Below are 144,179 nucleotides of genomic sequence, written 5' to 3' on the forward strand. Positions count from 1 at the left end.
TGGAAAAATGGAAATGAAAATTTAAACCACTGCCTACTTATCACTATGCAGAGGAAGCTGCAGACACCCCAGGCACCATAACAACAGCTATGAAACACTGTACCTGTTCAAACAGCTTGCTTACTTACATGCAGAGCTGGCTCTGTCCTGGGAGCAGCGCCTCTTTCAGCTGCCAGGCTTGCTCCCAGCTGACCAATGCATTTAACTATTTAAGGAGCATAGGAGAGGAGTGGCCTCTGCTTTTCGCCTCTAGCAAGTTATCACAGGCACATTAGGCATGAGGGAGTGTCGGCAACGCAATGTGGTAACAGGATACTATGGGCCTGTGAGGCTCCTGCTACATGGGGGCTCCAGGCAAGTGGAGCAATATGTTCCCTTATGGTGCAGGGGATGAGAATAACATGGATGAGGACTCAGTTGCCTCAATACTGGGCAAATTAAAGCATAAAGGCTGCTCTGGGCAGGTGGGTGCTCGCTGCTGGACCGAGACCATGTAAGAGCAGATTGTGGGCCTGGATGATTTTTGGTTATTCATCATATATCTGTCATTTTTTTAAGTCAGCGACTCTCAGAAGTGGGAAAGAAAACAGGAGTGTCCTAGTGCCCCCCGGATGCATTTGGCTGGTGCCACCTCATCACACCAGAGGAAAGAGGCTACGCAGTTGTGCCTGCTCTTTCAGTGCACGCCTACATCCCCGCTCGTCCTGTTTTCTGGTGAAAGGATAGGGAAAGAAAGTAGCCGGGAATAGGAAAGAGGGGGCTGGATGAAGCAACCTGGCTATCTTTCATCTTGCATCCTCCTGCCCCAACCTCTTATATCCTGTTCTGCCAGCCGGGCATGGGTGTTTTATTCCCTTTATTTATACACCCTCTCCATGGCAAAACAGCACAAGTTACACCCCTTCACAGCCAAGTCCCCTTTCAGGTTCAACACATAACACCAGCCACAGCTTGCAACATCTGTAATTTAACTCAGACTTTGCCATGGGAGCCACAGATGACTGCTGGTGTGGGGTTACTTTGTGCGGCCAGAACAACTGAAGGCAGCTGAGGGAGGAGGATAGCTCATGCTAAAGCCGGCTGGTTTTCCTTCCCGTGGAAAGCAGGAGGGAGGAGGACTGTGAAAGGTGAGGGAAGCAGGGCCCCATGACAGCAGAGTATGTCTGCCTTCAGGAAGCAGCAGCAGCTATTGCTATTAAATTGCGGCCAGACGGGTACATAAATCTTGCTATGGGAGTCAGTTGAAACTACTCATTTTTTCACATGTCTAATCTTTGCTGGATAGCACACAGTGCTTTGAAAGTATCAGCAGCTTGTTAGGCGAGCTGCACCTTCGGCTAACAAACACAGAAATAGGAAGAAAATCAGAAGCAGGGAGCTACTGTTGGAGGAAAGGAGACCTGAGGGCTCCCAGGCAGCAAAGCCAATGGGGAAAAAGAGGCTGGCATGAACTCCCTCACGTGCCTTCCCCAATTTGTGTGTAACCCTCCTCTGCTGCCAGACTGCCGGAGCTGTTTTATAGCTGAACCCCAACTCTCGGAGAAAGACTTGGTGCTAGGAGTATTACTGGTCTAAAGCCACCATCCCTCTGAGAGCCAGACCCCAGTGGAGAGCATGAAACGCCAGCAGGACTGTCTGTCTTGTCTTGCACCGTGCAGAGCCGCAGACCTGGGCTGGCTGTGAATGAGCCGGCAGGACACGGCACAGTGCTGGGTGGAGGTGCCGGCGCGGGTCAGGGAGCAGTGTAGCTGGGTCAGTGTGGCCCCACAGTACAGCTAGTCAACCTGCTTCACTGCAGAGCTTGTCAGATTAGACCCAGCACTATACTGAAATTGCTGTCTTGTTTCCAGTTTTGGAGAAAGCATGGTCAGGGCTAGGGAAAGGTGAACCTCACAGCTTGTCTTTTTGCCCCATCAAGTATAGCTCCTTTGCAGTTCCTGTCCCCACCCCTCTACCTAGCTAGAGTGTGGAGATGGAAAATCCACCTGTTTTCATACCTCTTCCCTGGATTTGATGGTCTTTTTTCTTGGAATAAAAGTCAAATGGAAATGTAAAAGTGTAAACACTGACAACAAACCCATTGGTGATGCTGGCCACCTGATCCCCTGTGTACAATGTGGGAGTTTGAGTGACATGGGCTCAAGTATGCACCAAAGGTGGGATTTGTTTCACTGCCTGGGACTCTATGGGGAGCTTCCCTACTCGATGGGGAGAGACAGATAGCCCCAAAGGATGATGAGTCCGTCTCTCAGCACAACGTGCCCTCAAGAGGAGCTTGCTTTCTAATGACTGTGATTAGTATCAGCCTCTAACTTGGCAACAGTAAAAGTGCTGTGAGACAGACTCCCCTCTCAGTCATACCAAGGCAAAGGATGTAGGATTCCTACATGTCCTTCCCAAGGCAGGACAGCAAGGATCCCACATCACCCAGAGGAAGCATCCAGATACCATTCCTGACAAAAAGAATGAAGATGCTGGGGTAGCATAAGATGTCCAGGTGAGGAGGAGGGCAGAAATTATGGGAGTGTGTCACAGGACTGGATACCATCGCAGTGTGGATGGAGAGAGGCACGAGGCCACAACCATGTCCCTTGACCAGGAAAAAGCACTCAACACCTGCCTAATGGTGACAGCCTCCTTCCTCCACCCACAGCCCTAGAAGTCTGTGCCAGTGCCAGGTGGCACCTTGTGCTGGTTTTGGCTGGGGTAGAGTTAATTTTCTTCAGAGTAGCTAGTATGGGGCTATGTTTTGGATTTGTGCTGGAAACAGTGTTGATAACACAGGGATGCTTTTGTTACTGCTGAGCAGTGCTGTCACAGAGTCAAGGCCTTTTCTGCCTCTCACCCCACCCCACCAGTGAGTGGGCTGGGGGTGCATGAGAAGCTGGGAGGGGACACGGCTGGGACAGCTGACCCCAACTGACCAAAGGGCTGTTCCACACCATATGACGTCATGCTCAGCATATAAAGCTGGGGGAAGAAGAAGGAAGGGGGGATGTTCAGAGTGATGGCGTTTGTCTTCCCAAGTAACCGTTACGCGTGATGGAGCCCTGCTCTCCTGGAGATGGCTGAACACCTGCCTGCCCATGGGAAGTAGTGAATGAATTCCTTGGTTTGCTTTGCTTGCGTGCGCTGCTTTTGCTTTACTTATTAAACTGTCTTTATCTTAACCCACGAGTTTTCTCACTTTTGCCCTTCTGATTCTCTCCCCCATCCCAGTGCGGGGGAGTGAGCAAGCAGCTGCGTGGTGCTTCGTTGCCAGCTGGGGTTAAACCATGACACACCTTTCTTTTTTAAAAGGAATGAAGGATGAGGGAATGGGTTTGGAGCACAAACATAACAGCAGGGCAAGAAGAAGTAATTCTGACAGTCTTTCAATGAAGGCATATGGACCCCAGAATAAGCTGGGAAGTTTTATAGGAGATAGGTCAGGGCACATCAGCTGAGGACCTGATTCTTTTATTACTGAAGTTTCATTTTTTAAAAAAGATAACATAAGGAAACACTACACATCAGCAAGGCTATTTTAGTCGTATTTTTTCACAAATGTTGGAATTTAGAGTGTTGCCAGCTCTATAGTGAGAATCAAAGCCCTGGAGCGGGGTTTAGGGGCTGGTGGAAATTGAACTAGTCTCCATGCTCCCCCTGTTCCAGGGCCAAGGACACCTGGAAGCACGTGCAGGACATGACCAAGACAGGCAGACATGTCTTTAAAATCCTATGGGTGGAAATGAGCCAGGAACGGAAGCTTCATCATGCTGTTGAAGCACCCAGACAAGCCCAGATGATCTTCAGCCTTGAAGCATTTCCCATACACACTTTCCTCTGCAGTGTGCTAGCTTGTTTTCCATGCTCTCATCCCTGTGGGATATAAGGTGGATCATGTCTTCAAGCGATCTTTCCTGTTGAGCCAGGGCAACCTGCCTGCCTTGGAGGAAGTGGGATGAAGGAATGTCTGGATCTAAGACGAGCGATGGAGCATTCCTCACGTGGCCGAGTCCTGCAAACAGACCACACAGGTCATCGGGGACAGTGGGGTACTGAGGACCTCAAGCCCATGTGGTTCTTTGCACGCTAGTCCTGTGACCTCCTCAAAAAAAAATCTAGGTCGTGCCCTGACAGGCATTTACTCCAGGAATGAACCATCCCCAAGAGAGGGATGCTGAGGGATGCCCCTTCCCCAGCAATCCTCCTGGGGGTTCTGTTGGCTGGAAGACCCCGAGGTGTCTCAGAGGCAAGCCTGGCTTGCCCACGAGGCAGGGGCACAATGCCCAGGAGGCTGGCATGCTGCTGCAGCACCGACAGGAGACCTCCTCTGCAGGGAACTGGAGGAGCCAGCAACGGAGGAGAAATATGTTGAGTTTGCAGAGAGTTAGGCAAGAGCTGGGGAGGATTTGTTAGAGTACTGAGGTATTTTGTGTAGAAAACCCCTTCCTAGTACCCTCGTTGGGCAGGGCGATAAGCTGCCGTGTCGTGTCCCTCTCCCAGCTTCCTCTTGGTGGTGGCTGAGTCACCCTGGGTTCCTAGAAGAGGCTGAGAAGGGGCACTCACTGGCGGTGGCTGAGGGTGAGGGCTGCAGGCAATGACCCCAGTGCAAGGCAGTGCACATTGCCTCTTGTGCAGGTCAGACCATGTCATGAATCGCATTGCTCAAGTTTCTGTGGCTGAGAATGAGAGAGAGCTTTCATTTTGCTGTTGCAATAATAGGCCTTGGGCTAGTCCTGGTTGTCTGGTGACCTGTTTCTCTACCTCCATGCTCAAGTGTAGGTGTGAGAAAAAGCTTGTCTGAATCCTTGACTATTTATGCAAAGCACTATTGCAGCCCTGATCATACGCTGGGGCTAAGTGGAAACAGCATGATGCTGGCACATCTCAAGGGTCTCAGCTCCATGCCCATGCACTGCAGTCACGTGGCTCGCTCCTTCTTAACTGTTTTTTCCTACAGGACCTTTAGATATTCCCAATACTCCTCCTCAGCAACAGGGGTGAACCCTGAATAGCTACTTGCACACTGAATAAATCAGATGAAAGAGAAGAGCTTCTGGCTTCTGTGAGATATGCAGTGTGAGTCAGATGGCAAAAATGATGTTATTAGACGTTGCATTATGAGTGATTCTGATGATAAAAGTCTCAGGCAGTTAAGTTTAGGCTCTTCATTTCTTTCTTCCTTTTTTCCTAGCTTTTCCAACATTTGTTGTCTAATCCTTCTAAATGCATTTAGCATTCTCAGTACTCCAGTGTAACAGACCTCCACAGCTTTTGCTGCTCTCCCCCCATTCTCAGACTCTCCCTTTGCCAGGAAATTTCATTTTGTAATGCTGTCTGAGTGCTGCTGCAACTCCACATCACTGGGAGGCAGCTGTGGCAGCCAGCGCCGCCGGGACCCGTCCTCTCGCAATGGAGTGTGCTTCAGACAAAGGCATTGCCAAGCGCTGCGGACTCATCCATGCTTCATCCCTTGATTCATTTCACGTGCGGGCTCTGTGCAGATGTAACTGCTTCAGAAGATGACTGCTTCAGAGCCACATCCAGGTTTTGCGCTTCAGAGCCACATCCAGGTTTTGCCATTTGTGACTCACCTACTGACAGTAAAATTCTGGATATTGCCCTTTAATTGTACCTGGGAAGCAAAAAAGATCCACAGTTATTGTGGTCCGATGTTCACGTTTTTGGCTCCTGTCCAAAACACATGGTAAGACGATTTGAATAGTATCACCTTCAGGACAGCAATAAAAGCAATTGCCACTCCCATCCTGTGCTTCACATCCTGTTTCCACCACAGGCTACACATTAAGGAGCTCTTGCCAAGGACAACATCTCCCTGGGACAGCCTGAGCCAGCCCGCCGGCAGTGGCGGCTGGCTGCTGGTGACACCAGAGGGCAAGCGGTGCCCTCTCCGCAGGAGGAGGCAAGCTGGCGCAGGAAAACCAAGCACAGTGGGACATTGAAGTCCGGCACCATCTGTGATTGATAGATGCTGATAATATCCATGAAACTTCTCAAAGACCTTTTTTTCTCCCCTGTTGCACTCCTGATTGCAGTCAGCCATCAGGGCAGGTAGAAGAGAAGGGCATAGAGAGGGCTTACAGCTTTGGAAGAGAAGTCATGTTTGCTGCCATGCCACTGGCAGAGATGCCGCTGTGGCGGGGTGGTTACCCTTCAGGGTGCTATTTCTGGACCATCGCTGTGATGAACTTCTCAGACATTGACTTTGAGTTGGACATTTCTAAAACCACAGGCTAGGCAGCTGGGAACAGCCATCTGGGATCTGCCCATAATGTCCCAAAAATGGAAGAAGGAGTTATGAGCAGAGGAGGACTATTTGTGTAGGGCCATGATCTAGGGAGGCACCTGTGTACGGCCACACGTGATGGCAACAGGCCAGGCAGTTTGACAGGTTGCCCCATGTTGTCTTCTTCACTGTAATTGCCTGTTTCCTCTTCCCCCTCCCCTGAAGATTTCCAGATAAAATGTGTTAGCCTGAACCACCTGCACTGGGGTTTAACGTGTTTCCTCAAGGCAGGCCAGGAGTGTGCACCCATGCAGCTGGCCACCAACTGGTACACACTTGTCTTGTCCCTGCAGTAGGTGTGGGCTTGCCCTCCTCATTGAATGGAAACTGTAACATGGAATAAAACCACATACACATCTGCTGAACACATCAGGTTGCAACATCCCTTTTCTCCTTTTCTAAAATTTCACAGGCTACTTAATTCTCTGCAAATCCCCCAAAGTGCTACCTGCTTCCGTGGATAAATAAAGACGAGAACCCGGACATAGGGTAATGCACTACCTGTGTCGTTTCCCACCAAAGGAAGTCTGGGAGGGAAGAGGAAAGCTGAATGGAGCTGGAGGAAGGAAGGAAGGAGGAGCTGGTACCACCAGTGCAGCTGTGGTGCCCCCAGTTCCCCATGTCCTGGGTATCTTAGTGGGAGAGCTGGGAAGCAGGTCTGGGGTTTTGGCATGGCTGCTGGCCCCTGTGAGCAGCTACTGGATGGATTCATTGCCATTTAACTTGCCTGACAATTGCCTCTGCTGTTATTGCAGTTATGCCTTGGTATCCACATGCTGTGCTACAAAATGCTGAACACACACCATGGCAAGGTAGTTTTGCACATTTTTTTACACTACCAGGTCACAAGGTATCAGTTTACATCATATAATACCGTTCTTCAGACCAGACCGGACCATTTTCCTTGCAGGACACATGCTGGGATGTGGTGATGCCCTATACTATAGGGTGATGCCCTTTTCTTTGGCCCTTGTGAGTCCCAGTCAGAGGGTGAGATCCTATTCCCACTGCGGTCAATGACAGCACTGCCGTCAGCAGAGACGTTATCATTACCTGTACTCCTGCCCAAGCCTAGCCAGGGGGGTCTCCAGGGAGAAGAGGTGCCCCACATAGCCAGGGTGGACATAGTCATGTTCCCCTGGAAGGACATGGGAAATGAAACGAAAATAGGACAGAAATCTGAGCCAGGGTAGTCTGCCCTTTAGATGAAACATCCTACCTACTGGTAGCTTCAACAGGCCTGGCAATTTCTGCATTTCAGTGACTTCTACAAATAGAAATAAGGAGCAACATAAAGAAATCCAGAAGAGACTGTTTAATGTGCACGTGTTGGATTAAATAATTTGTTGTAAACAAAGAAGGCCCTGTCTCTGCTGCCTGTATTCTACAATGAGCTAGCCAACACCACTGGAAATTTGGATTAGCAGGAACCAGTATGTTTCTCATTTGCTTATTTTTATTCAAATTGCATTTTATTCTGATACAATCCCTTTCTCAAGGTCTGGGTTTGGATGGAAAGACTATTGGGCTGTTGCTGTTAAAGAGAGAGGTCTCACTTTTTTTTGAGGGGAGGAAATAGAAGGACAGCAGAAGGTTAATTTTAGGTGTCAGTCCTGCCATGGGCTGCCTGACGATAAATCTCTGTGGCTCCTTGGTTGGCAGAGGGTGCCTGACTGATGAGCATGCTGGCTTGTCTATTCCTGCACCATAACTCTTGCATATTAAGGTGAAAAATAAATAAATGTATGGGGAGGATTTGATGTTTTATTCCTCTGCTCTCTGCATGCAGCTCAGGGTCAGATCCACCCCTGAGTCCCCGGGAACTGGACTGCTGGGGTGAAGCTACAGAGGCACCTGCAGGGCAAGCTTGGCTGGAGCAGCCTGGAGAAGGCATCTTGCCTGCAGGTGCAGAGTTGGTATGAGATTATTGTTTGCACTCTTTTCTCAGATTCATTTGCATTGTTAGGTGGGAAGCTGCTAATAAAGGCTTGAGAAAATATTGCCAGGGCAAAAAGTCCCATCAGATTGGAGGTCCCTAAGCCTCTTGTTGCCATGGGTCTGAATAAAGACCTCAGGATTGAGGCTTATGTGCACAACAGTGAACCAGAACAGCTGCTGAATCAACTGTTCCCCTGACAAATTACCCTGCTGCTCAAAGCTGGAGGTCACAAGGAAAAAGGAAATTGGAGCTCAGACTTTGGGAACAATGGCTTAGATCCTCCGCTGATATGGCCCCTTCAGCTGAGGCAGAGGGGTTATGCTCCTTTCTGCCCAGCAAGGACCTGCGAACCCGTGGGGGAGGCTGAGGAGGGAGGTCCAAAGGCCAGAGGTTGTGGTTTGGAGGGAATCCTGGAGAAGGGTGAATATTGCGGTGGGGGGAGGCAGAAGAGACCCTGCTGACAGTGCTGCGCCAAATGAGCATTACCTCCCCAGCAGGTAAGTGTGCTGTGCTGAACAGCAGCCACCGATCAATCCCTGATCCTTGGGATTAAATCAAAATGAACACTCACAGCTGGGCTAACGAGCTATGCTGTTCTTGTATAAAAGGATGAAAGCTACCACATCTAGAAACAAAATCAGAACTATCATATACTGGGAATCCATTTACTGGACGTCAGTCAAAATCAGTGTGTTTCTGTGAAGGTCAGCAGTGTTTCAGGTTGTGTGGTGTACCCGTCATAAAACTGCTATCACACTCACCAGACCAATACTGAATTAAGCATTTTTTAGAGCAAGTGCTCTCACATTAAGGTGTCACATTTTATTTTGCTTGGCTCTTGGTCTTGGAAGGTCGGTGGCCCCTGGTCCAGTGTATGGATTTTGTGGTCTGAGCAGAGGTATTATTTTGGCGAGCCTGAGTGTGCCTCTGAGAATAATGCACTGTAGCCCAACCAGAAGCCCTGGGCCTGCCTGGAGAAAGTATTTCATTAGAGTCTTTGGCCTTTCTTCTGCTAAATCAGATCAGATGGTCACAATGTTCACTTCTGGATTTAGCACCCATGCATTTTCCATCGATATTTATGCACATCTTCCCTTTTCTTTGATCTGAAGGACACTCGTGGGTGCAGTTGAAAGCTGGCTTTAGAAACAACTATCCTTGCAAGCCCTGCCCTAGAACTACCAACAATTAAGTACTTTCCTTGCCTATTTCGGCATGGTATGGGCCTTTACTTCTTGTCATTTGAAGGTGGTTGACTGGGACCGTTTCTCTGCTTGAATGCGTCCACGAAGCCAGCTGCGTGGACAGCTCTGGACTCAGGGACCAGCCTCCTGCCCAGCTCACTGGTGAAACGCAGTGTGACCTTTCACAGCCTCCTCTGCCAAACAATTGCATTTGTGTTGGTCCCTTGAGCAATTTCTTGAGAAAGGCTTCATGGAGGTTTCACATGGGTAGCTGATGGCTCCAGCTGGATAAGGAGATTAGGGAGTGAGTTTGGCATAGTGATAACAACGTGTAAAAATGAAACAGGATGCCATAGAAGTATTAGATAAGATAATTCCAGTTATCGGCTGTAAAGAATGTTCTGCTTGCTTCTGATTGCTCATATCTTCTATTTATATCAGTTTCCTTCTGCTTGTCTTTGTGCACGTTTCCCCGTGTAGCAGGTCTGACCCAACCAACCGCAAAGAAAGATAACACTGATAACTATAAAGTGAGGAGGGGGGGGAACTCACTTCAGACTTGCCCACTCGGGCTGCCTTTGACTGCAAAGTATTTTCCAGATGGACTACTTAGTACTAGGGGTTTGATCTCTCATACCTGCAGCCTGAAGGATTTCTGCTGGGTATAATGAAAAGCCAGCTGCTGCAGATGCAAGTTCTCCATCAGATGGGAAATAACGAGGGCCTGAAGCTCTACAGGCTGGCGAGAGTGGAGGGACGATTTTGCAGTGAAGGCAAAGGATGAGCTCTCAGTTTGGGCTTCCTACGGGAAGGTTGTGCATGTCAGGCTACAGATCAGCAGAGACTTGCTTCCCTGGGCTCTGTGCTGCCTGGATGTAAACCACTTCTAGCCACTGCTTAGGGCATATTGGTCTCAACCTCAGCACTGCACCCATGCTTTCTTACAGCTAGAGCTGGCATCTGGCTATCTTAAAGCTGAGCTTGGCCACCTATACACTCTCTGTGTGAGCCCACACAGATGTATCCTCAGGTGAACATACTCGCACTCTGGCAAATGACTGTGTGCTGCCGGAGAAGGATAGCTGTGCCCTGCTGCATGCTGCACCCTGCTCCACGCATGGCTGGGGAAGTCTTCTGGGGTAGAGGCATTACAGATGATGCTCCTGCATCCTCGTGCTTTGCAGGCACGGCCAGAGAAGGCATGCTTTAGGTTTGGGGGGCTGCAGCAGTCACAGAGTTGCCCAGAGTCTGGGCAACCCAGACAGGTTTCCAGGGCAGGCAGGAAAGGGGAGAAGAGGGAGACCTCATCTGTCTGTGAGTCAGTGGCCACATAACCTAGTGAAAAAAAAAACCAACCTGGATCTTCTTTCCCCAAGGCGTGAGGACTGACTTTCCCCTCCGAGAGGTACGACGCAGAATTTTGTCAGCATGTGTGATGTACTGCAGTTACTTATAAATATTTTATTTGTGTGGCTTTGTAGCACAGAACTTCCAGGTTAGTCTGCAACTGTACAAAGCAGAACCTCTCAAAATACATACAGGAGAGAACCTGCTATATTGGGCTTTGATTTTGCCTGAGACCTTTGTGCATTACCACCACATTGCTGTTAACAATGTAGGGCTTTAATTCAAAATGACATTTCTGTATAATGCCGGCATTTCTATATAATGTGATTTCTTTTATAAAAAAACAAAAGTAGCCAGAGAGCAATATCTGTGCCTGCAGGTATGCTCATTAGGCCAATCAGCAGCAAGGCTACTGACTAGAATAAGCCACAGCTGAAGAAGCCAGGGACTTTAGCTATTGGGGACTGGATAAAAATAAACCTCTGACGGTCTCCCTGGCTATTTTATGTCTCCTGAGCAAAAGACTTTCAAAGTTTGGGCCAAAGAAAGTGCAACACTTGCCTAATGAGTTTAAGATTCTTCAATCTCCCCAACAAGCAGGAAATCGGAAAACGTGAGCTCTGCGTGATGGTAATTATATGACAGGTTTGTTGCTGGTCTTTGGTCTATGGCAAAGATGACGAGCAAGTGAACTAATCACACACTTCTAGGCACTCCTTGGCCAGTGAATGCTCTTTCTGCTATTACCTGAAGTCAGAGATGGGTCCTGTGTCAGCCATCCTGCATGAGTCAGTGGTAATGACAGAGGAAGTGGGAGTTGCGTTTACGAGCCCTGGAGGATGCTTGGCAATGCAGGCTGCAGCTTGGCTCACAGTTTACATCTCAAAAACTGTTATTACATAATCCGGAGCTATACAGAAAGGGATTTCAGAGCCTTTTTCAAGGAGAGGACGCAAAGAGACCTGGCTGACCTGAACTCTTAAGATCTCATGATATGTACTCCTACCTCTCTTGTGATCAGAATGATCCTTTCTAGCCTTAAAAAATCTCATCAACAGAGCATCCCATGAGGGCTAGCTACCCAACCGACGCCTTGTGCAGGGCCACTGGGCTCCATGTGGGCACAAGACCTTCCTCCCTTGCTGGGGGGACTACTACCCCAAAGCTATTTCTCTCCTTGTGCCAGGCCCACTGTTGTTTCTGGGGGGATGCAACAAAACCCAAGCCCCCATGGGGCAGGTGCTGCTGGGGCTGCAGTGGAAAGCTGTGTGCAACGCATTCCCGAAGGCTGCAGCCGGGATCACTGCACTGAACACCAGAGCCAAGCTTGCCTGAGGTGCTGCAAACCCTGGGAGTTTACTTGAGGTGAGGAATTTGTTCCTGACATTTTGATATTTCTCCAGATCTAGGCGTACTGAGAGATATCCCAGCACCCAGACCTGGCCCTGATTAATAGGGTGTAGAAAGGGGACGGGTGAGTGGGTGCCCGTCAGGTAGTATCAGCACTCTTTCTGTAAGCTTGTGAAACAGTTTAGGACAGAAAAAATCTGAGGCCACAAGCGCAGTTTGTAATTTGTATTTTATTGCTTTGTACAAGTGAAAAAATAGGGGAAAAAGGAGAACTACAAGACTGAAAAGTAACGTGAAAGGCCACAGTGGGAGTCCACAACTGCCACTGAAGGGTGATTTGTAGCCTGGGGGCACAGGAAAGCATTAAGGCACAGTGGTTCCCCTCTTGTTTAAATAAATAAGAGCTCAAAATAAAAGTGGAAGCCAACTAATGCTGACAATCACCCTTGTCACAAATAACTACATTGAGGCTATTAAAATAAGGTGACCAGCAAGTGCCTAGACCCAAAATACCTGAAAACATTTGGGGTGGAGGGGGAGCTGCAGGAGGGAGCCCTTTTGACAAGCTTAATGTTCAAAGGTTTTAATGTAATTAAAGGCCATTTTTGATGCAAGTTTAAACATTGTCAGCAATGCTGCACGGGCCTGTCTCTGGAGAACCAGCAAGCAAGAGCATTTGCCCTCTCACAGCAGGAGGGAAATGAAAGTAATAAACAGACTGCACGGTGACATCCCAAAAGAGCAGTGCCAAAGCTGAGAAGTCAACATTTTTCCAAAGCCTGGCTTTGGTTTACATTCCTCTAGAGGAGAAAGTGACTCGGATAATTAAGCTGATGGAGATTTTCCAAGCTGTTCAAGACACTGAAAACATGTATCTTGTCCTCAGCTTAATGGTGGGCACCATATAAATATCTTAAAAAAAACCAAAAAAACAAAAAAACCCTGCATTTTTAATTTTCCTAAGTATTCTGGGAACACAAACATGGCTATGTTAATGAAAGTGCAGTCCTAAAGAAGTACCTATGCATGGAAAGGGGATGTGCTGTGACTTGTATCGCTTGCCCGTCCAAATATGTGGGTAGCTATCTGCCCCCACTCTGCCCTCGCCTTGCCTTTGAAGTGGCTGCTCTGCATGACTTTCTTTCAAGCCTTTCCCACTTCTCTTTCCTCTCCAGTAGCTAAAAATGGGATGCATATCTGCAGAGCAGAAATAAAAACCCCCTTCTGCCCAGACCATTGCTTCTTTGATCCCAAACCAGAAAACAGACTTCAGGTTGACGAGGTTGCTATTCTGAGTAATGCAGTGTCCAGAGGAGCCGTATTTCCCCCTTTTAACACAGATGGCTGATAGCTGCTGCCACAGAAGCCAAGTTTGGCTACCACCTTCTCCCCACGGCTCAGCAGATATGGCCCACCGAAGGAGGGAGCAAGGAGGCCAAGGGCAGGAAAACCTTGCTGGCACGGACCTTGTGTTGGGTACTGCAATAGATAAACAGCTGTACTGAGGGAGGCTGCTCCTGGGAGCTGGAGGAATTGCTCACAGGGTTTAAGTTAAGCACAGACATAAGCTGTGTCGGTGATTAAATATCAGACACTTTGTGGAACTGCTCTTCACAGAGTGGAAATTCACTTTCCAACCAAGGGCTAGCACTTAGGAATTGTGCAATAATTAAATGTGATTGAAACTCTTGAAACGTTACACGCTTGCACGGCACACAGCATGTGGGCTGCTGAATCTTTGTACAAGAGTGGATATTGCTGCCAGGATCAAGCCCCATCCATGAGAAGGAAAACCAAAAGTAGCCGGCAAGACCCATCTGGGGTACCTGCTAGGAATTAGGGACAGTCACTAAAAAATTTCCCTGCAAAGTCTGCATTTTTCCACAGAAATGGTTTTCAGCAAAAATGGGAATCTTTTTCTAAAATTTTGTCTCAAAGAGGTGCATGATTCTGAAAGAAATAGGTCATCCACAACATTGTACAATTTATAAAATTATTATTCTATGCTGGTCAAAAATGCAAATGAAATATTTCAGCTACTTTTTCTTGGAAGAAACTGGTCTTACTTGAAAATGATTGCCTAAACCATACTTGGCTGTTAATGTCTCTAGCTTGTGTTTGATCCAATTTGGTTTTAATTACATGCACTACTGCAAGTGTTCACACTTGGAAACACCAACATTTGCTTTTTTTGCTAGGTGAAGCTGATGAGTCCATGATACTCCTGCTGTGTGTCCCCCTCCTTGACCTTACAGTGATTGCAGCAAGGTACTGTTGGCCGGGCACTTTTGCAGCACCAGGGCCATCACAGACCCATCAGCTTCACCATCAGTTCATGGTTATTCAGCCTGACCGAGGCCATCGCCTGCGGCTCTGCAGATGGGCAAGCCGCTAGCCTGGTTCATACCAGCTATTGTTTGGCTTCTCCCTGTGCAAAGTGCAATCCTTTCTCCCGTTTTGCTAGGAAGACTTTGCCTCGGGAATCTGCGTGCTTGGCTGCTCCACGGCCAGCTGGTTTTCAAAGACACAGCACAGCTTGTAATTTTCTATGAGCTTGGCTTGAAAATACTCCCTGTCCTTCTTATGCCAAATGTCTGTGGCAATGTAGGTGTTGTAGGGGTTGTGGGAGTCCTCCAGCCTTCTGGCACGGATGTTGGTCAGCATGACTCCCGCTGTGAAGAAGCCAAAGAGGCCAAGCATCAGCAGCACATAGATGATTTCCAGGTTGCTGCTGGAACTTCTGACCTGGGAAGGTGCAGAGCTATTTGTCTGCTCCAGGTAGTCTTGAAGCAGCTTGGAGAGGAGTGAATTCAGGACTGTGTCATTAGACAGCACCAACATCTTGTTCTTCTGTCGCTCACACTTCTTTCTTCCTTATTTGTGGTTTTTCTAGAAAAGCATAAAAATCAGGGACATGCCAGATAAATCGTCAGATAAAGATGTGAGTCTCTCTGTCTCCCTTTACTCCTTCCCCTCCTCAGCGAGGAAGCTGCCTCAGGGTTGGAGCAGAGGCAGGGCAGCTGGACCGGCCTAGAGGGACCTCTTCACCCCCTGTTTCCAAGCCAGGCCAGCTCGGCTGAGTCCATCCCCCATAAACACTTGCCTTGCAAACCCTCCTTAGTCCTCACAGACGGTCTGTCGCGTTGCGCACCTGCCCCGGCTGTTGCCCACTCACACGGATACCTCACCCAGGCCTCTCGTGCTGCTATTTAAAACCCATGACTTCTCTCCTGAGCCCCCATAAGGAGTGTCTCACTCTCACTTTGTGACAACTGCTTCTGGCTTTGAAGATTGTTATCATGGTTTCTCTTGGTCCTCTGTCCTCTACTTTCAGCTTAAGGATCGAATTTGGAAATAAAACTTCTGTACCTGAAATCACTCAGTACCTGCAGCAAGCTCCTTCTGTCCAGCCCTGTTGAGGAGTCTTGCCTTTCTTCTGCAGCTCTCATGATGATATACACCATGGAAAACTAAGCAACCAAACATCTGACAGAAATGTGTCCCACACTAATTTAATACAACTTCCCAATGGGCATTTGCCCAGGGAGTAGATACAGAGGGAGACTATAGCAACTGCCTACCCAGCAGTGGAAAGGAAAAGCATCTCCTTTCATCCCCACTCCTGCAGGCTGGCAGTTCTCCCCAGGTAGTTCACTGCTTTCTCCTCCAAACTAAATTGCTATGCAACTGGTGTTTTATTGTCTGGTTAGGAGGACTTCCACTGGCACTGCAGGTCAGGAACAGGGCAGGAGATGGTAACACCAAGAAGCACCTGAATGTCCAAAGCCTCTCAGCCATAGCACTCTGCATTGACAGTCTTACACAAGAAGCTGAAGGGTCCTTTTCCCTTTTCCAATGTCAGCTGTAAATTACTTAATAAGAGCAATCCTATCAGCACTGCAGTCCCAAAACCTCAGCAGCCAGGTAACATGACTGACAATATCTCACTACAATGCCTAATTTAAATGTCTCTAGAAAATTAAGACAACAGTCTCCCTCTGTTTTTGCCCTTAGCACATCTGAATGAGGTACTGTTATTCAAGGTGACTTCTGTGACAGCAATCTTGTAGGCACATAAGATGGCTGTCAGTGCTTTCTACAGTTTTAAATCTGTGAGAACAGGCCAGCATGTTAGCAAAAGCTTCTCCAGCATACTTACCTTTTGTTGTTTTGTTTCGTTTTAAGAGGTACTATATTATAATAATTTACAATACATCAAGAATGAACCCTTGGGCAGAAAGCCACCAAAAGGCGTAGGCAGCAATTACACCCCTCCACGAGGGCGACATTAATGATGCATAGATGTTGTTCAGGACCTCTGCATGGGAGGGAGTTTAGCTGTGCACACAGCCTCCAGCTGCCAGTAATGACACTGCAGTAGATGAGACATATCTGGAGGCTTCTTTGAATTTTCTGCACCTCATTATGGCATAAATGCTGTAAAAGGAGACACTGAGACAGAGGAGGCGAGAAGAGGACACTGATCTTATGACCTGCTGTCTCTTGTATGAAGAGCAGTTATTTACCCGGTGTGTTCTGTGCTAGCAGGTGCCATTGCGGCCGAATAAAGTACACAATTAATGCAGACCTGAATATGATCAAACATACTCACATAAATTAATTGCTACTGCAACTGCATGTGCTGATTTTTTAGTCCAAACCCTTTTGCTAGACCTCCCAGCTGTGCTGTCATGGATCTGGGGCTGCATCCCACTGAAAGTCAGACACTCAGCCCAGCATGATGAATTCTATGGAGAAAACCCTGTTCTCCTCACCATGCAATCCTGGGGGACACGAGCGGCACCAGCCCACACCAGATGACATCAGACTCCTTCCCCTGGCAAGTAGGTGACCACTGGGAGCCCAGGTCAAGCTCCTGTGGGCTCAGGCTCACCCTGCTCCAAGCAAGCAGTTCCTGCCAGGAGGTGCCTCAGCAGCAGGAAAAATGAGCACCCATGAGAGTATGCCTTCGTATTTTGCTTTAAATAGAGCCAAGCCTGGGGGTGGCAGAGGGAGACAAAAATCCCTGGTACAAAACAATATTCTGATCCAATTTATTTCTTCAGTTGCATGAGTCAAAGCCACAGGAAATAACATCTTGGCAGTTTGGGCTTAATAGTTAAAATCTATTCACATTTCACAGCTGTGTTCAGATCCTTTAAGAAGGAAAGGAAGAGAAAAAGATGTTAAAACCTTTATCTGAGATTACTCCTCCTAAACATGTAGAACGTGTCAACGCTGTAAAATGTAAAACCATTTGCAAATCATTGCAATAACTTTCAGACAAAACAAAGAAGAATTTCACTGCATCTCAACTTTTTCTGGAAAGATAGGCAATCCTTTCTCATAATAATGACCAGTAGCACTGACAACACTTCTGGTGCTGATGAATTGACATTTTGAGGCTGAATATCCTCAGCTACCTCCCCATATTCTTTCGGGAGGTTTCTGAGGGTTGCAAGGTATTGCCCACTTCTGGGTTGCTTGCATGCCGGCTGGGCTGGAAGCTGGCAGGGAGCTGAGTGGCCCCATCTCCGTAACCACATCAGATGGCAATAACAGGAGAGGTTAAGGGAGGGAGAGGGCACACTCCTGTTCCCCAGGAAATCTCCTCCTGAAATCTCAGCAAGCCTGAAGGCCTCGTCTGCCACTGCACGAGCCATTTGCAACTCCACTAAAATCCATACTGGGACCGGTTTAGAGCTGAAGTACACAGGACTGGGAAGAGCCACCTGTGTCACTGGCCTACTCCACGACTGATGGTCACACCTCACTGTCCCAAAAACTCTGTTTTGACCACAACCAGAGTGGTTTTCTCGTCCCTGCCGCTCTCCCCAGATGACTGCTGATGGGCTGCAAATCACGACCACTGCCCCAGTCCCCTTGTGGAGCTCCCCTGAGGAGCTCTGGGTGAAATCGTGCCCAGCCCAAAATCAGTATCCCAGTTTACCTGGGTTGCATCCTGGTAAGCCAGGACCTTGTCTGAGGGGGGGGATGGGGGGGGTGGGCCCCATCCCACGCCATCCCACAGGAGGTTTCAGTGCATGCTGGGGGGTCACCCCTCCTACCTCTTTTGAGGGGACAAGCACTGAGCAGTGAACTGCCTGTGTTAAAAGTGACCTGGGGCAAAACTTAACAGTTCAGCAACTTTTTCGCTGGCCAGGGATTCAGAGGGCATTCCCTCAGGTTGGCAGCAGCCTGGGCCATATCCTGCTCTCAGGTGCATTGCTGCTTCTCCATCCATTACACTAAATGCAGGTGACATGGATCTCCAAAGAAAAAGTGATGGGCTCAGTGCAGGTTGCCTCCCAATGCATGCAGCTGTACTGCTGGCATTGCCCAAGATCATCTTCCATTAGGTGTCCTGAACTGCTGTCCCATCGGCCATGGTCTGTGGTGCCAAGCAGCACCACTGGAGCCCTTGCTCACTGAGCCCTTGCTCACTGAGCCTTATCCCTTTCCTCTCTGCCACCTGCCGCTTGCCCTCTCTTTCTCATGCCATGGATTTCTTGTGAGCAATGGAGAGGGACCTCCTCTGAGCGATGTCTTCATGGAGAGGGTGGGTTTAGGATGACAGACAAGATGCCACAGGCAGGTTTCCAGAGTTGGGGAATGGTCAAAAGCAGGACTCTAGGAGACAGACCTACACCATAAATGTCTCTATGTGGCCAGATGGGTACGACCCACAGTTTCTACAGTCAGTGGAGGGAGGAAAAGCATCTGAAGGCAGCTTAACCACCCCTTCCAAAGCACTTTAAAACATTGCTTATAAATGAACAAGTTCTCAGCAGGTGTAAAAACATGCATTCAATCTAACTTCAGTGAAGTGGTTGAGTCTCCATCCGTGGAGGTATTTAAAGAACGGATAGATACGGTGCTTGACGACATGGTATAGATGAACTTGGCAGTGATAGGTTGACGGTTGGACTCGATGATCTTAAGGGTCTTTTCCAACCTTGACGATTCTATGATTCTATGAAGATCTGAGGATCATAGACAGTGTTTGCTTTCTCAGTCTGCTGGCCCGTATTGCTTGGGATGCTTTCAACCTGGACATTGCTCTATGCAAAAGTTTCCCCAGGGATGTACTTACACAGGTGAGCTGTTCCTTGCAGTGGTAACACTCCACTGGTGGGAAAAAAAACAACCCAAACCCACCAGCCCCTTCCCTCATACACCCCAAAGGCCCCTGTGTAGAGAAGATTGAGTCCTACTCTGCTTATTCCTAAGCACACCAGAGTCTGTTCACACTGTTCAACCCCTCAACACCTCCCACCATCCCTATAGGAGTACCTGCTGCTCCCCTAAATCTCCATGGCTTGGGCAAGAGCCATGGGGCACAGCTGAGGGAAGGAAAGGGAGACCGATTAGAGATGGAAAGCTGCTCTCTTGAAGGAAAAGTGAAAAATAAACAAACCTCTGGCAGCCACTTTGTTCATAGTGGCTTCATAGTACCTTCCCTCATGGGTGGAAGGAAAACTGGCCCAGCACCGACCCTGAGAGCCAAAGGAGAGGGCCGAGGGGCCTCTGGCAGAGGGCATCTGTCAAGATTGCATTTTAACAGCTAACAGGAGGAATTAGGGAAGAAAGCTTTCAGCCACCAAGGCCCCTTGGTTTAAAAATGTTGCGTGGGATGGAGGGCTGTGACGGCCAAGCTCAGGGAAGACCCAGTTACTTCTGGAGCTATGAAGCAGGACACACTGTGGGACTGGAGGATGGAGACGCACGGGCAAGTGTGGATGGGCTCCACGTGCATTGTGTCTATCTGCCGTCTCAAAAACTGTCCCTGAACATGGCTGAGGCCATGTCTCTCCAGTATGACCATGCAATGACAGACCTACTCTTAATCTCTTGAACATCCAAATGCTTACAGCTATGGAGTGCTAGAGCTGCAAAATGCAAGTCCATGAGACTGCCTGCATGATGCGGAGTCTGACCCCTGTTTGAGTCTGAAGAGAGGCCAAGCTGAGCCACTGGAGAGCTTGCTGTGCCTGCCTGGGTGCTGAGGCAGTCACACCTCCTGCTGCTGGGGAGGTAGGACTGTGACAGGATATCACTACAGAGCTTTAAATTGACATTTGAGTTCAAATAGAGCAATTTGCAGCTGCAGAGATCTGGCATTTAGTATAACTTCTGTCTACATTATAAATGTCAGAACTTACAGCTGGCTGGTTCCCAACAAAGGCAGAGCAGAATGGGTCCGTCTGCTCAAAGGCAGGCTGCCGGCTGCTCCGTGAGCCTGGGTGCCGCTGCCAGTGGGGTGCACCCAACCCAGCTGGGGCTGCCAGCTCCAGCACAGTCCTTTCTGCCCCTGTCTGAGCTGGGCTCATTGCCAACAGCTGAGCTTCAGTGAAGCACACGCTGCGAGATGTTGTTGGGTCCCAGTCGACTGCTGGGGTTTAAAAAGAAAACAGGCAATTTTCTGTCATGTAAGGCACCTAGAGGATGTGATACTTGGCTTTGGAGCTCAATGGAAATTTTGTCCTCGAGCATTAGGTAGGCAAACTGATTTGCTTTGGCTAGCTGTACTTGTCTTCCCTGCTGAGGTTAAAATGTGATATTTATCATGTAGACAGAGGTGGATGTTAAATGACAGATGCCTGTCTCCTATTACAATTTTCTCAGCTCTCACAAATCAAAGGACCTATATTCTAATTTATACCAAGCAAACATCTCCAACAATTTCCCTCTCATATTGCTGCCAAAAGCACCAGTAACCAAGCATCAGAAACCAAGGTGGTCGAGTGAATACATACCTTTAGAAAATACATAGCTCTAGCAACTTCTAATGAACTGATGGCACACAAAAAAAGCCTGTGCTACGCTAGTAGCAAAAGTTAGCACAGCACATTGCCCACATTTTCTGCCAATGACATGCTTCTCCACCACCACAAAGCAATGCATCTACTGACCTCCCTGGCTCATTTCCCTGGCTGTTCGTTACAGGGATGAGTAGGTCAGACAACTTTCTGGAGGCCAGAGCATTGCACAAGATGATAGACCCATTTCCTCCCTCCAGCTCCTGGAAATTTTGCAACAGTGCAGCATCCAGGACACTGCGATCCTATCAGAGCTGGGACAACGACACAACCCAGAAGCAGGGTTGTTCAGACAGATTTGCAGTTATACACCAGATGCACGCACTTTCCGCAGTCCCCACCTTTCTCTAGCAAATCTGTAGCCTCTTCCAACCAGTCCTAGGGCCATCCAACCCTACCCACCTGAGAAATACTTCAGGTCCTTGTCCCACTTTAAAAAGCAACACTTATGCAGTGGGGTACACTCATTTCTTCCCAAAAGCACCAGTTTTGTCTGATTACAAGACAGAAATTTAGTTGTCTTACACATACGGTATACGTAACATACTATTTTGAAGTGGAAAACCCATCAACCCCCCCCCCAAAAATATGCAACCAAGTTTATCCTCCCAGATGCAGCTGCCTTGGGCTCGCACCCAGCTCAAAAGAGCAGGCAAACACTGGCACGGCTGTAACAGCAAACAAAACCTGGCAGGCAGAACCCAGCTCCCTCTTCTCCTCCATCAGTTCAGCTCTGCAGCTCGGCAGCTCCGTGGCTCTTGCGGCCTCCCAGTTCTCTGCCACCCCCGGCTCTCATCCCCAGCCCCTCTGCGCCGTGTCGGTACAGACCTGGCAGCAAAGCACAGCTGGGTGCAGGGCTCCAGCCCCTCCTGGGGAAAGAGAATTAGGAAGATGTGAGCCCTGGAAAGCCCCCGGGTTAATACCCCTGGAGCGTGAGCAGGCAGAGGCTGGCTCCTGGTTCCTGCAGGGACAGCAGCCTGGCCGTCACTGTTCCCCGTCCTCGGGATCAGTGCAAAAGGTAAGAGGCAAACAGGGAAACACCCAGAGTCACCAGGCTGGGGGAGGGCAGGAGCCCGTGGCGTGGGTGCCGTCAGCCGGCCTCCCGCTGCAGGCTGCAGGTGCCGGCTCCAGTCCTGGGCGCAGAGGTGGGAGGTGCCGAGGGGGCACCTGTGGGTGCCACAGGCCCCGGCGTGGCGGGGTGCAGGCAGGGCAGCACAAGGGGAGCTGGAGGAGGATGCTGGGGTGCCGGGGCATCACCTGGCTTCCCCTGCTTGCCCCACATGGGCTGCCCTCACACCCTGACACTCGCCTCCTCACTGCCCTGCACGCTCACACGCACAGACACACCGTGCCCCGTGTGTCCTTGGGTCTAGACAAGGGACCAGAGCTGTGCAGGTAGGCACATATAGAGGCAGTTTTAGAAACATCAACAGTGTCAGCAAAATCCCCTGGGATTAGAAGCTGTTATGATGTAAGGTGAGGTCCATCTTCCAGCCTTTGTGGTGTGAGGAGGAATAGGGGAGCCATTTCCAGGGCTGCCCCTCAAACCCAACACATACAGCTCACTACCAGGGACACTGGCTAACTCCTATTCATCACCTAACAAGAAAAAAGAAAAAAGAAAAAAAACCACCAAACCTAAAAACCTATTTTCCATTTGAGAAAGAAGTGTCTGTAGTCACCAGTTAGCCAAAGAGAGGGGGTTCATTAATGCCCACCTGGAACCTATAAAATGAATTTATATTAGCTTTGCAAGGCAGCTGCATTCAAACTCATTCAGAGGATACCTGTGATGTGGGATAATGTGCCCTTGGCATCCCCAGGGCCATGGCAGATCCACACCAGTGTGTAGTGTGGCCCCTGGCAGTTCCCTGCTGCAGGACTCTCAACAGCCTGGAGCAAGCAGGGGCTGGGATGGCCCCTCCTTGGCTTTACCGGGGGCTGTTGCTAGGATGGCTGCCAGAGAGGAGAATTTAGACAGTGATTGAGGTATTGAAATGAATGGATGAAAACAGTATCTTTATATTTTCTTGCATGCCTTCTTTCAGGAGCTATATTCTGGGTTTTGGTGGGGTGGGGGATGAAGCCCATGTTTTCATTGCCCATGACATTGCTGCATCCAAAGGAGGGAGCAGGCTGTTAAGAAGACAGGATAATTTCCCAGGCTGGCTCTAGGTGGGGAGACACCTACAACAGCCGACTTCAATAGGGGAGAGGGTGGGCAGTGCCGACGACTGTCCCGAGCTGTGCCCAAAGCCCTGGCTTACTTCTGGTCCAGCTCCTGCATGCTGCTGGCGGCTCAGTTTCTCTCCTCCAGGGCAACAAAACTAAGTTTCACTTTGCTTCTGGGAAGCCTTGAGGCAGATCTGATCTTGCTTTCATGCACCCCCTAGCACCCACATAGCATTCCCCTTTGAGATCTTTTAGTTGCATTTTAATGCCTGCCATGAGGCACTGTGTTTGTAGGGCCAAGCAAGATGGAGAAGTTGAAGGGACAGCCCAAGTTCAGAGGAGGAGTTGGTGAGAGCATGGGACTGCTCCCCCAGCGCTGGGGAAAGTGTTTCCCTTCCCCAGGAGACCAGCGACACCAGCCTGAGGCCAAGCATGGCTACAAAAATACCAGAATAAAAAGAAATCATGTGTCCGGGTGTGTGATCTCATCCAAATCACAGAAAATTGTCCCAAGAGTTTAACTGAACACTAGAGCATTACCAGGAAAAGATGCTGCTGTAAGGATGGGCTGTGGCTAATTAGGAAAACAGTGCACTGCTTGATAAACAAATTGATTAAATCTTCCGGCAATGCAGAAGGATCAAAAATAGGGTTAGGGCAGTGAAGGCTTGTACCCCAGTCTGCTTTGGGGCAGCTTGAGCATGCTGAAAGGTGCTGCCTCAATCCTGGAGAGGGTCCAGAAGGGGATGAGGGAGGAGGAGGAAGAGGAAGAGGAAGAGGACAGAAGGGGAGCGTGCACGGTCAGTGACAGCAGAGAGTGAGCAATCAGGCCCTGCTTCCTCCTCGTGGGAGAAATCTGGGACAAAATTAGATCATATCACTTCCTGGACCAGCCTTCCTCTTCCCATGGCTGAATACCTGGAAAGTGTTGGGAAAGAGGAGCATTGCTTCGGTGTGGACCTGGCAGGCATGCCCCTCCTTTGGGAGAGAGGTAGGCATGTGGAGGGAGCCACCAGGACACAAGGCAGGCTGGGCAACAGTGCCCAAGGAAGGCAGTTTGAGACAAGGCTTAGCGGCAGCAGACCCATTTCTTGTCACCTGCCCCCAAGGCAGGGATCTTTGCTGGCACAAAGGACGATGGGCCATGGAGAGCGCCTGAGCCATGCTGGGCATCACCAAACCCGTACTGAAACAGGCAAGCAGACTTTCCCTGGCAGCAGCCGGTGGGTTACAGGTCCCCTGCCACCACCTGGGCAGGTGAAGAGTGGGGTCTCAACCTACCATCCCAAGTGCAGCAGGGAGGTTACCAACCCAATACGGGATGTGATGGCCACCTGGCAGGGAATGAACCCCTTCTGCAGGGGGACGAGGAACAAGCCTCCCTGTGACCCTCTAGAAACCCCGTTGCGCCTCTAGGGTTTGCTTTATTCTTGTTATATCACAGAAAACTGGTATTCACAGTCACGTTCCTAAAATCAGCTTGAGATCTGTGAGCAGGATCCCACTAGCTCACATCCTGTGATGGGGAAGAAAAGTGAGAATACAGTGACTAACCCCTGCTTTCCCTCATCCCATGGCCTCCTCGCACCGCTGAGCGCTGGGGTAACCTCCAGCAAAACTGCTCCAGTTGATGTAGCTCCAGAGGGGGCTAAGCTGTGGGGCTGGGCAAACCAAATCAAGGATTATTTTTAAGAGATCTCAGGGTCTGTGTGGGACCTCACTTCACCCACCATCACACCAGCATGGCTCTGTTGCAGCCGAGAGGAGGATTATACCTTCATTAGGCAAGAGCAGATTCTTTTTCGGTTCAGAAGCCTCTGTGTAGCTTCTATTTGACTTTGGTGGGACCCGAAAGGACATCTGACAGGGAGATTATTTTTTTATATCACAATGGCAATATACAAAGACTAGGCTCAAAGCTACAAAACCACTCGGGGAAAGAAGTTTCTTTGCCCTCCCGGATCTGTCAGTAGCCGAAGGTTTCATTTTTCTTCAGTACAATGATGACATGTAGAGGGATGAGATCCTTCAGAAGGCAAATGCAGGTTTCCTCTGGCAGGTGAGAGTTTGCAGGTCTCTTGAAACCATATTCCTAGTAGAGGTGTGGAGGTCTATTTGTTTTTAAATTGATCTTAGTGTTGTTTTGAGGAAAGAACTACTGAAGTAGGTAAGGGGAGTAGAAAATATAGTTTACTCTTTCCATCAATCGTCGCTCTTTGTTACAAAAGTTACTGCTGTGGCTCTTGCACATAAATAGATGAAGTCTAACATATATCTGTCCAGGAGATGATTGTTATCTTTGGCACTTTCCCATACATATCATATTAATCCCTCAAAATCAGGGGAAATCAACAGTAAATTATGCAAACACTTACTTGCAGAGTTTTGCTGGGCTCCTGAGCCAGAAATGAAAGGGCTGCTCAGGGCAGCCCAGGGGGAGGGAGAAATAACTCAGAAGGTGCCTTTGGTCTCCTCTGGTCCCACAGTGACCTGAGCTGGACTCAGCTCATGGCAGGCACCAGGCTGCAGCTGCCTGCTTGCCTCTGCTTCCTTATGGCCGAGCCGAGGGGAAAGGGGAACAAGCGGGGCTTTGAGCCCTTCTCCAGCTCCGTCCGCCGTCCCAAGAATGACTTCCCACCGAATGGCTCTGTTGCTAAAGGTCTCGGCCGGCCCCTTTGGGGTGTGAACTCCAATTCAGACCAAATGCGGTAGAATGGACTTTGGATTTGGGGGTTATCCAAATCATCTTACAAAGGACGGACTCTTAGGAAAACCACAGCACTGGCTTTCTGCAAATGAAGTTTAAGTCAGATATAGTCAAAAATAAAAGTACTCAGAATCACACGTAACATTTAGCGAAGCTGGCCGAGAGGGTGACACTAATTCACTTCCTAGTATCCCAGCACTAATGCAAGCACATCCAATTCCTAAAAGCAAGGACGTGGACCACCTGCTCCCCTGTGTTTGCACAACCTCTGCTATTACACAACCACAAAATAAAGGTTTGCTTGGCTGCAGCAACAGAAGCAATGCCACAGGTCAGAGCTGCAGCTGGCACAAATCGGCAGAGCTGCCGCAAAGCGAGCAAAGTGTGTGAATTGACACCAGCTGGGGAAATTGGCTTGCCATTTGCAGCCTGCCAGTGAAATACAATTTAGACTGTAAAAAACCACAATGTTAAATTAAAAATGTGCTGACACCTGCAGTGTTTGGAAAAGACACTGGATGGAGACGCTTCCGACCTCCATAACAAGGTTAAATGCAATTCCCTTACTGAAGAGTAATTCATAGATGCCGGCAGAGGCACAGAGGCTGGAGTGTTATATTTTTATGACGATGATTCAGATGAGTCACCCCCAATCAGCAAGCACTCATTGCTTTAATGACCAGACAGGGGAAATTCAGTTTAGTGGTCACTGATGCTGCAGTTTATTCTTCTGACTGTTCACCAGGCGTCGTGGGGAGGCTATACCATTAGCTACAAATTCATATCCACTCTGGACTATGTCTCCTGAGGGCAAGCTGCAGTTATCAGCTCCCGCAGTACCTGTGCTGTGGCTCCTGCCCCTTTCCAGTAGCAGCGTTTCGGGTGATCTGCAGCGCGGTGCCTGCAGGGAAAGGACCAGCTCCTTTTCTCACCACCATTCAGAGCAGCTCTACTGTCCTCAGTGCTCAGTCCCCTTGGCACTGCTGCAAACACACGTGGAAAGCAGCACGGTTACCTAACAATAAGCAGAACCTCTTTAAAAAAAAAACACGGTCACGCTCCACGGGTACATGGAGACGGCCATAAAATTCCCGGACATGTTCCTACTGGCTAGCAATGTTGTTTCACAATTGCCCCGGTCTTGCCGGGAAATGAGCGTTTCCTGGGACAGGAGCGCAGTAATCACATTAAATGGTCTCGGCTTGGTGCTGGGTACGCAGGTGGCCACAGCTCAATAGCTACCAGCAGCACTGGCCCTTGGCACCCAGCAGCAGGGCACATTGCTCACAAAATATTCAATTCCCTTTTTTAACAAATGGTGGCTATTATTTTTCCTCAAATGGGTACAGTCTGGTAAGTAAAAAACAGAAGATTTTTTTTTCTTTACACACCACATTCCCCTACAAACAGTCGGTCCCGTGAAAAGATTTTTTAAAGATGCTGTTTACTTGGGTAACAATCTCCCAGTCCTCCCTTCACCCTGGAGCCAGCCCAAGGAAAGGAGGTCAAGTTTTGCCCCGGGCAGTGGAACAGGAGCCCAGGTCACAACAGAGCCATCCATTTCTTCCTTCCTGGTCCCAGGAGGACAGAACCCGCCTGTGTGCACTGCTGCCCCCGTCTCCATGGATTAAAAATGATTAAAAACATGAATGAAGGGGAAGAATAACTACCATGTGTTCCCTTGAGAAGGAGCCACGATACAGGCAGCTTTTTTGCTCTAAGGTATGCGTGGACTGTTTTTTCCGCTTTTCTCCAGCTTTGTTCCGTGCAGGTATAAATCAGGGGTAGAGTCTGCTCTGGAGCATCTGCCTCCTCATCCGAAGCTGGCTCAGGCACGTGTGCTGCCCTGGGCTGCACTAACAGAGGTACCCACACGGCTAACAGCATCCCTGTCCCGGCACGCATCCCGCACCCGCACAGGTCCTTCACGCACTGGTCATGAGGCACCTTACAGGGGCAGGCAGCCGCTGCCCAGGGGCTGGTTTCCCACTCCATTTAGGGCATGGATGCTGCCTAAAAGGTCTGCAAAGGCTTCTGACACAGAAGCACTTGTTCCTCAGGAGAAGCGCGTCTGCGTGTGCCAAGGTGAGGGAAGACATGGCACAGAGGGGGAGGCAGGCGTTTCCCAGCTGTGCCTTGCAAAGACCGGCTCCATAGCTGAGTCAGAGATCAGGCCAGCCTGCCCCGCTCTCTGCCTTTGCTCGTACCGTCAGCTCCTCACCTCTCAGGAGTGTTACGGCAACACGCCAGAAACAGCCGAGGGGAGGTAGTGTTGCCTGCGTCTGACCCCTCTCCCCTCTGCACGTATCCATTGGAGGAGGTGTCTGGGCCTCCCCTCTGCAGAATGCCCATTTTTGGCTCGCTCTCAGCACACATCTTTGACCTTGCAAGCACCAATGGTGGGAGACCCCTTCCTACCACCAAGATGACACCACTGACACATGCACCGCATATGTGGAGGCAGGGATTTATTTGTTTCACTCTTGCACCCATTTGGGAGACAAAAAAAAAAAAAAAATCCTTTGCAGAGATCGTTCAGTTCTACCTGCTTCAGAATATTCTGCGTTGGGACTGAGAGCCCCTTAACCCTTCAAAGGTTTCCTAGGTGATCTTGGGATGTTACCCAAACCCATCCAAAATTGCAATTAAAAAAAAAAAAAAGGTTAAATGCTGCCTAACCACTGAGGTGCCCAGCCTAACCTGCTCATTTGTGCCGGGTTTGTTTGTGCCATAGCAGGGACATGTGCGCACACCCAGAGTGACCTGCAGCAGTTGGGTGCCTTGCTCCTGGCAGCCCCCAGCCACCCCAGCCTGTGTTCCCAGTGAGGGTCACTTGGCTGGCAGTGCCCCTTGAAGCCACGCGTGAGCTCCCAGCTCTTGTCTTCCACATGCCCACTAGCCCATCACGCTCGAGGGTGCCTGGGAGAGCTGGCCACACCGCTGACCTGACCTCCATCACTCAAAGCCTAGAGACGCGGGAGGCCCTGAGGCAAGTGTTTCTTTGGCCTAAAGCATTTCAAGCCTTTGCCACCCACCTCCTAAGACATGGCCCCACAGAGCAGGCTGCTGCTCTTGCCATGTGCGTGGGGCGTGCTCCTCCTGAGGCTCAGTCATGTCACCCCCTTGACCCCACAGGGGAGTGAAGATGGTCCCCTACTCTGCAAACTGTGGATGAGGACCCTGTCCCAGGAAGGGAGAGACTTGAATTCTGGCATTTGCCTCAATTTTTGCATTCAGCGGAGTGACACAAGTCTGAGGTGCCACGGAGCTGCTGAGGCACACACGGACCAGCCTGCAAGGAAAGCAGGTGATATGGCTGGCAACTTTTTGAAGATGCAACCAAATCCTTGTCTTTCATTCCCTATATAATTGCTGTAACCTGTCGATGCCAAGACCAGCAAGTTAAATGCAAGCAGCCAAAAATACGTTTTACAAGAAGTTCACTGCTACCCAGCCTGTGTTAGGTGTATCCTGCAAATGCCCGCTGGGCTGCACACATACCTGCAGAATTTAGGCAGAGGGAGAATGGATGAGACTCTGGATCCCAAGCTTAGACATATTCTCTCCAGGAACAGGTCTCCTGGCCCACTCCAGCGCGCCCTGCAGCAGAATCTCCTTGGAAAGCCTCAGAGCGTGGCTGGGCACTGCCAGGGCTCGGCAGGAGCCGAGCAGCACTCACTTGGATCACCATTTTGGTTGAGCGCCCTACAAGGCCCTGGTCTCTAGCGCTATGGTGGAAGGCAAGGACAAGCGTCGTGGAGGTCTTCACCGCCTGTGCACAGCCAGAAGGAACCATCTGCTCGCAAGTCTCTTCACACTTTTCCCCCAGGTTGTCTAAGGGGGATTAGGTACTTGTTTGCTGTCATGGTTTACAAAAAGGTGAGGCTACATGCATCTTTGAAAAAGAAAGATTATCTTGAGCAAAGTACATGTAAAATAACACTTCAGACATATTTTGAGTGAGGACTTAAAGATGCTGTCTGAAGATCTTACTTAAACTGGTGGAATTACAAAAGCTATATACTCATAAAAATAAAACATTATGAGAAAAAAGCCTACGAAAACAGCGCAGTGGAAAAGCACCACAGACCCCTCCATACTTTGACGCTGGTGTCATGCTAACACTAATTAGTGAGTGAAAAATACTGTAAACATTCTCCTCCTTTGCAGTACACAGAAGTTGAAATCCATGTCAGATTCCATTAAGAAATCAAAATGGCATTTTTCCAAAGAGAGCACACATTTTAGGGATGCAGGTTTCAGGATGTGCCAAGTACCAAATGAGAACATATGACTAAGCAGCATCCATTGTCACTTGTTCCACCCAACCACGTAAGGTCAAGATAGTACAACCCCTCCCCCCCCCAAAAAAAAAAAAACAACCCCCCCAAACAAACCCAGAACAAAACCCTGCTCCCTGCTTATATCTAAGGTCATATCTGCAACTCACCGTGCAGCCTCTGCTGCTGCTGCAGCAATAAGCCAGAGGCTGTCAGATATCGTGCAATACCCATCATAACCTGAGCTTAGCACCCAAAAGGACGCAGCATATTCATGCTACAGGAGAGTGGTCAGTGGTTTGTGCCCCCTCTCCGTACAGCATGGCAGCACCCCTGGTTGAGAAAGGGGTACCTACATGATGCTCCCCTTCACCACTCCGTCCCTCCATGGTGCCCAGCTCCCCTCACCTTGGGGAGGAAAACGTGGGCCTGACAAACCACAATCCCAACTCAATCAGGTGGCAAAACTCAAAGGTGAGATTCACAAAGCACACCTAATCAAACTAGATCCCTCAGTACTGAAAAAAAAGTCGACAGCCATTAAATGATAGGATCTCCAAAAAAAACCCCACACCAATCCCCCAAAACCTGTGTGGGCAGCGGAGGGTTTGTACTCGTAATGGCCCGCGAAGAGCCGTGGTGTCAGGCAGGAAGGGCTTTTGGAAGCCACCACAGCATCACCACGTTGTTGGAGGTTTATTCAACCTCCCGATGTTTAAAGTATTGAAAACTTGACAGGTTTGCATTGTTCTCTTTTGGGAGTATGTTGCTTAAGCAAAAGTAATATTGAACCTTTGGGTTTTCCTCCACTGAATCCAGCCACCTCAGAAAGTGTTTTATACCCACATTTTTACCAGCAGATCTCCCAATACACCAAGAAGCAGAGATGTTTTATGCTCAGAAACCAATTTTGCTGGCAGTATTGCCAGAAGAAAGATCAAAGATCATCTAATGGTCAGAAGGAGCAAGCTGTCCAAATGCCCTCTCTAATCTCCCGGGAATTTGCACTAAATTGCTAGGTAAGGTTGGGACAGGAGGGCCCTCCATGCGCTAGGAAGGACATTCTCAAAAATGCACCCATTCAGGAGAAGAGCCAGATCATGATGGAAGGGAAACCTTGTATCCTGAGAAGCAAAAGTGAAAAATACCTTTCCATTAATTTAGCTAAAATAATGAAAGCTATACTCTCAGTCTCTCACCTATGCAACGCACAGCTCCCTGTGCTTGCACATCACGTATGGTCCAACTTTGCCTGCATTATCAAGGAAGTCTTTCACAGGCAGCGCTAGTCCTGATTTTTTTTTCTTTTCTTCTTCTAAAGAAGCTGCATGTTTTACAGTGAGGCACAGATAAGCTTTTCTCCAGAAGCAGCCGCACGTATCATCCTGCTGTGCTGTTTTTCCCCTTGAGCAAACACCAGAGGCGAGCAGCACGAGCAAATTGCCACCCTTCAGAAACCTCTGAGATCCTTTGTGTTTCTGGTCCACTGACCCACGGCAGAGCAAGAAGGCCAGGGCTGCCCCTGGGACGCGCTTTCTCCGGACGCGCAGCTACGCCTCTACAGCCTTTGCCGAAGCACCGGCACGGATTTGCACTGTCCTGAGCATCTCACCTCTCCTTACCCCAATTCTGCATGGATTTAACCACGTTAGCATGAGTAAATGTGCTCCCAGTTCAGTATAAGGAAAGTCAGACTTCACGTATTGCCTCGAGGGCAGAGCTTTTGCAGTTGCTCCTGAAATACCTTCCCCAGCAGCAGCAGAGGAACCAGATCAGCCTGACAAGGACAAGGCAGTAAAGCAGGTCTCTTCATTACTGCACCCTGACAGCTCGACCAGCACAAAACCTGGCTGCCGTCATCCCAGCAAGGCTCTGCACAACAGAAACACATAGTGCCTGCTCTCTGGCGTCTGTCCTGCCCTCCTCTGCCTTGGGTGAGTGCTGGGCACAGCCTGACCCTCTGGCCATCCTGGCACTCTGTGGCCCATGGGCACCTCTCATGCTGCGGCTCCAGCATCCTCATCCCTGTGATTTGGAAGCGGTGAGCAAGAAAACTGCCTGCTGCTCAATCCTTCTGCGCATCAAGGAGGAAAGCCTTTCCGTATTTGTAAACTAAACCAGACATCAAAGGCAAGCGTGAGCCACATCACCCACATTTTCTTCAACAGAAGTGATGCCACAGGGCCCTGTATATTAAATAGCTGCTCAGGCTATGTAATAACTTGCTTATAGCTTTATAAACTGAAGGGCAAGATCGTTCCTTGGTTAGTACATGAGGTTAGTACGCGAGGTTAGTACGCATAGGATATATTTCTTCTCTGATCACAACCAAGCAGAAGGAAATGAAATCCTGAGGCTTATGAACAGAAAGTACAGAAAAGTCAGCCTAAGGGTGGCTTTACTCCACCTGGAGCCAGCATTTTCTGCCAGGTCCCTCTATGCTTTGACACACGTATTTCATGGGAGAAAAAGCAAAAGGGCGTGAGGTGACTCAGAGGCCATGAATATCAGACAGGGCACTCAGCATCTGAAACGCCTTGAAGCAAAGGTACAAGCTGTGATTCTTTATTTCTAGAAAACGTTGACCTGCAAACAGCCATAACTGGTCAATTCCATTTAACCCAATATTTTGAGTGGCCAGAGCACATGTTTAGGGAACACCAGTAAGAAACTAGTGTCAAGCTAAGCAGTGTTTGGCACAGCCTCTCAGCTACCAGCAGCCACGGCTGCAGTAGGCTCTCCTTGCACAGCACCACATATTTTTAGATGATTCCCTATGTCTTGCTGAAATTAGAGACAGTAGTGATCTATGTGAATTAAGACCATATTAAAATGATCGGGGCATTTCCCTAGCCAAAAATATGCGTAGAAAAACACACACAGGGCTAGCATTGGATAAGCATAACTCTGGTTGGGAGTTTCTGCTTTGCCGTGGTGCCGAGCCCACTCATTCAGTACCACACAGTACCTCTGGGCCGTAAATGCATTGAAAATGAGAAGACTGTGACCACAGATTTTTGTATGGCAGCACCACTATGGGAGCTGGTGCTGAGTTCAGATCCATCCCATACAGCATCTCACACTGTGCCTGTCCCTGCTGCACCTGAGCACCGTCTGCTGTGCTAACACAGCTGCTACCCAGTTTGTTCTCCGGTCTGGAGGAGAAACGTGCTGCAGAAGCTTGAGCAGCAAGTCTCTGCTCAACTGGTGGACAAGAAATCCTATTTTTACCAAAAATCAATAATTAATTCTCCTCCCTTTCAAATAAAATCAGCTCTTGTTTAATACCTACCTGCAGTTAGTGTCCCAAGCTGCCTGCAGACTGCATGAGGGCATGCCAGTGTTGCATGGAGGCTAGGAGCTAGCTGTGCTGGCCTGGGGCAAAGCAGCCTGCCTGCAAGCATGAGGCTTAACTAGACTTGCCTTGAGCTGAGGTTATGCAAATTCAATTAATCAGCACCTAAATCCTTACCTCAAAGCAGGGCCTGTAACACCGAGGTGAGGAGGAGAGCAGCGAAACAAAGCTTAACGCACAGGGTCTACTGCTGGGCTGCTCCGTTCTTCAAGGCAAGCCTTCCTCTTCCTTATCTATATCAGCATCCTGTGTCAACTGTAATTTCCTCGTGGCAGAGACCTCATCTCTCCCTTACCGAGAAAACCTCTCACAGAGTTTAGGCATGATGTAATTAGAGGCAATGATGATAATAATTAATTTTGAAGGTATCATCCGTCTTCAGTGCATTTAATGAATGACAGAGACAGAGCATCCCAGAAGTGCCAGAGGCTAAAACTGAACCTCAAACACATGCTGGAAGAGATTAATTGTGGTAGATAGGCTGTCAGTGCTCCAGTCAAACTTTTATTGTCAGTCATCTGGAGATACAAGCCCAAGGCTACTGAAAAAGGTAGTGCTGGGGAATATATCAGCTAATGGCTCACACAGGTAGTAGTCAAAGGCAGTGATGGGGAGAGCAATATTGAAGCATCGCCCAAGAGTTTCATACCAGTCCACTGAAATAAATGCCTTGATGATTCACAGTATCTATGCTGCCAGCCTTAAAACCCAGCCCCTTGGCATATTGCCTTTTTTTTTTTTTTTTTGTGCAGACATAAAAGAACGAAAGGGAGACAGAGATTTATCAGTCGTGCAAGTTCAGCAGAAAGCTCAGGAGAAACAACCAGCTCTCTGAAGTTCAGAAGACCGGCTGACAGTTGTGATCGTGAAAGGCACACCCACATAATCTGATGGCTTTCTGGGAGCCGCGAAACATCTTTACTCTACACCATCAGCTCCCAGACTGGCAAGAAAGCAAGAATCTTCTTGTGCTACCATCTCTGAAGAGGGGAACTCTTGGACGATAAAAGCTCTGTCCTGCTTTCACCATCTATAAAAATTTCCACCTGTAAGAAATTCTGGTAAACCCAAGTCAAAAACCACGCGTGCGGGGAACAGAAACGTCTCACCTCCGCAGCAGCCACCAGCTGTGCATGGATGCTGTGGGTCAGCAGGCAAGGCGCTGCCCCTGGCGTGCTTCCCTCCGGGCTCTCCAGGCTCGCTCAGCTCCCTCACTCTGCGCTCCTCCTCTTCGCCTGGGTTTTTTATATATATATTTATACACACGTGCTTTAAGTATGCACACATGGACATTTTCTCCACATACCACTTATTTTCATTACTTTAGGCATTTCTTTTCTTCTTAGGCAAATAAGCCCTCCCAGTTTTTGGAATTCCCTCCCACTCAAAACAATAGGCTAGACATGGAGCGAAACTGTCCCTCCTTAAATCGGGCTGCTACACATTCCTCTTGCCTTAAGTAAGGGGCTATTGCAAAACTCATAATTTCCATTCTTTCTTGGTCAACAAGCAAGGATGAAGCCCATGCTGGTTCTCAGTCAGGCTGAAAAAGCAACCTCTGTTGCCCGTACTTTGCTCGTTGCCTGTGGTAAGCCATACTCAGTCGCAGTCCAGGGACAACACCACCACAAGCAAATGGCGAGGTGACCTTAATCACAACGTTTGTAGAAGGGTTGGACTATCATTACTGAGGTGTTTTAACAAACTACTCTATTTTCCTGCTTTTAAAAATTCCTGGATGAACCTATGCCTTCTCATTGCTGAAAAGCAAATGTCCTCAGAAAATGTATTGCAAATAAATTAAAAGCTGATAGCTAAAAATAAAGTTTCAGATCCAGACAAAAATGCTTTGGAAGACCCAAACTTGTTATGGGAGAGCAGTTCTTTCTTTGAAATCCCAAATTGCTACAAAACCCATGGGTTTTGAAAAAGCTGTCACACACAGCAGAAGCACCAGCGCCGTCAATACATTTGAGCTCTGTTAGCTTCCCAGCAAGCCATCCCAGGCCGCAGCGTGCCGCCCCGGGCTCAGCCTGCAATGCCTTTTGCAGATATAGCCCAACCCAGCAAAGTCCAGGGACTCCTTGTTGCTGACTCCTGTCAGTCATCCAAGCCCAAACCCTCTGTCACACACAAATGAAGATGCTCAAGTGCAAGATGCCAAACGTTCCATCTCGCTGACATCCACATGCCAAGCAGCAGGTCCGTTTTATTTAGAAAATTGTGTATAGTTATAACAAACATTTTCCCCAAGCAGTGGCATTACTCGACCATGCCATTCATAATGCAATGACTAACAGATTTACTAATTTTAAGCCTACTTTGTTTGTTCCACACTAGGAAATGGAAAATGTGAATTCCTGCTGTTCAACTCTTGCACCAGATATAGTACATTATTCCTTTTGTTTGGAAAGTTTCATTCCCAAACACGATCCATTACTCAAACTGTATTAATGCAGCAGATTTACCATCCAAACAGTTTCCAGTGGATCTCACCAAGAGGATGTTTTTTCTGATGTTATGACCAGCGATACTCATATCAAAAAGCTCCACTTGGCATCACCTTTTAACCCAAATACTTTTAAAAGAAATAAGTGGGATTCTTGTCTGTTCAGGAGTTTTAACCACCAGCGATTCACTACCTGCAAGCATCACAGGAATGCTCCAGACAGTGAGGACCACGGGAAACTACTCAAATGTTTTAGCACCTTAGTCTAGGGTATTTTATCTGAACCAAAAGCATTTGGTTTGAGTATTGCAGAGCATTGCAGGCTGAGTCCCCAGCTGCCTGTCCCCATCCTACACCACCCCAGCAGCAGCTCGACTTCTCTGGGAGGTTTTCCTCTATGGTACATAGATGGGAAAAAACAAAGTGATTTGAGATCCCCCTAGTGAGTGTTTGGGAAGCACCATGCACACCCTGATGTATGGGGCAGACCAGGCTGCCCCTGAGGCTGTGCATCATGGGGTGGCTGTGGCCACCCTGCTTCCAGTTCTGGCTGCAGGTGGCTCTCACCAGCTCAGCCACCATGGTCCCTCTCAAAGGCTTAGTACCAGCACCATCGTGCAACCAGAGGCAGGTGGCTGTGTGATTGCCCTTACCCCTCCTGGCCCAGCACCAGAAGCAGCAGGTCTCACCCAGCAATGCTGAGGAGAAATCAGGTATTTGCTGTGCATTGCCCCTCACCTTTCTGTCCTTAACCGTATACCCATGCTGCAGCATCAGGAATAACGAGGGGCTTGCCATGACAATGGCTGGGAGGTGGATGAATACTTGAATTCTTTGCATAGATGCTGCTGTTTGTTTGTAACTCTCTTCCACTCAGCTTTGCTAGAGCAGAGCTGATCTTTAATATCTTTAGCTTCTCTCATCCTTCACAAAATGTAATAATGCTTCTGATGGCAAATTAATTAAACACGTTGACAGCCATGATTTAATTGTTAGAGATGAGAGAACCTCCTGAAAAAAGTCGAGAGAAAAGTGTACCTTAAAGTAAAGCTTTCTAGGACAAAGCAGTAACATGGAAACAATATTTTTGCTTACACTATCACACCTGATTTCATCTCATCACTACATCTCAAGTTCAAAATTAACCACTTACATTTCCACAGAAGAGAAAAACGTTCCCATGGTTTGTTTTCTTTTGAATCTTATCCAAAAAGTCATGCACACAATTATATCAATAAGTGTTTGTGATCTGAACGCAGCTGCATCACACTAGTGAGTAAACCAGGACATCAAAATTGCTTATAAGTAACAAGAAACAAAACTCAAATTGACCCAGTTCCTCTGATAAAAATGACAGAGCAAGTACCTATCTGGGATATGGAAAAATAACCAAGATATCAACCCTTTCTTTTTTAATTAAAACTGCAACATCTAAACTCTCAAGTGGGGCTGGGGTCCCCTTCAGCCAGGTGCCCTGTGAATGCAGCCCCACAGCTCCTTCCCCAACACCCAGACAACAAAGTCAGCGATGCTCCCCATCCGTTGCACCCCATCACTTGATGCCGCACGAAACACCCTGCTCATGCACATGAGTCCCTCCCCTCCCCAAAATACACCCCTGGGGAACAAGGGCTGCCCAGAGCTCCCCCTTTCCTGCAGCAGCAGCAGCACAGGTGGGGCGCAGCAGAGGTGGCTTCGTCTCTGTGAGACAGGGTACCCTGAGAGTTGTTGAAGGGCAATTCACGACCTGGAAAACTCATCCTGCCTCCATGTCCTCTCCAGCATATGCAGGGCTTCAGATGGGAAGGGGCAGAGAGGCACTGCCAGGTCTTTCAGTCCCTGATGCTCAGGGGAGCCCCACACCTGCCTACTTCTGCTGGTTCTGGTTCCAGAGATCCCTGTGCCACCGCTTCTGCCATCGTGCTCCCAGGCAGCTCCAGACAGCACCGCAGTAACTCACGGCAGCATCCTCACTAATGAGAGGAGCATCCATACTCAGAGGGGAAAAACTGATGACTATGACTTTTCATACATTTGGTCAAAGGCAGTTTTTGTTATTTTTGCACTTTACTTCCATAAAGTTGTTTTTTGTGTTGGTTTTGGTTTTTTGGTGTTTGTTTTTTTTTTCCTAAACTAAGATCAGTGTCAAATCACCTTGCAAACATTTACATATGTAGGAAAAAACATTACCCAAAAAACACTACCCAAAAAAACAGTTGAAAAAACCCTCACAACTAAACAAAGAGAAGAAACTACATGCCAGGTTAGGGAGCAACACAAGTCATTATTTAGACATTGCAGTAGTACAAAATTCATATTTTAGCCTGCTTCTAAGGTCACCTTTCTATATGCTTTGGTTTTAAAACTGAACCACTGGATACCTGGAGGGAATATATAGGTCTTAGGTCATCTGCTTAGGGTAATGATATTAATGCCAAGACCAAATACACACACTGATAAGGCTGCAGATGTTCTCTTTGCAATAAGAACTCTACATCTGAGATGGCTGGTGATGGTGAGAGAACCTCATCCTTTAACATCTCCCACCGCAGGCTGGGTCAAGCTGGTGTATGTTCATCCCAGTGCTGAGGCAATACAGTCCTAAGAGCTGTTGCAGTTCTGCCTGGGCGCTTTCACGTGACTTAGTCCTCCTGTTTAGAGGTTTCCTTTCTGCTGTGTGAACCATCATCAGATTTTACAGATTATAAAAATACATTTAAAGAGCAGGTGTTTACATGGATTTCATTTATGAGTTGCTGCATTCAGCACAAGCTCAGTGAGAGCTACCTTGGTGCCAGTAGGCACGACTCCCACTGAAATAAAGGTCACGGCAAGGCAAAAGCAACCGTCAAGCAAGGAAACATGGCATGACCAAACTTTATGGAGACTTTATGAGACGATCCTTTTGTTCTCTTTGTACAAGAGGAACCTCAGGCAGGACACCAGGCACTTAAGTATCTCCACACGACAGCAAGGGCCCTTTACACCACAGTTGCACAAACGGATCCAGTAGTCTGCAAAATACAAAAATTGATGTTTTTTTTCCAAAACCCTGAGCTGGGTGACTGTGCCACCTGCCACAAGAGATGCATCCCTCGGCAAGCACCCACTGGCCAGCCTCTGGGCACCAGGCAGCTTGCAGGCTGACACCCCGACACCGTTCTTTGTAGAGCACCTACAAAGCCAGATGCGTCAAACCAAAGCTTTTTTTTCTTTCAAGGTGGGTCAGAATTTACCTACCTGCCCAAACAGCCATCAGCCAACAAAGCAAGCTGCATTCAGAGCAAGGCAAGAGCAAATAATTGGGGTTTTTTTCAGCTAAAAAGGGGAAAGAGTGCTTCCCTCTCCACCCTTCCCAGCTCCACCCAGAGCTAACCAAACACAGAAGCCTTCTGTTCAGTCTTCGAAGTAAAAAAATCCCCTGGCATTTCAGTTTGTTTGATAGTATGCTGTTAACTGAGGTTAGAATGAGGGAAATATGTTGATTTGGAACACAAGGACTCCAAGCATGCGTCTATCACCATTTCTGTGGTCGCACACACACAGAGACCTCTCTTCTGTTCCATTTTCTGTACCAACAAATAAATATACAGAAGAGAAAAAAGAAAAGATATGGGGTAATTCCCATTAAGATGCTCCCAGTACACTCCTTCACCTGGCAGTCAGACATTGCAGCCAAAGACGAAAAGGAGGGGATAAGTTCTGTGGCTCCAGCCCTGACCCTTTGAAGTGCTAAGAAACAAAGGAAATGGATTTTCCCTGGTTGGAAAAGTCTTTGGGTGAAATTACTCAAATATCTTTTTAATTCCATTTTTAATAGTCATAGAATTGGATTGTGCTGGTGGGAGGGGCAGGCAGTAGCACTGTGCAGCTCCGAAGCTGCAAGTTACAATTAAAAAGCTTTCAAGCAGGGAAGTTTGGCTTTCACTACCAGAAAAACTTTTGTCAGCAGCTGTAAGCATGGCTTCTAGTTGTAAGAGCTTGATGCCTGCTGTGTTAAAAGTGCTAGCTGGGGAATCTGAACCTGCCAGGGGCCTGGCAAAGTTAGACTCTCCCCCTCCCTTCACCACCTCCCCAAGGGGAAAGTTATGTACTTGCTTAGGAGATAATGGGAAAAGAAAATTGGTGAGCAGCTGTTTGTTCTTGAGGATCCATCTGCTGCACCACGTAGAGCTTTGGCGCCCGTTTTAAGACGCACAACACGGGTGTCTAATTTGCTGATAAAGGAAATGATCACAAGAGGCTGGATGCTCACCCGCTTGCAGGTTTGGACTTCACTCAAATGAAAAGGCTGGCCTAAGCTGGAGCCAGCTCATTGTGGCACCAAGACAGCCAGTGTGGACATGATTCAACAGCAGATGAGCTCAGGTGTTTAATGCAGTCAGTTTTCTGATGTATTTATGTGCCTCTGGTAATACCCTGAAACACTGCCAGGTTGGACAGACTGGGACACAGAGCTTAAAAAGAATTTGGACCTCTGTGAACAGACTTTGTACATGCATCAAAAAGTCATCCTACATTTTCTGCCAAATGCTTTAAAAGCACTTTAAAAGCTTCATCATTGCAAAATATCTTTTTTACCAATAACAGATATTTTTAAACCAATTGTTCCATAAGCAGCAGGATGAAGGAAACTTGCTTTCTTATGGATTACCCACTCTACAGTTGGATTTTTTTGGTGCTCCAAAAAAACCCATAAAACAGCAAAAGTGTTCGAGGAAGGCAGGACACTTCTTGTGTGCATTTCCCTCCCTCGTTTTGCTTCCCAACTCCACATTGATTTTCTGGTCTCTGATAAAGAAAAGGCCTCTTTTTATTCCTTTGCCCTCATTAGAGACACTAGCAGGCATCTCTCCTGCATTTGGCTATTTATCATCTTCTCATGGAAGTCCCATGTACCTGGCCAGATGGCAAGATTACCTGCAGTATAAGCTCTCCACGTGGTTTCTGTCTGAAGCCCTCTTTGTGGAGTTTGTTTGTGGCGTTGGTGCGGAATTTGCTGTGCCATCTGGCAGCATGTAATCAAGTGGAACACAAGGAAATTGAGATGTTTGGAAGCAAAATAGCTAGCATCTGCACATAGCAAGCAGCCTCATAGTCAGCCAAGCTGTGGTGTCATCAGCAGTAGTCTGCCGTTTCCAGATCTAGGCTCGGCGATTTTGCAATGGCAGCTGAGGAAGCACTTGTTTTTATGATGACTGGGGACCGTGCTGCTGTTCCAATTGACTAACAGTAGCAAAATGGCAACCTTCTCACTTCCCACTCACCCTAAGCAATAGCTGACAGCTCTGCTAGCGTGTCCTCGGGCTATAATGTTACCCTGTGGGTAACAGACCAAATGCATCTCTCCAGTGCGTCATCTTCTCTGCCAGCAGTCAGCATCTATTTAGATGCACAAGCAATTCTGTGTGATTCGCTGGCCAAGTGAAGCCATCTACTGCCAAGGAAATGAACAGTGCTGGCATCCGCTGCCTACGCTGTCCCTCTTACTACTCACCACTGCCTTGTGCCATCCAGCCCGCAGAGGTGGCACAACTTCTCAGAATTTGGATCAGTTCTCATCTGCCCTAGGGTATAAGAAATTGATTTCCAGTAGAACTTCATTTTTTAAGTGTTCTCTTAAATAGCTCCAAGAGCTTCGTCCACGCCGGGGAGCTTAGAGCCAAGCCATAGGCTGGGGCTGTTTCTATTGACACCTCACTCATACTCAATGACTTCTTCTTTCTGGCCTTCTCAGTGTCTTCTCTCACATGCCTGGGTGTCTGGTCCTCTCTCCTCACACTGTAGCTCAAAGTTGCTTGAGACAGAGACCTTCTGGAGCCTGGTGTTTGCAAAGCACACGCGTCATCATGAACTTTGGTGAACAACAACTAATCATAGCTTTTAACCTGAGCAGTTGTTCTTTCCTCCTCCTCACAGCCCACACATCTGCCACGGGCCTCAGCAACCCTGGTATCTGATGAGCAACGTACCCCTAAAACAGCACAGCAACACCTTGCTTCCGTATTGACATTCTCTGACACGGAAACTGGGCTATGCGTAAAATGAGTCCCAAAATGGCTCTGGCAATGCATCAGATGTATACTGGAGGTAAGGGCAGAAAGATTAAGTACTGAGCAGTAACCCTTGGAAACCTTTGGGAATAGAAGGAAGTTACAGGACATGTGGATGAGTTAATTCATTGCCATGTTCCATGGAGAGGAAAAATTGGGTATTTACTACTAAACCAGTGCAACACTCATCCTGCTAGTTCCTTCCCCGGGTGGTTCCACAGGCTGACAAAGCATGGAAAGTTCTTGCTAAGTGTCTCTCCCACACAACACAATTTGGCAGAGAGATTAACAGCATAATGTACTGCACCTTCTTTTTATTCTCATGTAAAAATTTTGACTGCTAAACCACTCTCCTTAATCAGCGGTGAGCCGTTAGAACTGCTCCTCAACGAGTACATGCTGGAACACCGGACCGTGATCCGGAAGCTTTTTGACCTATCTATGAGAGCTATATTATAGCAGCACTAGCCTATAATTAAGATTGTGTCAAAGTTTCCATTTTATAATGCTGCCCTGGAAGGAGAGAGTATCCAGAGCTGAAAGTACCTAGAAAACTCATGGTTACTCATCAAATTGCTTGGGGCTTTTATTTAGTATTTTTTAAAAATATTTTTTAAAAATAATACGAATTGTTTAGTATGTCTGAGAGTTCAAACTGAATACTCACCCAAATGAATTCAAGACCTTACTGTCAGATACAACAGCCCCATGTCCCTTCTTGAAGATTTCCCACAGCATAAACTGCATTATTTTCACGAGTCTGAAGTTTTCCATCTTGCCTTTCCTCAAGAGATCTAAGGCAGCAGAAGTCTTCACTCACGCTACTAGTCCTCCAGCATAATTAGGTTAGCTTTTCCCTGCTTATTGTGAGCACGCTGCATCTAAGCAGACTTCCTTATGGTGCAGTCACACCAGTCCTTCAGATGATGAGCTCAGCTATGTAGTACAGAACATGAGTGTACATGTACCTGCTATCAGATCAAATTGTGTATTCTCCTTAAAGCATAAAAAAACCCTCCCAGAAAATACCTACGTCCTTAGCTTTAAAAATAATCTAAGAAATTCTATTCGCTCCTGCTTTTAAAAATAATGCCATAGTTGTGCTTGGCTGAACCTTGAAACAGAGATCCTGATCAGCAACACCACGACTGGTAAGGCCATTAGACCTGTTCACTTGGTTCAAGTGGTGAAGGAAGGTCCGTGAAATACAGATGTGCAACTGGAGCCTAAGAAGGTAGAGGCTTACTCTCTGTGAACCTCAAAATTTAGGAGGAGGGTAGGGAGTTGAGAGGTACCTGGTGCTGCGTGAGGAACCTGGTGATGCAGAGCATGTGTTTTGGGAGAGGAAGGTGAAGTGCCAGGGGCACAGGCCCAGCTGCTGGATCAGAGCTACCATTACAGAGAGGATCAGTGTGATGGTCCCTACAGCAGTAGTATTGCCAGTGAGTATGAAGAACCTGGAAGACTGCTGCGTCCACTGTAAGAAGGCATACGAGCAGGCACTGAGGAGCGGTGGGAGAGGAAATCTGAGCTGAGCTTGCTCCAATGTCCATGTCAAACTCTCCCTTTTTTGTTCCTTTGTATACGCAGACTCCTCATCTCAGCCTCAGGAATCTCTTTTGCCTCTCCTTTTCCTAATGATGTCATGCAGGCCTGGCACAAGCCAAGGAGCTAGGGCAGGCATCCAGCTGCCTCACGCTCCAAGCTGCAAGGTGACCCTCTCATGACCAAGAACAGCAACTGCAGTTGCTAGCCTAGACAGGGGAAACAATGGTGGCAGAGTCCCAGGTGTGGTCTGGTGAGGCCAGAGACTAGACAGAGGGACAGCGCGCCAGCTGTGCTCACCCCTTTCCCCACACACCTGCCTTGCACCTCTTGAAGTGGCTTGGATCAGGTCACAGATCATACAACCATCTTAAGTACAGCAAAACAATAAACAGCAAAAAGACACTAATGACTGCTGGTTGTTCACACTTCCTCCCAGTTTCCTAATTCCAAATCACTTCACCTGCTCCTAGGATTTCCTTCTGTCTTCCCTCTGCCTCTTACCACCTTTTCCATCACAGCATGCTCCCTTTCTTCCCCCTGTCTCAGTCTGACTGCCGCTTGCTCTTCCTTAAAATCTCAACACAGGAAATTTCATGAAAAAAACCCAAAAATGTCTGGAGCAATGGACTTCAGCATGCAAAAAAAACCTCTTGAAAGCCTCTTCCATCTCTGAATGAAATCCTGTGCACGGCTGAGGAAATAAAAGCCTAACCCTTTCAGTCTTTAGAATAACTCCAGTATATCTAAGGAGTGCATCTTAAGACAGCTTGGGCAACTACCTTGTTTCCCTTGTTTCACACAGAGGCACCTTACACAGACTGGAAAAGCAATTATAGGCAAGACTTTACCCTGCAGGTTTTTGGTTCCCCCCCCACCCCCCTCCCAAGAAGTAAAACTCCTTCCAGGCGTCCTTCATCACAGACAAGCTCATTTGCCTTCAGCCAGAATACTGCATGTTATGACATGCAATAGTTTTGACCTTCAGTATCAGAACAAGCAAGATACTGTAATTCCCTCTCACAAGAGCTATATCAGCACGTGTATTCTCTGTGCATACTCTCCCTCCTTTGAACAAGGTACAGAGTACACACAAAGCATCTAAAAGACACGTTTGAGTAATCATTACTTGGCTAAACAAGAATTTCCTTGCAGCTTGCAGAGTTCACTGGCTGTCTGCTTCTGCAATTCTCAAGGGACCAGGAACAGCATTTTTAGAAACATTTGAACGGGTCATAAGACACCAGATGGACACTGAAAAGACACTAACAGACATTGAAAAAATCTGTCACTTTCTAGAGAAGTAAATGCACACAAAATCTCCACGTATTTGCTCTGGTAAAGTGCCAGCTGCCTGCTGATTTGTTTGTCCTTACTGAGCAGCGGATCAACCAAGACAGGGGTGAGTCCCCCAGCCTACTACACAGAAGTGCTGCAGCACCCGAACCATCTCAGTCACTGCTGAGTGTGCTCGGCACCTTGCTGCTTCAAGCCACACCAGGCCAGTGTGATTAAATTCCCCTTCACAGGATGGGCAAAATCTTAAGAGCGGAAGACAAGAGGTACGAAGGGCTGTGCAACTGCTTTTTATGCCAAGTCATGTATTTCCCCAGCTCAAACAACATCAATAAATTGATCATTACTTTACTTACTGTAACAAAGGCTCAATCCGACACGGTTCAGCTCCAATCCTTGAAAAGGCCAAAAAAATTCCCTGCTGCTGTTAAAGGCACTTTACGTAGCTGTTCCTCTTTGTATTAGCCTGACAGTAACTCATATTAAGAAATGCTTTTGGATGAACTTACCTGTTTAAGTCAAATACACCCTGTAAATTAGCATCACTTTATACAGTGGCCACAAAGAGCTGGGCATCTGAACTTCACCTTTCACATTTGTAACCAGGCAGTTTTCACTGTGTGTCTTATGTGCCCCTTTAAAGCAAATGGTCTTAAGAAGCAAAGTTGACAAAAATAGTTTGAAATTTTTCTCATAATAATTTAAACATGTCTAATGGCTATGTAACACTAGCAATTTTTACTCTCATGTATGTGGCACAAAGCTAGGCCAGGGCAGCTGGTAGAGCGAACGATAACGTCATACAAACAGAACTACATCCCAGACAGTTTCTATCCTCTGGCATAAAACCATACCCCACTTTTAACAGGTAGCTTCACTGCTGGTTACACTTCCTTTGAGCTGGTGCACTTAAATATTAAAGTTAGATTAACACCAGTTTGAAACATATGATATAAATACCTCTGCAAAATTACAAGCATTAACCATCACCGCAAACCTGCAATGCGTGCCAGCCTTTTATAACTTGCTTCTCCTGTTACGTGAGCATTGCAGTGATGACTTCTTTTCAGTAACAAAAAACTTCTCTACACCCCAGCATAAACAGCCCACATACAAAATGTTTTATCATTCGGATTAACCCCATGTTACAGCATGCATGCTTACATGCATACAGGGATACCCAGACAGAGATGCGCAAAGTTACTCAAGTATTGGAGCAACCTTGCTGTGAAATATTGGATACACATTCGATGTGCTTTTTAGAGGTTATAAAGCACAAACAGAAACAAAAGTCTTCAAAACCTGTACTGCATCCTTGTGGCCTTCTAGCAAGTTGAGATGTGAAACTAACTGCTAGCTATCTTCCAGTACTCGGCCTGCTCTCAAAGTGAAGATTTCTTAGCAGGTTGATTCAAACACTTTGCATATATGAACTTGTTCTCATGAGTGATATCAATAAAATTAAGTCTGCCTCATTGCAACTTACTGCTAAAACGGCTTATCATTACCTTTAAAAAGTATTTCACTACAAGATTTCCTATACACCAGAGATATGTTTCAAGTCAACTATATTCAAAGGGATCAGAGACAAGCAATACTGTACTTTCATAATCTATTAGTGAAATAATTTATTTTCCACATCTGCTATTGCAATGGGAGCCTTAGCCTTAGCCGGAGGTCGAGTTTTGAGTTTTAGTTTTATCCAGTAGCATGCAATGACATTGCTTGATATTTAGCTCCACCTATGGGCACCTCCACGTACCTCTTCAAATTCACTGAAATTAAACAACAACTTAGTTACACTTTAAGGCTCTAATCACGCAAGTCTCCCCTACACCCCCAAAGAAAAAAAGTAGATGCACAATTCTGTTGAGAACTGTATTGAAGTTAGGATGGAAGTTATTATACAAATCATACAGCACACAAATTGGTTAATGGAAAGGAGAGGAATGAGGGAAAAGGGGAAAAAAAGCAACCCAGACAACTGCATCTTAGAAATGACACAAACAAAAAAGATTCAGGATCTCTTTGTAGAGAATATACAAGATTACATCCTCATTTTCCAAGGTATTCCTATTGACTCTTTTAAAGTCATGAGAAAGTCAGACTACTTTATTTAATTTTCCTGACAAGAGAGAGGCACTGTAAGGAAACAACACTAAGATGACCTCACCAAAATCTATTTAAAAGCCTGCCAGGTTTTGAAAGATGCATTTTAAAGCTTTAGAAGAACTATTACAGAAAAAGTTGAAAAGATGTTAAGAATCAGGGGACATAAGTTTATGACGTAAGGGAGAGGGGAAAGCGACGATAGGATTTTGGCAAAGACCTGGCAGCGTAAACTTCCAACCACTGAAATGCACAGAGGCAGAGAGCTCAAAGGGAAGCTCCAGAACATGCCTAAATCTAGCAGCATCCCTAGGCACCCTAAAAAGCACACCACATTCCCACAAAGGAAATTCAAATCAAATAACGGTAGTATCTACCTGAATGACACTTAAAGGACCTCTTTAGCTTTTCCTTTTTAGTGCTCCTATAGGCTTGGAGTAACTCCAAATATTCAGTCAGTCAAGAGACACAATGCTCAGTGGCACAAAAAGACTCCAAGACAGATATATTTTCTACCTCTTCCTCCAGATTTCTGCAGTACCTCAGTAAGCCCTATTTTGTAAAACCTTGAACTTGAATAGTGAGGCTCCAGATATGAAACTGAACAAACCAGATTTGGAAACAACGGAGCTGTATCAAAGCACTGGCTACCCACTGAAATCCTCAGTATCAAACGCACGTACTCTGAGATATAAGGAGTTGATCCTGACTAACAAGCATAAGACATTGAAAAGTAATTAGTAAGTGATACACGTTAAAAAAAGAGATACAAGTCAAACTCCTGCCAATACTCCAGGGGTCTTCGTACATTTGTTTATCCTTGAACGAGCTTCTCCTCACTGGACTTGGGAAGTAGTAGAGTAGGACAGACACCACCAAAATTTCCAGAGATTTGGACAATGGTAAATAGCAGCCAGCATTGCACTCATGAGCCTGACTTGTTCCCTGGCCTACAAAAGTATCGAAGGTATCACAACACACCCTGTGAGACAGGGAATTGATTATGGTTTGGCCAGAGTTACAGATGCATGGCATCGGAACACAGTAGAACAATCCACATCAGCAAAATAAAGGATAAGCATGTATAAATGACGGTAGGAGACATGCAACACAGAGCAAACAAAATCAGATATAATTTCATTAGGATTAATAAAGGACATGACACCTTGGGCATTAGGTGAACATAGGAAAAAGTTCTTTGTGGCACTTAGAGGTTTTGTTCAAGCAGGACGCAGCAGTAATGAAACTGCAAATAAAATTAATTCCTCACACAACTTCAATGGCAAGAAAACATGCACACACTCAACGTGTAGGCAGGTCCACACAAAGTTAAAAGTTAAGGAGACAGATAAAGGACCTGCTTGGTAGATGGTACACAATGAACTCCAATATGTAGGAAGGAGGCCAAAGAAAAAAAATAAAGTGGAAGAAAGATTTCAAGATGGGACAAAGATACAAACCCCCCAAAACTCCACCCCAACAAATTCACACTCTATGAAAATGATTGAGACTACGAAGTGCAAGCTATGAACACATAATCACTCCAAATATGAAAGCCATTATTGACAGACTCCAAATCTAGCAGCGAGAGCAGCACCAGACTGAAGACTACTGAAAAACTTCCCGTCCGTGCTCCCCCTGTGCTGTGCTACCAGCATATGAGACCTTCGCAAAACCTTTTTAAAGCCTGTAACAAAGTCCCGAAGCCACAGACACTGAGCTGTGCCTATCCTTGGATAAGAGAAGAAGTGATTTCAGAGAGAAGACCTAAGAAATGCTTGTAAACCTCAGAGACTCTCAGTCTTTTGAAAATATGGAATAACATCTTGTGGAAGAAGGGCAGGGGTGAGAGCAGGAAGCAATGCTAGGAAGAGCAGGAGCTTCTTGAGCTGGTCTTTGAGAGGCAGAAAGTCCAAAACAGCATGGGTGACACGATTGCCAGAAGCGACAAAACGCCACTCGGAGCCTCGCTCTCTTCCTCCACCTGTTCAACCTTTCATGTTGAAACTCCCATCATTTTCTTTCTTTTCACACCTCAGATAAGAGTGTACCCCAGTAAAAAAAAAAAAAAAAAAAAGGCAAGATGACAGATATGCTATAATTTTAGATATGTAAATACAGTAAACACAGACCAGGTGACCAGGTAAGTGACAAAAAGTTTCCAGTGTGATAGTTACTACTTTATCAATAGAAATTTTGTCAGAGAAGATAAATCCAGTCCTGCCAGATCCATCCTGTCACCTACTCATCAATTGTAATGTACAGTATATCTTGGGGGATGTCTTATCTTTGTTATTATTGGTTGTTTTGTTTTCTTCTTTTTAGACATGCAAATGTGAATTTTTAAAGGCATTAAGCAGGTATAATTTTCTGCAAAATGTTTCTAAAGTGTGTTGGGCAAGCCAGGATTAAAGCAAAGATGACAGAAGAAGTGCAACAACTGAACCCAAGACCTAGCAAGTGAATTTCTGAGCTTAGTCTATGCCTAGAGTAAAGGCCTACCCTGTGCTATCATTTCATATGTTTGGAACTGGGAGAGGGTTTAGGACATACCAGAACAAGTAAAGAAGCTTTATAGATACAAATCACAATTTCAAGTTAAAGAACTTATTTTCCCCAAGACATTCTTTCTAGTGTGACAAAGCAAAACTTGACTGGACAGGTGATTATGCCTAGGGCAAAATCCGTGCTGTAACTGTTAAAATGGTATGAGAGAGAGTTGCTGGAGTTCATTCCTTCCCCACCCTTGACAAGTCTGGACTACACAAGAACAACTACTAATACACTTGTCCAATATTTCAAATATCAAAGCTACTACACTTGTTGCTGCTCTGAAAAACAAAACCCTGATTAGAAACAAGTTTTAGCCTTACATGTTGTTGAATTCACCTTGGTACCAAGTAAGGTCTTTAATGTAGTAACGCATGCACAAATGCATAGTCCAACGATAGGAATGTGTATCACTAAACTGGCAACAAGTCTTGCAAAATGACAAATGCTAGTGATCATTTACAGATTTGTGGAGATTGTGCATGCTATCCTTATGCGGAGGGCAAATAATAAAGCATGAGCTATACTTCCAAAAAGAAAAAGAAATGAGGTCTTCTATGTAAAGCAGGACGGCTCTGTTGGAATTGCTATTTCACCTTCTACCTTTTGTTAGATCACTTAAGGACCAAGTTATTTCTGTTACTCTATGCAGGAACTCCCCTGGATGGGCCTGCTATTGATGAGCAGCAGCACTTTGCTATTTCAAACCACTTCTGTGCATAGAACAATTTCTTACAAACATCAATGCTTCTCAGTCGTAAGTAGAGAAGAATTATGAGCATTAATACCAATAACTCCTTCCTGCTGTGAAAGGATTCCTATCCATATCGAATGAAACCTTCAATGCATTTTTGCATAACATGTTTTGCAACACCAAGACTTACAGTTACTAGGTAAAGCCATTTAAATGCTGATCTATTTTCATATTCTAAGAGCTTTAAAAATAGAATTATTCATGTTGTAGAAGAAAACTGGTAAGGATATTATGAACGCACAGGGATTATTATAGGATAGTAAGATGTTGATACATTTATCAGGAAGCACATCAACTTCAGGCACAGAAGAATCCATTTAACTGGAATATTCTGGATTGCATTTCATTCATTAGTAGATTCTCATACTTTGATAGAGATCATGCAAGTCTCAAGCAAAAGGCTGGAAAGCTTTTCTCTGAATAAATTCATTTGGTTGGTAAGGGTGTGACCTGGGACAATATTCTTACCCTTTTCAAATCAGAAGCATTTGGAAGCTTAAAGTTCAGATTTTGGCGCAAAATCTTCAACTAGTTTCATGCATAAATACCACAACATTTACAAGAAGACAACAAAATATTTTAATTTAAATATGCCCCATACTATACAACTGTATAAAATACCAACTAAGCATTCATTTGAACATTAAAAAAAACAAAAAACAAACAGAAAAAAGCAAGCAGCACACTGTAGTAATGATAACAGAAGGTGGCACAAGCCAGGATATACAACCAGAAACACAGGCAAGTTACTGTCTCACACTCTTTGTTTACAATTACCATCAGAATGGGAAACGCACTGTAACCATCCCAAGACTTCCATGGTTTCTAGTGCCCACCTTATTAGGCAGATGTCAGTGCACTAAAATGATGAAAACCATATTGGTATTTAACATTCTGTTCTTTTTAACTGAAAGGTAGTATTGTTTTCTTAGGATTACTAGGAAACAGAACAGCAACTACCTGGGTTTCTAATGGAAAACTAATGCTTTGATTGGTAATCATGGAAAGATGGAAAAAGGACAGAATAGGAATTATTCCAACAATTTTAAATTGAATGAAGCGAAACACTAAGTCCAGCAGTAATCTGAGAAACATGGAAAAAATCTTGGAAAGACTTAAAGGCAGTTGTGGCAAACCTACAAAGTTTCTCTCCATTTTATTTATTTATTTTGTGTGTTAGTAAGTGGTACATGTATCCAGCTGATTGTTACACCTTAGTAACACAAAACAACCTTATGCACCCCCATGTACATAAAACATGGCTCCAACAACGCACAGCATTTGCTCTTCTTAACACTGTTAACATGGAGAGAGTGCCCCTTGAGTTAGGTCCAAGACGGACGCCAAGTACCAGTGTTTGTTTCAGTTTACAGGGCATACCAATCAAAACAAGATCATAACTGCAAGTATTACTAAAGTTCAATATATTCCTGCTCTCTGTAGTCACAGGATACCAACTTCTGTTTTGCTTAGTATAATGACAGGCCTTCAATAACACCGTGTTTACACTGCACCACAGTTTGAAATGGCTTCATTATACATCTTACTTTTAAAATATATATTATTTATTTAAAAAACAAGGTGTGAACCTGGGCATTTAAGTAAATGTTTGCTTCAAATGGCACAGAATGGATTCCTTTATATTAACTCCAGCTACAAAACTCATTCTCAGACCAACTGTGGCAAAAGCAAACCAACAGAGAACCATGCTTTGATTTCTAAAAAGATGTTGAGAAGCTTCAAACACCCCCTTTCTAAAACTGTAAGTGATATTCTCCCACACATATCAGTTACTATCTCTTAAAAAAATACTGAAACCTATTTCAAAGTGAGGATCTCCATTTTAAAAAACAATAAAATACACTTCTTCCATCTTTCTTCCTCTAAACTTGTATGTCATGAGCTACTGTCTTTAAACACTAACATGTAAAAAACCCTAAAGTTTCTCCCACATATACCCATTACTTAAGTATGCATCATTACTTGGCATTAAGCATTTCTAAATACCAGCTTATTTTGGAAGCAAAGCTAAGAAAGTTTCTATTTATGGACATACAAAGCCAGTAGAAAAAGATACAAGCGTGCAGCTTGTAGAACAGTTCACATCAGGAATGAACGAGGAAAAGGCACTCCATCTCTCTTTGCTGTTCTACACTGTGTGCAATTTTTCAATCACTGTTAAACCTTTGCTCACAACGATGCAGATTCACATACTGAGAAGAATTCACGTGTCTCCATTAGCATTTTTTTCCACTGAAAAATTACATGGCTGTGAATATGCAACATGAGCTTTATTTATACATTTAAGAGTACTTTTTTTTCCAAATGAGAAAGTCAAAGCTACCGAACAAATGTTATTGAAGATATAAATTATTTAAACTTAAATAATTTAAAGTCAACTTATTTAAACAACTTTCCTATTGCACGTTTTTCCATTACTTTGCCAGATAAAACCCTATAGAGGCATTTAAAAGGTTAAAATTTTAAAAGCACAAGTTACATAGCACCAAAATAAGGTGCCGAAGAAATTGTATGCCTGCTGGAAAATGAGTGCCAATAAAAACAAATATAAATATATACGTATATACACATCTAGTAGTAAGTCTGGGATGCTGAGATAATAAATACTTTAAACAATTTCCCAGATTTCCAGAAACGTGAGAAACTATAGAAAATAATGCAAAGTTATTTTAGAAGACCAAGAATACACATGCACAAAATCTATTATAAGAAAAAGGTTCAAAATTCCCATACTTTAATCTTTAAAACCACTTCTGTTATCGCTATGTACTCCACACAATGACTAGCCTATTAGTTTGAGGATTTATGTGAGTCAGAACAAAGAAAGCTTCCCCCAGTTGCTTTATAATGGAACAGCCTACAGTACCCCCAAAAAAATAAACCTAGTTTGTCCTGTTACGTCTCAAAATGTCGTCTTCTGCTTATCTTTCGTTCCCAGTTATCTGGGAATACACTCTATGACATCCATCAACCCGCAGCATCGAAAATAAGGATGAAACTTCCTATATTTTTTCCGAGCAAACTTATATTGGAATTTCTCCTACTATAACTGCTGCTGTTGCCACCAAACCTGTGACCTGCTGTTTCGACAGTAAATGTTTCCCTTGCATACGTCTACTTGTAACCCTTGGAAAAAACAACAGCAGTTCAACTTAAATGGGTAGGAGTATAATCTGGCCTTCTCGTCTGAATAATTTTTGGTTTGGGTTTCTTTGTTTCTTCTTCCATGTCGTTTTCCTGGTCACTCTCACATACGTGGACGACAACACTAGGAGTAGTGTCAGTTGCAGCGTGTAGCTCATACTTTTCTCCTGAAAGTTAAAATATTAGCAAAACTGGTTAAAAAGGATCCATTCTGTAGAAAAGCATGAAAGAAATTACTAAAAAGAAAGGAATACATAAAATTGTGTAAGTAATACACTAATGCCAAAAGCCCAATGCCACAACACATTAGATGGTGCAGGCAGGTGCATTGCCAACAGTCACATTTACCATCCGGAAGCATTCAGGCTCTGTTTTCAAAGCAACATAGCTCAGCTGCTCTCTTAAAAGCAAGTTTTATGTAAATTACCCTAGGCATTCAAGAAAGCATTCTACGTGAGCAGTCATAAGTCTTCCTGGTGGGTTTTTGTCATTTTAAAGTGTACAAGATTATCTATCCACTGTGCCACATTCAGGAAGACTCTGTTTTCCTGAATGACAGCAAAACCACAAGATCTTCCTTCCCCCCAAAAGCTTTTGGTGTTAAGAAAGCTGGATGCAGCTCTTCCCACCTCACACAGAGGTGCTCTAACACTGTTCTGGCATTCTGTGGAGCAGCAGAGCTAGACAGCAGGCTTCACGCATATATAATGTGAAACACTTATATAATACAGACGGTGTGTAGAAGTGCTATGATATAAATTTTATTGAGCACTCATGAGCAGTTCCATAGAGGAAAAGGCTCTTGCCTCCAGTTCTTCAGAAACACACAAGCCATTGTGCTAGAGTAACCTCTGCTTGCTCCTTAGTACGAAGTCATTAATTCCATGTACCAATGAACACCACAGTCAAGAGGCAGAGCTTTACAGGGCTCAACATTCATAATATATATGAAAAAAATCTCATGGGAAAAGGGATCACAGATCTGCCAATGAGCTTACTGCAGGGCATCTCAGTAACAGATCTTTCAGGGGAAAAAGGACCAACTTTTACTGCTTAGTAAGCCCTTAAGTATTTATTTCAAGACCTACAGGTTTCTTTTTGGTATTGCTAAAACTTAAAAGGAAAGCTTGTAGTATAGAAAGCAGCACACATGGAGCAAGCTCTGAACTTTCATAAAATCAGTAAGCTGTAACATTATGTATTTCTTCATTCCACATGTTTCATCAAAAACAACTTTTATTCTGACAAGCATGGTCTTATGGGATTTCTGTTTCAAAAACTGATTTCAAGAAAACACAATCTTTGATAAAAACATTTAGTATGCCAGCAGTATTCTTGATAGATGGTATTAAAGACCTACATGCAGGCTCATCTGCTTAGTTTACATATTTCTGGATAAATAAGTGATTTATGGCAGCATTTTATACCTCCACTTCTAACTGTAATATCTTTCCTATAAATTGTTCTTGCCATTACAATTTACACACCATTTAAAAGATGGTATTTATTAAAAACTGGCAATAATCTACCCCAATTTTTATGCCAGCATAAGCACAGATTTTTGTCCCTCCACAAACGGCAAAGGGCTGAATTTTCACAGGTAAAAAGAATTCCCTGGTGGTTTGTGAGATTCAAGTTATTTTCACTAGAATCTTTAGATATCACCAGCACACAGCCAACTATAAACTACTACATAGAAAGCTGATGCATGAGGAGCTAGAAGTTCTGCCCCACCCTCTTCTCCACCCCATACCACTGACATAATAAGACGTGTTCCCTAAGCTGGTAGGTAAACAGGTATATAAAAATACTACGGTAAAATGATTCAGAATACAGTTTTTATTCTCTTTGATACTGCTACTAAATGTGGCCATTTTTTCTCTCCCCTAAACTTAATAGTACAGTTGCAAACAAGTTAAATCAGAGTTGTAGATTTTGGGAAATATAATTTGCACCATTCTCATTAAGAAGGTTGTCTTAAGTGAGGTATAAAATGACACCAAGGATGTGATCATTAATCACTGAAAAGCAGAACCACGTTTAAAATAACAGTTCAGTTTAGTGGAACTTTACATCTATTGCTGAAAGTAGTATTTGGTTTAAAACAGAAATAGCAGGTAGAACTGTTTCTCCTATTTGCGGTGCTATCTATTTTTAATAAATAGACCTATAAACAGTCTACACAGCATGGTTAGCTGAAATCACAAGTGACTTATGGGATAGCACTAGGAATAAGGGGTGAGTGTACATTCTTAATATCTCCTTTAGTTTGGACAGTGGGGAAAAAAAAAGAGGAACCTGATATAAATTTTCTTCCTTTCCAGGGTGAAGCTATCTCAAAGTTTCAAAAAATGAATAAATTGCAGCAGATGAAAATTAGGAGCAGCAAGGTGTGGCAGAAACTTCTCCCTCTTAACTCCAAAAGAAAATGAGGTTGATACTGATAGTTTCCCTCCTACACAAACTACTATCTCAGATGCAGAGGTAACTCTGGCACAGAGCTACACAGCTGTTGACGAGTTCATTGCCTTAGTCTGAAACAAGACTTTCCCATCCCTTCAAAAGGTATGTTAACTACACAATTGCCTCTTCATTTTTAGGAAGCTGCTTCCTGAAAATTCTGATGAACAAGCTAATATATTATTGAAGCAACATTCATGCTCTCTACAAATCACAAAACAGGTCACATTGTGGAGGTCTGGGCCCTCCAAGTGATCCTGTAAAATTACTATGCGTGTAAGAAACTACTGTTTACTAATACTTTTTCTGATACTACAATTTAATCGGTAGATAGTAATTAATTTGAAAAGTTCTAGAAATTCAGAAAGTTTAAAAGGTGTTTTATTCAACCAAAATTCTAGTGTTTCTACTCCTTCTTACCTGGTCCTAACTTAGAGATAGCGTATAAAAGGTCATAGTTAATGACTGGAGTAGCATCTTCTACTTGCTTCCAATCAACAGGTGGAGAGGCAGGAGGTGAAATCAAAAACTGTTTGTCTGGATTTGGTGGCGCCAAATGTGAGCTTCCAATGTGCAAAGTCTGAAAAAAGCATAAAAGCCAAAGCTGTTTCACTATTATCAATGAATCCATCATTCATGAGGAATTTTAAGGTTTGGATAGATGTTATGCTGTAACAGGCACTCAAGGTGGCACCATGTAACTATATTATCGAAGGGAGCTATATGAAAGACCCAGTATACAAAATACAGACAAGCCACCACATTCATTAACTCTGATGAAACATGCAATGAAGTATGCACATCCGCATCTTCTCATTATGGAGTTTTACAAAAATTTCACCAGAAAATATCTGTCCTTAAAATACTGAAGTAGGAGGAAGCTGGATATGGGCTTTAAGGCCTAATGACAAATGGTGTTGAAACTCATTACCACAAGTGAGAGTGGTGAGAATTCTAGAAGGTATATAAATAAACTGGCTCCTTCAGGACTGTCCCTAGGGACATCTGAAACAGACACACATAGATTAATTTTCCCATTAAATTTATGGAGGAAAATACACAGCAGCTACCAAAAAGCACCCAGATTACCAGAACCTGAGAGTTTCACATCTTTAGCAGCAGATGCTAGCCAGCTATACAGCTGTGCTGATGGCGATCTCCAAGTACAAACGTGTGCTAAACAAACGATTTGCAGGAGCGAGAGCAGGAACAACAGGTAGAGTCCTGAACATGCAGCTCTACTCTTTGGATTCCCTCAGATACTACTTGAGCACGCATGTGTGTGCGTGTGTACTGTCGGCAGAGCACGCTTGGCTTCCCCCACCCCATTAAACTCTATCTTTGACAGTGCTGATTACTATCATCTACTCCCTTTCCTCAAGGTTATCAAAAGGGAGACATAAATGCAAAATATGCAACAGCCTCCAAATACTTGTAGCTTTGGAACAACCTGTGATTCTCTAATCAAACTGAAAAAATTAACAGTGTTCATTAGCATGACTGAAGACCTGTGGAAGCTTATCACAGGTAAGTTATGCTTCAGTACCTTGTAAGGATAATCACAAAGAGACTTACCTGAGCAAAATACAGTTTTATTTCCTTTCCAAGGAACTCTGTCTTGTGCAACTGGATTCTAGCATCTGCTGCAGATAAAGGGTTACTGAAATTTATTCGTACTCTTTTGAAGCTCTTAAAATACTGAAAGGTGATATCTCTGTCATATGTTCTAAACAGCGATTCAAATTTGGCCTGAAAAGAAAGGACCAGAGAAGAAAGTGAATATGCACTCTACATTTTTCTCTAAAGAAATACAGAAATAAATTGCAGTTACCAGTAGGGGCGTACTACCACTCTTGAATATTGATGTATTTATAACAGCTTAGATTTAGTTTTATTCTTTTCTCTTTTTAGAATGAATTTTTCTAACCCATCACTTGTTTTCTCTATAGCAGCTTTTTTCTTCCTTATTAAAAAATAGATTATTATCATTAATAAGTGTTGGACATGATACTCTGATTTAGTGACATAATAAAAAACAGTAGTCTTGGTAAGATATTGAAAAGAAATGCTTGTCTTCTAAACTTAACATCCAAAGGCCTTGAAAAAAGTCTGCCAAGCATGCCTTCGTCTAAGTGTGCAATTTTCAAGGAAACCAACACAACAGTTTTAATAGAGAAAAATGAAAAAAGCATATTTGCCAGCTAAATGTAATTTTCTTCAGTGACTCAGCATGCATAATAAAGTTCATGAACATCTCCTGTTTTAATAGCTGCTACTTTCATTTAGGAAAATGAACATATTACTGAACTCTAGTTTAATAACCTCCTCTATTTCTGGAACAGAATTCTAAAAAGGCTCCCACTATCTTTCCTAAAAAAATCTTCAGTACTGACCATACAGCCTTTGACACACTTTCTGTTTTGACTGTGTGGTAAAAGTAGGAACTGGACCAAAACCTCATACCTTCATAGATCTGCAATTGAGTTACTTTGCTGTCCTATCTGCGTGAAAAGACTGAAGCACCTTTACCAACAGCTGGGTATCCATTTTGCACTTTGGGTTTGTGCTCCTAGGGCATCTATGCAAACCAGACTTGGCTATTTTTCATATCATTTATATGAAGAGTGCTTCCACTCTTACTTCAGGATGCCAGAGGAGGAGAAAGAAGCAGGAGGTTCTGAAGCTGCCATGCTCTTGGCAAAGTGTTTCAGGCTCACATTGAGAACAAAGTAACCAGTCACAAGCCTTATTTCAGTCATGGCAATAGATCAAGTATTCAGATTTCAGAGATTTTCAGATATTTTCTCTTCATAAAAGCTTACTAGAAGTTCAATACAAAGCCAAAATAAACAAGTATGTAAAATCACATTGCCTCATTTTTTTTTACTGTTACATTTTGAATTAGTAGGAAAAAAAGGCAAGAAAGATTACATAAGGAGGCAGCGATTACTTCAAAATTTTCTTTTCCTTCCTGAAAAGCTCTACTTCACAAACTCGCCACAGCTGTGTACAGAACCACTGTATTTCAAAGATATTTTAAAATCAGAGCTGTCCTACTTCTTGCTGAGCCACACTTAAGCTTCTTCAAAACGAGCTCTGAAACAAGACCATGACACTCCGCACACAAAGCCTGTATTTGTTAGCCTCCTGTACTCCAGAGAGAGCTGGATGCAACCATGAAAAGTAAGCCAAACCCATGCTAAATTGCAGTTCAAAGTTCATATTCAACATTTAAACTCAGAGAATACCTTCCAGATTTGCGCAACGTATATGCTTATTTATAATATATATATTTTTATATATATATAATATAAATATATTTAAAATGTGTGTGATTATAGAGGTCATAAATGTCATGCTAGCAATATGACACTAAGTAAAATGTCATTTTTGTCCTTAAGGTATCTTAGCAGTCAACAATTCAGTGTATCAGGACTGGATTACTTACATTATATTAATTCTAATCAGTTAAATATAAATCTGAAAGGACTTCTTATAGCTTTAACATTATGCTCTTAACTACAGCACCAGCCAAAAAATCCCATGAAAAGTATAAGTTGTACTATAAATTATGTAAATCTTACTACCAAAATGATAATGTAAACATTTGCTGAAAACGCATATGCAAGTGAAGAATACACTACACAGACAGTCAAGAAGTCTGGAGGTAAACTCTGATCATTTTCAAAGACACATAGCTTAAGATCTAATAATTTCCAGAGTTAGTCATTCATATCAGAGCATACTGTTGCAGACTTACAAGACCCAAGACCCTTACATCAAACTGAAATTTTCTTACAAGTCAAAAAGGTATTAAGGCATCCATATTTTAAACTATCTGAAACAGCACCTACATACTTTAGTATTCTAGTAGTTCACACAAATAATACACAAAAGATAAAGCATACCCTCGTTTCTGCTTGATTGAAGACATCGCTATCTGCCACACAGGCAATCAGAGAACTAAAACTGTAGTTAAAATTTCTAAAATGCATTTTGTGCTTCAACAAAGCAATACTTGCTGTGCCACAGAAACCAATGACTTTTAAGGAAGCCGTTGGTACTGCAGGCAGCGTTTATAAGGGAAACAAGTCCAGCCCCTCAAAAAAAAAAAAAAAGGTTTCAGAGCATCCTGTATGTGACAGCGAATTCCTGAACAAAGTCCTGCATGCTTTGAGACAGTCAGGAACAAAATGTAAGCTGCGACTGGAAAGAGGTGACGTCAGCACATTAGTCAGCTTCCCTATGCTAATTACCAGTGCTCGGGAGGATGGAAAAAACAGCTGAGGTTTGCACAGCAGCTGCTTTATCGAGCCTCTTGCAGCATAGTTTCCACTGGTAGTAATTCCATTCAGCGCTCAGACAACATGCTCTTCACTGGAATGGGACAACCCATCTTAAGATGGAAAATGTTACTGCTAAAGGACCAAAGTCTAGAGTAATAGGCTGTAATTAGCCAGGAGGAAAATTTCAAGACTTCAGAACGGAAAACAAATCCCTCAGGTCAATAGCTTTTGGTAATTTTGTGGAAAAAATACACAGACTGAAATGTAGAGATTAGGACAAATTGATCTGGGAAAATACTGTAATGGGGGGGGGGGGGGGGAAGTAAGTATTCCTTTTGAAGCTTTCTTCAAAGCAACTATATGGACTAATTACCATTCTTTCTTTATTAAAAACTCATTCCGAGCCTCATAAACTGTTGAGGTTTTTTGTTTTGGGATGGTTCTGGATTGGTGTTTGGGGTTTTTTTTTTGTTTGTTTTTGTTTTCTTTTTTTAACAGGAGCTTCATCAGAAATCTGCTGGCAGGGTTTTAAGAGACAACCTGAACTACTAACAACAGTGATGAGGCAAGAAACCTACATTTCTAACATTTTCTGGTTTATTTGTATCCCTGTTTCAGAACATTTCCCAAAAAGTAGCACAGGAAACAGGTTTTTGGGTGGGGGTTTTTTGTTTTGCATTTGTGTTGTTCTGTTTGTTTGGTTTGGTTTTTTTTGTTTTTGTTTTTGTTTTCTTTAAATCAAGAACTATTTAAAAAAATCATTAACATTTAAAGTAATTCATTACGTTTAAGCTGAAGGTTTTACAAGCTATTTGGAACTCTCCTACGCAGCTTCAGATCAAAATTTATAATGAAGTCAAAATCATAAGTGCATTTAGTTCATTTTACTATAATATGGGACTAGACAGAAACATCAAGTTTCATGAAATACTTGCAAACAATAGACAGTCGTAAGTTTAAAACCTTATTTCACAAATACTTAATCGTGTATAACTATTCACATAAATAGCTTTCTCTGTTTCCAGGGGTTCTACTTGCTTAAAGTTAAGGATGCTTATTGTGCCACAGGCTAAAATCCCCATTCAGCAGTCAAATTCTCTGCTATCGTAAAGTTACCTTAGCATAAAAGTTGCCTTAGCATGAAAGACTACTCAGACCAACTTCCTAGCACTTTTTCTTAGAAGCCCCCGCTTAAAAATAAGCTCAGCTCAGGAAAAGAGAAGGTACTCTGAAGGACAATTCAACAACTGGTATAGATGCTGTCAGTGAGATTAAACCCAACTCTGAAAGAAAATAAGAGGTAACGAGCCTCCAGTGCTCCAGGAGCACCTAACATACTGGGTGCCTGAAGGACAGAAAGAGGAAGAAACAGCAGCTCTTTTTCTTTCCGAGCTCCCAAGAAGATGGGATGCAATGGCTATTCAGCCACTCAACACTGCTGAGATCTGGACTGGGCACACATACAGTGAGAACAGGTCTGAGTTCCCAAACTCATGACCTGTACCCAGAAACACAGATACTTAAGAAGAAGACTCAAACAGCCATCGTGCCAAACAGCGAACCACTTGAGCTCACACAGAAAATCATGCTGAGTACGTCTTGAATCCTGCCCTTGCCCTGGAATTAGGTCGTCAAGTGTCTTAAAGGCTTCGGAAGTGGAAGCACCAAGCATGACTCCATGGACCAGCAGCCAGGATGCTCATCTGGAAAATATGGCCATGAATCACCTGTGCATAAAAGGAAAATAGGCTTTCCACATCCTAGGTGAATGCTACAGCTACTGATAAGAAAGTAAAGAAGGTCTCCCCTTTAACCTCCTACTGAGTCAGAGTCATTTGGCATACTCTGAGGCTACTGAGGTGCTGCAGCATCTCTGTGAGCGACAGATGGAAAGAATATTTCTTTTGTAGAGCCTCATAGGGCCTACACAGGAGGCAGTTTGAGCTGCTCAACAGAATGAAGCCTTTGGCAACCTAGCGGCAGACCTTTATATAGCTAAGCATGTCAAAGCTTCCTAGCAGTCCACTAACCATAGAAGTCTTCAAAAGCCCTATTTTGGACTTCACAGCTTAAATTAGGACAGGTAGATCCTAGGCACTTGCATCCCTTTGTAACTCTAGACTTACATTTTTATGCCCAAATCCCATGAAGAGTAGGACATTAAAAATATCTCTGATTGCTATCCTCAAGGCCACCTACACATTACTGAGACCCAAGGAAAATTACTTTACAAGTCTTACTACCAGCCATCTTTCAAATATAACTTTTGTCATCTAAAACAGGACTATAGCCTGCTGTATTACTGTGTCAGCTGTAAACAAACCAACTATTTTTGAGAACATTTAACACCTCACAAAACATTTTTTTCAGTGTTCTCCAGATTTGAAATAAACATTGAGTCTTCTGCTGATGCACACTAGGTTTTCACTTTGCCCATTTAAAAAGACAAAGAAAAGAAACCAGTCCTAGTCTGTTCCATTTTATCATTATCATCATTATTTTTTGGTAACGTTGTGTCACCAGCCACTCTTAAAGAAACAATTCAGGCAAAAAAAGATGGTTGCATACTAACACTCCATTCACAACACAGAATAAACCGAGAACTAGTATTCTGCGGGGAAAAAAAAAATTAAAAAAAGAAAAATCACTTTGAAGTGGTCTAATATCCTTACTGCTATGCTTGATTAGAACAAAAATGCAGTCTACAATGTCTTAATTAGTGGATGAAATGAACTACCTTGAATTATTAAAAAACAATCAGAAGTACTTGTTTTCTCAAAAGAAAAAAAAAAATTCTCATTATCCCTGCTTCATTTAATGGTTATTTAAGGCTGCAGCATTATACTGAGAGCCCTGAGATCTGTTGTAGAAACCAAGAGCCAAAGTTACAAAACCACCATTACAAAATCCCGACAGTGTTGCAATGTTTTTTCTGTGGTGTTCAGGTCCTGTAACATTTGTTAACCACATGCTAACGAACTGTCTGGAACAAGAACAAGGCAAGACTATCTGAACTTCTGGATTTGATGTTCTGATGTTATCGGAGTGCAGTTTCTCTTCTCCCTTGTCTTCAGAGAGTTTGCTGCTTTGTCTTCGTTGAGATTCCCTAGTGACCTACAGAAAGAGAACAAAGTCAAGGAGATCACCTGCTTAAAGATATATGCTCTCATCCAGATACCAAATAATGTCTGATACTAAAGAACACAAGCTTCATCAGTGCAACAGGATGCTGCTGTACTTTGTGCAACGAGAATCAGGGAAACTGAACAGGTAAGAATAGTATGACATGACAACATGGTCAGCCCTGCTTTCTCAGGTTTCACCTTTCCCTTGAAAGGTACAGATTCTGGAGCTCAAGTTTTAAAAGCCGAGTTCTAAAAATTGCAGACAAGATGCTCAATGAAGACCTAAAGCACTCCCTAACATCAATAACGCCTGACAGATCCTCCACTAGTAGCACTTCCCAGGCAAAGAAATTTAACAGAGACCATTTTTTTGATTACTTTTGGGAGTGAAAGGAAAAACAAGGAGTCAAATGAGTATGTGGAATAGTGGGAACACAAAATGACTGAACGCCATAAATAGTTCTATAATTTAATCTCCACATGCAGTGAAATAGGTAAGGCACAGAAGAGAAGGAAATGAGACCACAGAAGTAGGAAAAAAGGCAAGTCACAAAAATGACTGTTCATTGCTGATAGCTACATTAGCAAAGCTAACAATCTGAGGAAGAAAATTAACATGAAAATAAATGTGTTGGTAGTTCTGGAAGCTAATAAAATGATGACCTATGAGCTATAAATCAGAACAATATAATCCATTCTTTTCTCTCATCCCTGGCAGACTTTTACAATTGCCCTTGGAGGGTGCTCTTTATGTAATCCCTGTACTCCCACTATATATACTTGCTGATCTTTTGCTATCAACATATAGTTTCTATTCCTGTCTTCATGTTAATTATCTTGCCTTAGCCCTTACTTACAACAGGGATAAACATCTTCAATTTATCTAGAACGAATAATCACACTAACTGGTTTCATTTTCTTAGTGGTTGGGAAAGGAGAGGGAAGGGCAGACAGTAAAGTACAAACAGCTCCCAGAGCTATCCATGCATGCCTAGGGTCAGTAAGCTCTGCTCTGTGCGTAACAGCACACACCTGAATTCAGGCAATCTTCTAACCTGCACTGTTTCGGCAGCGCAGAAGCAGGGGTGCTATGTGTCCTCATGGGACAGGCACACTGAAGGACGGAATAGGAAAGGCTAATAAATGTTCCTTTCTAGAACTTAACACTCATCTAGAGCATGGCTTCAGCATGCATTCAGGTAAAAAACAAAAAATTCCCAGAACTCAGACCCACTGAAAATGTAAGGAAGTTTAACATATGAAGGGCTAATGAGCACGTCCTTGATGGTGTATTTTTCTGTATTGCCTTTAAGGGTGCTCTGCAAACTAACACTGCCATCAGGAAACGGTAACATTCTCCATCATTGGAAAACCTTCTTTTCCCTGCCCTTGGGATTCGAGAAGTGGGTTGTTTTTACGTGGAGGTTTGTGTTGCTGGGTTTGTTTTGTTTTGAAACTTACTTGATGAGCAAGAGAAGTCACATCAATGCAGGCTGGCTCAAGCAAAGAGCCAGGAGTGAGGGCAGTGAGTTAAGTCACTTGCCTTAAACTGTCTGCACAGTTCTTAGTCTCATTTTACTAGCCAAAAATGAATCAACCCTCCCCACCCCCAAAAGAAAAATTGCCCCCAAAACAAAGATGACTGAAATGAAACCTGGACATGATTTCTTTTTGCAAGTCTGACAGGATTTGTTATGAAGTAAAAGTAACTGGCAGACCAATCCTACATGAGTATACTTTTTGCCTCAAAATCGTTACAATAGCCTGAGCATTGGGAGACTGGCAACCTCGATGTCTAATCCAGAACACTGGAATAGCTGTACACCTACTCACACAGTCAGGCAGTAACACAGCCCTTAACTTAGCTGTACAAATTTCTCCCACGCCAGGCAAACCCAGGGAGGGAGTTAGAATCACCATACAACTGAAAATGTTAACAGACAGTTTCTTCTGCTTTGTGGTTATGAAAAATTTTAAGTTTTTCAAAGTTGCGTACTCATTCATCAGATCATCTGAAAGATATTACAAGTGGAATAAGTATATACACTTAGTACATCAGCAGAGAAATAATTTGCAACAAAACACCTTTTAACAAGCGAAAAAAGTCTTTAGTATTATGGAATAAACTGCACAAATAGTATCTGCAAATTTATTTACAGTAAAGAAATCACACAGAGCACAGCAATACAAGTACACAAACTGGTTTTCCAAATTACACAGAGCTACGTGCAGTGTATTAAGTCAAAGTAACACCCACACAATGACAAAATGGAAAAAGGGGCCGAAGCATGGAGTTAAGACTGTCATCATCAGCTCCTCCTATTAACTTTGTTTATAATGTGGAACAGCAAACACATGACCATTCACTATTTCACATGCTTACAAGCATTTTAGTCACTGAATTTCCAGTCATAAAAATAGAGACAAAAATTTGTGCAGTTTTAACAAAATTTAAGCATGTGATTCCATGTAATACAGTACACAAAAGAAAAACCTATCTGTCTGTACTACACCAAGTTATGTCAAGAACTATATAGGAGTGCCATTTGAAAGAAGTATTCAATGGCTATAAAACTCTGGACAATATTTCTATTTCTGAAAAGTTGCTTTTCAGAAATAAAGCTTGAATACTTGTCAGCAATATTTATCAGAGCACTAGTTCAGCACAGTTACCACTAGCATACTTCGTATGTTAGTGTAGACACTTACTGCAGATAGACATGGCTAGACTCAGTTGACAAAAATCAAAGGCCACAAATCTGGGGTGTGGTGCCACCTCCATTTTAGACTTCTAGCTGTTCCGCGAAAACCTTTTCCAAACAGAAAACAGAGCAGAGGAACAAGTGACCATTTTCTTAGACGTCAAGCAAAACATGTAAAGGAAAGTAGAAAAGCTATTAAGATTCTGCACCTTTACTAAGATGGTACACATGCTTAAGACCCAAGACTCAAATACCTTTATATACCTAAAATTATAGAAGGATAAATGCCCATCAGAACAAGTTTTTTGAAAAACTCTACCTATTTCTCCTATATTTATTTCTGTTTAAATTCATTAACTGATTAACTTTAATTACAAAATTATCTACAGGTAATATATTTGCAGTAGAAAGAGCATATCATGAAACACCAAGTCTTTTTGCAGTACTTTTTGCAGTAATTGGGTAGGGCAACTGAAAAAGGAAAGGAGAAAGTTCTCGCAAGGTCAATCATAACGTTCCCCCCATCCCCACCACAGAGAGAGAATTTGGTTTCAAATAATCAAAACAACCTTCGAGAAGATAAGATGCTTCTTAAAAGTGTATGAAAATACCTGAAAAAGACTGTCCAGCAATATTATAGTTGAATCCATTACACATGTTGGGGACAGGGGGGTAGGGAGGGCTGCAAGGAAAAAAAAAAATCCACAAGATAGAAAGCCAAAGACCAAGATGATAATCTTTAACCAAGACAAATGTAAACAAGATCATTGCCATGGCCGGATGCAGTTGCAGTGTTAATTATTTATTTCTATTTAAGGCGGAAAGGGGAAAGAAAAGGCAATGGGGACAACAGCACAGTCTATAACTCATCACAGAAGCGGTGCACATGCCACACTAGAAAAGGCTAACTGTGGAAAGGGAAGGGCAGGAAATCCTTAAACAACTCTTCTCTTCTAACTTAAACTTGTTGAAGGCTTCGATAAATATAGATATCTATAAAAATCCTTTCCTCAGAGTGGAGATTAAAAAATGGGAGAGAGAAGAAAATTCTCCAAAGATCATCTATATTTATTACGAACTAAAAAAGAACAAGGCCTTTTAAACCAAAATGTGTTAATAGGCCATTTTTGCCTACTATAGAAAAACCAACTGTAAACTATTTACAGCAGAACTGAAGGAAGTTATTTGTTAAAAAAATGTTCCCGCACCCCCCAAGATATAAAGTAATATCTCATAAGCACCATGTAACTATGAAATAAAGGAAGCATGAGGTATTCTTCCAACCATTACAACTAGGAAAAATCATCAGCAGTCTGACCCTTTCAAGGTTATTTATTTGAATACCAGCATGGGAAAAAAAAAACAAACTAGACAGTAATTAACGTATCAGTGGATTTGCAAGATGAAACAATTAAAGAGAGAAGGGATATGCTATACACATCAGCAACTAAAACAAAAACAGCCCTTCAGATAATTATTTCTTGAGTGAGGGGGCACGTTCTGAAGATGAAGAACACTTTGTTTTGTAAAGAGGGAACAGCTGTAAAGTTATTTATAAGTTAGATTCAGCATAGGGAGAGGTCCAGGGGATAGGGCACATGCTTAGAGTTGGATTCATGCATTCTTTAAGGACGTCATACATATTCTGACACTTAGCACAGCTGGAGCGCTGCACTCCAATGCTGCCTCTGCACATTGCCCATGCATTAGGGTGAGCTAAGGGGCACAGAGGAAACGTTGGTGCTGGGTTTGTACACTGGTACCTAAAAGATACCGTGTTTGAAGACTGGACAGGGACGAAATTTCAGAGGAATGGGCCTTTAGCGTTAACCTAGATACATTTACATTTTGACAGTGACGTAAGTAGAACTATATTCAGCAGTCAAAACAAGAAGTGATGAGGAGTGGAAGTTCTTGCATGAAGTAATCACATCACAACAGCTTACAAGAAAGGATGTAGAGTGAAAGACACAGGAACCAAAGTTCCCCAAAAAACTCTCATGGTAAGAGGGAAAAAGACCCCAGTAAGTGATCCAGCAGTGTGTCACAATCCAGTCCTCCAACTGAGAGTATTTTATTCAAACCCTATCAAATTGAAGCCAGTGTGGTCAAAGTTCCCCAATATCCAGATGTTCCAGTAGCAACCACACACTTTCAAAATTCCTGCCTTCCACCCTGGAGCTAGAAGCAGCATCCACAACATAAATGAAAAACGCTAACAGAACATCAAACCTAAATTTGGTTTATGATTTAAAAAACCCAAGCCAATAAGCTGTGATCTGTTTTGATACAGACACACACATGTAAATACAATGATGAAGACATGATGTATTTTACAAAACAGGAGTTTTTAAAAACTAAGTTTTGAGATGACTGGGCAGGGTCATGATCCTGATTCAAATATTAAAGACTATGTCTTCTAAATATAGATCTACACATGTATATTTAATAAAATGTTAGTTAGAGCAAAAGCTTGATGTCAGCATCCTAGTCTTTTAAACATTGCTTGAGGAAAAAAATATTTGTCCAGCTCTCTGGCTTTATGAAACACACACTGATCATCACAGCAGGATTAAAAGGCAGGTGGCATTTTTGGTACAATATGCTTCCATCTCCACTGAAACTTTTCTGAAAAGACCAAAAGAAGTCAAGATATTTTTATCTCACTTTGTACACTCTAGATAATGAAGGAGATAATGATAAAAGGTCAGTACAAAGGAGAAAAAGCAGAAGGAATGAATCTGTGTCAGCTTGTCTTTATTCCCTACTCAACATCTAAATCAAGAGCTACCATTATAAAGCATGAATCATTGCATATTAAAAGCTTCAGATAAACCAGTTTAAGACGACTATTTTTCCTTTGAGCAACCAAGGTTTTGTTTTCAAATCTGTTCTGAAACAGAACAGTATTTCAATGGTTTCCAGATCTCTGACCAAGGATCTCTGATGAGTATATCGGATCAACTGGTTAGACAAGGAGTTCCAAAGTTTTTTAATGCAAGAAAACTCTAAAGCCAGCTGTCATTTCTACTGATGATTTTGGAGGCTGCTAGGAGCATGCCACCAACCTGTGTTTGGTATGACTTGAACCATTACCTCTACTCCTCAATTCGACAGAGTGCATTGCAATATGACATGTCTATAACACATTAAGTGAGAATTTCAAAACAAGTGACATCTGATAGTGGAAACCAAAACCCAGTCATTCCTATCTGACTGCACTCAAACAGAATCAGAGCTTTTGAGCTGCAATGACTGTTCTATGATCACATTTGGGAAATCATATCGGTTCACTATGGCTAGTTAAACAAAAGAGTAGTAAGTAGGGAAGGATACAGGTGGAAATGAGGAATGAATACTGCTGTATTTTCTTATTGGAAGGTCTTGTAATTCTTCCGTCTGGAGTTTCTCCAGAACGGATGCACACTCCTCAAGGTTGGTGAAAGTAAAAAAGGCAGCTTAGCCATCACTGCAATAAACACTTCATTTACTCCCCCAACATAACAGCAAGGTGCCACCTTTATTCAAACCATTGGTCTTTGTGGTCCCTCCTCCCAGAAGCTGTTTCTCATCATTACTATGGTAGACTTTTGCGAATTTGGGTATAGTCTTACACCCAAAGATAATACACAGGTGTCATTCTGTGGACTACTCCCCCTCACAGATAGAGTACAGCTGATTCAAAATCTTCAAGAGCTATTATTACTCTTCGATGACATTTGCTGAAGTAGCATACTGGCTTGCCTACAGGCCGATTACTTTACGGCAACTTTGGAATGCTTTCTTTTGAATAAAAAAAAATTGTGAAGAATGGTTTGGAACAGTCAATCAGTCTTTCCTCATGGGACCTCCAAAACCTGTGAGACAAGTTTGTTTACCATTTAATCAATAGTTCTTGGAAAGTTCCAACCTTATTTCTACTCCCTTCACTTAAAAATTTCACCTATTAAAGACAAGTGAATTGCAACCCAGGCTTGCTCCAATGAATGCCAGTTAACTTACCAATTTTCTTGATCTTAATTCAACAGTTTTTCACATGACAGAAGAAAAAAAAAAACCTTCCAGAAGGTTACCTGCATCTATTGCTATTATTTCAAAAGGAGAATAAAGAAGAAATACTACTCAAATTAGTTCTTAATGCAATTACAAACATTTATTTGAAGTCTGAAACTACAGACTGTACCCTGAAGCTGTATGTCCTTTCAGCAGAAAGCCATAATGCCAAGGGATCCAGAGTTTTGACCACAGAAGCATGCATCACCTATGGATGTCAGTGAGGTTTCTATGAAGCCAGGTGCTGAATTCAGCCATTTCTCTGCCTACAGAAGCTATCCACTCCACAACTGCTCCACTGAAGGATTAAAAAAAGATTTAAATAACCCACTGATGATTTTTTTTTTTTTTAAACACAGATTCCAAAAGCACTGCCAAGGAAAGTAGCTGTTTTTACTGAATAGACTCTTGCAAGATTTTTTTTGAATAGGAGCTTAAAATATATGAACTGTTGTCATGCTAGCATTATGTAGCCTACATATGTCCAAATAGAATATGAAGAGCTGTGCTCTATCACAGAAGGGCTATTTACAGATTCAATGTACGACAGTTTTCCAGCCAACCATCTGAAAAATAAATACCTACAGTGTGCTTATTCCTTCCTTGGAAAAATCCATGACTTACACTTCCATTTCCAAGCATTAAACAGTAAATTCCTGTTCACTGACTGGTAACATAAAAGTGGTAATTTGGAAATTCCACTACAGAATATTTGAGTAACCAACTAGACTAATTTAGAAGAGTTTTTAATATGGCAAGTATATTCCAAAATTTAAAGTCGTCTTTTTTTTTTTTCAACATGTTTCCACTCCTGCAAGGAATTTACTCAAATGATCCATAGTAAATAGATTACAATTTTGCCCTCATTCAATTATTCTGGAAGGAAATAAACATTTTCATACGGTATATTTACTGGCAAGTATTTTTCTATTCACATTAAAAACACCATTCCACCTGGAAAAATGACTTCTAAGTGCTAAAAACTAGCATCCAAAAGTTTGCAAAAATGCAGTGACTAAATGGAATAGTGGACTTATGAAGAGAAAAAGTAAATATCTTAGGATCTTATATGCTGAGAGCATTTTAGACGAGATAAACAACTGTTTAATAAGATTTGTTTCATTGAGAAAAATACTTTTAATAAGAGGCAAAACCAGAACAAGTAAATAAGAACTGCATAGCATTCTGACAGTCCATATGGACAGATTATACAAACAGAGGCTATTCAAATACTCTAACACCTGTGCAAAACAGCATCTTAAACTGATTGTGAATAAACCTGCTGAGGAAAGAATGGAGCCCTCTACAGAAAGATCTCCAAGAAACCTCTCTACTTTGTTGAAGAGGTGACATTTTGGAATAAAGGTCTTCACCTGAACTGAGCAACCCTGACACTCAGTTATCACCAGTTCACGTAATGCCACCTGAAAGCCTGATCCACACTAGAATTCCTTCCCACTCATCTATAGCTCAAAGCCATCCTGTACTTGGGAGCTACAAACCATTCAGGCCAGAGCAGCTGGTGTCTCTTTGGAAAACACAAGAACAGAGCAAAGAATATTTATGGCTGCTCTATACCTAGGAAGTATGTGAGAAAGCCCATAAAGTTTGTTCTCACCTGAAAAGCAGAAAACAGTCATTAGCAAATAGCATCTTAAAAGGTTAGGAATTTCTGATGAGCACTCTATGTTCACTCGGAGGATTACTAAGAGCCTATAACCCTATATTCAGACATCATTCAGGGATAATCTCCTCAGGACATTACTTAATCCTTTAAAGAATGATCTGGAAAAAGAGGCACTGTTTATTGTGTTTTACTTTGAAAGAGCTCCTTCATGCAAGTATAAATCCACAGAAGAAAAATGTCCCTTAAAGTGATAGGGCGAGTTTTCTCAAAGTCAGACAGCAGGCAAAAAATGGACTGTCTTGAGCCTCTTTGCAAGTTTCAATCAAGTACGATACCGGGATAAAGGGTTCAAGGACAGCATTTGTGATAAAGAGTTGTGTGAAAACATCAGGGACTGGGCAGAGTAGGAAGACCAAGGAAGGAGCATGCGGAACTCAACTGTCAGCTATTTTGCTTGGCAGAAGCTAGCCAGGCAGCTTATATGGGCCTCCAGACAAGCTAGAACAAGTATCAGCACATACTGCAGGATGTAAAGAAGGGAGAATTCAGAACTTTGTAGATGGTAATGGCCAAGGACACAAAAGCAGACAGACAGACAGATGTTTGTTCCACAATCTGTGAAATATGCTGTGTACAAAGGAATTTGCAAGCTTTAGGGGCTCACTTAATCCACATGCTATCAGAAAAATCTTAAAAATAAAAATCACTGAAGTTACCTTAGGAAAAAAAATTGTCTTGGTTTTCCAGGAGTTTCCAGAGCTCAAAACAAAAGTTAAGAATGAGTGAGGGCTAAGGATAATTTAGAAGGACCACCTCCTAACTTGCACATAAAGGCTGAGCAAGCAACAGGAATCCGAGAAGTGTATTTGGCACAGTATGCATGCTTTTGGTTTTAAGAATGAGAGCGCAAAGGACAGAAGTGACAGAATTACGAGTGGCTATCTGGGGCATGGTAAAGTAGGCAAGAGTTGAGGGGGAAAAAAAAAAGTATCCAAATGGATGGAGAAGTGCAGTGATAGGGTCAAGCTTGGTTCTGTATACAAAGCAGGGGAAGACAGTGTTCAGCTCAATGGCATCTTGTATGGCTAAGAATTAACTTTTAAAAGGCCTTTCTTGTCATTAAATTTCTTCAGATGTATTTAACTGAAAATGGGGCACCCATCCACTTTCCAAAGAAATTCAAAGTTAAAGTTGCCTAAGCGCCATTCCTTCACATGGAAAGAGGGCACTCTTTCAAAAATAGCCCAGAAAGTCAGCAAGACACAGTTCAGTACAGCTGAACAGGAAAAGTGAACGCTGCAGCTTTCACTTACTAAATAACAAAATATTCAACCTATTCCACTAGACCTAACTGGTCTAATCAAGACTATATCCATGCACAAGCTGTTGCCCACAAAAACAAACAAACAAACAAAAAAAACAAACAAAAAAAAACCCACACCGAACACCAAGAGCTTCCCTAGAATTTTGGATCAACAGCTCATGTCACAAAAACTACTGCAGGATTCACTCCAAGAAAGATTGAAAGCTGTATTCCCTCACCCCACACACCTTTTTCTGGCATTTCTGATATACCCTTTTAGTCTTGTAATGCCCTAATCATTAACACTGTTCAGATCACACTTGCCAGTGCAAAAACCATGAAAGTTCACACACTGCAATGCATTTGCATGGGTGAAACACACAACAGACTAGAACTTGGCTGATAATTACACTGATAACATGAAAAAAAAAAATCATCATCCAGTAAAGAAATATTTGGCCAATTTACTGCATATGAGGATACCATTTTCTGTCAGTTCTCTGAACAACAGTAATCAATACTGCAGTGTACATAGATTATCAAATACATAACTTGGAGTACTGATGCAGAAGCCTTCATTTCTATAGTTAAGTTGTTTTAATTGTGCTTAGTTGTTACCCTGAAAGTAAAAGCCTGACAGTCAAAGGAGAGAAGACAAGAAACAGTTTCAGAAGAGAGAGCGAAAATGTCCCCCCCCCCCTTTTAAATTATGCCAGCAGGAAAACACAGGTAGAAGAGGCAAGTTCAGGGAAGAAAGCAGAGAAATCCCCTGAGCACCTTAAAAACTTGAAGATTTCCCCCAAAACACCCACACCTTTTGTCTGATATTAAAGTTCATATTTATTTCAAAATAAGCATTTTTAGAAAGCTATGAGAAAGTTGAAGAGCAGCAACTGTAATTGTTTGCTATTCTAACTATAGCTTTTCCTATTTATGCCACGATTTGTATAAAATCATGGAAAGCTGCACTATTTCCTGATAGCAGAAGGCAAAGGGTGGTCACTCAAATATTTCTTTGACTAATTCATTCCACTGGGTTTTCCATGAGTGATTCATGGCTGTACTCAGCTTTCCTGGAAAACATTTCACAAAGTCTGCAGAGTATGTAAAGTAGTATATTCTCATTGTCTAGTTTCTAATTGTGAATCTTTGAGACTCTTTTTAAAAGTAAACAGCATGTTTTAGTTACTTCATTCTATCAAATATGATTTTGTTAATTCAAGCACTCCTATACCCAGAATAGCTGCCATCACAGCAAACATGCACATGCTTGTTTTCCTAAACAAGTTACACCAGGCTTACACACAGTTCTACTTCGACATGTAACTAGACTTAGTACATCCTTTAATAGCGCATTTTATCCTCTTTTGCCTGGCCTGATCCTGACATCACTATTTTATGACTTGATTCTGTTCCCAGTTAAAGTTAATGCCATAACATTGCCACTTTCCTAAATGAAAGGAGGATCAAGTCCTTATCTGTAAGCTCCTCTTAAAAGGGATTTATCACTGTTTAATGTTGCTGCCAAAATGATACAACAAAACCCCTGAACTATCAATAAATACAAAGTTACCTGTTTAATACAACTGAAGGTAAGACTACAAGCACAGGTTACAACAATTTGACTTTATGGCAACCTCGAAAGCTAGAGGCTGTCAAGCTCCAGTGAAAATACGAACAGCTCCTGCAAAAAGAAGCCTCAATGAGCAGAGCTCAGACCACATCTTATACCCTTTCCATTAACCCAGAAAGGGCTACTGTGTTTAAACAGCAGGACACTTATCCTTTATCAAGTGTGTATGTGGGAACAGAAAACAAACAGTCAAGTATATACATTTGAGTCCCAAATCTATAGACACACTCAAAGAGAACTGGAGTTTCCCAAACAGTTCTTCTTGCTTCTTTATAGAAGACTGGTAATTATAAACACTGCCCTGTGTCAAGATTTAAGTGAAAATGATGTTCCACGTGGCGAGAAATTTACTTGGCCTCTTAAGATGAGCATCTCTGAGGAAATCTCTGCCAAATCCTCCAAGGCAGAAGTCTTGAGAAACAGGGAAAGAGGGTAGGTTGGGGATGGGGGGGTGAGGGGATGTGTAATTTGAATTAGTTTAAAAATTTTGAAATATATCTAAATGCCTATTTTCAATGATTATTTTTTCCAAAAAAAATATTATGAAAGAAACAAAATGTATGCATGTTTTTCCACTCCATTTCCTATATATCCCCATTTACTAGAACTCCAGCCTTAGATGCCCTAGGAAACAGGGTGGTTTTTTTTTTGATAAGGAAAAGAGCTTCTTTAAATACTTGCATCTTCTATTATAAGTCTGTTCTTTTCTTGGAAGTCACAACACTACAAAGAGTTTGTTTACATAGAAGGACTATGAAATAATAACAAGTTCCCTAAAACTGCTTGCTCAACTGGTTTCTAAAATCCCTTGTGGTGCCAGTTCAACACAGCACACACCAGTAAGGCTGACTTCAGTACTTGATCAAAGTTCTGGTTACCCTCTGCCTGATCAAGCCCGAGTCAGGAGGGTACTACTTAAACAAATGAGTCTTCAAAGTAGTTCCCAGGACCCTCATCTCCTCCCATTTTCATTAAGAAATTTAAGGGAATTTAATTTTGTTTAGTATGCAGAAAAGCTCTGGGTGTAGTGAAACTATATGTAACATCGTTTCACATTATTTATATCTGGGTTGCTGCCTCTGTGCAGTTCAAAGGGTAACAGGTTGGCTTCTCTCACCAGACATTCCTTCCTGCTTAAAAGGGCAATCGATTACCCAATTCCTCCCTTCCCAGACAGCCTGACAAAGCACGGCTCACGTTTCTCACGGCTTGAATATGACTTACAAATTTCACTTTGATGAGAGCTTTACAGTCCTTGCTTCAGGCAAGTTCTGCTGGACTTCCATTAAGCCCCCATTTGAAATTAAAGTGTTTACGCTCTATGCTCTATTCATTTTCACCAATTTTAGAAACATAGGTTACCACACATATAAGTAAAACAGTGCTACCAAAATAGGTTTTCAGTGTTATAAAATTGTTCCTATTTCTCAGTAAAGGTTAAATAATAAAGAAATTTCAGTGCAATATTAAACATGGATGTAACTTCTCATTTCCCCAGCGCTTTCAAATTTCTTCTTTACTTGTTCTCGCAGTCCCCCAAACCCTGTTTTGGAAAATACAACCATGAAGCCTTTTCTCCGGCCAAGGAAGAAAGGCAGACAGCTCCCTTCAGGGCGCTGCCCTGAGCTATTCTTAGTCTGTTTGCTATTAATGCCACTCTCCAAGGTATTTCTGAGGAACTTCATTAAGTTGCTGCAACAATAACGTCCTAGTCAAAGGAAAGACTAGTATTGTGCACTTAGCTTTAAGTAAATACAGGAATAAAGACATCTTTCCCATGTGAACAGTTAAGGCTTATCATTTTTTCCATATGAATTGGGTTTTGATTGAACTACTGTAAAAAGCTTGGAGATAAAGTGCTTTATTTCACAAGTTTGACTATGAGGAAAACACACTAATGTGCTCAGGGTTCCTCATAAAAACAGTTTGTGCACAATTAACAGATACTCTTTTAGGAGTCAGTTTCATAAACACTGTATTTTTAACCACTACAGACTGGTCACTCCTTCTCAGGCACTTTATTCTGACAGCCTCTAAGGAAAGCACTACCTTGGTTGTTTCTAAAGCCAACTCAGAAAATTTTAGCTGACATTTCAAATCTGCCAAGCAGAGCACAAAAGAGCTTACAGCAAACATTTCCAGTTCTACATTATGCAACCTAAACATTACAACAAGGTTTTTGCAGATTTAAATGCAAAAGAATTACACAGCCTTCAAATAAGACAATATGCAATGCAAAGTACTAACCAGAACAGTCAGTGAAAAAGTGATACTTAAAACAGCGGCAGGGGTGGGGGTGCAAAAAGGAGGGGAAGAGAGATTAAACAATAACGTGCAAATTCGTGAAAAGATTAAGTGTGTTGGAAAAAAGAAGTGGGGAGGAAAAAACAAACAAACAAAAAAATCTTACCAGCAGTTCCCTTCAGAAACCATGGTCTTGTGAATTTACAAGAGAAGCTACATTGTCCACTACCAGAAAGTCTGCTGCCTGTTTTGAGGCTTAGAAACTACCAGCTACATTAAAGATAAATCAGCTTGCAATAACAAAACTTTCCAGGGTATGTTCTTCCTTATAGGGGAGAGGGGAAAAAAAAACAAACCACCCCACACTGCTAAACTAGGAACAATTCACTTTTAAATTGCTCTACTGCACACTGTTTTGTCTGTAATTAAATGCAACTGCAGGATGTAGCAATTAAAGTAATTCCTTTTCTGTCTGATATGGATAAGGTTCCAATATACTATAAAATAAATACAATCAGATCTGTCTGTTCAGTAGTGAACTTTGGTGTCCCACATCCAATCTATTAAAAAAATAAGATTTTTCACTTCAAGATTTAAGGTGACCTGGTTAGGCTGACACATTAAGAATTTACAGCACTATTTGCTTACGGTCATTCTTTGGTTTTAAATTTATAGATCCAACTAGTATTTTCCCCCAAACTTCATGGTCTGTCACACAGCTAACTTCTCGGTCTTCCTAGCCTTTATTCCTATTAGATATGTCCAACTGTTCAGAAAGAACGTGGCTGACCTTCCAAGCCAACACCACCGCTCAGTGTAACTGTTCCCAGCACTGTGACAATTCATCAGGGCCACAAGCAGCAGGTTCTCCTGCCGGAGAGCTGCCCTGGTGCGCAGGGGCCCGAAAGGGACCTCGGCTCCTCTGCTGACGCTACCTCCACTTTTGGACTATGTTAGCTCAAACTGCCGATACCTTATCTGTAAGTGGCTGTACTGCATTGCAGTTTTGAAGCACTGAAGTGTTGCAGCTGGCAGTTGTTCTCCTGTTATTTGGCTTTTACAGGATCCTTTACCTCCTACTTAAAGTGTATACTTGGGCAATTTTTAAGGATAAGATAATGGGGCAACTGCCCTGCTAATAATTATAGTTAAGCTATAGGTCCCAAACATTGAGCTATAAGAGTTTAAACCAGGTTTAGTCTAAGAAATGGAGACACGGAAACAAAGACAGCACAGATACATAGATTTAAGTAACTTCTATTTTCCAATTTATGATCAACCACTAAGTGATCAGAAGTTAATTCTTATCATTCTGTCTGGTTCTCCTATAATCTAGGATTTTTGAAATTTATTTATTAGAAGTGATATTAGACTTTACTTTTTAAAGCATCACATGCCTTCTGTTTCATTACTCACCATGGCATTTAAAAGAATGGATCTACTACAAATAACTTTAATATCTGATTAACTGTGGGAAAGAAACACCCCTCAAAAAATAGACAGCAGTGTCATCATCTGTTTCCCAGACCAAAGGACTCTCTAAATAGCATCAATTCAGGTCCCAGCAATGTCATACAAGACTCTTCTTCATCGCCCCCGTATTGCAAATTACAATGGGGCTTGACGGTTCCGTGTTTCTGTTTACTTCCCGCACTGACTTCTTCTACAGGAATCTACCACGAGACAGTCACTAAAATAGTCTTAATTTAATGAAGTCTGCTAGTAAATAAAAAGCTAGTTCAGAACATTTTCAGAGATAAAAGCTTCAAAATCAGCATCATGTTCTGTAACACCTGAACTTCTGTGCGTTATGGAGGGGAAAAATGGACTCTCAGCAGTGCATAAGAATTAATCAGCTGCACGTAATTTTATACTGGTTAATTCACTTTGACTCGCAAACATTTTATATGTCTTTTAGGCTTCAAACACACCTTCAGGACTGCACCATCTATGGGGTCAGAGGTTTATTACAGTAGGTAATACAGTAGGTATTATTATTTTCAGCTAGTAAATTAAGATTTGCTCTAATTTACAGTATCTAGAAGGCATGTCCTCAGAGGTTCCCAAGAAAGAAGCTGGCAACTTCAATTTTATTTCCACTGAACATGCACAGATCTCAGAATTGTCATCAGCTTTAAGAGTATGCTTGGCATTTTCAGAAGGGAAGGAACAAACATAAAAGACAAAGGGGCAACGCTCTCACACAAACCCAGTTCACTCACACTAGACTGCGACAATAGTTTGACAACATTGGACGAGCTCATGCATACATGTAACCTAATGCCAGGAATGCTGCAAAATCTGATGACAATTCTAAGGTGCATTTCTTAGAAACTGTGAACTGTGCTGTTAGAAGCAACTCTCAACCCACAGCAGCTATCCAGCTGCAGCCTTGTTATCTACCTGGCCCACTTCAGAGCCTTCAAAAGCTCTGCGAGTCCCTGCCTTAGTGACAAGGGCACCAGAGTGCAGAGCAGCTGCTCAGAAAGAATGGCCTCTTCCAAGACTGCAAGGCCAGTGTTGCCAGGATGCTTCCACAGTAGCCTAACTCATCAACAACTTCCCTCATCACACGACACGAGTAACCTCCTCCTCTCGCCTTCAGCTCTGCTGCTTGTTTTCTAAAAGCAAAGTGGGAGCTTGGGGCATTTCTGCTCGTACAAATACGCTTTGCTGCATGTTGTCAGCTATCGTTCTGGTGCACTTAATATAGCTTATATTTAAAATTCAGTCTCCATACATGTGCCAAATTTTACCTAAAGATATGCAGTTCATCCTTTAAATGACAAAGATGGTTAACAGATGAAACTAAACTTAGATGTTACCTTGGCTTTTTTCTTCCCTTTTTTTTTTTTTAACTTGCAGCATGAATGTGTATTTTAGTGATTTTTTTTCTTTTGATCTTCAGCTGTCATTTCTGAAAAATAAAGAAGGAGTTGTCCTCAAAACATTTTTCTAAATTGTTATGGTGTTTTTTTCAGCTATGACAGGTCACTCAGTATGACAGTTCATGTACAATATGGCCATAATCCTGATGAAATTTAATGAAAAATACTTCTGCAATTAACTATTTACTGTCATTAAAAAATGCAACTATATTATGCCAAAACTACTATTTGAGGGAGTGCAAAGTTAGAAGGAAGATAAGGACTAAACTGTATGAAAACAGCATGTGTTTGGAGGCTTTTTTAATGACTAGTTCTTTATAGCAAGACAACAGTATTTGTTTAAGTATGAAAGATATTATCATAGGCAAGTAAAAGTTAGTGTTCATCTTCTGACCACTCTTCTGATACGTTCTCTGTGACTAAGGGAAAAGCAAAAGTCAAGGAAAAAAAAATTATACTGTAACACAGGAGTCTTTAGAAAACCACAGTAGTTGTTCAGAAGCAGGCTGTTATTTCTGTGAACTTTAAAGAATGAAATTTTCCGCTGGAGTCAGGGAAGGAAGAATGGAAGATAGTTTCAAAATATTTTTAAAGAATGTTCTGGGTGGGTAGCAGAACAATTTAATTTCAATTAGTTATTGTACTTCTGAGAACATATTAAGTGCACCTAGAAATTTCAAAAGCATTTAAAAAATGTACTAATAGAAGATAATAAAAGGAGCCACAGAAGAGTCAGGATTTTAGCCTAAATCATATGCATTTTTGGTAAGGTTAATGTCTAATATACCATCATTTTCTCAGCCATGTTAAGTTAGTGACATACTAGATACTGTGATAAATTATATAACCTGTGTTTGCAAGCATATTACAATATAATCAATTACAGCTTTTTAACAGTCAAATAGCCTAACTGTCTGCAAAGTTGGTGAAGCTTCCTATGTAACTAACCCTTTTATCACAGCAGCCACATAATAGCAACACAAGGGCTGAATTACTTCAACTGCTAGTGGCAATATCTTGGCATTAAAAAAACCCAGCAAAATAGACATATGACCATCTGATCTAATCAGAGGTGCCTCAGGGCAATTTTGCTGTTGAAACACTACTGGTAACAAAAAACACTGGCATTTAAAGCTTTTGAGGTACTTGACAGTAGCGCTTTCAGGATGCATTTAATGTCTTTGTTTATATGGCAAGAACACATGTTTTGATTGAAGGGGAAAAAAGACCAGTATTAGAAAATAACTCCTGAGACCATTATAAACTTCCTGAATATTCAAGGTGATGGTTTATGAACTGAGCGCTTCAATTAACATTGCTGAAAACCAATACAGTTCTGCATTTCATTCTATCTTCTGCTTTCCCCACCCTTTGTATAGAAATTTTTGGTTTTCACTTTTTTCAGCAGAGGACATGAAAACATCATTTCAGTCTAATATTGATAAGAACAGAGTTTTATTCTGGCAACTTACTAAGGAAGAAGCAAGAGACATAGCTGCATCTCAAGTAGTTAATTAAGGAACAATCTCTCCCGAAATCATCTCCTGTGAAGAATTACTGCACTTAAATCTGCTATGGCATAGGTTACTAAAATTGCTTTTAAAGTTTGCTTGGCATATACCAAAGAAAAAAAAAAAACTTTTAAAACGTGTTCAAAGTTATTATGCACCTCTCAGGCAAATGATCTTCTCCTCCACTCCTTTCTCAAGAGAAAAAAAATATCTGACTCCTGATGTGAAGGCTTTATCTATTCATTCCTAATATTTAAGGACACTAAATAGAGCCCACCTATATGCTGTAACGAGGTGTGAACACATGGGCTAACAACGTTTTTAATAGAAGTCACAACGATTTAACCTAGTCTCTGATCCGATTATTCTTTTGGTTATACAACCCCAGGCAAGAGTTATTCATACTTTCCATTGCCTGCAACAGCAGCTGTTTCACTATCACCCTGGAGCCTCAGGAAAATTCAAGCCCTTAATCACTGTTTCCATTAGCCAACCGATCTTTGCTATCAGCTTGATGCGATATGGCCAAAGTGCCAAGTAGTCTAACTACAGGAAATTGATTAAAAAAAAAATTCATCCTGCAAAGAAGCCTCCACATACCTCAGAAGCTGGACAAACACCACTCATGAGGTCCCACTGATTCCCTCTCGCTTACACAAGCCACATGCATGAGCTTTCTCCACAATACCACAAGTATGTATGTTCTGTTTGACACAAGAAAACATCTCTTATTTAATATCACAGCCTGCAAGAAATATACAACTTAGTTCTTATCTCATCTTCTTTTGCCCATACTTAATTTCACCTTCCTCACTGAACTGGGCAAATCAGTCTGCAACATACATATTCCCACTTTCAGACAAAAAGCAGGACTAAAAGCAGCCTCAGCTTTCTATAGTAATGGACATATTAGTACTGCAGCTTCCTAGCAAAGCCACCAGCCCTGAATAATTATAAAAATTCTATAAAGACATATCAGAGATGGGAGCTGTTCTTAACACAGTTCGTAACATACATTATCTACATTTGTTGGGTTACACCCTCCCTTTCTCATGTTTTCACTAGAAGCCTACAGATGTGTTTCATTTAACTATATGGATTATGAACAGCTGCTTCACCTACAAAAACCAGAAAGAAGAAAAAAACAATTTATTATAGCAACACAGCTTGTGTCTTCTGGCAGTTCACCAGCTCAGTTACCCTGGCTTCCTATCTCTACAGAGAAAGGAAACAGTACTTCTAGGAAAAAGAGAAACAATTCTCCATGCCTTTCAGCCAGTTTTTATTTGGAAAACATCCTGATTTTTAAGAGGCCTTTTCATCCAGACAGTCCCTTGTTTTGAAAGCAGGCCCAAACCTTCATGGAAGCTTCCAGAATGGTATTCCATCCATGAAAGAAAATAAAGTGATTTTGTTTTACTCATCTATACAGCACCTAAAAGTCAAAGTCTGACTTTTTTTAAGGATACCAAGAAGTTGGTTTATTTTGATTTTGTTTGGGGTTTTTTTGTTTTTTGGGTTTTTTTTAGAGTGTGATACAGACACAAATATATATCAATCCATTTATCAAACAATCCTCATCTCACCATAATCTCCACTCAAAGCCAACATGCAATCCAGCATATTTACAGCTAAAAGACTGGACATACACCTATTACAGCATTAAGCTTTTACAGCAGTTTCTATGTATGCCTCAAGAAAGCTCTCTGCAACTTCTCAATAGGGCACCTACAACGTAGCTTTGAGGAGAGAAGTGCCAAAAGCACTTTATTCTTCTCCTTGCCAATTGCCTGCCAAATGACTCAAGTTTATTCCATCAGAACCATTCTTCAGCCCGGCTGAATATAGGCAGGAAAAACTAACGGCAACACTTGCAACTCACTCCTACTTCACTCTTGTAATAGGACAGTTTGGTCACATTTACCACTCTTAAAACCACTGTTGCATCAAAGAGATATAATGTCTCACAGCTCATGGTTTTCATGGTGTGTGCACGTGTTGCATTTTCGTAATATCTTTTGTACTTCAGGAACAACAAGTAACTAAAATCCGACTCATGAGGTTTGCAATGTACTCTCAGCTCAATAGCTAAGAGTGTGTTTTCCTTCCAGGAAGTCAGCCAACATCAAAATAACTCTACAAAAGAAAACCTCAAAAAGGAAAAACAATTCAAATCCAATATTAACTTCTGAACTATCTGAAGATCTGCAAAGTGAAGAGGAAAGTTTATCTTGGACAGCGAGGTTACATTTTAATAAATGAAATCCACTGCATACACTATGAGTATTGATAGCTCTACTTTTATGAGTAGGACCGGTAATAAATACTCACTCACATAGTTAACGAAAAGAAGAAAGCCATTCTAGTTATCTCGGGCAGTAATAAATGCTTGGAGCAAGAGACAAAAGGTATAAGCCCAGGTACGTACAGACTACTCTTCTCCCATCTAATCCTGGCAATAGCACTTCACAAACTCTGAAGGATTAAGTTATAGCCTAATCACTGTGCTTGACAGATACTACTCATGAATCAGTCTGACTTCTTTTTTAATATTGGGCTCCTGGACTCCCAAACATTCTAGGACAATGACTTCCACAGCTAATCATGCATTACACACACAAAAAAATAATTTTTAGAAAAACCCATATTTTAGACCTTAATCCTAACTTCAGGTTCATTGCAGACAGTGAATATTTCAGCTTCACTAATGCAATTCCAGCATATTCTCATATTCTAGGAGAAAAAGAAGAGTACAAACATTCCACACAGTGGCTCACTCCCACACCTCCCCTCTCTCACGGAAATGACAATCCTTTATGCTTCAAATTTTTTTGGTAGAATTTCACAGAGCCTGAGTCTTTTTTTTTTTTTTTAAAGGAAAAAAACCAAGCCTGAAAATCCTTCATAAATGCCACGTTACAATAATTCATACTGCATGAATGATCTCTTCAGACTTAAGAAAATACAGTTTCCGCTGGGGGGCAGGTTCTGGCTATCTGAATGGAAAAAAACTGTAACTAATTATGAAGTCATTCCTAGTTGCTTTTAGGCCAGAGATGTCTAGAAACCTCTCATCACAAAGTGAAGTCCTTATGTCGCTTACAAGAGCCTCAGTTGGGTCCATCCCTCAGATAATTCTATAATCAGCTGTATCAAGTCCTGAGTGGAAAAAAAAAAAAAAAAAAAAAACAAAACACAAAACCAAACTCAAAAAACCCATCCAGTCTCCATGTCATGGTTGTGGGACTACTGTTTCACCAACTTGAAGTCTCAGTGAAAAGCAGGGCTTCTGAGTTACCTTACATTTTTTATAAATTAGTAAATAGAAAACATTAACTAGCTTCACCAACTCTTCTTTCACATTCCGTTCTACCTGCCACATTGGTGTCAAAACAGCTCTTGGATTATTTATGAGAAGATACAGCAACAGTAGCAACAAAAACCTTAGTTTTTCCTTGCTAACCTGAGAAGCGTCTCCATGAAAAGTCTGAAATACATAACCATGCTTTGGACCTGGTCATACTTAGAGCAAGAGGAAAAAACCCAAATCAACCCCAATTAAAACTACCTGACATCCCAGTTGAGGAAGGTGGTGCATCTTTGTAAGAATACCAAAAAACCTAACAAAAACAAAACCACACATCCAGATCTCCAGTATGTTTTCACACATATAAGAACAAAACCAAATTACAATGTCATTTATATTTAATGTACCATATATGAACTTTGTGTAACCATTTTAAACTATTTTCCTCATTTTTCATTTTCAGTTCTTCTGACATTCAGTTATGACACTAAAAAGCATATTCTTTATTAATGACCAGTATTACTTACAAGTTTATAAACATTGCTTATTAAAACTTGCCCAACTGAATAAGCAATTTCAGAAACAAACTGCTGTAGAATTAAGCTTTCTGTATGATTGCTGCCAAAAAGACTGTCTTTTTATCATTTAAAATCTATTCTGCACAGGACAGTTCAGTCATTGCTGATCTTAATCATTTTATTAACGTTTATGTTATTAAGAGATGTTTGGGATAAGTTTCAAGTTCGTATCACATCTAACATTCTGTAGTTACTTTCATGTTTTTCTTTTTACGTGGGTATGTATGTGCCAGTATTCCTGGAGAACAAAGATAAATTTGTTCCTAAAAAAAAAAAAAAAAAAGGCAGATAGCAAAAAATAGAAGGAAATGCACTCCACAGTGTTCTAATGTATACTAGACTTGTTGGTGTGACCAGAGCACAGTGATTTAAACCAGACAAAGTTCTTCCAAGTTTCCATTTGATTCTCCAGGAAGATTAAAGGTCTTAATCTTGTTGTAGCACAGATCTTGCCTATAATCTTTGTTCATGACTTTCAGCTAATGATTAGAGCATTGGATCATATGGAAATATTTTTTGTTAAAATCTCCAACATCTATGCTACTAATGACAATTTTACAATATTTGTTTTGATTTTTAGGTATTTTTAAGCCACCCAACAACCATCTTGTGCAGCATTACTGAAATTGTTTCTAAACAATGATAAATTTTACTGTTGCTTACTCTTATTTTCACCCCATATATATGGATTATCTTAGCATATTATATAAATATTATATACTTCCATTTTCTTTCTATCTATAAAGGTATTTGCATTGTTTGCTCGAAGAATGGAATGATCAGCACACTTCAAGGACTTAACTAGTAGTAGCTCTTTGACATAGCAGTAAGTATTTTGCTATTTTCACCTGACCTAGGAGACCTACAGAGGGTCCAAGTGTGATATAAACCTGAACTTGCTCTCAGATACCTCCTCTTAACAAGACCAATATACTCAAAGCTGCAGCATGAGGGTTCTCTGTTAGTACCTTATTTTATCAAGACTTCAGTGGGTTATGATGCACTCTGAAATGCCTTGAGCACAAAGAGCTACAGAAGTGAAAATAATTCTCCCTCCCCTTGTGAATTCAGCCTTTCTACTACAGTTTCATGGTATTATCTGTACTTTCACAAGAAGTATAACTAACATGTGGACAACAGTTAAAGGAAGCCACCTAAATCACTATTCAATGCCTCAAAGTCCAAATATATGAAAAAAAGCAGTCAAGCAGTGCTTAACCAAAAAATTTTATACTGCACAGTCTCTCAAAATCCTTCTACTCCACCTGAAAAATAGAGTATTCAGCTCAAAACTTATTTAAATCACCTTTGTGATTTGAATTTTATTGAATTATTTGTTTGAAATTTATTCAAATCACCTCTCAACATCCCACATCAGAACTGGGAAGGAGCAACTAGAAAACCTACTCTGGGCTCACAGGCCAAAAAAAGCTGCTCAAGTGAGAAGACTGAAGACACCATCCTTAAACTAAACAGACATACTAAGATTGAATACAACTTTAGTATTTGATAATATTTAGAACAGTATTCATATTTTAATTCCATTTTCTTATTAAGGCATAGGATAGAAAGAATGGACAAAAAAACCAGGACAGCATCATCACCAAGCAAACTACAAGCATTAAAATCTCTATTTACTTTGAGTCTATAAAGCGTATAGCTTTGGTCTTCAAAGTGAGGAATACTCAAACTTCACTCTCTGGATATTTCACCTCTTCATGACTACTGCTGCAGTTTCCATACAGAATGCATATACAGTATAAAGTGTTAGAACTCTTCATATTATTCATAAAGTATGCCAACTTCTTAGACAAAAAGCATTTTTTCCAAAGACCCTCAGAAGCTGAGGAGGTTAGGCATTACAGCAACTCTCAGGAGTTCACATTTGTCCTCAGATGCAGAGATATGAACAAGTTCTGCCTGGCAGACTGGATGCATCCCAGGAGCCATAAAACTGCATTTGCATGGTATTGTACTCTACTGTAATGTCAAAGATTATTACGTCAGCCATAGCATTATATTTATATGGCTTCCAGACTTCAAGTCACTCAGAAGTCTGCCTTAACCTGTTAATAGCTGCATCATCTGAAAGTACAGGAGCTAAATACTTCCAGAAGTTCTATTGCAAAAGTTTCCATAAAAAATATTTATTTTTTTTTAAATCAGCCTTAATCATTTTACTGCTCAGTGTAAAAACAGGTTATTGGGACACGATTTTGAACAACAGTCTTAACCCTGGACTTTTCTGGAAAGCAATAGCATAGAAAGAACTATAAACATTGTCACAAAAAAATTATTTGAGAAGAACACTGACAGAGAAAGAATGAAAACCTTCAAAATATAAGCAGAAAAGTACAGATGCCATTAAGTAATTTTTACATTCCCACTGTGTAACATTTTGCCAAAAACAGAGCTATGGTCACAAAAATATAAACACATAAAAACACTCACCTTTTTGAAATTTACTTTTAAATTTTTTTTTTAAATGTGATCTAAGAAGATTAACAAACTTTAAGTAAAAGGATTAATGAGGCATGCGACTGAGATAGGAAGAGATTACCAGAAAACCCAAGTCCTATTTTGTACAGAAAGTTTTGTAAATACTCCTGAGAAATTTGACAAACTTCCTGTAAAGTAGAAGTAATTCTCTAAGTATTTAAAAACCACGAAGTACATTCAACATCTCATGATTATTCCAGTAGGCTGTAAGTCAATTAAAAATTTCTAAAAGCATGGCTCATTTAACAACAGTTTTATTTTCAGATCAGTTACCAAACAAGTTTTTCCATACTGAAACCATAAAAACTAAAGGAAGAGTAGAATTTTAAAGCTATGATAATCGTTAACAAGATTCAATACTGCTTTTTTTCTTGGTTATACTACTGCAGAGATTTCTGACCTTATTAGGCCTTATCTTCAAACACAACTATATTTTTTTTTTTAAATAAATAATCACAGACACTGTTTCACAGCCAGTTCTACTTTTGTTTGCCACTGGAGGTTATGTGAGGACACAGACTACTGTAGGAGACTGGCTCACTCCTACTTCTAGTGCACTTAAAAGCAATCAAGCTGAGTTTCTTTAAAACATCCAGCGTTCAGTGAAGTTTTCCCTAGCAAGCTCCAGAGAAAAACTACTATCATGATGTAACAGCCTGTTTTCAAGAGTTACCTATGAAAGTAAGTTTTCGTTAATTACAGGAAGCCTTCTGCTACATTCATTAGTTTGCAGTAACTTGCAAGATTTAGCAGATTAAGGCAATTATAGATATTTTAGAGTAATTTAAGGAACTCAGCCTGTTCTAAGGAAAATTAGCTACATCAAAAATCTTACATCTCTTAGCCCTAAAAGCAAAATCTTTTCTCAGTAGCCTGAAGTTGAATTCTTTCTAGATACTCTTTATGCTCCTCTTTTACTCTTCACAAATTAAATGAGTGACACTTCTCTACAATTAAGCCAAAATTGAAACCTGACAGAATAGACCTAGGTAACCTACTTAGCAAGAGACTACCAGGGCATAAATGAAGTTATTTAGCCCCCCTGTGGCTGTACTCAGAACTTCAAAGTCATCAGTGAAGTATGCCACATCCCTTCAGGATTACAAGATACAAGTAAGCATATTACCTACTGGACGTGCCATTTGACAGTACAAGTTCTATTTAAAAAAAAAAAAAAAAAGAAGTGTCCTCTACTGACATAAAAAGGCTCTTAAAAATTGAATACCAGTTGAGGAGGATGGAAATATGCAAACACATAATTGCTGGCTCTGGTAGTTAGCTACCAACACTTTTTTTTTTTTTTTTTTTTTTTCAAATGAGTACACAGGAATACAGTTACAATAGATCAAACTCATCTGCATGTTGTATGAAGAAATACTGCTTCTCTCTAAGAAAGAATTACAATTCCTCAAGCACAAAGTCAACATTAAAACTACCAAAAAGCTGGGGGTTAGAGGTAGAAGACATTTGGGGAAATCAGAATAGCATTCTTCCAATGTAATGAGCCAACTTGAAGATCAGATTAAGGGTTTCCACTTAAGATAATTTCTTGTCTTTCACTGAAAACAAAAGAGGATGTAGAATATATAGGTATTCTTCCAAGTGTGCATTAGAAAAACTTGAGATTAAGTATTTAAGCATTCTCTGGAAGATTTTGGAAACGACATCGAAAAACTAGCCACAAGGTATTTAAGCAAGTCAGTTTCTTGCTTATGAGAATAAAGCAGAGAACAAACTGTCATTTTACTAGAACTATTACCTTACTTGGTAGGATGGTCTATTTTTAAGAGATTTATCACAAACCCAATAAAACTTCTTCAGATTTCTCAACTGTGACATCAACACCTCAATAAAAAAAAAATAAAAAAGAGGAAAAGCAAGAACACACAACCAGCATTTCAAGTGCAAATCACTGTTCGGAAAGGGGAGGGCAAAACAGAAATAGCTGTCAGCCATCGCCTAGCTGTCCTATCTCACCTTCGATTGGATCAACCCTCCTCAAATAGGGTAATCCAGGATTACTAAGGGGCCTACTGAAGAGAAAAAAACACTAACTATGTAGGCAAGGTATTTTAGGAGTGTCACATACATTGGAAAAAGTAGGAAGTTCACAAAACAGAAGAAAACACACTGCACACACCAAAATTCATAGAATGTTTATAAAACACTATGTCTGGTCATGTTGTATTTTACAATACCTTTACTCATTCCTTTATCATCACAGAAACAAAGTTCCACACAACCATTTGCTACAATGATAAGAGCAGGTTTGATTTTTCTGTATACACTCCATAGTAAACTAAGTGAATTTTCTTAAAATTAATTCCCTAACAAAATGTAGCCTTTGAAAAATACTTTCTTGGAATCATTTTCAGATGCTAAATTGCCACTCTAGACCAAAACACCTTCATTTTCTTGGATACCAGGATCGGTAAATGCTAAGGTAAAACTGGGTGCATGCATGGAAGACTCTAATCTTTTCCCCACTTTTAATATAACCTTGTTCTTTTCATACCATCCAACAGCAGTATGCTGAAGCCACCTTTCACATATCTAAACAGTCTGAGATCCGGCCTTAGTGCCCCATCCCACCTTTTCTCTGGTTGCAACTGCCTGACATCTGGCCAACAGAACACATGAAAAATGTATCCAGTCCATGAATTCGCTGTCTTCCTACACAGCAGTCGTACATTTCCAGCTTTAAAGAGTTAGCTCTTGCCATCCCTATAACTGTATTAGCTGAGGCTAAATTATGTATTTCAATGGCTGAGATTCAGTTAGCAAAAACCTAAACTGTTTTTTCAATCTATTAAAAGTCTGGGTACACCTACCACATTTATAAAACACCACATCCCAAGCACCTCAAGTTTTTTATTTTGCATTATTTATAAAACCTTGAGAAAGACTTTTCTTCCCTTTTGGACACACATATTTATTCAAGTTCAAGATAATTCTTCCATTCTTTGCCTTAGGAATTTAAATTTTAAAAGCAACAGCTATGCTGCAGTAACTGCACATGCTGTCATCCATGGTTAAGATAACACAGTTTATGCTGAGATGATTAACCTCAAATTAATTTCTTATTATTTTAAGTAATCTGTATTCCTTCCTGCTGCAGCTCTTGGCAAGGGAAAAAAAAAAGTAATTAAAACAATTTTTAATTGTAGTGTTAAGAATACATAAGATTTTGTCCTGATCTAAATTAAGTGTCTGGAGACACAGATTCTTTGGAATCAAAACAGAAAGACAGAAAAATGGTTTAAGTGTTCAGATAGCTCCTGGTCTGGCATGGGATTATGCGTCTACGTTGTCATCCATCCAACTGCTGTTTCAAAACATGCACTTCACGGTCACAAGAGTCCATCCGAGAAAAATACTACTACTACTACATGCAACTGATGACACTACATAGAACTGATCATAGGTGTTTTCCTAAGCATACTTGGAGTGAACTTGAATTCAAGTAAATAATAGGGTAAATCCCAATAAAGGTTCCATTCCCATCACACCTGCAGGTGCCTGAAGCAATACAAAAGTATAGTGCCATTCAAAGTTATATAACCTCAGAAAGTAACTGGAACACAACGTAGCTGCGTCTCCTATTTCCAGCTCGTTTTTAATGCATTATAACTGTTAGCAGGGTTGAGCTGTTGGACTACAACTGTTGGCTACAACAACTCCAGGTTGTTTTCACAAAGAGACAGCCAATTATTTGAACAGGATTTTAAAGCAGTACAATTATTGTCTAATTTTTCAAGTCTATTTCATTGAATTTCAACCTGTTTAAAAACTACACCTCTCCTTCAGTATCAAAGTCACTAGAAAATAAGAGCTTGACAGCAAAACCAACTATAAAAACCAAGAGAAGTTAGCTTCACTCATTCTTTAATTCTGGCCAGGGCTGAGACAAATAAAAGAAGGATGAAAAATTAAGACTGATTTGAATTCCTTCATCAAGAAGGCCACAGACAACATGAGAAGCAATTCTTAAATATTTATATCCACTTATTACGCCGAGAGCTGCAGTTTGCTTCAGACAGTTTCTAGTATTCCTCAGACAGCTGCTCTTGCCTTTCTCTGCTCTGGAACAAGGGCTGGTAATTTTGATTTTTTTTTTTTTTTTTTTTTTTTGAACAAAGCGGTCCTCAACTCGGACAAGCGCTACGGATCTGCGTGTGCTACCCACCACCTCCCTTTGCCTGCAGGCAGGCAGCTTCTGCGCCCACTAGCACCCCTGCCTGCCTGCCAGCCGCCTGCCTGCCTGCCTCCCCGCTCTCCACACGCTGCCTTCCGCCTCGTGTCTCACCAGGCGCCGGCGGCCGCAGCGGCGAACCGCTGCTCCTCGCTCAACCGTAACCCCGGCGCTCACAACAGCGTGGTCGAGGGCAGGGGGTTGGGTTTGTTTCCCCCCCCCCCCTTTCTGGTCTATGCACCTCTTCGCCCTGACCTAGGGTTCAGGTCAGTGGATCCGCCGGGCTGAGCCTCCGGATCAGACCCGAGGACGGGGAGCGGAGCGAAGACTTCACACACCGCGCCCGCCGGGGCGCCGGCCAGCCGGGGCGCAGCCACCGCGCCTCCCGGCCGACACCGGCTTCATCTCAGGAGAGCGGGCGGGGACGCAGAGCCACGGCCTCGGCCCCGCCACCTCCTCAGGGAGGGGGCGGCCACGGCGACCAAGGCGCCCGCCGACACCCGGGCGGGGGCGGGCCGCCCCCTGCCTCTCAGCCTCCTGCCGCCGCACGGCGCCGGCCCGCAGCGCCCGCCCTCGCCGCAGGCCACCGCTCCCCGCACCAGCAGCCTGAGGCGCCGGCGGCGGCCCCGGCGGGCGGGAGCCGGCCGAGCCGAGCCGAGCGGCGGCAGCTCCTCGCCGGCAGAGGGAGCCGGCCCACGGCCCTGCCCGCGGTTCCCCCGGCGCGGGGCGGGCCTGCCCGCCGCGCTCACCCGGCACGGGCCGTCCTGGAAGACGCGCGGGTCCAGGTTGCAGGCGATGGTGGCGGTGGGCAGGTCCCGCAGCGCCACCGCCTCCATCTCGCCGTCAACGAAGCTCCACTCCGTCTCGGCCTCGGCCGGCAGCAGCAGCGCCGCCGCCGCCTCCTGCTCCTCCTCCTGCTGCTGCTGCTGCTGCTGCCCGGGCGGCAGCGGCTGCTGGAGCGGCGGCTCCTCCTGCCCCGCCGGGCCCCTCCCGCCGCCACCGCTCTCCATGGCCGGGGGCGAGCGGAGCCCCCGCGGGGCGGGGCCCGGCGGCCGCTGAGGCGGCGGCGAGCGCCTTGGCACGCGCACACGAAACTTCCAGCCCCCCCCGCCCTTTTTGTTTCCTTGGCCCCCGCGCCCGTTCAACCGCCGCCTTCCTGCCCCCCCCCCCCCCCCCGCAGCGCCGCGTGAGCCAATAGGAAGCCGCCGCCGCAGCAACAGGTGGCCTGCCCGAGCTCGGCGCTGCTGCCGCCATCTTGAGTGAGGGCAAGCGGGCGGCTCTGCGGGGTGTGAGGGAGCCGGCGGGCGGCGGGCCGTGGGGCGCCGGCCGGGCGGTCAGGGCGCGGTGGGACGGTGGGTGGCGAGGTGACCCAGCAGCTGAGGTTGGGCAGACGCCTGGTGAGTGCAGTCGTTCAGTCAGGAATGATGGCGGCAACCCAGGGCGAAGGTGACTGGGCAAGGCCCGGTGCAGTTGTGCCGCGGTGTTTTGCAGCACGATTGGAGCACGGAACAACAGGTCTGGATTTAGAGGACAAGGAATATTGTGCAACAAGCAGATGAATAAAAAGACCCTTACTCCACCACTTATAAATCAGCCGAAAGTCGCTGTCGTGTACACATTATTTCTCTTACCTGCCTTAAGGACGTGCCAGCCAACCCTTGATGTTCTGCAAACAGTTCACTGAACAGACAACAGAAAGGAAGCCTAGGGGGAAAAAAAAAAAAAAGCCATAACGGTATTTGGCCAGTTGCATCTGCTCTTGCCGGGGAATGATAAAACTAACCTTCACCCTTTCTTTGTACTTTTCTCAAAGGTATCCTACTGCTGCGCCAAGACCAAACATGTTTTGACTTTAAAATTTGTGAAAGAGGGCACACAAAGCCATGTCGATGACCTGTCCTCCTTATTTTGGACCTGAAAGATGCGTTTTCTTACAACCTTTCTCTTTTCCCTGTGTCAAAAGGCCATAAAGGACAATTGCACCTTCCCTGGCTACACTCAAGGAGCTGCTTGTGTCGGACATTCCTATGTAGAAGAATAAAGTTTGCCTAATGTGCTTAGCTGGCTAGTCCAACCTAACTAACCTAGACAAACACTTTTCTTACATATATATATATATGTAGCATCACCTTCTAGGGGAAGACACAAAAGCGAGCTTCAGAGGTCACAGGTTTTTTATAAAATTATTGTGACTTCCACACATCTACCTCAAATGTCCTATATTAGTACAAGGACAACGCAGAATAGTAAAAGGCAGTAAGGAATGAGAGGACGCTGGGTAGTAGCTGGCAAAATACTAACCAAATATTCTACCGCTGCAGGGCTGCGTAAGAAAGAATGAGGTCTGAAAAGTGGAAAGAACCATCAGTCAAAAACCTGTTTTCTCACCTGAGACCAGCTCAAGAACAAAACACGGCTACTAGTGAAACGTACTTGAGTTCCTGGAAAGAATGAGAACTGGTGGCAAAACATGGGCGTTCCTTCTTATCATAAGAAAGCCTCTGAGGGGCTAATCCTATTCTCATTTCCAGTTACAAGAAACTTCTCAAAGACATGAGTGAGGAGATAGTTGGTGTTCATACTATAGCTCAGAGTCCCAGGGCTTACTTTAGAAAGCAACATTTCATCAGGTATAGTGATCTTGTCATCAGGCATCATCTATCCAGAGACTGAAAAAATTATTTCATTCCATAATGTCTGGTATTCTAGATCACAGATTTTTAACTATATTTTTGTAGATAATACGAGTTAGTGTGCACTTGGAAAAAAATCACTATGGCAAATACAAGATTGGATTTTGTAAACAGACTATAAACATATTGATGCAGGCTGTGACGGGTCACTTGTTCAGCAACATTAATAAATTATTTAAAATATGGTACAGCAAGTATTATGGCAAATGGTGTTCAAAGTAGACTATTCTTACAGATCTTTTCTTCCAAAATGCAACAACATTTTGGTGAAGAACTTCTGAAAAACTAATATTGACAGTTGGGAATGCTGTATCACCTGCTGATCTGCAGCGTGCAAAGTTTAAAGCTGAGGCAGCAGCCCCACTCCTTGAGATACCACTGTTACCCTATCTTAAGTTAGCACCGCTGACCTTTTTTTCCAACAGATCAGAGACTTTAAACTGATGAATTACTTGTCTCAGCCAATTTTAATGAGATCTTGCAGGATACAACAAGGCGAAAAATGCCATGTGAAGAGATAATAAATTGCCTTCTCCCGCCTCTTCTGTTAGAAGTTTCTTCAGACTTTGTAATGTTTTGAACCATTTAAGCCTTTTTCATAGAGATAAGCTCTCGTCTTAGATACAGGATATTTTCATGATCAGTTGTGCTAAGTGACGTAAGTCTGTATGTTTCTACACCAGTTTTCACAAAAATTCAGGCAAGTGGTATCTTAAAAGAAAAGTCACATATATGAACAAGCTGAAACTTTTTAATGCTAAATTGGTGTTAAAACCTCCAGACAAACTAATGCCATTTTTAACCTTATTATTTGATCTCATAGTTGTTTCCTGATAGGAGTGGTGACACTTGCCTCTTTGAGGAGAAGCTGTCTGTATACTCTGCATCAAGACCTCTAGCCTCCCTACAGAAATCTCACCTGAGGGATCTGAATGGAAATCTGCTGTTACATATATTTAAAAACTTGCAGACAAGAAGCAAAACTCACTAACAACAAATTCTGGTAATTGCAGCCTGTCATCTTACTATTATGAAAGCCATTGAACAATATTCATCTGCCCACTACTGGTCTAACGGCATAAGCCATCCCCCAGCTGGTTATTGTAACTCAGGTGTCAGATTTGTGAGTGAAAATTTAGTTATTAATGATATTTGTATCATAATAGCACCTAAAGCTCCACCGAGATCATTATCACATTGTACCAAGTGCTGCAGTACTCCACAGCCGAAGGACCGATCTGCCCTCAGAGCTTAAAAGTTCAAATAGACAATGCAGAGAAAACAAGCATTGCTGACATTCTATAAATATGGCAAATAAATAAAATATGAAGTGAACACACACCCCCAGCATTAATTCAGTCATAGACTTCAGAAGAAAAATTAAACCTGGGGTTTAATGGCAGATACATCCTTTCTTTTTGTTACGTATGAAGGGAATGCAACGTATGCTTTTGACTGGAAGAGCTGGTAAACCAAGAAAAAAAATAGATCTTCACTCCAATGCTCAGCTTTAGAGATAGAGTACATCTCTCAATGTAAGTGACAGTGATTAACAGTAATGATTTCTTTACACGCAGGAAAAAAAATTCCTGGGATAAATCACTAAATGCACGCTAGAACAGTGCCATTCAAATGTTTTAAACAACACACACTACCATCTAGTGGTAGAAAGAAAAGCACGAAGGATCTCAAAAGATTCAAGGGAATCTCAAACTTTTATTACATGCATCTGCAACAAAAATCCTCACTTCCCAAGTGAAAAGTAGCTATCTAACCAGCACAAAAAAAAAAAATAAAAACAGACTATACAGAACTTGATTATAACTAAATGGAAAATGTTTGAAGAAAGACTGAACGTGTGGTCCTATGGGTGACTTTACTTCCTAAACACTCATTTAAACCACTGACTTATTTAATATTCCTCAGAACAGGTTTTCATTGCACCTATTTAATGGCTACACATAGGCAGATGTAGTTAGCAGTTTAAACACATGGCACTGGTATCAGTCACAATACTTCAGAAGACTTTGAGGTTTTTTCCTGCATAGGAGCCTATTCACAAGACAGTACTGCAATCGTTCATTGGCTGTAGACTTTAAAAAAGGCTATGCATATCTAAAATATGCATATATTAGCATTGAAGATTAATTTTGGCTATCAAGAACACATTTTTCATTAAAATAATTTTTCTTTAATTACCCCCATATCCTGCAAGTACAAAAGCACATGTCCTCAGTTACTTCCTTAACATTGTAATATTTGTACTATCAGTTATTTGCATGTATGTGTAGCAGAAATTTGTTATTTCTTAAACCTTAACCAAATAACCACCTAGATTTGCAATAACAAATGTCCAACACATTCACAGTCTTCAGAGCTCAAAGCAGCCCAGCCATCCAGTTGAATCTAAAAGATGGTCAAAAGAACTTGATCCGTACTCTACTTTCCCCACAGTCAAGCATGGCACACCAGTGTATGAGGCGGCATTTTAGATATTAACTTCATTTATCTCGTTAGATCGTATGAACTTCATGAAAGCCTGACTGATCCAACAACACTGACTTCTGGGGATCTTCTTTGGGGTCCAGGGTCCAAGGTCCAAGGAAGGGGTTCTCAGACTGCTATGTGGAAGGGCATACCTTAAGTGTGCCAGTCACTTTTCAGTCCGTTTGCTCCAAATCTAGTTCTTTTGTTGGAGGGGAAATGCCCATCCCTGATTCCTTCCCAGAGCCCAGAGGACCTTTCCACACCGTGGTGTCTCCTTCACAGGCTGCCCAAAGAGCTTTACCTCCTATGTTTCCTACAGCCATCCTGAAGGCCTTGTTCTCTAGGAGGTTTCACTAAAAATCTTACTCAGTAAAGTCCTCAATTTACCTCTTTCAAGTGCTTATTATCAGCCAAGCAGTTGCTCTGGGTTACTTTCTCACAGATAGACTTGTTTCCCATGAAACAGCCTCCCATAGACAGAGAGAGGTCTGACCCTTTTTAAGGCAAGCCAGTCATCTTAAGGTGAATATATAAAGTATACAAAATCTCACTACTTTTACTTTAAACTCAGTTTGAGCAAAGCATATGCCCCCCCCCCCAAATCTATATAAAGAAACTCCCCAGTCTTATTTAACCGTTTGTTGTGATGTTAAATGCTGTTAAAGGTATGTTTTATTTCTAGCTTAAATTTGCCTTGTTCTCACTGAGAGCCATTTGTTCTGGTTATGTTTTTCTCCACTATAATAAAAAGTCTCCCAGTACTCGATGTTTTATGTTGGAGTCCCTCCTCACTATTCTTTTTGTTCAGCTAAGCAGATCCAGTCCTGCAAATCTCTCAAGAGCGTTTTTCCACTTACAGCTGCTGAATGGTTTCACGCCTGGTCCAGGCTTCTCCCCATCACGTTCCCTTTCCTTCCCTTGACTTAATCCAGACATCCCAAGGGATTCCCTTTTCAGAGTATCATCACCCTTGCCCTCCGAGGGTCTGGATGCCATCCAGTGCTGCTTGCCAAGCTCCTGCCGTACCTCTGCAGCACCATGCCCCCACCCTGCCTTTCCTCCTGGGTGCCTGTGGTCTTCACAGCTGCTTGCTTACCTCGGCCTCTGTCCACCCATAGCTGCAGCAACCACAGTAACTCCAGTTTTATAGCCTTCCCCAAGCCTTACCAAGGCAAACATACATCTTAAAACACCATTACCACAGGTTTGATTTTTTTGTTGGCTTAGAACAATTTGTATAAACCACTTTTTTATATGTTTTTTTGTCTTTGTAGCCAACAGCATTCAAGGAATTGCTGCAGCCTGTATCATTTCAACCATCTACATTAGCTATTTCCAGCTGTATTGCCTGAAACTATCTCATGGCTCTGGCTCTGATAGCAAAACGTCTTTAACAGCACAACCTAAAGGGTTATTTCTGATAGCAGTTTGGTGCACTGCATTTGCCAGTACAATATGCCATCTTTTTTTTTTTTTTTTTGCTTCTTTAACTTGTGCAGGCTGATTCTCTTTGTCTCAAAACCACAATAGTGAGAATGAGAAAGCAGAGCGGTAGCCTGTCTGTCCCATATTGTGTAGGTGGGTCTTTTGTAGAAGGACCTGGCACCCGCAGGAGAGGTAGGATTAGCTGGAGTGTTTTTCAGAACTGCTAGTATTTGGAAGAATAGTTGTCATCCCAGGGCAGAGAAGAAACATGCAAATAAAATGCTGTTAAATAAAATAAATACAGTGAAGCTAAGGTTTCTTTACCTTGGTATTGGTAGGAAGCTAAAAAAAAGTCTTGAGGTGCAGAAGCTAAGGCTTGTTAAGGAGTCTTTAAAGTGGTAGGTAATGTACAAAGCTCACATAACTGATTCAGATCAGTTGCTTTGTTAAATGTCTGTCAGCACAATCTCTTCTCTTTTATACGTATCTCCCCCTTCTCCCATGGTTCACTATGCCCCTTCCCTGCCGCCGTTCTCGGTTAGATGCTAAGTTGCTCTGGAATGCGTCTTCCAGTGTTTGCATTGTGCCTGGCAGGGTTGGACTCCCAAGGTCACTGCCACCTTTGGATGCCACCCCAGATCTCACAACGATACGCTTTTCATTGTAGTAACGCAGCAGGTTACCACGTACCTCTTACTGATATTTAAACTACGCTCTGGTAAGTCAGCTCCTAAATTAGGTAGAAGAGTAATACATAGTAGAAGTAAAAGAGCCATTTATTTCAGGAGCAATCAGTAATAAGCCTGATTACTGATTTACCATAGAGCTCATTTACAAGTGCTGTAGAACAAATGGGTTTTGTCAGTAAGCACTTCTGAAAAGGAACAAGAAGTATAATACAATTTCAACAAAAACTGTGTCAAAGCTGTTAATAGAAAGAGTAAGGTTGGATTCCTAATCCTGGGAAAAGAAAAGGAAAAATTAGAAAAGAACAATAAATAAAGAAAAGGAGGAAAAAAGGAAAAGGAAAAGAAAAAGGAAAAGGAAAAGAAAAAAAGAAAAAGAAAAAGAAAAAGAAAAAGAAAAAGAAAAAGAAAAAGAAAAAGAAAAAGAAAAAGAAAAAGAAAAAGAAAAAGAAAAAGAAAAAGAAAAAGAAAAAGAAAAAGAAAAAGAAAAAGAAAAAAGAGGAAGAGGGGAAAAAAGGAAAAAGAGAGAGATTGTGGCATAACCTGCATGCAAATAAAATAAAATGAACATTAGTGAAAAATGGACCTGGGCCCATGCAGAACAAACTGTGTGTAATTCTATCCCAAGGCAGATGATGCTTGCCTTTTTCTACAGTTTCCTACCCTTTATCATCACTTCCAGAGCATTATGCACCAAACCCAGCTTCATTAAACACCCCCTCAAAAAAAGGAAAAGAAAGAAGAGTCAGCTGCAGAGATGTCATGGGAATTCCACATTCAAATTAAGCAAAAGGAAGGAAGGGCTGAAGACGGCTCAGGAGATCACCTATTGCAGCCTCTCACCAGAAGGCTGCAAAGACATCGATTTCTTTACTAATGATATGAAAAGCTGTTTTCAAGGCTATTATTACAGTGTATAAAAATATTTCAGAAAATTCTGCTGAAGCGAAAGCTATATATTAATTTATAGAGAACTACATATAGATGTGTCCTGTTTTTCTAATGCATTGAGTAATTTAACAGTAAGTGTACCAGTCAATCTGCAAATACTGCAACACTGGTAATAAAAGACAAATGATCACCGTGCCTCTTGATTGCCCATGTAACTTACTTCTATATCAGCTAGGTATGAACGCAAATAATTTTATGACTATTTTGAAATATTCTAAGTTTTATTCCCAAAATCTATAATTATTTGAAAAGCTATAATAATTTAAAAAGTTCTCTGAGTTTTGCAAAGAAGAATTGTATTAAAAGCCAAGTTCAAGGAGAAATGGTACAGAATGTGACTCTGTTTTACCTGGGAAAAAAAAAAAAGCTGTTAAGGGCCATGAAAGGTAAACTGAAATTTAAAACAGAAGCAAGAGCACAAAAAAACCAAATGAACTGTGATTAGGGATTATGTTTTAAGAAATTATTTCAAGATGCAACAAGCCCAGTAAAATAGGAAACTAATTTAAAATAAATGACAGTATAATGTAACAGGAATTAAAATAGAGGAGTTCAAGAAAATCTAGACACTTTATTAAAAGTGAAGAAAATCTCTTGGACCTTAGAGAAAGCTTTGAGTTATTTCCAGGTTCCACAGTAAAATGCTCTGATGAATCTAATTAGGACTTCATATACAATTTTGTAAACCAGGTCAATGTGAGAAAAGCAGCGTTTTTAACACAGAAAACATGAAACACTGTATGTAGTTTATCCATTTACTTTTGGGTATAAATATGTCCTGGGCACTTTGCAAAACAGGTAAAGGCATATTTTGTTCTCCAAAGAGCTTTTATTTTAAGGACTAGTTTTCAGATGCCTTAAGCAGATGAAATTCAGCTGAAGTTGGAGCAGTTCATCACTTTTGAAAGCTCATGCCCCAAATTCAGTGCCACAGTATGTGTCAGAAAATAGAGGGAGGGAGGAACGATGAGGATGACAATAATGAAATCACAGTTACTTAATAAGACCCAGATCCTTGCAAAGACTCTTAGCTTTAAACATATCAGTAATCCTATTGAATCACGTGCAAATCAAGATGGTCCTTTAAATAGTGTTCTGTGCACGCCCTTCCCTAAGCAATGGTGCGTGAGGTAGGGGATGGGAATGGTTGAAAGGCATTTGAAAGCGATGGAGAGGAGGGAGTTCAGTGAAGGGATTTCCCAAGCAGAATCAAAAGCCTGGGCAGAGGCTCAGAGTTGTCCAAAATGAGAGCAGGTTCAGGGTTCGAGCCAGACATACTGTTAACAACGAAGTGAGTGCTGAGCTGGCCTTATGTAGCTAGCAAAAGAGAAGATACGAAGCTCCGGGACAACCATCAGACTTTCTAGGACCTTGATGCTTCGGGGGCACTTTCATAGTTAATTTCAAACCACTATTTTATTGAATTAGATATGATTCTTGACAATAAAAAACTACATATAAGGTCTGTTTGTTATCTTGCCTGCAGCACACGGAGAACATTACTGCTTCATTAAAACAGTAGTGCTTAACAAAAATAAAAGTAAAAGATAAGAATAGGAAAGTCAAGGACTTTTGGAGAATGATCACATTTTAAGTATTTAAAAAAATAGTAAGCAGTTCAGAGTTTATTTTTTGAAAGCTTTGTTATTGATATAATTCTGTTTTTTTAACACAGTGCAGAATGATTCATTCAGAATTTAAGCACAGGCTGCGTTGGTGCCTGCAGATTTGTGGGATGCCAGAAATTCGGGGAACTGAGTAACAAACAGAAGGAAGAGAGGGACTGGTGGTACCTGGCAAGAAGGTGTAGCTACTCTTCCTCTCTGCTTCTTCAGCCTTGAAGCTTAGAGATAGCTTGGCTTTCTGTGCTTCCTAGCCCAGCAACCAGGCTTTTTCCCCCCTTGCATGTCTACATCCCTACCTTCTTCCCAAGCAGACTGCCTCTAAGCAGCTGGGAAGGGAGCCGATTGCCCCTAATCAGCTTAGTGCTGGGAAGCTCAGAACACTAAATACAGATGGCATCACCCCCCCAACACACAGCATGCCACTGCGATTTTCAGCGAGGCATCTCTCCCTTTCAATTTTGTTCGGGTGGACCAAACACCCTCTCATCCACAAAGCAGCAGAATGCCACACTGACTTCTTGACAGAATTTTAAGAAATCAGGGACAAACATAGCAAACATACCTGTATTTTGAGAGTAGTAAAAATTATAGTCCTCCAATACCATTTTTTCACTTGCAACTTTGTCTTTTCTGTAGTTGAAATAATGCATTTTAAATAGGAGAATACAGAACTGGCTTACGTACAAATGTTAATACAGTTTGGGGTTTCTTTTTTTCCATCACAACGGGCTAGGCAGTCATATTCTTATATGGGATAATGTTTTATACCACAAGTAATTTGTGGAAATTCCAGTTAAACCACCAGCTGCAATAAAAGTAATGCAGAAAAAGTAATTGGGCTTTGGCACACATTTTGCTGACTGTCCATTTTCAAATTTCGGTCTGTAAGGGAATCACCTGGGACAGGATTCATCTCATAGGAGTTTAGATGTGTCCAGCACAGACATCGTTCCCCTGAGCCGGTCACCCTCAGGTCCTTTTAGAGTCAGTGTAGAGAAACAGGCACTTTTCTGTCAAGGACCATCTGGTTTGCTTTAGACATCTACCTTGGGATGAGAAGAGTCAGTTCACTGACTCTGCTCACTAGATCTCTGTTGGCTCTAGGGTCTGCAGACGTGCAGTTTGTACCTATCTATGTTCACTCTGATAAATCCCCCTCTCCATCCCATGGTGGAGAACACAATTAAATGCCACCCAGTTTCTGGAGGCTCTGCTCACCCCTATTTCCCACTGAGTTCAGTGCAAAATAGCAGTTACTCAGCATCTGGCAGAAACAAGCAGAATTCAAATCGTGTGCAGGCAGCTTTTGGCCTGGGGATATGTAGCTTCACTTCTGAAATGTGGCAAACCCTGGGAAGAGCAGATGCACACGCTTGATGAAACGGCACAACTTCAGCCAGAGCAGGCACCAGGGAATAGGCAGAGCAGGCTTCTGTGGGAGGCAGTGGCCAGCACAAGGACGCAAAAAAGCCTTGCTGACTCCATTATCCCAGTTCACTTAGCGCAAACCATTAAATATTTGGCATTTGTGTATTTGGCACTGCACAGGACTGTGAACTGGAGTCTCAGAGGCATGAACAAATACCCCAGTCTGCTCCTTTTGTAGTGGGGCTGACCTCTCCCAGGAGTTAGGCAGGCCGATGGGGAGAGCTCTCTCCAAGACCCTTGTAATGCAAGAGGCATTTTTTCCTTACCTCCGGCTGCAAAAACTACAACCTTGATCTGCAACTCCCTGCACGCTCAGGGAAGGAAAAGAAGTTAAAATAATCCAAGCAAGTACAGCCTAATTGACAACCCCCAGGGACAGAACTTGTTCACTAACAGACTATAAAGGGATCTTCATGTTGTCCACTAATGTCTAACATCTGTGATATTTAATTACGTGCACTCATCTTTTAAATGAAGAAGGTGCACAGTAATCCTTCCTGAAGCTGAACTGAGAGAATAATATTTATTAGCTGAGGGCCTATTTTAGAGACAGATGGGTGTAAAGAGCTTGAAGGTAGTGTACAGGAGGAGTGTGAAGCAGGAGAGATTAATTGTTAAGTAATTGAGATAGAGGGGAAGAGCGTTGAATGCAGAGAGCACAGAACAACAGGTATCCAAAGCTTGGGGATTTCACTGGGACAGATCTAAATTTTAATGACGTATTTCCAAAACTGCCTTTGTGAAACTGTGACACTGAAAGAGTGACAAGGAGCAACGTCGGGGTGACTGGCCAGCTCTCCTCTGAACTGTGCTCACTCCATCCCTCTTCACCCTGTCCCCCGGCTCTCTGATCTCCTACTTCGTCGCTCTTGCTTGCACGGGGACCTCATGGTGTAAGCACCAGCAGGGTGACCTGCTACAGCAGCAACACTAACCCAGTGCCTGCACATGTCATTGCTAGGTCTCAGCTCCAGCAGAATTAGAAAATGTCTGTTCCTATACTGGAGGAAAAACACAGCAAGATCTGTTACAAACTATTCAATCATTACTCCGTAAAAATGGTAACTGTATCAAACACTATACCTTAAACTTTTCTCTGTCCTACAAAGATAATTAACAAGTTGGCTATGTCAGCTGTTAGTCCTTTTCTGCTCTGCCTTTGTCAGACTTCCATGAGTATTTAAAGAGCTAATCTTTTGCTGCGCTTAAACATTGCCCAATGTTAATAATCAGGCAGTGTTTATCACCGAAAGGTTTTTTTTTTTTCCTGGCCTTGAAATCCTCACCTTATTTTGTCCTAAGAGCTACAGAGCAGGGAATAGGCAAATAAAGAAAAATAGGATACTGGTGTTAATGAATAAGCACTGCAATGAATAAGTATAGGTAAGAGACAATCATCTCTTATGTAGTGCCATCGGATCAGCAGGATGCAAGTCCCACGTCCAACTCACAACCTGAGCAAAACCTGAAACTGATACCCAAAGGAGGTATTTAAAGAAGTGTTGCGGATCCAAGGGACAGTTGAAAAGAGGCAGCACTTAAGGACAGGCAGCTCCAGTGAGCCAGAGGAGGCTGTGCCACACGGGGCTGCAGGGGGAGCCCAGCCGTCGGGGCCCATCAGCCAGCAAAGCCCAGCAAAGCTGAGCTCATGGGGACGGGGGGCAGGAGAGGGCTTCTCAAGGGGTGCAGCTGAACACAGTGTGCATAGAAACATAGCCAGCTGACTGCAGTGGTTGTGTCTATAACCTACAACCATTTCTCCTGCAAAATTCCCAGCCCTTTTATGCCATGGATGTTACTTCGCCATGCATTCCCGCCGTGAAAACCTGAGGTGAGCCTTCTTCCTTCCAGCCAGTGTCCTTTCCATCATTGGACAGGAGACAACATGGCAGTGGCTTGTGGATGGTCTGCACAGTTGAATACAGCTCTGTCTCATATCTGAAAGCTTTGTAAGATGGGACTTGCATTGCACCGGGGGGATGTGGCCAGCCTTCAGGCCAAAGGTTAAGACCCCTTCAGCAAGGGTTAGGATGAGTAAACCAATATTATCCACGTAGAAATAGAGATGACTGAGATGTGTCATTCTATTGGTATCAGGACCCATAAGAGAGAAGTGAAATAATTGCCTGTCCAGCTGCAAGACCTCCATTGCCAGATGCTGAGCCTCCATTCCTAAATCTTCAAGAAACATCCCTTCTGACCATGACTGCCCCCGTTCTTTTGTCTCACTGGCAACGCACCTCTGGGCAAGAATAAATTCTATGAAAAACGGCTGCAAGATTGTTTATTTATTTGTCTGTTTGTTTATTTTTATCAGAGCAGGTATTTGACCTGATGGAAGGATTTATTCTGTAGTATTTCCCATCTCCTGTTGACTGCATCTTCTCCCTTCCCACACATTCCAAGGCCCTGTGTTCAGTCTGTCCCTGCTCTTTCCACTCTCAAATATAAAAAAGTGTTTTTATATACACATACATAAAGCTGTTTAACTGCATGTTTTTAAAATATGATACCTCACTCCTGTCAGCTAACTTTTCCGTCCACTGTTCTCTCTGCACCTAGAAAACTAGGACTATTTTCTGTTCAAACAGTATAAGTAATGCTCTTACATAAATCACTTCTCAGCAAAACTACTGAAGCTTATCCTCACACCAGAACCTCCTGATTGTCTTTTTTTGTGTGAAGTGCCTCCATAAGCCAGAGAAATTACCAGAAGTGTGAAAAGATGTCTTTTATCTGGAACAGAAGAAAGCCTGCATGATGAATCTGCAGCTGCTTTACCCAAACTAAAAGTTACCGCTTCTTTCACACCAGCTGCCTGCTCTGCACAGAACCCGGTATTTCTTATCACAGTTAAATGCAAACTCTTGCAGAGGCACATAGCACTTGACATGGTCACATATGAAGGAAAGCTACTTAAAAGCATGCAAATCTTTTTTTTTTTTTTTTTTTTTTTTTTAACATAGAGTGTTTCGATGTTCCCTCTTCCAGCTTTTGCAGTGGATAAGGATACATTTCCTTTCTTAACAATGTTTGGTGCAGCCCAAAGATGGCTTGGGAATATGTTTCAGATACTATGTAGATGCTCAGATGAGGTATTGGTTCATCTGTATTTTTAAGAAACCGTGCAAGACTTCTGGGGCTCTGCGAGTTTCAGTACATCAGCAGTGGTGGGGGTATTAGTGGTTTGCTTCGTAAACTTGGATTTGGAAAATGGCATCCCTCTCCTTGTTCTGGCGGCCAGCCGACCCTCAGCCCCTGGGTGGCTGCCAGCCCCACCAGCCAGCGAGCCCAGGGCTTGTGGGTGCCAGGCAGGTGGCTGGGGAGAGCAGCTGGGCGGCTGGGGGGGCTGCAAGGGACACTGCGCCTGAGGCCGTCAGCAGCAGCGAAGGGGAAAAGCAAGGGCAGAAGCGGGGCTCGGGGGGGCTTTGGGGTGGGAGGCGAGGCCCGGGGAGGGCGGGCAGCAGGTGCTTGGCAGGCATGCCCAGCCAGCCCCGGTGGGGCGGCCGGAGGGGGTGGCAAGATTTTTGGCCAGTCTTTGCAAAGCTCCAGTCCCGCTGAGCACCGGCAAGCAGCCGGCGGTAGGGAGGGGGTGGCCGAGGGGAGGCCTGGCAGCGCTTGGTGCCACCACGGTCGCGCTCTCGCCACCTCCTCCCGTGCCAGCTGCAGCCAGCATCCGCGGAGAAGAGATTTACCGGGGCGGGGAGGTCCGGGGCGGCGGCGGGGGGGAGGACCCGCCGGCCTTGCCCTGTGCGGGGCAGGCGCGGGAGGAGGAGCGCGGGCACCTGTGCCTGCCGCCCCCACGCACACACACGCAGACACACACGCACACGCACACACACGCGCGGCCCCGGGGCCGGCCGTGCGCAGGCGCCGCCGTCCCTCCCGTCGGTGCTCGGCGCTGATCCCCGGCGGCGGCGGCGGCTCCGCGGGTCCCCGCTCGTCCCGGCGGCCGGAGGCGCCCGCCCCGCTGCGCTCTTGGGCAGCGGCCCCGGGGGAGGCCGGCATGGCGGAGAGCCCGGGGCGGCCCGGGGCCCCACCGCCGGAGGGGAGCGACCTCCCTCGGGAAGGAGGCGATGAGGAAGCGGCGGCGGCGGGGGAGCCGCAGCCCGGGCTGTCTCCCGAGGGGGCGGCGGAGCCCCCGGACGGGCCGCCCCGCGGCGAGGCGGCGGCTGGGCAGGAGCCGGCCGCGGCGGCGGTGTCTCCCGGGGGCAGCGGCGGGACGGGGAGCGGCTTCTCAGGGGGACCGGCGGAGACCTCGGGCGCGCCGGGTGCGGGGCAGCAGGCTCCGGCGGGGGCTGAGCAGCGAGACCCCGCCGGGGATGCCCCGGCGGGCGAGGGTCTGCCGGGAGGGGAGCCGGCGGCGGCGGCGGCGGCGGCAGCGGCGGCAGCGGGGGTAGATGGGCCCGAGGGCTCCGCGCCGGCGAGGGCAGACCCCGAGGAGGCGGCGGTGGCCCGAACGGGGACGGAGCCCGAGGAGGCGGCGGTGGCCCTGACGGGGACGGAGCCCGAGGAGGCGGCGGTGGCCCTGACGGGGACGGAGCCCGAGGAGGTGGCGGTGGCCCCGACAGGGACGGAGCCCGAGGAGGCAGCGCCGGCGGGGACAGACCCTGAGGACGCGGCCATGGTCCCGACGGGGACGGAGCCCGAAGAGGTGGAGGCAGCCCCGTCGGGGACAGACCCCCAGGAGGCGGTGAGGGAGGCAGCCCCTTCGGGGACAGACCCCGAGAAGGCGGCGACGACGACAACCCCGGCAGGGACAGACCCCGAAGAGGCGGCGGGGACAGACCTCGAGGAGACAGAGGCGACAGCCCCGTCGGGGACAGACCCCGAGGAGGCGGTGAGGGAGGAAGCCCCGGGGGCGACAGATCCCGAGGAAGCTGCTGCGACAGCTGCGGTGGGGACGGTCCCTGAAGATGCGGTGCGGGAGGCAGCCCCGGCGGGGACGGTCCCCGAAGATGCGGTGCGGGAGGCAGCCCCGGCGGGGACGGTCCCCGAGGAGGCGGCGGCGGCCCCGGCGGGGAGCGAGGTGGCTCCCGAGAGCCGCGGGGAGGCGGAGCCGGTGGTCCCGGCCGGCGGGGAGGCCGACGGCGGACGCCGGTCGCCGGGCGGCCCCGACGGCGAGGACGGAGCGGAGACGGCGGCGGCGGAGCGGGGAGCCGGTGCCCCGCCGGTGGCAGGAGCGGGGAGCGCGGCCCCGGGGGCAGGGGAAGGCGACATGGCGGCGGGGCAGCGCGGCGGGTCCCCGGGCCCCGGGGGCGGCGAGTGGGACGCGGCAGGTCGGAGCCTGAACGGCATGCGGGGCCGGGCGGAGGACGAGGAGGACGAGACGGGCTCGCCAGCCGCCCTGGAGGAGGAAGAGGAGGATGAGGAGAAGCAGGAACACGACATCTCCCTCTTCGTCAAGGTAGGGTGTGAGGGGCTGCTGGGGTAACCTGGGTTCGCGACCCTCCCCTCCTTCAGGAGCCCCGAGCAGCTCCTGTGATGAGTAGCATTTAAATCTGGCAGGCAAAAGTCCTGCCTGGCTAAGGTGATTTGGTTATTAACGCCCAAAATAAACCTGCCTCTGGCTCCTGGTTCCTTCTGCGAGGGGCAGGCAGGACGGGACAGGGCTTCCCGCACAGTGGCTGGAGGCCAGCACTGCCCGTCCCCTCTGCCCTGGGAGCTGGTGGTACCACTCAGCCCAGAACCCCGAGATGCACAGACTTGACCTGCAAGGTGTTTCCCCCATAGTTTTCCCTCATGGGCTCTGTGCTGTGTCACTTGAGGTTTCTCTAGGTTTAAACAGAAAGGGTATGCAGGGATCTCCGTTTTGGTGGACTCGGGGGCTCTCCTGTGGCCTCCTCACTGTGGGGCTGGGACCCAGCAGCATCTGTTTGGAATCACTAGCTGCGACTTGTGATATAAGGAGGTCTCAAGGGATTTTAAGATCTTCAGAATACGGTAAGAAGGGCACACAGCACATCATGGGGGCTGAGGCAGAAGAAACTGGAAAATATCATTTAAAATGTGATATTGGGATTTTCCAACATGAACTATGGTCAATGTTTAGATAATTGCCCCAAAGTTTGGCAAGGCTGGATTTAGAGAGTCAGTAAACTGCCCAGCAGTGTAGCATCCCTTGTAATTGTCAGGTTTGTGCATGTTTGTGCAGGGAAGATTTAGGTTAGAGGGAAATGGACAAAAAAGAAAAAAAGTTGTAATGATCTTAAAACTAATTTCTGGTATTTTATAGTAGAGTTTTAGAGTTTCTTCCTAGCCTATGCCTGGAATCCCACCAAAATCAGTGGGACTCGGCATGGAAACAGCATCCGTCCACAGAGATGAAATCTCAGATGTGAAATTTCTGTGTGTAGAAACCATCCTAGGTTGTATTTCTTCCCTATTGTCTGACCTCTCTGGACTAAATAAAGTGTGGAGCAGGGTAGGATATTTTTCTCAGAGTAGACCTAAAACTAAGGAACTAAAACTAGGGAAGCAGAAGGTGTTTGGGACCTTCTCCACTACAAGCCATACCTCCCATGCAAATCGTTCACCTCCTGAGTTGGCCAAGGCTGCTTCTACAGCAGCCGGAATTAACCGTGAAAGAAAAAGTCATTGCCAGCCCTCTGGGTGAGGGGGCTTAGGGCTGAAGCGATGTTTATGCCTTGATTTATCCCAGCTCAGTGCACACTCCTTTTTTTTTCAAGGCTGAGCCTCCTTTGAATTATTGTTACTTGAAAAAGTCTGAGGAATGTTCTGAGGCTTACACATAGCAGTGTCCGACGTGCTGGATAATGCCATGCTGGAAAGATGAATGATAATGGCTGATGTCGGTGAACGCTCCCCAGCCAGTCCTCAGTTTAATCAATTCCTTAGCACGCAGGCTGGGACGGATTCTGTGGTCTAAAGGCAGCTCTGTACATCAGGTTGGTGTACAGTAGCTAGATGATAACACTGGAGCCGAAATCTGTGATTTTGTGTCAAACAGCAGGAGCTGTTACTGTTGAGCCTGACAGAGATGACTTACGGACTCTCTGGCTCACAGATCAACAGCCCCCTTTGCAGGGACACTTTTGTAACTTATTTATTCTCATTTTATGCTCTTATATACATCAGGGAATGCTGGAGAGTGGCAGAGGGCTAAAGTCATAAAGGCTACCTGTGCATTATTGCACCTGGTGCATGCTTTATGGAAGAACAACGTGGCCAAAATTAGAGAGCAGACTATAATAAGAGCACCTGTGGTGACTCTGTAGTTCCCAAATATTAGGATTAAGCATGGGTTTTGAAAATATTTATGAATTAATAAAGACAGAAGAAGGAACATTTTCATGATTGACTTAGTAACTTAAGAACACCTTAAAAATACTACAGCTGCTCTTCTAATGATTTCAGTGGAGTAGTATTACAAAGCTTGAATATTTTACCTCTCCTGGAGCTGGATTTTTTTTTTCAGTTTGAGATTGGCACAAGTTCCTTCAGTTCAATGCAAGAAAAAAATGCCTACTGGAGAGCTCTGCATCTCCCCACTCACCAAAATGCGCCAGGGCCGCAGTGCTGGGAAATGAGGAGCGCTTCTCTTCCCCGCTGTTGGGAGAGTTCATGCTGCTCTTGCTCTCACCTGGAGACACACTTGCTATCTTTCTACCCTTTTCTTGGCAGTGGGAAAGGAGGTCTAAAAAGGGGGAGACTGGAGGTTTTCTGTGGTGGCTTAAAGTAGTTTTTAAGAGCACGTACATAATGCTATGCTTAAATAGGTGCTGATACATTTTGATGGGAAAAAGGGGGAGAGTGGATTCCTACATGGGACAGCGTGAACTCTGGTGTTCGGGGATTATTGAGTGTCTGTATCTGACCGCAGCCTGTGGTCCACAGACATGATGCTCCTTCCTGACCAAGCGCTAGAACTCAAGGGTTAAGGAAGTGAGAAGACGATCCAAACTGAATGCAAACATTTGCTTCCAGCCTGAAACGCTTCCCTTCACATGCATGTTTCTAATGCTTGTGACCACTGCTCTTAGGCTTTATTATATCGCAATTCTGTGCCTGCCTATTAGCTCTTACGTGCTTTTGAGATGCTGACACCCACCTTTACGTTGCAAGTGCCGCTGACCTCTTTCACCCTTCTGCTGCACTTCTCAGCAAGCACCTTGTCTAGTTTCTCCTATGCAGCTGCGGGCTTCCTTGTGAATTTATTATCCATCAGCTCCCTGGCCTTCTTCAAACCTCTCTTTAAAACTCCACCCTCTTGTGGTGCCACTGGAAACTGGGCAGTGATTAGGCTGTTTAAAATACTGAGATCATTCTTTGTCCTGTTCAGTAAGACCCTAATTTCTTTGTCATCCCTATTTCTGTTTGTTTCACCTGCCTGTTGATTTTTGGCTTGCTTGTAAATGGTCACGGTGGGGATTGTCTGCCTGTTATCTGTGCCTGCATGCATCGTGCTCGAGACAGGAGGTCTGTGCCATGATTTGATAGCACTATACAAATACAGAGAAATGTTAAAAGTAAGTCCCATAATAGGAAAAAACTCACAAGAAAATAATACAGTAGTAGTGATTGAATGATCCTCGCAGTTTACCTGCTAGGCAGCATTACGCTAGACTTGGCAGACATTAAAGTACCTGTTAGTCTTTCAGTAATAACAAACAGAAGCATCACCATCAGAAAGAAACTTTTGAGATGTAACTGTATGACGAGCAGTGTTTCTTGTTTTTACTGTTGTTGATCAAGCTTGTTCTTTTTAGAAGTTTGGGTTTTGTTGGGTTTTTTTTCCCTCTTCCTTCAACGCTTTGCATTAGTTCATTTAATTTTGCATATATGTATTTGAATATTGTGAATATTGTGTCGCCTCGGGCCTCCCATGGTGAGGTGGGTGGCAAAATTCCTGCTAGCTCTACAAGCATGGGTACCAGCAATTGTTCTTTTAAGCTGATTTGGGTTGCTATGCAGTGCTATTTAGTTTGACATCAGACACTCAGGGTTCAGTGCTGAGATCTCATGCTACCTGAGATACTCCAGCACTTAGCAGGGTTAGCAGCATCTATGGGTGATAATGTCCTTCTGGACCAGTAGCTTGATGCTGGACAGGCTACAGTAAGGCATCTCCAAAGACAGCAGACATCTGTGTTTGGGCAACTGAACTGTGCCCTTAATGAAGCTGAACTACGTAAAGCTCCTTGGCTGTAAGAGCAAGACCATATCAAAATTGCTTTGAGGGTTTCACAAGGTGCCTATTTGATTTCCATTTTCCCATGAAACAACATGTACCGTATATTTCCTTTAGATAGTAATATTTGAAGTTTCTGGTGTTTCAAACTCACATGTTTGCAAAGGTCATCCAGATACACTTTCTGATTGGTCTTTGGTAATTCAGCTAAGCATATCTGGCACCTTGGGTAGGACACCTTGTGGATGTTGAAGCTTGCTAGCTGCTCTTCTAAGGTCAATGGTTTATGTAGGCTTTTTTTTTCTTCTGTGGCAAAAGCCCTTTATTTGTCAGAAGATGTCTGTAAATGACATAAATTTATCTTGCTATTTGAATATAGCAGAACTCTCACCAAAATGATTCAGTTAATTTTAAGCAATTTAAACATTTATGTCAGACTTAAGAGTTTATTTCTAAATTAAAAAAAAAAAAACAACCTCCAAGGTTGTCTACCAATCTATTTTAAATTTTCTTACAGATAGAAAACTTAAACATCAGAATCACAACTGCAGATTTCATCATTCCAAAGATTTCTAGGAATAGTGATTTATCTGTAAGTGCTGAACACAGTCATCCAAACAACCCAGCTTCAGCACAAGGCCTTCTCTGAGATTGCTCATCTTCCAAAACAATTCTTGCTTAGTTTCTGGGTTAAATGGTATATAGTAAAAGCTGACCATGAGCCTAAGGTAATAGATTTTATCCAACAAAAAGTAATAGGCTTTATTCAGTTTTGTGATATTCTTGGTCTCTAAATCACAGTCGTTTATTTTCATTCAGAGAGTTATTTCATTCCTACCAGGGACCAAGGTAACTTTACTGGTATGGAATTTCCTTGCACCATTCCTGAGATGTGCTTGACTGACTCAACATACTTAGAGCTGCACTGAATTATCGAAAGTGCTGACAAACAAGAAAGTAAAAGCCTTGCTGTGAGTAGAGACATAGGAATAACAGGTGCTTGCATCGGTGCCTCCAAACACCACACTTAATGTATACAGCTTAAATGGTAATGGGTGTTTCATACTAGAGCACAAAAAAGAATCTCCTTTTCTGTGATGTGATGGATCCTTGGTTTATATATAACTTACATTTGAAGTAGAAACTGAACTTCTGGGCTTTGAGTGCTGTAGGTAAGAAGTCCATGGGCAGCAGGCGCTCAGATCCCTAGAAAAATCTCCTAGCCTGTATGCTCATTCAGTGGGATCTGTGCTGTACCTGATGCTGGATGTAAACATTTACAGTATAACCACTGAGTAGGTATTTGTGCTTAAGATCTTGATTTTTGCTCGTTGGTGCAATCAGTCTGTGAATCAGTTAGGTGAGTATGGTTTATAAGGAGAATGGCTGACATTCTGTATCATAATAAAAGCAGACAGGCATTTACGGCCCTTTTTTAGTGTAGAATCACTGCAGGAGACCAGTATTTAGATGACCTCAGGGAGGTGAAAGTAAAAATTTGTGTGTGTAGAGTTACACTAGCTTTGTATTTATGGATTAAAAGCAGTTTGGGGGGAAATTTAGGTACTGGATATTTACCCAAGCAAAAGGAACTACCCAAAGCTTGCCAAAGGTGAGCACGTTGGATTTGTGTGATGCTACAGAAGGACAAATTGTTGTGGAACGAGCAGGGAAGCATTTGGTATGGTTTGGGAAATGGTAGGAAACAGACGGCTTGTCTTTCCCTTCTTTCCCCTCGTCCCTATCAGTGCTGCTGCATCTCACTTTCCATCAAAACCACACCGCATTTTCCCCTGAGGAACTCATCTGCTCCTTTCTCCTCGCTCTCTGGTTTTCTCCTTCTCGAGCTACATTTCGCGTATCTTCTTCAAAAGTAGGAGCTCTTCTCAGGTGCCACATTGCTGCCACTAAAATCCTGTCATTTTTTAATATGTTGTTTCCCTCCACCATTCTTTCAGATATTCTGTTTTCCAATTGGCTCTGAGACCTGTCTGCTTTTATAACTGAGTAGTTAATGAAAGTTATCCCAGAATAAGGAAAAAAATCATTCAGGAGAAAGCCCCTCCCCTGGAGCAGAACACAAGCACCATGTAGGCTAGATCTGCTGAAACCGGAATCAAACCGAAGCTGGTCAGGGCTGAGCCTTGTGGGGCTGCCCAGCAAACCCAGCATAGCCCTGCTTTTCTGGCTGCTGGTTACTTAGCTGCTTGTATGGTGATTTTGATTCTTTGACTATACACGGATGCAAGCAAAGTACCGAATCAGCAGAGGTGTCTTTGTTCAAAGACATTTTGCAGTTCTGTTCCCTGTTTTGTCTCATCCAGCAGGAAGCTGGCTCCCTTCCCGTGGGTATTTGCCCTTTCTCAGCTACTTTTTTTCAGCTGGAATATGGCAATTTCAGGTTCCCTAATGCAGCTTAAGAGGAACTGGCATTACAAATTCCTTTCATAACTCTTCCGGTTATTGTGCGTGCTGGGTGCACCTGCAGCAGTTTTTCTGGGAGCTGAGTATGCTTCCAACAGTCTTCAATAAAACTGTGCTTGGGAGATTTTGGTTTGAAAGGCAATGACATCAGTCTTTTTGCTGAAAGAGCTATGCAAATTTTTTGAATGTGCAATCTTTTTCATTTTTACCTCTCATGCTTTCCTTTCTGGCCATTCAGGTTCTCACCCTTTTAGAGCTTAGACTGCTAAAAAGAAACAAGATTCCTTGGAGCTGCTGACTAAGGAATAGCTTTGAGAACTACACCAAAATTAGTTTGCTGCTTTGCTCCTGGAGGGATGCTTAACGGAGCAGAAGCGTGCTCTGTTTGTTTACACCAGTGTCAGTTCTGACAACTGACAGGCCAAGTCCTGTTCCAGAAAGACACAAACCAACAGATAGACATAAGTCATCAGAAATATGAAGTTGCATCTAATTTTCTTTTTTTTTTTTTGTACAATCTAGTCATACTTGGAGTCATCTTTTTGTCCATGCTTTGGAAGTCCTAAATCTGCATGTCCACATAGTATTGTACAAGCCTTAATCATCTGTTTATTCTCAGTGTGACTGCAGATCTGCAGTTTGAAGGCTTGTTTTAGGCAAAAAAAAAGTTTTGAAATAAAGTAAATGTCTTCAAAGCTACGTTCCTAGACCTTTTCCTATTTTTATTTACTCACAGCTCACTGCTTCAGTAAAGCACCTCACCATGTTTTTCACTATAAGCACAAGCTTAAAGTCACGTGCTATTTAAGCCCTTCGCTGAACAGGGGACACTTTCCTGAATGACTCCTGGGGCACAGCCTGTATTTCTTGCTGGCTGAAACCAGCAGAAACTTCTGATGAGATCAGCCTGCTGCCCAAAATTCAACCATACTGCCTCTCCTCCATGAGTTTTGTCTTCATTAAAAGGCTGATCTTACCTGTGATCATCACAGACCAGGGGCAAGGATGGAAGTTTCCCTGTCTGCTTTCTGCCTTCGGTCCCTGGTTGTTTGAAGTGAACCTTCATTTCGTAAATCCTGTTGGAGAGCTGCAGCCTTCTTCAGAAACATTGATGATTCCTGCATGAGGTGACTGCCATGCAGCTGTGCCTGGGAATTTTCATGCCGTCTGTCTGTTTAATTTGAGGCTTGATTCATGTTTGTATATAGAGGAATAACAAACCAGTCTACAGGACTCATGGCATTCACAAATATAAAACATTGGAGTGTGTCGAATGATTTTCTGGGTGACGGGAGGAAAGGGATTTGGCCAATTAGTTGAAAAATATAACTATACTCAAATTATTAATAAATTCAGGTGAAATTTTGGAAATGGTCTTCATTAAATAAAAATTAAGAGCTTTTTTTGAGGAAATAATATTACCTGTCAGTGTTAGGTCTAGATTCATTCACAAGGAGTTTAGGCACAGTTGCCAAAATGGAGGAGGCAGCAGTAGCTGCATTGTTAGCCCTGTACTTAGGACACTGATGTGGGATGCCGGTGATTGAGGTTGTGATGTTGATGTTACCTGGAGCATAAGTGGAAGATTAGCGTGCATCCTTCTCCCAAGCCAGTGCCATAGATACAGAGTTACAGAGTTATTCCTGTTCTCTCTTTGGCACCGTCAACATATAATAATTACCTGCAAAGTGCGACAGCATCAGAAAGATGAATTGCAAGGAGCAGCATATCCAGCAACCTTATGGTTAGGCAATGTATGGTTTATTTGCTGTTATTTCCTATCATACCAGTATGTAGATTTTAAATGGTATTCAGTAGCCTCTGGTTCCCACGGATTTTGGGATTGCTTGTGGAATAAGAGATGTGTTACCCACATACTTTGAGAAACCAGAATGTGGTAGGCATTAAAAACATGAAAAGGTACCGTGTCCCCTTCCCAGCATTGGTATAACAAATCATGCCCAGTCCACTTGAGAATTCTGGATTTTGTTTTTATTAGCATCCCTACCAGTAAAAATAAACCATTTTTTGTTGCTTAAAAAAAGTCTAATTCTATTTATTAGATATCTTTAATACTAAACCAACTTTTTCTTCCATGTCTTCTTCCATTTGACATCAGTTCTCTTCAGCACTTTGCTGCCCTGTTCACAGGATTAGGCAGCCTTGTGATCGCTCAACTTCCACAAACAATTCTGCCTTTTTGGGCTCTTCACCTTGACGGGTACCAGCCAGGGTTAGCCATCCCAGGGACTCTGCGTTTCAGCCTTTCTTACAGTCTTGTAGGGATCCATGCAAAATTATATTTATGGCTCTTTTTTAGAAGTTAGTTTAAATACTGTGAAGCAGAAGTGATAATGGAAATTATTAATATGACCACACTTTTTTAGGATGCTTATCTCAGGTGAAGTCACTTTGAATTGGCGGCTGTATACCTTTTGGCAAAAGACAGGCTCCTCCTCTTCAGAGACAGTAAAGGGAGTAAAGTAGTGAAAGGAAATATTATACGTATTTTATGGAAGGGGAAGTGAAGCATGGAGACTTACTCCTGTGCCATCGCTGACTGTATTCTCTGTGTCTCCCCTAAAGAGGTCCTATTGCTTCTTTTAAAAAGTAAGAAATTGCATGTTCCTCTGACTCTGCCCAAGGAGCGTAAGTAAATGCCATGTGAAGGTTACATGATTATTTTCTTGCTCAGATAATAAAATGTCACGCTGTGATAAGGACTTGTATGCATTTCCATTTGCAATGTCTGATTATTTACAGATAAAATCCCGAACAAGTTGAGTGACTCCATTCTAGTTGCTTTCAGTAACACCCGCCTTGTCAGCAGTAAAGTGTTTTAATTCCTTCCTAAGAATATTTAGCTTTTCAAAGCAAACAGCGGCAGCTTGTACAGCCTGCCACTGACACAGCCATCGGAGGCTTTCCCTGGGAGGAGGGTGCCCGTCGCAGCCTCCTCCCTGCGAGGAGCCTGGGGCTGGCGCGCTGGCCGGCTGCGGGACGTGCCATGCGCGGGGAGATGGTTGTTGTGGAGGCTCACAGACAGGCAGAGGTGCAAAGGGGATATTTCCCGTCTCGTTTTTTTCCTCATCATATGCTGAAATTGTAGCATATATTTGAATACTAGGACTAGAAATATAATTGTTACAGAACGAAGTAAACTACAGCAGGACTGGAGTCACAAATGCATGCCCTTTCCAAGTTATTCAAATGGCATAGTTACAAAGAAGTTAAACATTTACTCAGATTTCAGAAAAATTCTCATTTGTGTCTTGGAGAATCATTGATGTTTACCTGGTAGTAATTTTTAAAATTGCTTTTAAAAGCTATTACAGAACGTGAGTGGTTTGTAAAAAATCAAGTTTCTTTCCATGATGGTAGCAGATGAAACTCAAAACAGGATCCAAATATTCCCTAAAAACTTAAAAATTTCAGGTTGTATGCTGCCTACAGAAACGAACGTCTCCCACCGCCCTTGGCAAAACCTTCAGCCTCCTTTTTCACAGGAGCACCGCAGGGGCCGGGACCTCAGGGACGCTCCTTGTTTTGAGGAATATCAGTGTTATAGCTGTAGACACTGGGGCTGATTGGTTTGCAATATGATTCATGCAGTATACCTTTATTTAAAAACTGTATTTTAATTAGCAATACTGTGTTTCTCATAGTTTCCCAAAGCCTGTGAATGGAAGCGAGGTGGTGGGGAGAGCAGGATGAGGAATAGCCTTGAATTTGAATTTACGTCGGGAAGGGAAGGGAGAAGGAATAGACTCCAGCCCCCTCTCTGTCAAGCTAATGGGTTTTTGCTGGTATTTGTGCCCAGTTTTTAACTGCTCTTTCAGGACACGTCTTTGCCAGTTCTCACTGGAGCTGACAGGTTTTTTATGTAATATTTTACCTGGTCATTTGAATTATTTTCTACTTGGACTAAAATATCACATACTGTTAGTGGGGAAAAAAACCCACAAAACCAAATCCCTTTTTATCTTTCACCTGCACCTCTCAATTTAAACATCAGAGTGAGGAATACCATTGGCAAATTGCTTTCTCAAACCTTCAATGAGCTACTCCCTGAAGCTGCATAAAATAGGTTATTTATTTTGTTAGTTCTTATTTGTTTACAACACAAATCACAGATACTTTATAGATGTGTGTACAGTGTTTGCATTTAGATTGAAACAGCGTGGCTGTGTGTCGCAGGTTAAGTATCATATGGTGTAGTGTAAAACAGGATGTGTCATTGAAATACCAGTTAATCTGTTTTCCCCAGACCTATAATGTGTTCGAGAATATAATGCTCTTTTGTTGAAGTAATTCCCTGTAAGAATTTAAAAAGGATCTAAGATTTTTGTCTCCCTGTAGAATGTTCAGCTGGCATCTTGCCATGTTATTAAATACGGATTAGAAATAGCATTGAGGTATTTAAACATAATTCTTGTTTAACAGGATAAATAGCTAATAGCATTTGGTTTGCTGCTTGTGCGCTTGTGACCTGGTAATGTTCCCATTAACACAGACGGCATGAACTCTGTAGGCAGAATTCACAGGAGAAGGAAATTTGGTTTTTTAACCAGTTGGTATAAGATTAAAGCCAGCGATCTGTAACTGGGCAGTGTTTCCCAGCTCTCATTTTCACCCGTGTTCCGTTAAAAGGCTCTCGGTTTTCTTAGACTACTGGCAGGTTTTTGAAAATAATCTTGAATCTTAAAATTAAGGAATGGATAAGGATTAGGGGGAGTGATCTTTTTGAGGGCTGTGTATTCTTATTAATTAGCCAGCATATTTCTGTTGTGGTTAAAGTGGATGATAGCAGTCCCACTCCTCACTTCAGGGGGAGTGGAGCAGGGGCACCTCTGCAGCCATTCCCCTTTGCCTCTGCTTAAAATCTTCTCTTCTGAATAAACCACTTGATTTTTTTTTTTTTTTTGACAAGCAATGGAGATTTTGTCACATCTCCCATTAAAATAAAATGGCTTCCGTTTTGTAGGAGTGGCAATGATTACTTACGTTGCTTTGAAAAGTCTCGGTCACTGTGCGTGCGTAATACACATACAATTAATTATCATCGTGTACTAAAAAAGTAAACAAGTAGTGATGACTGAAAATAATGCTATTTTGGGTGAGACATAAAACAAGTATAATTTATGCAATATGACAATTACTTGTGTAGGAGAACGATATTCCTAAAGTGGGCAAGATTAATTTAAACCCTACTAAATTGTAGCTGAAGTTTTTCAGTCTTTGCTAGCCACAAGTTAATTTTTGTATTTATTTTCACATTTAATTTTCATTGCCCTGCCTCTGTTCTCCTTGCCACGTGCAGTTCCTGGAAGCTTGCTTGTCACCGTCATCTAAGTAAGCCTTGTAAAATAAGAGATAAATAAATAATAATGCATTGATAATTATGATGGGATAAATTATTATTTGTTAAAATAATTTTCCAAGCTGTTTTAGGAAGAAAGTAAACTGTCACAAAGGGTTACTCTGTTCATGTATTGTTGCTGGGGGCTAGGCATCTAAAAACAGTAGAAAGGACGTTTACGTTGCCTTAAAGCGTTTAGTATCTGGCCAAGAAAAGGCTCCCCAAATGCTGGCGTTGCCACAAGAGCATCCGATTTCCCTTTCTCCTTTCCCACAGCACAGCGTGAGAGTATCTGGTCGTGCAAGGAGCCTCCTTCAGACAGCTCTGCTTGGGATGGTCAGGCCTTATTACTCAAACTATTTATTAATTATTTAAGCAGATTATTGTTGAGCTCGTGAAGCAGTGGATTCCTGGTTGCTGATTGCCTTTGCATTATTACGACATACTTATTGTGCTGTGGATGGCAGGTAGCTAGATGCAAGCATCCTCTATGTTTAATTAGTTGCCTTCCCATCATGAGAGGCAGCGATGGTTTTGCTCTGAAACCAGGCTCAGCACTGTCCCAGGTTATGCTAAATACCGTGGCTACCTGAGTGGCTTTATTTGCAGACCTGGTATAGGTAGCTGTAAGATATCTGAGAAAATAAACCAGCAATTTGCATTTTTTCTTTGTAATTGCATTTGATTTTAGGAATTTTTTTAAGAGCACCTGTTGATGGCCTTTAACTGCCCTGTAGAGAGCCACAGCTGTAGCTGAAAATACCTGTGACAACGTGAAGGCCTGGCCCAAGGCTAGCAACAGCAGTGTGTATAAAATCACAGAATTGGTTAACTTTTCTGTTTTGTAAGAGTGCATACACACATAAGTTTAATCTTTAATCTCTTTAATGTAAATAAGAGTGAATATTAGTAAAACCACAGCCTCTATAAATGTTTTACAAGACATTGCACATTTTAATTTTCACCTGCCCTCTCTTGTCTTTTGTTCACTTTACAGAATTATCATGTAATGGTTCATTTATTTATAATCTTTGTCAGAACTGGAAGGGCAGGGTGCAGGCAGACCCACTGCTCAGTAGAAGTACTGGGCAGACTGTGATATCGAAATCAAAAGTAAATGGATATTTCATCTAAGTAACAGGAGTGAGTTCGGGCCTTTTGTTCCTCATTATTTATAAAGTAACTGGGCAAAGGTAAAAAGTTTATTGCCACAAAGTTGCTTCTTAATGAAGGAAAATTTCTTCCTATGCATCAGAAGCATTTAATTACTTACTAAGTAATTAAGTTAATTTCAGCAATAATTACTTACCCAGCAGACCGTGAGTAAGTAAATAATGCAGCGAAAGTCAGAATAAAGGAGGCTTTCTCTGCTCTGAAATGGCTGCTGGCATGTAGGGGAGAGAGAGAACTGAAACCAGAGGAAATTACAGCTTCAGACTTCTTTTCCTTTCTGTCATCCAGAGAGGATTAGAATTTCCAGATGTATATAACCCCTTTAAGCCGTGACCACTGCTCACTACATAAAAACAGGGTTGAGGGGAATATCCCATAAAGAAACTCTAACACACTGTTAATCCCTCAACATGAACCGAGGACCGACCAAGAGCATTCAAAGAACCATTTCTAGCAAAGAGCCTTACTGAACATATGAATTATGAAATCTAATAAAACAAAATAATCATAGTAAGTTAATGCAAACACTGCATGAAAGAAGCTATAGTATAATTTCAGAAACCTAACAGAATGAGAAAAGCCTTAATAATGAAATTGTTAGAAGATGTTATGAAATGCTAATAGGTGGCCAGTCTGGGAGCCATAAATCTTGCCCAAGCTTCAGATGTTAAAAAGTGAGGTAGGAAGGGTTTCGTTATTTCTGCAGGTGGGAGCTCAGCCTGAACTGACATTCAGTGCCAGAAGAGCCCTGCTCCAGGACAGAGCCCATCTTTTATTCTCAGTCATAATAGCTAGATAAGTAATAATGAGATGACCACTAATGTACAGCTGCATCATTAAAAACACAGTTGACGGGTCTATCGAAATTATCATCCTCTTTGCAGGTAGACTCAACCTTTAGCTTACTACTTATAATCCGTGGTCACACAAAAACCAGTTCAATGGTGTTCTGTGGTCAGTTGAAGCTGTGCAGGTGAAAAGTTAATTCCTTTTACCGCCTTGCACCTACACTTGTTTCCTTTCATTCTCTTTCCCATGGAATCTTCTTTTGGCCTAGCTTTGGCTAAAAGCCTTAAGCTACACAGCGTTTTATAAGAAGACTTCCAAAAATCCTTTGGCATTCCCACATCCTTGCTAATGGTCGACATATAAGTTTTCTGTTTGGTTTTTTTTTTTTAAGTTAGGAGCAGTCTTTTCACCCTGTATTTGTACAGTGCTTCATTTATAGTGCCTAGGTGCTACTATGAAGGTCTACATTTCCCTGTCTCCGTGAGGAAAAAAGGAAAGCTGGGCTAAGAAATCCTTCTGTCTGAGGATCCCAGCCACACATTTTCCATAGGTCTGTATTTGCATCAGTTTGGCAGCTGCTCCATGCCCAGGAGCTCCACATCCTGACAGCACTTTAAGGCAGGACTCCTAAGACACCATCTTCGTAGCCTGTTTTGTGGATGGGCATTAACATCTGATGGGTACGAACAACAGCTGATGGGTTTCAGCAGTTGATCTGGCCCTTTGTCAAGAGGATTGCTTATGTGCATCCTGTGCCCCAGCAGCAGCCAGCCACAAGTGCCCTGAGCAGCCTCTTGATGTCCAGTCCAGGCACTCAGAGACTTAGACCTGTCTGAAAGTTACCGCTCCTTATCACGAACCTTTTGTCGGCTCATAATCTTCCAGGTATGCTCATCTTTGAATCAACATCCCACCCTTTGATGGTACTGCTTTTACAGGTAGGAGACTTTCTCCCTATCCATTGCCACTGCTGTTCTGCTAGATGGCATTCTGGTACCATGTACGCCTATACCTTGTTTCGATGATTACGCACGAGGCCAGCTGGTGGCTGAGATACCTCCTGAGCTCTCCTGTACTCTGTTAGGCCTGAGCTGCTTGGATGTCCTTGCTGTCTGAGAGGATGCTGCTGCTGCAGCCATCCTGGGTTGCATTTGGATCCTGTAGCTGCCTCAAGACTCATGTCCCATTGCAGCTCAGACTCTGTTGCCTTTTGCCAATGCTGTGTGAGGCTGCTGGACTGAGGAGAGTGTTTTTTCAGTTGCCATCCCTGGGATCCTTGCATTGCTCCTTGTATTCTGTAAGTTGAGCAGTTGTACCTGGCCAGCGGATGAATACTGGCCCATGCTAGCATGTGTCCATCCCTAGTTGTAAGCATGCATTAAACATACAGCGTCAGCAGTTAGATTTGCAGTGATTTGCTCAAGCCACTTTAAATAAAATGCCATTTTGTGCTAACTGCTCTCCTGTTCTTCCTCAGAAGAGGATAACCTCTGGCACCATTTACTTTTTGCTGTCTGGATAATCTTAGCACATGGACTCTCTTCATTGCCAACAGCATCCTACTCTGTCTGGTGTCGGGCTGGAGCTCACTGTCAGAGGTACCATATCCATCATCTATTTGCTTTTCCAAGGAATCATTCAATTATTTTAGAGTGTAAACTCTGTTCAGGATAGCTGCTGCTATTCACTGAGCAGTACCTTTCCCTTTTGTCATTGCCCTGGCGTTTGGTACACGCGTTATTTTCACTTGGTCACATTCAGTGACATGGAATACAAAAGCATGGCACTTGCCATCATCTTGTCCTTGGAGTGATGCTCACGTCATGTGCAAAGAAACAACAGGCAGCAAGGAACCTTCCAGTGGAGAATAAGTCCATGTCCCTGCTGAAAGGGATCAAATCTCATCTTGAGACAAAATGGTTTTTTCTCCTCTTGTGCTGTCACATATGCACGTACATATTGATACACCTCCTAATCCTACTGGAAACCTCGTTCAAAACCTCGTGCTGTGGTGGTTAGAGACCCTTCTAATTGTCAGCTAGAAACATTCATGGCCAGTTTGTACCCGTTTGTTTTTGTTTCAGCATCACCCCAACTATCAGGGAAAAAATTATACTTGCACTGAGTAATTATATTTTCCCTCAGTCTTTGCTTTCCAAATTTAAACAAGAATAGATTTTCCTGCCCTCTGTTGTAAAATAGGTTCCTCAATTTCATTGTCATCTTAGTAGTGCTTGACTGAGTTTGATTTAATCTTTCATGAAGATGGAGGACCAGATTTTTGCAGAGACCTCTTCAGGACCAGGTACAGTGTCTCGTGCTGTGGCCTGAATGCTGCCCTGCCGCCATGAAAGTGCCAGCTTTGATGTAACCTAAGGCCACATCACCTTTTCCCCACAGCTCCATCAGGCAGTTGGGTCAGACATGCTGGGAATAATGCACTCCAGTCTTTTTTTTTTCAGCAGTTATCTCTAGCTGAGAAGTAGTCTCCAAGGATGGGATTCCGCTCACTTAAATTAGATGCCTAAACTCTATAGGGCTATTCAGTGCTGTACTCAGAGAAAGCAGCACTATCAGAGAGCACGTCATCCCAAGTGGGTGGGTGGGTGAGACAGGCAAGATGATGAATCCTCAAGGAGTGGTGCGCGCTCGCTCTCTCTCTGTCTCTACTAACCAGAGACATGTTTTTTCTGGCTGACTCTATGTGAGGTGGCTTCCAGCTTCAGTGCGTAACATAACAGTTCGTAACCATTTTTATCGCTTTTCCATTATCCCAGCATGCAGGGTTATCAGTTTGTGGGGTGTTCAGTCTGTTCCAAAAAGCACTGGTGGTGCTGCTGCTCTTCCTGCCTCCTGGGTTGCAGGCTCCATCCACAGGTCTGGTTGTTATCATTAGATAATTCTCTAGCATCTTTCTCTGACTGAAACTTGCCCTTACATTTTGCTGAAATGCCAGACAGGACCTCCAAGGCTGCCTCCTGGGCCAGGGCACATTTTCATTTTTGTGAGGGGGAGGAAGAGAACAGGAAAGCCAGCATACCCAGTGATTTGAACCACTTCCAGCCACCCTGGTGCTCTGGAAGTCATGTGCTTTTTGGTTAATCACATTCTGTTCTGTGCAGTGAGACTCTCTGCACTGCTGGCTCTCCCTGTAGCACAAGGCATCCATTGACCTGGATGGAGAGGGCTTCATGTCTCTGTAACAAAACAGGCTCTTCCCTCCGGGGTAGTAGCAGGTCACAGTCAAGCCAGATGCACACAAATTGAGTTGTTGGTTCCTCCTCCAGGTTTCCTTCCTGCAGTTCTGCCTGCACCTGTCTTCAGGTTTTGTGCAGCTTGCTAATCTGGGCACCTACCCTTTTTAACATGCCTTCTTCCCAAAGTGCCTCAATTTGCAGACTGGATCATTGAGATGTAAAGTCAACTGATGCCCTACTTTGTGATTTCTCCTCCTCTACTGAGTGCACAGGACTTATAATGAAAGTCTGCTTTATTCTGACAATGAAATTAAATCCACTTGCGCCAACGTAACTAGGTCCATTTCAGGTTGTCATTCAAGAGGGTATTTAGCAGATACAAAACTTAAAGGACCCATCCTTCTATTTGCAGTTGGTGAGCCAACTTGCTTGTTTAAAAGTTACAGGCACACCTAAATGCATTGACTGATTGTGACTTGAGAGGTGGGAGAAAGTGGAAGACATCCAGAAGCCCCAGGGTCCATTTTTCAGCAGAGCATACAGATTACTAATTTTGCATGCCACGTAAGATCTATTGCAACACGTTGGCATGGTTTAGTTTGGATGGGTGGTCATGGGGATCCTTTCAGTCTTGCTTTGAATGATCTCACTACTGAGACTGTATCTTGAACCACCCAAACACATGCTCGCGGAGGGGTGTATAGAGTGAGAACTTGTCTGTGATGTAGCTGAAGGCTGCAGCTGTGATGGTCTTTGCAGACCTGCCTTGGTCCTTCTTATGTAGGGGGTGGTGGGTAGAGAAGAGGATCATTCCTGATCAGGTGGAAAAGGGCCGTGCTCTCTACAGGGGTGGAGTTCAACATGGACACTCTTCTGATCGAAGACTCAGCTACTCAACTAGAAGAAGCTGTTTGCATTGGAAGGAGAGCATTCAGGGTTTGTCCCCAGCTGCATTTGAGTCAGCAGGGGCAGACTCCCAGCTTCAGCAGGAAAAAGGGGCCTTAGAAGTGGCATCGTGGGAGAGGATGGTGAAAGTCAAAATCGCCCCTTCATTCTTTAGAGAAAACATTTTAGTATACTTGCTTCCTTCTTCCCCTTCATGCTTTTTTGTCTTAGCACCTTAAAAAGAGAAAGAAGCTATTTTTAGCAGAATGCTTGCAGTTAGGTTTACTGTTGCCTCCTTAACCTGAAAGCTTAATTGGGGTTTAGGACAAAAAGTGTGTTATTGAACTTGTGTGTTCAAAGTTATAAGCCTGTAAGTATGTATGTTTAGTGTTCTCAGAACCCTGTAATACTGTTCAAGATAAAAGATGGATGTTATTAATATTTCCAAATATAAAATAAGATACATTTCTTTTTAAAACAAAAATCCTTATGGCACACTTTCAATATCAAGGTGCTTATTTTGCTCTTAAAAAAGAGAGAAAGGGAAGGGGAAATTAATTTTTTTACCTGAAGGAGTGTCCAATTGCTGTTTAACACAGCTTTCTCATTGGACTTCACTATTGTGGATGTCACACACAGCAAGAGTCTACCCTGGCAAGTACCAAAAATAAGATTTATGTGCAGGAATTTCAACTACCAGCCTCATTTTAAATATGAATGTTTCTGCTATTTGGCTGAGAAATTAAACAGCAGCTGGAAGCATCTGTTTTAAGTGTTGGATATTAGCAGATAGGCAGAGCTACATGAGTGTTTAAAAGTATTGGAATAATAAGTGGCAAAATTTTTACTTTGTCCATTAAAATATTACAGATTCTTTATCTTATCAATTACAGATTCTTTATCTTAAAACTTAGCCTGGAAGTACAATTTCAGCATCTCAAGTACTCTCAAGAGTGCCATTAGCAAAAAGCAAAGCATCTTGCCGCAGCGGTGGCTCCAAGGCAGAACCTCTCACGATGAGATGTGCTAACGTCTGAGGCTGCCACTGCTCATTGCTCCAAGAGTCAGGATTTCCATTTCAAGCCCAGTAGGTGGCATCAAAAGAGTTCTCTAAAATTGAGCGTTTGGGTTTTCGTGCCCTAGCCCTAGGCCACAAAACGAACACAGTGCTTAGAGAAAATTCCAGGCAATCTGTCTCTTCCTCCCAAAAAGCTTTGGTTTGAACATGATCTGACCCAAATGACATGCCTGTGGTGCTTCTGTGCCTAGCACAGAATATCATGTGTTATTAAGTGCATTATAGTTACCTTCAGTGAACCAAAATGACTTGTAATGATATTTTTACTTCATTCATAACAGAAGTAATATTGCCAATTTTGGTTTTTTTCAGGGTTATGATACTATAGGAATCTACATGAATACTGTAGCAGGCATCAAGAAAGTAAAACACGCTTTGTATCCTCAAGGAGTAGATTTTTTTTTTCTTAAATTAAAACAATATATCTGTTGCAGCACACTACCACAACATGGTTATGTCTAGAAAACAGACATTTTCTAGTGTAGCTGCAATCAAACCCATGTGCTTCTCAGAACCTATTGCCAAGGCTGAAGGAGGTCTTTGTGCTAGTGGCAGTATGGGAGTGCAGTCATACTGCTTCCCTCGGTCTGTCTGCCTGTGATCTTAAAGAAATGCTCTTAAAAAAAAAAATGTCTTGGGCACTTCATGGTAAACCAGAGGGCAGTGGGATTTCCTCTCAGGGGTGAGGAGGAGAGGGGAGGCACTGGGAGCTCCCTTCCCCTTTCTGCTTGGCCGTCGTGCAGCCAAGTTCAGTGGCTGGTCCCAGCGGTGCAGCAGGGCAGAAAGCAGAGCTGACCACCACAGGGGCCTTTCTTGCATTTCTGCTACATGTGCAGAGCCAGTGGTAGCTACTCGTAGCAGCTACTGCCATGAGGCTGGCATTGCAGGGCTTAGTTCAGGGCAAGAGTCGATGCTAGGAATGCAGTGGGCTCAGTTAATCCATGCCAGTGCAGAACAAATGAGTCTGTAGAAGGAATTAAAGCAAAATAGCTGTTGGTCTTAAAAGTCGCACCCAGCCTTAAAGTTGCTTCCCACAGGCGGCCCAAGCTTGCGAACTCCTTGTAGTTTTCCAGGCAGTAGTTTTGAGCCGGGTGCTGTGGTTCCTGTTCTTTGACAGGAGATCAAATGCGTTGTGAAAAAGGAGAGGGGAGTTGTTGGTGTGGTATGAGAAAGAAGAGCACACAAAAACTGCCTGGTAGCTGAGGATCGAATAAGGAAACTTGGAGGAAAGTCCCAGTTCAGCCTGAGACAGCTAGCTCAGCAGAACAGGCAGGGGCAGATCCATGATGCTGGTCCCAGCTGGATGGTTCGTTGTCTCCCAGTAGGCAGCGGTTCTGCTCCACTTGCTGGATAAACCTGCCTCTTAGCCAGCATAAATATGGGAAAGGAGGTAACTTAGCTCCCTCGTGTCGAAGAAAGAAAAAGGAATTGGAGTTCAGCTTTTGGAAAAAAAAAAAAAGTTATGCTCCTTGTTCTCCTTTTTATTGTAGCTTCAAAGGGATTATATAGTTATATGAAAACAAATAAAAAAGTCTTCTCTGCTCCTTCTGAACTGTTTCTTCCGTGCTTAACCTTCAAAAGGAAACAAAAAGTCCAGGAAAAACAAATTCCACTCATCACAATTTTGAAGGCACAGAACATTTGAGGTCAATAGAAGAACCTTCAAAAACCTGGTTCCCGAGATGTCTGGACAGAAACAGTTACAAAACAAATTCTTACAACAGCTCCAGGGGCAGAGCAACTCCAGCTGAGGGAGGGCCCAAACTACTGGCTTAAGAATGACTTACAGTGTGTGACTCCTGGGTAAAGTCACTGTAATTATCCTTTTGCTATGGATGAGGATGTGGACGCAAGTGACCTCTTCAAGGCCACTCAGAAAAGCAGAGCTGCTGAATCAAGGTGGCAGCAGCAGCTCCAGCAACTTTAGGAGAGGAAAGGAGAGGAACTTTAGGAGAGAAAAGGAGAGGAACTCCTTTTGGGTTCCTCTTTAATATCTTGTGCGTAAGGTCTTGCTGCCTAGTGAAATTAGCCGAAGGCATGGTGGTGCTCCTACCCATGAGCTTAAGCAGTAGTGGAAGAACAGCGTGGAGAGCTTTTCCCTTTCCCAGCATCTTTGAAAAAGACCCAGAACAACAACAAACCAAAAGACCGAGGAGTGTGCGGAACAGTGAAAAATGAATGAAAACAGGGAGTGTAGGCTAATAATCCCATGAAGTAATAGCACATGATTACAGAGAGCTGTCATAAGTCGATACTGTCACAATATACGATCGCTGCCTAGGGCTCTGAAGGCTCTGAATGAAAGCTTCTATGCATGGCCTGACATTTTTCTTCTCTGCAGCAATGGATGTCTTAATTGTTTGATTAATGAACTCATTAAATCCCAGTATTACTAGAAAAAAACGTATTGACCTCCTGACCAATCACAATTAAAACGTAAATGCCACTTATTCAAGACACTGCTTAGCCTCTATTTAAGCAGCAGAAGAGCATAAAAACCAGCTTTGTGCTTTGGGGATTTGGCCCACTTCACCCACAAGATCTAGATGTTAAGAGAATGTCACAACAACTGCAGGTGGAGACCAACTTGCAGCATTACCTACAATTACAGCAGCATTTGCCTGGTTATTAAGATTATAACCAGTCTGGAAACACAATCCTCCATTGAATCAACAGCAAGAGACTCCGGCTGACTTCACCAGAGTTAAAATTTCACCCTGCATCATCACTAAGCACAACAGTAAGGAAGTGTAATTAAATTCTGCACGTGTACCAAGCACAGCTCAAAGTTACGCATCCCTGACCGGTGTTGTGGAGAAAAACGCAGGGAGTTTTGCTCCGAGGCTGCAATGCCCCTAGCTGCGCTGTCTTCCCGGGGATATTAATATGGGACAGGCAGGTCTTTTCTGGTTCTCTCACTGCTGCATCGAGTCCCTGCAAGGTAAGATGTTGACACACAGTCTCACTTCTGTGAAAAGGCCACCCTTCCTTTGTTGGCAGGTACATTATCGTGTGATGATGGCATAGTTCAGCTATTGCTGTGTTGCTCGATGCACAGCTATAAAGCTATTTCAGTGTCCCAGCTCGTGATTTTTGAGTGGCTGGTGTCATCACGGCAGCTCCTCTGTTTGGAAACTTGAACAAACACCTTTGGCATGTGTAACTGATGCTTTTATGTCCAGTAGGAATTGTAGCTCCCCGGATTAGGTGAGCTGAGTTAGGAGAACAGAGTTGTCTCCTGTAAGCCAAAATGCAAGTTGATGTATCTTTTTAGCTAGCTGTATTCGCCCTGTTTTCTGCAGCAGGCCAAAATGTCCACGTTCTGGGCTTTCAGCGAAGATTACAGGAAACTGTAGCGTCTTTGAGCTGCCAGGTCAAACCGTGTCGAGTTCTGAATCAGATTTGGTGTTCAAGGTCTTGCAGTCACTTCAGACAGCTGATCACTGTTACGGCAGGGAAAGGTTTAATAACGGCTTGTGCTATTGTGTGGGCTACTGTAATTTGCGTCCAGCTCTGCAGAACTGAAGGAAACCTAGAGGTATCCACCACCAGCCCTGGCGTGGCTAGTCTAGAGGTTTGTCCTCCCTTCACCTCCCACCCAGAGCTCAAGCCCCTGGGGACTAACAGGCTTTCAGCTTCCTGAGGCTCCATGTGGCTCACCAACCAGCTCACCAGTTGCCCCTACCTGAATGGCTGCTGACTCCTTTACTGTAGGACCTCAGCAGCTGAGGCTTTTGACTGAGTAACTCCTGAAGATCTGCCTGTTGTTCTCAGTCAAGGCACAGCAACCCTACAGGACACGGCCCTGTCTCAGACGTCAGGACGTACTACACTGCCTGCATAGCATGGGCTTCTAGAATAGATTTATATCAGTAAAATGCAGCTATGATTTCACAAGGAAACTGCTCAGAAGATTTCCTCCTTAGCCTGTGAGAAGGACCATGGTCACATCAGAAATGCGGAAACATTCTAGTTCCTGTGATTTTATTTTCTGCTGTAAAAGCAGAGTGCTTTCCATAACCACGAGAGACAGCGAAGCTGGGCAAATGCTGCAGCACTTTACTAGAGACCATGATACCTGCATTGCACAGAATACGGCTAAGATACCAGTACACTATTAACGTCCCTTGTAGGCAGCATGGGAGGGGAGACAGCACTGTACATGAAGGTCAGATGTTTTCTGGACTTCATCGGCATGTTTCACACCATCAGGACTAGCCCACAGAAGCAGTGAAAAAGTAACAAACAAACAATCATCTCAGTGGTTACAGTTGGCAGAGCATTGCTGTAATCAGTGGTGCTTAATCCCCTGTTTTACTCAATTTCTCAGTGTTCAAATGATTTTTTTTTTGTCATAGGTTGCTAGCAGGCTGAGAGGCATGAAGGTAAAAGGCTGAAAGATTGGCTGTCTGCTATTTTATCCATTGCAAAATAGAAAATCAGTAGTGCTGTAGTAAATCTTCCTCCCAAGTAGGTATGGACATTAAAAAGTTTGCACTTAGAAACAAGACAGGAGGTTGCTTCTGTAACATCTCCCAGGCTGCCAGTCCGTCACCTTCCTGGTTGCCTATTTGTCATTCCAGTTAAGGACAAATTGGGACTCAGTGCCTGCTTTGTGCCCGTGTGTGTGACGGTAACACATCTGTCCTGACCTGGGTCTCTGACTCTACCTCAGTGTCCTGCTCAAGGGGTTTCCCTGAGAGCCCACCTCGGGTGAGCAGCTGGCTGTTGGCAGCACAGCTTGTGTGAGGGCAGCGGGCCGGGACGTGGTTGTGGCAGGGCGTGAGGGGCAGCTGGAAGGAGCCGGTGGGAGCCGGCCCATCGCCAGACGTATCTGCCTGCCTCCTCCAGACACGGCACCTCCAAAACGACATCCCCTGACTGCCACTTCTCCCCTCAGTGCAGCCTAGCACCGAGAGAGCGTGGGGTACCCATTGCTAGCACTGAGGGGTCACAGTAACACCCTTCACCCCCTCTTTTCCTCGTGGGGTAGGTAAAACATAACATAAGAGGCAGGATGAGGCAAAATGGTGGTGTCATGTATTTAGCTCTATAAGCACATGCTAGCAGCATTTGTAGTCTTGTTCTTATGAAATACACAGTAGCTTTCTATCTTCCTGTTGCCGTCAACTGTACAGCGCTGGAAAGCCATGCTCTGAGTAGGAGGAAAAATACAATAGTAGCTTTTGACCAACTTTCATTTTTGCCACCTACGAAACAAGACTTCTAACATAGCAGCCCAGCTGTTTTAGCATTTCTAAAAGTTTTCATACCCTGGCAGTGTTTAAGGCAATAGGCTATTCTGGTTTTCATTACCGAGAAAGCCAGTGGTTGTCGCAGTACCAGAGGCAGAAAGCAGCAGAGAGTTATCAGAGGAGAATCCTTTGAGTTGATACGGGGAACAAGACGGTTTATCAAGCCGCAGGAGCATCCCTCCTCCTGCATCCCTCGAGCTCCAAGGCAGAAACCTGCCTGCTCCAGACCAGGTGCTCATTTCCAGACGTAGAGCTCTTTGTGAAGGTGAGCACTGTAAAGCTATCCAACAGCAATGTTTGTTTATGGAGAACTTTTTACTATATTTGAGATTCATGTGATAGCGTTGAGGAAGGTGAAAGAGCAAGCAGAACTGGTTTCATTAATGTGTGTTGTTTGGTTATAAGGTCTGCAAACCTTAATGAACTAGCCTATTAACTAAGTAAATGATACACCTGGTTTTTTACTTCTGCACCCTTACATTTAATCTTAAGTTTTAAAACTGCGCTTTAGGAGAATCGTATGAAGGGCTTAAAAATTAGACCTCTCCTCTCTTCCTACAACATTGCATGAAGCCTAACTTAACTAATACGCAAGACTTTGCCTCATTTTAATGAAGCCTCTTAACAAAATGCAATACAAAGTACATGAGAGCAACACTTCTGTGGTGACACGTACAGTGAGTTGCACCTCCTGGGCTTTACAGCAACACCTGGTGATTCGTTTAGCCAAAACCAAAAGACCATCATTACAGGGCCACAGAGGAAGAGTGGTTACGTGACTTGGATACAGCCATACTTCAGTCTTAAAAGTGGGAGCCCTGGGCCTATAACGAGGTGGGATTAGCCAGGGGGATGCAGCACTTGTGCTTCATTAGTCCTCAGTTCAGCAAAGTGCAGAGACGGATGCGTTCAGCTGGAGCAAGGCTACTGCCTAATTTCCCTCCTTCTCTGGGGCCTAGTTTGAAACTCAGTTATTTGATTTATTGTATGTATTCCCTTAAGTGCTTTAGACGTTGCATCTCAATTTATGCTGGTAAATCTTTCTCTGCTTGTTTCCTGTGATCATAAACTGATTTAAACTTGTTTTCATCTTGCAGCGACTTACGTAGATTTATGTTCACATAGACAAATGAGGTGGAGACTATTTCCTTTGGAAGGACTGCTGTGATTTCAAGTTTGTTTTCTAACTTATGGCAATATTCATTATGCATTTTAATGAAAAACTACATCTCCAAGATCACAGGATTCTTCATCATATCTATGTGCATGTTTGGAAAAGGATACTAAGAAACTTTGCATGAAAATATGTATTAGTAGAGATGAGTGACATGCTATATGTACTCATAGCAGATCTGGGTTTTCTGCTTTCCTATTGCATCTACTATCAAAATTTGCTATAAAATGCATCACAGAAGCATGTATACCTTTTTTTTTTTTTAATTGTAGGCTGGCAGTGATGGGGAAAGTATTGGAAATTGCCCGTTCTCTCAGCGTCTCTTTATGATTCTGTGGCTAAAAGGCGTCATATTTAATGTCACAACTGTGGACTTGAAAAGGTGAGATTGTAACCGGAGTTCTCATTTTCAGAACAACTTTTCCAAAATGGTGATTTTAAAGGGTGACTCTCTTCTGATAGATTTAAAATGCACACCATGGCTTGGCATTACACTAATGATCTGGATGCCTGATTCCTCTTTAGGGTTCACTACTATAAAGTAGACTAACTCCTTTGAAGCAGTTGAGATTTTAATCTGTTTTGCAGTAGGTCTCTGTAACATAAGACAGAAGTTTGGGGGTTTTTTTTAAGCATTTCATAGCACATTCAGATGCAGGCTAGCGAATTCTCACACCACCGGTGTGAAGCAGCTGGCTAAGTTTTATTTTGTAAGAAAGACATAGAGTAGCCTGCTATTTTAAGGGTGAAACAGTTGCAATTAACTGTAGAAACTGCAAATGTGGTTCCTGCTGTGATTAAACCTATCGGTTTGCTGCCATCAGAAAGCCCGCTGACCTGCAGAACCTCGCCCCGGGAACAAACCCCCCCTTCATGACATTTGATGGCGAAGTGAAAACCGATGTCAATAAGATCGAGGAGTTCTTGGAAGAAAAGTTAGCGCCGCCCCGGTACTGTATTCCTGCTGCTTTTAGTCCCTCATGGCCCTCCATGGCGGTCAGTGACCAAACCCCCTCAGTTTCGGCGGGTCAGGCCCTCGACGAGCTGCACGTGTTGTAATTGCGAGGCGCATGGAAGGGCTGGTCTGGCCGCCATGGTGGAGCTTTCTGGGCGGGGTAACTTTGACTGGAGTGAAACAGTGCTGAAGCCTGGCACCGTGCAAGGGGTGTCCCCGGGGTGCCCCCGAGACGCCGGCTGCGCTCCTCCCGCTGCCCTCGCCTTTTCCCCGAGGTCACTGCTGTGCCACTGCAGTCGTTCCCAGGGCCTGAAATCCACCCCGCTGCAGCAAGCGTGTGCAGAAACCTGTGTGCCACTGCAGAAACCTGACCTCTTTTCCTCCACTTTGTTTGAGGTTTCCCTCTTCACACTGTACAAATCATCAGGCTTACTGGGAGCAGGTAGTTGGAAGAAAAGGACAGGGAAAGCCTCCCACGTGGCAGATGTGCTGGGGCTCATTTTGAGTGGCCGGGTGGGCCCATCTTAGCACATAGCGAGGTCTGGGTTTCGGACTTGTCCTTCCCCACCGCAGCAGCTCTTCCCACCTCTCCCCAGACCCCGCTATCCCACCATCAGCAGCATCGTGTCCCCCACACAGTCACCTGTCCCCCGGGACAGCAGTCCCCTCCCCAGCGCTCCCTTCTCAAGAAGCCAAACCTGACTTATACTAGGCCAGCAGCTGCTCCCCTCCACTTCTCCCTTCCTATCTGCCCCTGGCAGCAACAGCTGCTGGACCGGCTGCTCTGAGCTTGCTCACACAGGAGCGGGCCAGGCGAGGAGGCTGGGAGGAGCAGCAGCTAGTGCCAGTAGGGACTTTCCCTCCTCTCCTCCTCATGGCGGGAGCCACGCTCCAGGCAGCCTCACCTCCAGCGGAGGAGGCCTGGGAGAGGCACTGGGCTGTCTGGGCAGTGTTTGCAGTGATAACAGTGGTTTCCCATCTCCCTCAGGAAAAGGAGGTCATCCACATGGTTTAACTATGGTTTAAATTTGCACTTGCTAACTTCTTTTTGTTTCTTCTAACTCCTCAGGTATCCCAAACTTGCACCGAACCACCCCGAGTCTAACTCTGCAGGAAATGATGTGTTTGCAAAATTCTCTGCGTTCATAAAGAACCCAAGAAAAGATGCTAATGAAAGTATGTGCTGCAGTCCTTTCGTCAGCCCTGGTAGAAACTGGAAGAAATTAGAGCTACTTTACTGGAAGAAATTAGAGCTGTACAATTCTAGCACATTGCGCTGGAGATATCCCATTTACAGCTTAGGTTAAGCAGTCATTTTCCAGAGCGTAAAGGCTGTGGAAATCTGTGCCTATCCACTCTCTTATTTGAGGATTCCCAAAGTTAGTTTACGCGGATACCACTGTCAGCATGGGAGCACCAACTCCAGCTCCTCCTTGTTTCTTCAGCTCCCAAGCCCGTAACACTGCACCTTCCACACAGCTCTGCTAAAGGCACAGCCCACTTGAACTGGGACCTTACCTTTCTACTCCATTTCTGTAAATAATGAGGACTCTAGCCTCGTGGCACAGGACCCTCACTACCACCATGCATTAACTCATCTCTGTCCTCCAGCTCTCAAGCCTGTTCCCTTTGCTCGTCCCTTCTCCCCTCTCCACAGCAGCACATGGGCACCACCAGCCCACAAAATCCTCAGCCAACCCTTGCCAGCCTCTGCTGCCCCAACCCCACTCCTGTGGGCTCAGCTGAAAGCAAAGGACTCATGGGCTGGTTTCCCGTACACCCCAAAGTGGCATGCCGGTGGCTTGCTGTCATCACTCCCGGCCTTGCTGTCCTGCCTGTGGGCAGGCACTTGCCCCATGGCTTCCAAGGCGAGAGTCAGTGTGAAGGCAGAGCCACTCTGCCAGGCCACTCTGCAAAAGCACACTCCACAGAGGTGTTTGAGGAGCCATTTCTGGTAACACAGCCCCAGTCTGGTTTTTCTCAGAACCCCCTTTAGCTACTTAGAGCTCTTATCCCAGAATTAAGCTTAGGATAAAGGAATTGCAGAAGTTGGCATGGCTGGGTATCTGCGAGCTGGGTTGGTGCCAGCAGACAGGATGCAGGAGTCGCCTTTCTGCTTGGTGTCAGAGAGGCCTTGGTACAGGCTTGAATGACCTTTTTATTGTCTTAACCTAGATTTGGAAAAATCTTTGCTTAAAGCCCTGAGGAAGCTGGACAACTATTTAAATAGCCCCTTGCCTGATGAAATTGATGCTTACAGCACTGAGGAGATCACTGTTTCCAGCCGTAAATTCCTGGATGGAGATGAGCTCACCTTAGCGGATTGCAACCTCCTACCAAAGCTCCATATAATCAAGGTTTGCATTTGTTTTTTAGCTTCCTGAAGAGAAGGGTGACACAGAAGTGTAAGTCCTTTTCTGAAAGGCAGAGGAATCCTTTATCTATTCTAAGGCCACACAGTAGCTGTGTAGGGACACCGAATGCTAATGCACAAGGCCATTTCATTACAGCACAGCTAGGCAGATCCTCAAATTGATGACTCTGGAGCTAGAATATCTGGTTTCATAGCACTCGCTAAGCCTCTCACAAGTGTGAAATGAGTGCTATATTCAGTGTTGTACAGAAGTGTTTTCATTTGCATTTCATATGCAAAATTCCATGGACAAGTAAGGTTAAATTATTTCGTCCTTGCCAATTCAAGAAGCCAGCAAAAGCTGAAATTCGAACCTGTCTCTCCCACCTTTAATCCAAAACTCTTGTTTTGCTGCATATCACCACCAGTACCAATGACACTGACAAGGTAGGCACCACCCACTGCCTTCCAGCCAAGGCTCCCAGCCTCTTCTTGGAGGACTGTGGAGCATCCACACACATCTAACAGTCCTGGTGACTGAGATGACTGGGTGTTGTCACAGCCTGTCCCTGGGCTACTCTGGAGCCAACCAGGGTCTGGAAGAGAAATGGCCACGCTGGAAATGCATTTGTTTTCAAATAAACAAGGTCACTTCAGAAAGTTTCCTTTTTGACTACTATTTTGTCAGAGTGGATTGAATTGCTTTCTGACAGCTCCACAAGTGAAAACTTTCCCCAGAGATGTCCTGGTTGAACCTGTTCCAGAGAGAACAGCAAGGGAATGAGCCCTTTCCCACGCCCACGCAAAGCTCAGGCACAGCGAGGCGCGAGAGGCAGCAGGGTCAGCAGAGCCAATACAGGGGGAATCACCTTACGTCAGGTGAATGTCTGAAGGATGATGGAGGATTAACATCACACCATCCTTGCTGGCCAACAGGGAGGGATTAGGTATTGGCCAATAGTTGTCTTCCCTAGCCATTTGAAATTTAGTATTTTAATTCAAGTTTTCCCTTTCTGTTTCAGTGAAAGTATCCAAGTGTGGGCCAGTTTATTACTTTAAGATTATTCTGTTATTTCTGGTTTATGCTAGCTCCTTTGCTGTTTTAAGCTCTAGCAGAATATTTATACCAAATAAATCCTTTTAAGTGAGTTAGCTTGTTAGCTAGCTTTCTTCATCCCATGTCTTCTGTTTTGTTTTGTCTTTCCCTCTCCTTTCCCCCTGCATTGCATATAACGACAGACTTACTTACACACTGAAAATTAAAAATGTGCATAAAGAGTAGATTTGGGGTTTTTTTTCAGATCATGCGTGTAATGATATTTTTTCTTTTAATAAAAGGTTGTTGCAAAAAAATACAGAAATTTTGATTTTCCACCTGAAATGACAGGGATTTCAAGATACTTGAACAATGCATATGCAAGAGATGAATTTACAAACACTTGTCCTGCTGATCAAGAAATTGAGTATGCGTATTTGGATGTTGCAAAGAGAATGAAGTAAACAGAAGATGCCTCCGTTCTTTATTACTTCTGAGATTTAGATGGTCACCAGCCAAGACGGAAAAAACAAAAGCCAGCATGCATTCTGCAGTGTAATTTTAAGTTCTGCTATTGGCCAATCCTTCTTTTATAATGATTGTATGGCATTATTTGCTCATTCTTAAATTATATATGTATATGTTTGTGTGTCTGTACAGATGTCTACACACATGAATGTCTGTTGTGCATTGCAAGTTAAAGGCATCAGTCAATATTAAAGCATTTGATGAAGTTAGGGAAACAGTGTAGCAATTATAGCAATATTACGGACTAGTGACTTAGGCTAAATTGCTGATTTTTGAGAAGAAATAGCCCTGTTCCTAGTACACATTTAACCTGTCATTGTCGCTGCCTCTGATCTCTGTTTCACATTTGTTGCCAAACTTCACAGTTACCAAGACGGTTTCTGTTTGCTTCTCTGCAAGCCTCGGAGGGACGCAGGCCAGCAGCTGGTGCCCATGCAGCACTCTGGTTAACCCAGGAGAGAGGCCAGCCTGTAGGTGGGACCACGCCTGACTTCCCAGAAGCCCTCTCCTCTGTGCTAGAGACCTGCAGGGCAGGTCAATGACGAACAACTCCTTTTCACATTGCGTGAGTTGTCTTTGAAATTTAGAACAAATAAATAAAAATTCCTGCCTTCTCCTCTCTCAGGGCTGCATAACCCATCAAACTTCCCTCCCAGTGCTCCCAAAGAGAGGAACACAGGTTGTCAGTGGGCTGTGGACTATCTGATAATAAATATTTGACAAGGGAGGAGAGAGAGACTTGGTTGTCACTGTAGACAGAAGAAATGGGTGATGTAGATGGGTGATCCTACTGATGTAGGATCTCTCTTTGTCATCCTTCCCTGACTCTCATTTGGTTTTGGAAACCAAAGAGGAGGAAAGGGTCTAAGAAAGAAATTGCCCTTCTATACTTACTTTTCCTGGTTGAGCTCCAGCATATTGGCTTTTCCAGGGCAGCTGTTAGGACTTCATTGCTGAGAGCTTTACAGCTGATCAGACAGATATCTATCAGGACCAACGTGGACCTATCATCTCCTGCCTTAGGCGAGGGATGGATTAGATGAACCCCTCCAGCCTTGCATGAGTCTGTGTTCAAGGCAGCCAGTAGCGGTGAGAAACACCCTCTAGCCTGGCATCAGGGAGCGCGCTGTTGGAGATGTATGGACTACAAAAAGTGATGTCCACAGCTGCTTTCTGCTGAGCAGGCCCTCAGCAAGCACACAGGAGTAGAGGGTGCAATGCTTTAGTCATAGGGTCACCTGGAAGTTTCCTTCTGATGGATTTTGCCCGTATGTACAAAATAGTTGTGAAAATGGCTAAAAATAGCCTTTGTAGCACCTATATCCACAAAAAGACTGTTACAGACTAGTCATTCGTCCTTGTCCATGTCAAACATGCGCTTGCATTCTAACAAAGCATTACTGAATGGTAATAGTCGGTGTCAGATATATTGTGTCTGCGGTGTCTGTCTTACATACTACACAGTTCTGATGCAAATGTGCTGTCTTCACAATTATTTGTAAGCATTGTTCGATATGCAGTTTTAGTTTGCCTTTAGAGAAAACAGACACAATACCTTTCCCCTCACACCCTCAATTGTGAAGTCTCATATTGGGGTTGATAGCTGAGCAGTCGCTCATCACATAGTACTAACTGTTACTTTGTATTTTCAAATACATACATATATATATATATAAAATATATACAAAATGAAATCTGTATACTCCTTTCATATGCCTTACAAATTTAAATAGAAAATATACAAATTCATAAGTAGTTTGAACAGTGTTCTGTCTTTATTTTCTTGGTAATTTCCTGGTACGATGCATTGCAACAGCGGCCTGGATTTTAAGAAATAAGAGGCAAAATTTAACCCAGCTTTGATTTTGGAGGAATCATGTATGTCGCAGACCTGCAGTGAGATCTCGGGAGCAATACATACTGGCTGTGCCCATTACTGCTGAATAAAAACCCAAAGGACCAGGGTGTAATCCTTGACCGCCAAGCTACCTAGCACCAACCGTCCCACATCCACGCTGGTTTGGGGCTGGCCACATTTGTCACTGTTTGTTCTCGGGGAGATCCACTTGGGATGATCCAAAGCAAGCAGGGACTGTCCACGCTGCTCAGCAGCTCTTGCAGCAATCCAAATGCATGAGCCTGCTCCTGGCCCTCTCTTACTTCTCACCATATATACAACTATGGCTGTTTATCATCAATAAATAACAGAGAGCCTGGGCTATTCTGAGAGCATGTAGCAATGTGTGGTTTGCATCGGCATGGCTCTTTTCTGCCTCCTGGAAACAGGGTGGCCACACTGGTCGTGGAGAACAGCATCTATCTCCAAATCATGGCTGGACGTTGGTGAAAGCAATGCTCTTTGGCACAGGTCAGAGTATTTGTAACACAAGCCTTGAGGTGGGTGAAGCTGAATGAAAATGTGCGTGTGAAAGCACTAGAAGAAACAGAAAAACAAGGGTTAAAAAAAAGGAATAGGTTAATCTCTACAGGGGCCTGTAGAAGTAACTGCATTCAAAGGACCTGATAGCAAGAAGGCAAACAACAAACTGAAGCCTCAAGTTAAGGTTAAGAGAGGAGGAGGAACAGGAGGGGAGCCATAAATCATCCTGATAAAGAGAACAACAGAACAATGGGAACCAGGAATTTTGCCTTTGACATAAAGATCCTGACAGATCCCTAGGGGGTATAAAAGGTGCATCCAGAAAACAGCTTGTTGTCACCAGCGAAGAACAGAGGAGCTGTGCCAGGACTCCACAGCCGCTGGCACTGGCCTGCCACCTCGCACACAGACTGCCTGGGTGGGTGTCTGGGTGCAGATGACACGCAGGACAACGAAAGCGAGTAAAATACGTGCCATTTAGAATAAATATCACCCTTCTCTTCCAAAAGGTCCCATTCCGGCTTCCTTCCCCTGGACCCATGGTAACAACCGCCCCGTGGCCCGGCCCTGCCTACTTTCCCAACCCAAACGCAGCACCCGTGTCCACATCCAGAGCTGGCTGCAGCTCAGGAGCTGGTGTGCCAGGGCTCAGGGGCAGCCCATCGCTGTTCACCCTTACTGACTGAAAAGGGCAAGAGCCATATCTGCCTGAAACACCATGCTGCTTTGTGTTATGCCCATGTTTATGGTTTATAGACATCACGAAACTTCTTTCTGCCTCCAGATCATTCATTTAACCTCCCTCGCCCTGTCCTCTTTTTCTAAGGCTTCATCAGAATCACATGCCTGCACTTCCAATACTGTCAGGTGAAGGGAAAAAACGCCTCAGACACTCAGCAAAAACAGGTGCATTTTTTCCTTAAAATCTGACATTGCTTGGAAGAATATTTGATTAAATGTTTGTGGCCACTGACAGTTTTGAAACCTAATGTTTTGTGGTTTCCTTACTCCTCTTACTCATGCAAAAGAAGTTCATGGCTCCAGCCTACCACGATGGATTGTTGGGCACACATGATGCTACCCAAAACAGCACGTTATGGTTGGTGTTGTTTGCATACTTCAGGCCACACAGGGAGAAAATGTGGGTAGAGAAGTGATAGAAATGACCCAGCACATCAGAAAACTGAAGTCACTTCGTTTGTCCTGGGATGGGGTGAGCCAAAGTGTCCACACGATCCCACAGTAAATTAATCCATATCTACCACACATTTTGAGTGTCTGAGTCTGGCCCTTCTTAAAACACATTATTTTAAGAAAATATCTTTGTCCATATTTGAGTTATTCTATTTTTAAAAGACCATTGAACTATTTTTTAAACAATTTACTGCAGAACAAATTAGATGAGATAAAGGGAGAGAGAAAGCAAGTTGTGGTGTTAACAGTATCACCAGATGTCTGAGTGTCCTTGACATGTAATAAGATGTAGTATCTAGACACAGATTTGTAGTGCTTGATCCCATGCCAGGGCAGAGATCATGTTCCATTATTTAAAGGCATGTTTGCGGAGATAAAGCTACTGATTTCCAAATGCTTATTAGCACAAGTAGTCTTCTCTGTGGTGTTGCTTGTACAAAAAATGTTTTTATTATATTATCATTTTAAATACAATCTTTACATGTCCCTTTTAAACATCTATTACATGCAAAGCAAATATGGTCAAACAGTTACTTTATTAACTATTCTTCAACCACTTGGATACAAAACTCTTCCAGATTTGAGGAGTTCTTTCTCAGCTTCAGTATCTTAGTCTTCGGTATGACCCATCAACTTGAAGGTTAAACACTATTTGCGCTCAATGCAGTATTTCCAGAAGCAAGCTGAAATAAAATCAAATGCATGGTAACTAACTGTAACATATTTCCTCCAATACATTCTTTTTTTTTTTTAAATAGCTTCAAAGCAATGAAAAAATAAACCTCATGAAAGCAAGTTAGTATCCCTCATCTGTATCAACATGCTATTTGTTTAAGAAAATATCTACATTTCACAAGCTCCTTACAACTGGCTGAAGTTTAGCTTAAAAGCCAGTTTTTTTTCTAGGTTATTAGAAAGGTTATTTCTAAGCTGTGAAGAACCAGTTATCAACTGCTAAAGTGAGGCATGACCTTGAAAGCTCAAGTCAACAGAAACTATCCACAGCGTGGTAAAGCCTTGACTAGGTTAGCAAATTTCCCTCTAAACCAGCCACCCCAAGTGCTGATATCACCCAATTGCTGCCAGCCACCCAGATGCCCCCCATGGACCCCTAAAAGCGACTTAAAGGCTCACAGTGGTTCTGTGGACATTCACCGTGACTTTACTGACCACACACAGGAGCTGCTGCCCTACAAACTTTGAGTTTCCTGGTTAGCGATCCCGAACACCTGGCGGGGCTGGGAGAGCAGAGGTTTGCCACACAGCTCGCTGCTACGTTCTCCCATCAGCAGTCTTAACTGGCATCGTATCCCTGAACTACTCTTAGTTGTCTCAAGTGACAAAGACCCAAACGCAGGCCCTGCTCATGAGTGACGGGGTAAAGCAAGCTGGTTGCTAATGCATGGCTCAGACCAGCATTCAGTTTTCCTTCACTAGCAAACTGCAAAGAAGTGAAGGAGCAAGGTTTTTGCAGGTCCTGGCCTAAACTGGGACTCCTGCTGATTAAGATGTTTTTACTGATGAGCAGAATGCAAACAGAAAAATCTTTTCTGGAAATGAACTAAGGGAAATAAAAGTCTTATTTCAAAATTTGAAAATTGTTCAACTTTTTGATTAAATCAAACCAAGGAGCCGAAATCAAAATAAATGTTCCTTTTCAAAAACTGAGGGCATTTGTTTTTCTTGGGTTTCTTCCTTCTATCATTCCCTTCCCTTTTATTTTATTTTTTTCAGTGATGAAAGGGGGAAAATGAGAGCTAGAAGTGCTGGAGAAAAAAAGGCCACAGAATACTAAAACCCTGGTTTTCAACTCAAGATTAAAAAGTAAAACAAGACCTGAACTAAACCTGTATCTTCTTTTGTTGAAAAATATTTGAAAAGTTGCTTTCATCCAACTTCTTGTTCTTCATTTTGAAAACATCAGGATCAGCACCAAGTTACTAAAAGTTTCACTCCTCTCAAGTGACCTGGAGTGAAGACAGGGGGTCTCTAGAGGTGAAAACTCTGCTGCTCTTTTGCCTACAGGAGTAACGACAGAACAGATCTTTCAGCTCACTCCATTGTAGGACACTGTTGTTGTAAATTGCTCCAGGTAATGAAGCCATATTCACGTGAGAGGCTACAAGGATTTGGACCATACACAAGTTGCAAGGAGGATGCTGCATGTCAAATCCCCCTG

General features: G+C 43.6%; 3 protein-coding genes across 8 annotated transcripts; 1 reads left to right on the plus strand and 2 right to left on the minus strand.

Annotated features, from left to right (window-relative positions):
* Positions 1-12,328: 12,328 nt before the first annotated feature.
* Positions 12,329-92,653, minus strand: KCNE1 (potassium voltage-gated channel subfamily E regulatory subunit 1). 3 transcript variants are annotated; one of them, XM_087756945.1, is made up of 2 exons: positions 92,524-92,653; positions 12,329-15,001 (listed from the first exon to the last, which is right to left on the minus strand). In XM_087756945.1, the coding sequence occupies exon 2, from the start codon at positions 14,951-14,953 to the stop codon at positions 14,573-14,575; it is 381 nt and encodes a 126-aa protein (XP_087613071.1). In that variant the 5' UTR covers positions 14,954-15,001; positions 92,524-92,653; the 3' UTR covers positions 12,329-14,572. The 3 variants fall into 3 exon arrangements, with proteins under 3 accessions (XP_087613071.1, XP_087613072.1, XP_087613073.1); XM_087756946.1 differs by lacking the exon at positions 92,524-92,653 and adding an exon at positions 33,563-33,716; XM_087756947.1 differs by lacking the exon at positions 92,524-92,653 and adding an exon at positions 26,651-26,675.
* RCAN1 (regulator of calcineurin 1) lies at positions 52,474-92,872 on the minus strand. 2 transcript variants are annotated; one of them, XM_087756944.1, is made up of 4 exons: positions 92,524-92,872; positions 57,402-57,575; positions 56,247-56,406; positions 52,474-53,533 (listed from the first exon to the last, which is right to left on the minus strand). In XM_087756944.1, exons 1-4 carry the CDS (start codon positions 92,782-92,784, stop codon positions 53,370-53,372), a joined length of 759 nt encoding a protein of 252 aa, XP_087613070.1. In that variant the 5' UTR covers positions 92,785-92,872; the 3' UTR covers positions 52,474-53,369. The 2 variants fall into 2 exon arrangements, with proteins under 2 accessions (XP_087613070.1, XP_009471785.1); XM_009473510.2 differs by lacking the exon at positions 92,524-92,872 and adding an exon at positions 59,735-59,966.
* Positions 92,873-106,950: 14,078 nt separating this feature from the next.
* On the plus strand, positions 106,951-140,184 carry CLIC6 (CLIC family member 6). 3 transcript variants are annotated; one of them, XM_087758807.1, is made up of 6 exons: positions 106,951-108,476; positions 133,827-133,936; positions 134,379-134,504; positions 135,579-135,685; positions 136,685-136,866; positions 138,201-140,184. In XM_087758807.1, exons 1-6 carry the CDS (start codon positions 107,076-107,078, stop codon positions 138,360-138,362), a joined length of 2,088 nt encoding a protein of 695 aa, XP_087614933.1. In that variant the 5' UTR covers positions 106,951-107,075; the 3' UTR covers positions 138,363-140,184. The 3 variants fall into 3 exon arrangements, with proteins under 3 accessions (XP_087614933.1, XP_087614936.1, XP_087614934.1); XM_087758810.1 differs by having other exon boundaries at positions 138,250-140,184; XM_087758808.1 differs by lacking the exon at positions 134,379-134,504.
* Positions 140,185-144,179: the final 3,995 nt, after the last annotated feature.

The sequence above is a fragment of the Nipponia nippon genome, unplaced genomic scaffold (assembly GCF_047370975.1).
Source record: "Nipponia nippon isolate SJK-2023a ecotype South Korea unplaced genomic scaffold, ASM4737097v1 scaffold_2, whole genome shotgun sequence".
NCBI classification, from domain to species: Eukaryota; Metazoa; Chordata; class Aves; order Pelecaniformes; family Threskiornithidae; genus Nipponia; species Nipponia nippon.

Bases quoted from the DNA above. Each gene is read 5' to 3' on its own strand.
- CLIC6 (XM_087758807.1), top strand. From the start codon at position 107,076: ATGGCGGAGAGCCCGGGGCGGCCCGGGGCCCCACCGCCGGAGGGGAGC. The intron at 108,477-133,826 runs GTAGGGTGTGAG...TTTTAATTGTAG, and splicing joins ACATCTCCCTCTTCGTCAAG to GCTGGCAGTGATGGGGAAAG. The intron at 135,686-136,684 runs GTATGTGCTGCA...GTCTTAACCTAG, and splicing joins AAGAAAAGATGCTAATGAAA to ATTTGGAAAAATCTTTGCTT.
- KCNE1 (XM_087756945.1), bottom strand. From the start codon at position 14,953: ATGTTGGTGCTGTCTAATGACACAGTCCTGAATTCACTCCTCTCCAAG.
- RCAN1 (XM_087756944.1), bottom strand. From the start codon at position 92,784: ATGGAGAGCGGTGGCGGCGGGAGGGGCCCGGCGGGGCAGGAGGAGCCG. The intron at 56,407-57,401 runs GTAAGTCTCTTT...TGCTTTTTTCAG, and splicing joins TAAAACTGTATTTTGCTCAG to ACTTTGCACATTGGAAGCTC. The intron at 53,534-56,246 runs GTAAGAAGGAGT...TTTAACTTTCAG, and splicing joins TATCTCTAAGTTAGGACCAG to GAGAAAAGTATGAGCTACAC.